At 44.8% G+C, this 106,596-nt stretch overlaps 1 protein-coding gene across 3 annotated transcripts; it reads left to right on the forward strand.

The window, feature by feature from the left end:
* The first annotated feature begins 330 nt into the window (after nucleotides 1–330).
* On the forward strand, nucleotides 331–86,714 carry Tdrd7 (tudor domain containing 7). 3 transcript variants are annotated; one of them, XM_051161583.1, is made up of 17 exons: nucleotides 331–479; nucleotides 36,295–36,507; nucleotides 38,423–38,564; nucleotides 39,363–39,543; nucleotides 42,295–42,368; nucleotides 44,458–44,675; nucleotides 54,564–55,147; nucleotides 57,515–57,701; nucleotides 61,126–61,237; nucleotides 63,057–63,259; nucleotides 67,210–67,344; nucleotides 68,879–68,965; nucleotides 71,146–71,280; nucleotides 73,582–73,692; nucleotides 75,316–75,818; nucleotides 79,488–79,648; nucleotides 86,230–86,714. In XM_051161583.1, the coding sequence occupies exons 1-17, from the start codon at nucleotides 396–398 to the stop codon at nucleotides 86,448–86,450; spliced, it is 3,351 nt and encodes a 1,116-aa protein (XP_051017540.1). In that variant the 5' UTR covers nucleotides 331–395; the 3' UTR covers nucleotides 86,451–86,714. The 3 variants fall into 3 exon arrangements, with proteins under 3 accessions (XP_051017540.1, XP_051017553.1, XP_051017546.1); XM_051161596.1 differs by lacking the exon at nucleotides 331–479 and adding an exon at nucleotides 3,496–3,581; XM_051161589.1 differs by lacking the exon at nucleotides 331–479 and adding an exon at nucleotides 11,456–11,597.
* Nucleotides 86,715–106,596: the final 19,882 nt, after the last annotated feature.

Below are 106,596 nucleotides of genomic sequence, written 5' to 3' on the forward strand. Positions count from 1 at the left end.
ATTCCTCCGGTCTGTTCTCCACCTCATCACCTAGGATATGCGGAGGTGTGGATAGGGACAGAGGGCCTGGTAGCTTCCCAGGAAGAAGCAGGAAGGACAGATGGAAGAATTTAGAAATCTAAAGAAAGAAACTGTGTGACTATGGAGTGACAGAGTCAAAGTCAAGGCTCTGAATGAACAACTGTCAGTCTTCATGAGCTCTGTGTGTCCCTTCACCAGAATCAACAGGTTGGAATCCTACCCCTCAGTGTGATGGTGTTAGGAGGTGGGGCCTTTGGGTGGGGCCTTTGTGGATGGGACCAGTGCCTTTATAAAGAGGTCACAGTGAGGTCTCTGCACACAGTGAGGTCTCCTCCTCATGTGAGGAGGACAGAGGAACCCCACCAGAGGATACAATGAGGAGCCAGCAGTCTGCAACCCAGAGGAGGGTCCTCAGCAGAATTGGACCAAGTTGGCACCCGGATCCTGGATCCAGAACGGTGAGAAATAAATTTCTGTTGTTTGTAAGCCATGTAGTCTCTGGTGCTTTGTTACAACAGCCCCAAATGACTGAGGTATCAGTCTGCAATCCGTACCCAGATGTTTTCTAATGTATAGGTGTATAGCTCTTTCATAGGTGTTTTGATAGTAGATAAAGGTTTGCTGTTTTTATGCTTTTAATGTATGGCCCTTTGTTTAGGGAGACTTTTGTTTCACTTATCAGGAGTACAGACAGGTGGCATTGCCACACAGAAAGTGTTGGACTTGAGCCCTTCGCTCACTCAGTCATTGCAAATATTTGATGTCATCTGATGTGTGCCAGGCGCTGGAGCATGCAGTCATCCTGATATCGGGCCCACCTCTAATACACAAAAGAATCTGTAAGGAGCAAGCCCTGAGATGTTTACAAGCCGGGTTAGAGTCCAAGTTCTGGAGCACGGGCTGTAGGAGGAAGAGTGCTCAAGTCAGCAAGAGTAACAGCCAGCTTCCTGCTCTGGCCCAAGCCCTGCCCCCACCCCAGATGTTAGCGTGGTATCAGAGCAAATTACAAAGCATCCCCGTTTTAAGGAAACTGCTGCGGGGATCAAAGGCTACAGCTTTAAATGAGTGAGGAAGTGAAGGGAAGATTGGGAGACAAAGTTTTGGGGCTAAAAGAGTTCCAGGGACTCCCTTGAAAGGAATGATTTCTTTAAATGCCGTCTTCAAGTGGTGTAAGCGCTAGGGTGGGTAAGGCATCTTGTAGTGTAGACTGTGAAGGAGACAAGTGTGTGCGTCCTGTGTCGATTGCTGAAAATAGGAACATCTTGTCCTCCATGTTTCTGGGTGGGGTTGGTTGTTCGGGGAACATTTCTGAATTATTTAAATCTATAGGGCTCAGGAAACAGTCCCCAACCTCCATTTTATGTTAAATATTTTAAAGTCTTCTCTCTTCATTTACTCCTGACATAAAATTCACAGCTCTCCCACCCCCATCCATCTAAGAATTCATCGTAAAATTATAGGAAAAGTAATTTGTGTTTATACAAACAGCTGGCAAGGCATTTACACTTTGGTTGGGATACTTCTCTAATAAGTAGACGAAACAACAAACATCTATGTACTGGTCCAGACTAACTGCCCAGTCACTATGACAACTAAAAATACCCTCCTGAGAGTCTACATGCCCTGGGGCAGGGGCTGCTCCCCTGGTGGATGGTGATTAATAGGAACTGACTTGAGGGCCAGCTCTTCTGCTACTTACTGGATTAGCTCTGTTGTGGAAAGGGATCCAAGCTGGAAGTGGAGCCAGAGGTCATTGGAATTCAGGTCACTGTAACCTTGGACTTTGACCTTGGATGTGTCTAACATGTCAAGGACTGGGTGACACATTTCCTGAATCCTAACTGCTCTTCCATTTCAGTCTGTGAGCCGGTGATGAGTGCCTCCCATGTTCCCAAGAAGTTTCTTTTCACTGCTTTCCCCCTTTCTTGCGCTCCCAGAAACTATTACAATGTAATTTGTTTGTTTGTTTTTCGATACAGGATTTCTCTGTGTAGCCTTGGCTGTCCTGGACTCATTTTGTAGTCCAGGCTAGACTCAAACTCGCAGTGATCTGCCTGCCTCTGCCTCCTGAGTGCGCCACCACGCCCGGCTACAATGTAATTTTTTTAAAAAGATGTTTATTCTTTTTTTTTTTTTTTTAAGATTTATTTATTTTATTATGTATACAGATCTCATTATAGATGGTTGTGAGTCAATATGTGGTTGCTGGGAATTGAACTCATGACCTTTGGAAGAGCAGTCAGTTCCCTTCACCTCTGAGCCATCTCTCCAGCCCTACAATGTAATTTTTGTATCAATAGTTTTATCCATTATTTCAGTTTGGTGACTGATTGCCTTGATTAAAGTATTAGTTACCACACCCTCATCTCATGCCCTGCCAAACAGATGGGCTTCCTGGCTACTTGATAGCACTTAGAATCTGTCATTGCAGGTCTTGCCTAAGCCTGAGCCGTATGAATGACCCACAGCTCACAAAGAATGCACTGAAGGTCTGTTAGACAGCACCAACTCTATTTGATACGATGTTAAAACAGTGGTTCTCAACCTGTGCATCTCGACCCCTTTGGGGGAGTCTAATGAGTCTTTCACAGAGGTCCAATATAAGGTATCCTGCATATCAAATATTTACATTATGATTCATAACAGTAGCAACATTACAGTTACAAAGTAGCAACAAATGTATTTTTATGAGCTGGGCATAGTGGTGCAGGCCTTTAATCCCAGCACTCAGAGAAGCAGAGGCAGGTGGATCTCTGTAAGTTCGAGGGCATCCTGGTCTACAAAGTGAGTCAAGGACAGCCAAGGCTACACAGAGAAACCCCTGTCTTGAGAAACCAAAAATAAATAAATAAATAAATAAATAAATAAATAAATAAAATATATACATAGTTGGGGTGACATCACCACACCATAAAGGGTTGCAGCATTAGTAAGGCTGAGAACCACTGTGTTAAAGCTTTCATTTTTCCCTCTTTCCCACTGCTGGTGGCTCTGTGCCCTCTGAAGCTTCCCTGATCACCCTCTGGGGGATTAGAGCCTTTCAGCTGACTCACCTTGGAGGCCTTTGTGGGAAGCTTAGCGGGTTTTGCTTGATCAGCAAGCCCTGAGCTCCACCAGTGCCAGGATTGCATCAGGGCTCTGGCAAGCCCTCCCTTGTGTTTTGTTTTTGCCCCCCTTCCCCTCCTTTTTTTCCTTACTCAGTTAAAGCAAACATAGTTGCCCAGAAATTTCTCTCCATTTGTTCATGGGTCAGTAGCTGAAGTGAGAGTGATGATGGCATTAATGGTTAATCAAAAATAGATCTATCCAGAGATTCCCTTTTGTTGTGGATCTAGATTCCCAGACCTCGTGGAAGGGGGAGAAGCTGCATTCCACCTGGATGCAGAAACAGCTCAGCTTGTGGCTGAGTGGCCGGCAGGAATGCCACTGAAGTCACTTGCAGCTGAGCGTCCCTTTACGCTGGAAACGAAATGCTTCGTCCTCAGCTGCTTTTCTGTGAGACCGCATCTGAGGAACAAAACACAATCTAGAAGCTCAATTAAGAGAACAGGTGTTTTGAGGTGAGGGCTGTGAAGGAGGTTGCCTGACAGGTACTGTGTGTGACACCTAATAATGTCACAGGCAAATCCCTGTGGTCCACTGATGGTATGAAAAGTGATGGAAATCAGAACAATGTAAAGAAGGAACATATATTAGGATAGAAGGTGAGATGGTGGCATGTGAGGTCTCTCCAAATGCTCCTTGAGTGGCTGTGGGGTCGAGGACGAAGAGTGTGTGGTTCTTGGATATACCATAGAGATCTGTCAGATGAGAAGGAAATAGCTATAGATATGTACTTGAAACAAGGTCCTTATTGGGCTTGATGAACTATTGTAGTGGGTGGGGCTAGAAGGCCCAAGAGCCCTAGAGCCTCTTGCCTTGGCTAGGTGTCCTGGTACCTCTCCTGTGGCTCTCTCCAAACAAGTAGGCCTCCCCATGAACAAAAATGCATGAGGAGCTTTTAGTGGAGGGATTCTTTTTGTTTATTTGTTTTTTATTTATCTTTATTTTATTTTAAGACAGAGCCTTTGTATGTAGCCCCGGCTGCCTTGGAACTCACTACATAAACTAAGCTGGTCTGTGAACTCACAGCGGCCCACCTGCCTCTGCCTCCTAAGCGCTGGCTTTAAAGGTGGGTGACACCACACCTACCTAGGTGGAGGTTTTATATCTCCTTTTCTTTTCTTTTTTTTTTTTTTTTATTAATTTATTCTTGTTACATCTCAATGTTTATCCCATCCCTTGTATCCTCCCATTCCTCCCCCCCCCCCCCATTTTCCCATTATTCCCCTCCCCTATGACTGTTCCTGAGGGGGATTACGTCCCCCTATATATTCTCATAGGGTATCAAGTCTCTTCTTGGCTACTTGCTGTCCTTCCTCTGAGTGCCACCAGGTCTCCCCCTCCAGGGGACATGGTCAAATGTGAGGCACCAGAGTATGTGAGAAAGTCGTATCACACTCTCCACTCAACTGTGGAGAATATTCTGACCATTGGCTAGATCTGGGAAGGGGTTTAAAGTTTACCTCCTGTATTGTCCTTGGCTGGTGCCTTAGTTTGAGCGGGACCCCTGGGCCCAAATCTGCCTATCATATTGTTCTACTTGTAGATTTCTAGGACCCTCTGGATCCTTTTATTTTGCTGTTCTCCCATGCGTCTCTCATTTAGAGTCCCAATAGGATGCCTTCCCCTCTGTCCCAGTTTCCTGGTAAGTGAAGGCTTTCGTGGGACATGCCCCTTGGGCTAGTATGCAGATATAAGTGAGTATATACCATTTGATTCTTTCTGCTTCTGGGTTAACTCACTCATTATGATCATTTCTAGCTCAATCCATTTATCCACAAATTTCGGGAATTCCTTGTTTTTAATAGCTGAGTAGTATTCCATAGTGTATATGTACCACAGTTTCTTTATCCACTCTTCTACTGAGGGACACTTAGGCTGTTTCCATGTTCTGGCTATTATGAATAAGGCTGCTATGAACATGGTTGAGCAAATTTTCTTGTTGTGTGCTGGAGCATCTTCTGGGTATATTCCAAGGAGTGGAATAGCTGGGTCTTGAGGAAGCCCTATTCCCATTTTTCTGAGATAGCACCAGATAGATTTCCAAAGTGGCTGTACTAGTTTGCATTTCCACCAGCAATGAAGAAGTGTTCCTCTCTCCCCACATCCTCGCCAGCATGTGGTGTCGCTTGAATTTTTGATCTTAGCCATTCTGATGGGTGTAAGATGGAATCTCAGAGTTGTTTTGATTTGCATTTCCCTGATGACTAAGGAGGTTGAGCATTTCTTTAAGTGTTTCTCAGCCATTTGATATTCCTCTGATGAGAATTCTCTGTTTAGTTCCAAGCCCCATTTCTCAATTGGGTTATTCGGTTTGGTGGTGTTTAATTTCTTGAGTTCTTTATATATTTTGGATATTAGACCTTTGTCAGATGTAGGGTTGGTGAAGATTTTTTCCCAGTCTGTAGGCTGTCGCTTTGTTCTCTTGACAGTGTCTCCTGCCTTACAGAAGCTTCTCAGCCTCATGAGGTCCCATTTATTAATGGTTGACATTAAGGCCTGGGCCGTTGGTGTTCTGTTCAGGAAGTTGTCTCCTGTGCCAATATGTTCCAGGCTCTTTCCCACTTTTTCTTCTAAGTGAGTTAGTGTCTCTGGTTTTATGTTGAGGTCTTTAATCCACTTGGATTTGAGTTTGTGCAAGGTGACAAATATGGGTCCAGTTTCATTTTTTTACACATAGACCTCCAGTTAGACCAGCACCATTTGTTGAAGATGCTATCCTTTTTCCATTGAATGGATTTGGCTTCTTTGTCAAAAATCAAGTGACCATATGTGTGTGGATTCATATCTGGGTCTTCGATTCGATTCCACTGATCAACCAGCCTGTTGCTGTGCCAGTACCATGCTGTTTTAAGTACTATTGCTTTATAGTACAGTTTGAGATCAGGTATGGAGATTCCTCCGGAGCATCTTTTATTGTACAAGATTGTTTTAGCTATTCTGGGTTTTTTGTTTTTCCATATGAAGTTCAGAATTGAACTTTCAATGTCTTTAAAAAATTGTGTAGTTATTTTGATAGGGATTGCATTGAATCTGTAGATTGCTTTTGGTAGGATGGCCATTTTTACTATGTTAATTCTCCCGATCCATGAGCAAGGAAGATCACGCCATCTTCTCAGGTCATCTTCAATCTCTTTCTTCAGAGTTTTGAAATTTTTTTCATACAAGTCCTTCACTTGCTTAGTTAGGGTAACTCCTAGATATTTTATATTGCTTGTGGCTAATGTGAAGGGTGTGGTTTTCCTAATTTCTTCCTCTGCAAGCTTGTCATTTGTGTATAGGAAGGCTACAGACTTTTTTGAGTTAATTTTGTATCCAGCCAATTTGCTGAAGGTGTTTATCAGCTTTAGGAGTTCTCTGGTGGAGTTTTGAGGGTCACTTATGTACACTATCATATCATCTGCAAAGAGGGATAATTTGACTTCCTCCTTTCCCATTTGGATCCCCTTGATCTCCTTTTGTTGTCTTATTGCTCTGGCTAGAACTTCGAGTACTATATTGAAGAGATATGGAGAGAGTGGGCAGCCTTGCCTTGTTCCCGATTTGAGAGGAATTTCCTTGAGTATCTCACCATTTACTTTGATTTTGGCTATTGGCTTGCTGTATATAGCCTTTATTATGTTGAGGAAAGTGCCTTGTATCCCCGATCTCTCTAAAACTTTAAACATGAATGGGTGTTGAATTTTATCAAATGCTTTCTCTGCATCCAAGGAGATAATCATGTGGTTTTTTATTTTCAGTTTGTTTATATGATGGATTACATTGATGGATTTCCGTATATTAAACCATCCCTGCATGCCTGGAATGAAGCCTACTTGGTCATGATGAATGATATCTTTGATGTGCTCCTGTATTCGTTTTGCAAGTATTTTATTTAGTATTTTTGCATCTATGTTCATAAGAGAAATTGGTCTGAAATTCTCTTTCTTTGTTGAGTCTTTGTGAGGTTTAGGTATCAATGAGACTATGGCCTCATAGAATGAATTTGGTAATTTTCCATCCATTTCTATCTTTTGGAGTAGCTTGAAGAGTATCGGTATTAGCTCGCCCTTAAAGGTCTGGTAGAATTCTGCACTGAAACCATCTGGCCCTGGGCTTTTTTTGGTTGGGAGACCATCGATGATTGCTTCTATTTCTGTCGGGGAAATGGGACTATTTAACTTGTTTATCTGTTCTTCACTCAACTTTGGCAAGTGAACTTGATCAAGAAAATCGTCCATTTCCCTTAGATTTTCAAATTTTGTGGCGTATATGCCTTCAAAGTAGGATCTTATGATTCTTTGAATTTCATCAGTGTCTGTTGTTATGTCTCCCTTTTCATTTCTGATTTTGTTCATTTCAATACTGTCTCTCTGCCTTTTAGTTAGTTTGGCTAATGGTCTGTCTATCTTGTTGATTTTCTCAAAGAACCAGCTTTTGGTTTTGTTGATTCTTTGGACTGTTTTCTTAGTTTCTAATTTGTTAATTTCAGCCCTGAGTTTGATAATTTCCAGGCGTCTACTCCTCTTGGGTGTTTCTGCTTCTTTTTTTTCTAGGGCTTCCAGTTGTGTTGTTAAGATGCTTATGTGCGATGTTTCCAATTTCTTTTTAAAGGCACTTAGTGCTATGAATTTTCCTCTTAGCACTGCTTTCAATGTATCCCACAAATTTGGGTATGTTGTTTCTTCATTTTCATTGAATTTCAGAAACTCCTTGATTTCTTTCTTTATTTCTTCCCTGACCCAGGTGTCATTTAGCAGAGAGTTGTTTAGTTTCCACAAACGTGTAGGCTTTTTGTTATTTCTGTTGTTGTTGAATTGCAGCCTAAGAGCATGGTGATCTGATAGGATACAAGGTATTATTTCAATCCTCTTGTATCTGTTGAGGCTTGCTTTGTGACCTACGATGTGATCAATTTTGGAGAAGGTTCCATGGGGTGCAGAGAAGAAGGTGTATTCTTTCTTGTTTGGGTGAAAGGTTCTATAGATATCTGTTAGATCCATTTGACCCACTCCTTTTCTTTTTTTTTCTTTTTTTTTTTTTTTAGCGCCAGTGGCAATGGGCTTATTTTCCTTCCCTACACGTAGGCCTTTCTTGGCACTTCCTTTCCATGATAAACTCAGTCTGGTGAAGTCTTTGAAAGCACAGGTGATCTCCCAGAAGGCTGCCCCCTGCAAAAGCCACTTGAGCAGGACACTGAAGACTTCTCTGCAACCTTGGAGATGAGAGATGTGTGTGTTCTTCTCCGGAGGAGCAGATCTGCCCATCTGCTCCCTGTTGTTGCTCGTGGTGGCCTAAGATGAGTTTGGCCTTTTCTAGCTATTTTGAAACTCTGCTCTTTGGCTCGAAGCTTCCCCCTTAGGTAAATGTTATGTGTGTTCACAGTGGGGCTTGACTCTGTAAAATCCTGTGTCTATGTGATGTTGCTTTCACATGTTCGGACTTACTGTTCCATTAAAGGGTAAGAACCCTGAGCCTAAAGAGTAGCCAATCTGAGCTGGACAAGGTAGCACATGCCTGTAATTCTAACACTTGGGAGTCCAAGGCAAGAAGGTGGAGAGTTCTAGGACAGCCTCAGCCACATAACAAGCTCTTGTCTCAAAAGACAAAACAAAAAACAGAAAATTAATTCTCCTGAATTTCCAGCTATAATAAAAGCAAACAAACAAACCAACAAAACAAGATCATACAACTTCCTTGCTAAAATTCAGCTTCTTGATAATCCTCATGATATATCTCAGTTAAATGTACGAAACAGAAACTTTGTTCAAGAACATATATAAAGGCCGGTGCGTACATGAAAAGATGCTCTATGTCATTAGTCATGGGGAAAGGCAAGCTAAAGTCTCAGTGCTATAGGCTTAGTGTTCTATCCATCAGTGTAATGCTCCAATTAAAAAGATCGATGATGCCAAATATTGACAATGAGTGGGACTCGCACTCTGCAGGGGGTGGAATGGCAGCATGGCGGATAAAATGGTAGTGCAAAATGATATGGCCACATAAGGTTGCACTTTGACATTTATATATAATAATATATTATATATGATTAAGTATACATATAAACATATTCATATATGTAAATATATAACTATGCATTTGTCCTACATCCTGACATTAATTCTACTCCCAGACATGTATGTGAGAAAAACATTTGACTACACAACAGTTATTTATAAATGTTATTTATAGAACAGTTCCAGGCTAAGAACAACAGAAATGTGACTAAGTAAACTAGCTGTGACAAATCTGTACAGTGACATGACACTCAGCCGTCAAAAGGCATCAACTACTGATAAGTACAACAGGAACGATTACACTACAAAGCATTACACTAAGTGACACAAAAAATTGCACATCATATGGTCCTATGCAGATGGTGCTCTAGAGAAAGCAAAACGGTGGTGACAAATCTCATCGGTGGCTGCCAGGAGTGGAGGGTAGAGGGAGGAACAAGGGATAGGTAGAAGCCACAGGGGAACTTCTGGGGATAAAACTAGTTGTGCATCTTGATTGTAATGGTGGCTACATAGTTGAATACATTTGTTAAAACTCCTCAAAATGCGTACTTGAAAATATTTGCTTGTGGCAAGTATTCATAGGGGAAACTGGTTGCTGAAAAGTAACTGCGGCACAGGGCTTTTCTTTGTACATAAGACACTGCAAACAGGGGCACCTTTACAACATGAAGGTTCTCAGACTTACGGTGCATGCGCATCATGTGATGATTTATTTTGTATATTGAACTCAGTAGTGCCTAACTTCCTGTCCCCATAGCTATCCTCTCAGGTTATAGATGCTGCTTTTATCCCCACCCTCATCTGAACGTGAAGCCAGGGCATGTCATGAATAGTTCAGAGTCCAAATAGAAGGCTGGTATATTCTAGGTCTGTTTGGAGTAGATCAGGGGACAGGGCAGGGAGAGAGACATCAGAAACAGACTTAAATAGAACAAAGGTGATGTGGAGAATTTGGTTTCAAAGAGAGATGCTTCGGTAGATTCAGGCAGGGACCAGATGTGAGATTATGAAAGAGAACAGTATTCAAAGAACACCCCTGGTCAAAGCCTTGGGACAGAACCTCCTGAGCTCAGGATATTCAGCTTTTAACCATCTCCTTCCAGTCTGTTCATCTCCTGCTACAGCTTTTCAAGGAATGGAAAGCTCCTTAAGCACAAGGCTTATAGGGTGTCAGAACACTTCTGCTGTTTGACAGCAGGTATTGAGTCCATAAGATAATTGTCCATTCACCCACTGAAGGATACGAATGCTACCTGTTTTTAGGTATTGCAAGCAAAGCTGATTTAAACATCTTTGTACAGGTCTGTGATGGATAAACCTTTCCCTTTCTCTTGAGTCAATACCTGGAAGTGGACTTGCCATTCACACAATGGAAACTTAGTGAGCAAAGGATATAAACTACTAGTATATACAGCAATACAGAAGAATATCAATAGAATTCTGCCGAGTGAAGAAAGCCAGACCCTCCCCCTTAAAGGCTTTGGAATAATTACATTCATATAAAACCCCAGAAAAAGCAAGCAGATCTATAGTAACGGTAAAAGACCAGTTATAGGGTTAAGGGATGGGACTTGAGGTAAACATCATAGAAAGAGAGAGCTTTTGAGGGTGTGGCTGTGCTTGCTCGTTATGTTAATTTCTATGGTTTCTCTGTTGCATACATAACAAACACATCAAACTGTACATTTGAACTGTGCAGCTTACAGTATGGCAGGTATACCTCAAACTGTAAAAAATGCTGGTTAAGGAAGCAGCAGGCTCTCATTAAAAGCATACAGAATGATATGAAGTGTTCATAGTGGGTTAAAGCAAACCAGGAGTTAAATGGAATTACCGTGAAGGGATTTAACACTTTTAGAAGGACTAACGAATATGACAAGTATTTATTTCATGCTAATTATATACTAATTGTATTCTAGGATCCCTGTCCTCAACCAGCTTTAGTTTTAGGGCAACGCTGCTCTACAGGTGCTAAGGGGTTGTGGCAAAGCAGAGAAGAGGGACAGAAAGAAGGCTGGAGTTCTAGTGTGGTCATCCTTCTGTAAAGAGTGACCGAGAAGACAGCTGAAGATAACTGTCTAGGAAAATGAAAATAAACTATTGGGATGTTGAAAAGAATGTGAACACTGTGGAAGGAGGGTGAAGCCCGCAGCCCGAGCTCCAAGCAGGCGTGCGCACGCGCAGAAACCGCTAGGCGGCGTCGGTTTCTTCTCTCACACGCGGACCCCGGAGTGGGCAGCCGCCGTGGCCGGAGCGCCTGCGCCTGCGCAGAGCTGAGCCGGTGACTGAGGGGCGGGGCGTGGTGCGACGGGGCGTGGCTTAGAGGGCGGGGCTTTAGGAGATTCCCAAGCCGCGGCTCCCGCCGTGCGGGGGAAACCGAAAGTGGGCGGCGGCCGCGTTGGGGGCCCTGGCGTAGGCGGCTGAGGGAGCCGGGCCCAAGGGCGCGGGCGTGGGCCTCGGGGCCCCCGGGACGAGGTGAGCTCAGGTCGGGGTGCGACAGGTGCGGGCGACGCGGGGCGGGCTGCGGGGCGGCAAGGCTCCGGTGGGACAGAGGCTAGGTGCGGAGCCTCAGGCCCCGGCCTGGTCCCCGCCGCGGCGGGGTTCCAGAGCGTCGTGCGTGACGCCCCGGGACGTGGGCCGGGCGTTCACCGGGGCAGCCGCGGTGCAGCGGGAGATGCAGCGGGGGGCGTGGGCGGCGCGCACATCTGAGCAGGAAGTGGCTCCCGGGCAGGAGCAACCGGCCGCGGCCGCCCGTGCGGGGCAGCGGTACCCGTGCTCTGCGCAGTTGTGCCATCCCGCGGGCCACACTGCGGCGGCCTCCGCCCTCGAGACCGGCCGGTGCAGGCCACGCACATCAGGCAGGACCTACACGTAGCCGTTCCTGTCAACCGTGAGCGCTGGGGAGGAAACAAGCATCCACGGAGAAGTTGTCTTGGAAGTTGGAGCTGACAGCTTTTCTGCTCCTACCCGCTTGAGGGGTACATTTCTATTACTATCCAGGGCCACCTTCCCAGTCATTTTGGGGAGCAGGAAAGGGAGATATAAAGACCCAGCCCCAAAGGATTCTGATACCACCAACACAAACGCTTTGCGTGTTGATACCCACCTCTGCTCTGCAGGTGAGCGTTTGCAGAGAACTGTTCTTGGTACTGGAACCGCTTTAGTGGCTGGAGTGAAATTTAGAACTAATCCCCCCGCCCCCACCTCTCTTCCCGGACCCCTGATGTGGCATTCTACAGTGCGGCCTTTGCAAATATGTATTGGAATCTGGGCTTCAAAGCTTAAATGTGAGGTCGGGAATCAATTGCACCCTTTCTCTCAGCCTTCTTTTTCATGTAGCAAATGGGAATAGTAAACTTATCCTTCGAAGTGTTTTCTAGGCAAGGTAAATCCTTTGGCTTATAATAATGACCATCCAAACTGGCTAACTTTTCCTTTCACCAAACTGCTCATATTTTACAGGTTGTGATTTCAAGGTTTTTGAGGATAGAGACACACAGATCTTATATATAGAAGAAACAGGCACATTGTATAGATGTTTATAGTTGCATCCACCTGACACAGTTGAGCTGCAGTTACATGCAACATACTGCGCTGGTTGTGGAGCCCACAGCTCCTCAGCCCCTCTCTTTCGCAGATTGCTTCTTTTCTAAGACCGTGAGGCAGCATGGGCAGTGCCCTCAGGTTTTAGCTCCGTGGATTGGAAGTGAAATGTAATCCCTGCTAATACCCCTTTTAAATGCGCCACATCAGCACAGCTGAATGCACTATTGTGTTTTGCCTCAAGAGTTTGAAAAGAACCTTTCTTTTAAAGTTCCTTTCTAATATAATTAGGGGTTTAGTAGAAATGTAAAGAAAATACACTTTATAGTTCAATTCCGAGTCCCTGTTTTGTGTTTGATGAAGTACAAATGGCAAGAACGGAGCTTTGATGTAGGAAAAAAAAAAGTCTAGATGTTTTCATGGATCAGGAGTTTCTTGTTGCTTGAAGTGCATTTGACTTTCATACTTATATAAATTGGATTTTTCTCCCTTTGTGACAAATTTGCTGCTGCTTCTCTTCTTCCCATCTCTGTGTTCCATTGTTTTTATAAGTCCCCCATAAGCCCAAAGTTGTCTTTTCAAACAAACAAAAAGTAGTTCATGTTGTCATTTTTAGTTGAAGTATGTGCCAGTCATAGCTTCTGCTCAACCAAGGTAACCCAGTGTGATTTCCAAGCAGACTTAAAATTTCAGCCTGTGCAGCTTTGTCATGAGCAAGCAAACCCATACTTTTCATCAGAACTTTGGATCCCAGTACCTCTTCAAAGGAATCAGAGGAAAGCAGAGACCAGAGAACCATGGTTCTTGTCCATAATCATATTTTTCCACAGGTAGAAAGAGACGGAAATCAATTGCTCAAAAAGACTTAGTGATTAGAACTAGGGTTGAAACCCAGATGGCTGATCAGATTACTTAGTCATCTCAGGGTTTTTCTCTAGTATGTAGATTCATAGAAACTCCTTACTAGGATATCTACATAGTGGCCGAAGTAAATAATTTGAAATAACAATAATAAAAATGAAAACTGCCTCCTAAAAACCTCTAAGGAAGATGACTACTCTTCCCTTTAAAAACCGGTGGTAGGAAGACTTAACTTAGGTTCAACAAGTAGACTGTAATTGGAAAGAAAATGCAGCCCCTTACCCTTTGCACACTGGGTGCGGTGGTGCATACCTATAATTGCAGCACTCTGGAGGCTGCTGGGAGGCTACATAGGGAGACTTCATCTTTAAAATTAAAGACAAAAGCAAAAGAACCACACACCTTGTAATATGCGAAATTGCTGGGTACGGATCTTAGATAAATCCCTCCCCTCTCTGAGGCTGTTTACTGCTTTGTAAGATGAAAGACTTGAGGTAGCCTAAACGATGTCTAAAATCTTTCAGCACATGTTCTAGGGCTTTTAGGTCCCTACTTGTTTAAAAAAAAAAAATCATGTCTTAAAGAGAGAGCAGCCTTCCTGAGGCTGGGACCCTTTAATACATTTCCTTGTGTTGTGGTGATTCCTGGCCTTAAAATGACTTTCATAACTGTAATTTTGCTACTCTCTGAATTGTAAATGGCTGGTGTGTAGGATATCTGATACATGTTACCTGTGGGGTCACAGTCCAGAGGTTGAGACCCACTGCTCTGGGGAGACGTACAGATGCTCCAACACTGAGCAAGTAGCTGAGGAGGTAAGAAAGTTCACCCTAATAATTCTTTGGGTTTATTTGGGAAATTAGAATTCATGACGGGAAAAATGTTGTGGGAAAGACAAGACAAATCATACAGTTAAAAATAGTTGAAAAAGAGAAACTTAACAGAAGTAAACCCACAGATAAGAGCCAGACTGTTGCCACTGTGGTCATTTGGTGGGCCCCGTAACCGTAGGATACCAGGGGCACACAGATGTCTGTGGTAGAAGCATCAGAAAACATCTGTTTCAAACAGCTGTGTGTGGTGGTGAACATCTGACTCCGGGCACTTGAAAGGCAAAGGCAGGAGGGTCTGACATTTGAGACCAGCCTGAATGTCATAGTGAGACCCAACCTCAAGCAAATAACGAAAACCGCCACAGATTTCTCAAAATAACACTTTCTTGAGTAATTTTCAGGTACAGTAAAGAAAAGAGACAGTTTTATACAAAATAGTTTTGAAATACAGTGAGGATTATTTTAAGCCATGTCAGTTGTCTACATTTATGTTTGGCACTGTAACTTGGTGTAGATCCCTTCCCTAGCATTCAGAAGGCCCTGGATTCTGTTTCCAGCACCACACCCACCCATACCCAGGAACAAACAATTTTAAAGCTGATTTCCTGTACCTCCTATGCAGCGTTAGTGCCCTGGGGCCTTTGCAGTGAGGTGTGTAGCAGCATTAGTGCCCTGGGGCCTTCGCAGTGAGGTGTGTAGCAGCATTAGTGCCCTGGGGCCTTCGCAGTGAGGTGGGTAACAAGAGGAAAGGGAAGGGATGGTGGAGTCTGAGGAGCAGTCTGTTCACTGCTCAGTTTTTACAACACATAACATTCTCTTGGATTCGGATGCGTCTCTGTCTGTCAGGTGCTGGTAGGTCCCCTTTTCCAGTTCTGAAGGGTTGTCACCAAGCTGCATCCAGATCGGTAGTGTTCTCGGAAAGAAAGGTCTAGATTGGAAGTCAGGAGACCAGAGCGTTTTGATTCTGGCCATGAAATAGATAAGAGTTAGAATACTTAACAGTGGACCTCTATTTCCTCAGTTTTCAAAGTTATATCTTTACATATTGATTTATTTTTATTTTATGTGTATGAGTGTTTGACTTGATTGTACATATGTGTGCCAGATCTGTGCCTGGTGACTGTGGAAGTCAAAAGATGGTTGGATCCCCCAAAGATTGTTGTTGTAGGCAGATGTGAATTGCCCTGTGGGTGCTCAGAACAGAACCCAGGTCTTCTGCAAGAGCAGGAAGTACTCTTAACCTCTGAGCCGTCTCTCAACCTCCATATTTCTCATGTGTGTAAATATGCAGTGTTCATTTGTATTTGTGCACAAGTGTGCACATGGGCGTGGAAGCCGGAGGTCAGTATTGGGTATCTTCCTCTCTCATTCTCTTATTTTTTGAGACAGTCTCTCACTGGACCTAGAGCATGCTGAGTTGGCTAGACTGACAGTTCTTTGAGCCCAGAGACCTTTGTGTCTCTACTCTCCTCCTTCATTGGGATTACAGAGACAAGCCGCTGCGTCCCGCTTTTTACATGTGCTGGACTCAAGTGCTCAGGCTTGTGCAGCAAGCTCTTTACCAGCTAAAACATCTCCCAAATGCCAGATTCATATTTAAGCTTAATAGTTTGAAGGAGATGGCATTAAGGTGCCTTTGTTGTGTGACAGAACTTTTACACACACATCTACTTACCCCAGTTAGGGAGGCCACAACAGGCCAAAGTCCACTTGGTAAATCAATGAGTTTTATTGGCTGTGGCGTTACTCAACAGGAGCATAAATTACTCAGACCCACCCCCAAATGAGTGATAGCTCACAATACCTGGAAACCTGGAACACACTATACAGCCTTCAGGCAGCTTACCAGGCTCAAAAATGTCCCTTCTAAGTGACTCAGTTGTTCTAAACCTCTTCCAGTCAGCTAGGCTTATCTGAGAGTCAACTTTTCAGCATTGTTTGTCTGAGAGGTACTCTTTGGCTTTTATTGTTTGCTCTAGCAAGGAGGGCCCTAGTGAATCTGGTCGGTTTCAGGGATTTCCTGAAGCTGTTTTGAGTTGTTTTTCTTCTTGCTTTAAGGCGCTTCCCTACAGGATAAGATGTTTTAGTCTTAGAGAAACTGTTAGCACAGCATCCCGCTTTCATTCCGTGCTGTTCTCAGGTCACCTTTCTGAGGCTGGATCCATGTCCTACACTGTCCTAAGACAGCCGAGTCTAGGGAAATTGCGTTTTGCTCCAAGACTATTTGTCAAAGCAGGTAGTGACCCTTCTACTTGTTAGGAGAGAAATCATGGCGATCCATAGCTTGCTCACCAAACTTGTCAGTTGATACATGCATTTGTGAGGCAAGTAAGTGAATCAAGACAGCTCCCAATATTTTGAATTAAAGCCAGAACTAGAAATTTCTCCAACTTGTTTTCTATTTTCTGCCAGTATATTTCTTCCTGGCAGTTAGACACACACACACACACACACACACACACACACACACACACACACACACGCACACACACACACACCATGGTTCTGTGAAAGTTTCTTGAATAGCTGCTGAATGCACATATTCAGCTGGTCATGCTTCTGTTCAGCATAAGTAAGGACAAGAAGAGAGAGAGAGAGAGGAAGTGAAATGAAATGTGGTTTGTCACAGTGTTTCTTCCTCATTGACAGGTCTTTGCCAGCTGGCTTTGTGACTAATAACTCCCCATACACTGGCTGGGCAGTCCTCAGGAGTGGACACCTCTGAGGACCTGTAGTCTGGAATGGAAGGCCCACTCCATTTCTCCCCGCCTAGCCTCACTCAGGTCGCCTGATCTTGTAGGATACTGAAAACTCACAAGGTCAAAGCCTTAAAGTTCACTTAAACTCAATGGAACTCAATTTTACCTTGGCATTTTTAGAGACAAAAGTAAGGGAAGAGCTTGACGCAGGGTACCTGAAACTTTGCCTTTGGACTCTCAGAAGTTGAAATTCCCATGATAAGCTTATTGTTGTGCTTGTAACAAATGATAACCAAGATTTAAAAAACAAATAAACAAAAAACCACTTTTAGAGGAAGGTATTCCTATGCACCTGAAGAGTATAATTGCCCTGTGTAAAAATTCTAAACAGACAAACAAAAATGTCATGATAATTAAAGATTTCATAAATTGTAGCATTCTAAAGCACTATATTCTGGAAAATACTATTTTGAACCATGCCTCTGTTTTTTGAACAATACCTTAAGCAATATAGCTAATGGAAATTGCATAAGATACTAGAAAAGTCGTTATGCATGAGAACAAGGTACACATTTGAGAAGCCTTTCTGCCTTCCCTGCCCAGAGTAGCAGGTATTTAACCATCTTTCAGGTTCTTCCCTTGCAGCCTCAGGCATTCAGAGGGCTGGTGTTCTATGCAACATTGTGTGCTTTAGGGAAAAAGCAGGGGGTGGTGGTGGTGGCGCGGTGACCTTAATTTACAAACTGCAGCCATCTGCAGAGGCATGGCTTCGCATTCTTCTCAAATATGAACTCCTTTTTGTAGCTTTAAAAAAAAACAAACAACAACTCTGTGTACGTATTGTGCTTCTGGTATTTGTTAGTTGATTAAATAGATAACTACCAAAAGCCTGGGAAGAGTGGCAGTTTGTATCGGTGAATCCCAGCGCTCTCTGCACTATTTGAAAACAGAAACATGTCTACGTTTGCAATGTTCAGGCGCTGAAGCAGCACCTGCTGCCCCTAGGATGTGTGGACGCCTGACAGCAATGCCGTGGCAGTGGCCTGACACTGACTGCTCACTGTGAACTCAGTGTGTAGTGCCCAGAAATAATGCAACGGATGCTTTTCGTCTGGTGGCAGGGTAGTTGTCTCCTCCAGCTTGTAAAAATCTGTGTAACTTGAGGACAGTTTTAATAACAAATTGGCTTCATGATTATTTATATAATAACTCACATATGCTGTGCTGTATTTTAGTAAAGAAGGAAGAAGGGTCTGGTTAGTTAGATGGAGATTTCTACTGAGTTCTACTAGAGCATCTGCAGGGAACAGGCACAGATCCTGCAGCGAAGGAGACAGCAACACCATGAATACTGTGTGATGCACACCAAGGTGACTGAGTGATGCGCACCAAGGTGACAGGAAGGCAGAGTAGTGGAATAGAGGTCACCATGTAGCTGGCACAGTGACTCTGACTTTGAGTAGAGTGGCGGCCAGGGAAGGCACTGCTGAGATATTTACCTGAAAAGAGCAGTAATGACAAGGAGTTGACAGGTGTGGGACCAGCAGGCACGAAGGTCCTGAGGTGGGGCTGTCTGAGCACAGTCCAAGAAAGGCAAGGCTCCTAAGATGAGTGCAGTCGACCAGGGGTGGGGGGGGGGAGTGGGGGGATGGAGGCCAGAGAGGTCGGGGTAGGCATGGATAGACTTTGGGTTTTCTGTCTTAAGAGTCGAAGGTTTTGAGCAGAAGAATGCCATGATGGGACTCAGCGTGCAGCGTCTGCTCTGTTTGGTGTGTGTGGTGTGAATAGACTCCAGAAGGCAAAATGGAAGCCAAGACCAAGCAAGAGGCAAAGACACTGCTAGTGTCAACTACGGTGGCCTCACGGAGGTGGTGCGGCTTGGTGGGTGTCAGCCATCCATTGTCATCCAGTAAAGGAAATGAACACTGCTGGTGGGCACCTTCTCAGGCCAGGCCTGGGAGAAGGAGCCTGTGCCAGGGAAAGCAGAGTGCTCTTTGCAGGCTGGCATTGAATTTGGACATATAAGCAAAAGCAGACCCAGAGACAGCTTTCTGCTGGCCCTGCTCCTCTCCACCAATTGAAGTCAGAATGTATTACTTATTTGTTAGCAGCTTTGCTGTGGAAGTAAATACTAAAATATGCATGCTTTATAATCTAATGTTAAAGCGAGAATCTCAGGAGTAGGTGTATGCGTAGTATGAAGCTTTGCAGAGCAGCTCAGAAAATTTCACTTAGCCTAAATAATTGCCAAGGAACAGTATTCAAACATGCAGGCAGACAGGGTGGGGAAGTGAAAACTCGTCCACACTGTTGTGCACTGTCATTGAAGCCTCATTGTGTCTAGATGAATGGTGCCTAAGTATTGTAGTTGAAGGGAGGGCAGTTAGGACAGTGACTGACACCTGCGTTTGCGCAGTTGATGGCCTAAGAGAAGGAAGCGCATTGAAAGGGGGTGGGATTTAGAGAAGGAAGCGCATTGAAAAGGGGGTGGGATTTAGAGAAGGAAGCGCATTGAAAAGGGGGTGGGATTTAGAGAAGGAAGCGCATTGAAAGGGGGTGGGACTTAGAGAAGGAAGCACATTGAAAGGGGGTGGGATTTAGAGAAGGAAGCGCATTGAAAGGGGGTGGGATTTAGAGAAGGAAGTGCATTGAAAGGGGGTGGGACTTAGAGAAGGAAGCGCATTGAAAAGGGGGTGGGATTTAGAGAAGGAAGCGCATTGAAAGGGGGTGGGGTTTAGAGAAGGAAGCCTTGGGCCCAGCTTCCAGTGAGTTAAGTCCTGAGTGGGGTGTGTGGCCTTCACACCTCCCTTGCCTTCCTAAAATAAAGGCCCTGCTTGGGAGACTGCTATTTGCCATTCTTTCAAAGCAGAAAAAACAAGGGAGAGAGCGATGACACCTTTCCTGGAGAAGGGTAGAAAACTCTCCTAGGGAGGAAGGAGAAGCAAGCTTGTGTGGGGCAGCCACAAAACTCATTTCAGATGAGCCTGCAGGATGAAGGAGCCTAGTCTTTCAAACTATCTTTGTATCTGTGTTAGTAAGTCTCTCTAGTAGTCATTGGAATAAACCTGTCAGAGGTTTGCCCTCGTACGTAAAGCTACTGCATACATGAATGTACAAATTCTATGCCCTATCTCTTGGGCAGTTCCTTGGGAGTGGGATTGTTGAGTTCTGTGGTAAGTGTATACTTCACTCCCAAGAAGTTGCTAAGGTGTTTTTGAAGAACTGTTTTGAACACCCACCAAAAATGCATGTAAGTCTGGTTACTCTGCATTAAAAAGTGTGTAGTGTATGTAGGTATGCTGGATCTGCACCTGTGTATGTGTGTGTTGGAGGCCTCTAGTGCTCTCCCCCTGCCCCCTCTTTTTATGAGACTGGGACTCATTGAATCTAGTGTTCTCCTTTTTGGCTCCACTGTCTCTTCGCTCCCGTGATGGTGTTACAAGTGCATGTTGTCTGCTCAGCTTTTCTTGTGAGTGCTAGGAATCCAAGTTCATGGCCTCATGTTTTTGCAGCAAGCACTTTACCCACCGTGACATCTCTTAAGCCCACCAAGTAATGTAGGGGTGGGGGTGGTATATACATGCGTGCAGGAGTCAGAGAGTAGCTTTCAGTGTGTTGGTACTCACCTTCCACTTTGAGACAAGGTTCCTGTTTTTTCCTGCTGGCCAGGGAGCTCCCAGGGATTCTCCTATCTTTTGTTGCCTGGTTCAGTGTAGGACTTCTAGCATTACAGACCTTTTGAAGGTTCTGTAGGTTCGAAGGAAGGTCTTCACATGGCAAATGTTTGGTTTTGGTTTTGGCTCTGTCTGCCATTTTGACTTCGTTACTGATTTTGCTGTGTCTGTGCTGGGAGGGTTTGTAGGAAGGAAAGGGAAAGGGGAAATAATGTAATTATATTATAATCTCAAAATTAAAAGGAACTATTTTTAAAAAGTTTTCTGACATGTGCATCTCTACTGAAGTATGCTTTTAGGTTCTTTGCATATTTCAATTAGATTCTTTAGTGAGTTTTGAATACACACACAAGATACAGGGTCTCTTTATGAAGCCCTAGATGTCCTTGAACTCACTCTGTAGATCAGGCTACTCCTGAACTCACAGAGATCCTCTTTCCTCTACCTCTTTAGTACTGAGATTAAAGGTATGGGCCACCACATTCAGCTGAGCACCACTGGCTCTTCACTGGCTGCATTAAGAAAATGTTTTCTTTTAGTCTGACACTTGTCTTCATTTTCTTAATGTCTTTTGGAAGATCAGAAACTTACATTTTTAAATAACATTCAATTTGTCAACCTATTCTGCAGTAAAAAATTAATAATCTCAGCATAACCTAAGGTCATAGAAATTTATTCTCTTTTTCTAAGTATTGTATAACTTTTTCACTTTGGAACTAGATAATCTATTTCAAGTTAGTTTTCTCATATGGTATGAGGTTCCTTTTTAAAATCTTTTTGTTTGTTTTTTGGTTTTTCAAGACAGGGTTTCTCTGTGTAGCCTTGGCTGTCCTGGACTCACTTTGTAGGACATGCTGGCCTCAAACTCAACAGAGATCTGCCTGTCTCTGCCTCCCGAGTGCTGGGAACCTGGCTGAGGTTCCTTTTTGTGTGTGAAAGGATGATAGGTTGTTGAGTTTTCTCCATTTCCCTAACGCTCTTGTTGGAAAATACTTGGCATGTATGGATTATGTGTTGTGGCTGTGAGAGTCTCAGGAGTGTTGGGGGACGGTGTAATGTATTTTGATGCTAATTACTGCTTGCTGTCTCTGTGACCCACCTTTTGATTAATAAAGAGCCATCCCACCTGGGCAGGGCAGAGGAGATAGAAGTGTGGCTAAGGTTGGGCGCAGGGGTGTGTGTGTGTTGGGGGTGGGATCCTGGGAAGAAGAAGAGAGAGACCTGAAGGGACAGAGGAGTAGAAGGCTGCCATGGGTTAGATGGAGGAGAAGCACATGGCCAGCATGGATGGAGAACATTAACAAATATTTGGGATTATGGATGGGAGGTAGCTTGATAGGAATTATTAAAAGCAAATGGCATAGGATTGGGGCAGGGATCCCATACCTGCCCCACTATGGAAAATGGTTTAGAGAATTGATACCTGCCCTGCCCCAGGTTAACTAAGGCTATTTTAAAATATAACAACTGTCAGTATCTTAATTGATTGCTAGCAGGGCCTACTAATAATATAGGTAATTTTAAAACAATAGAGGAGGCCACGTTGAGTAGAGGGAAGAACATAAGGAAGATGCAGGTGTGCATTTGCTGTGAGTTTTTTAGTCATACTTGTAAGACTCCCACCCCAGGAGCTGGCTTTTTTTCATGAACAAATGAGAAAATTACTATTTGGAGTTTTGCTCTTCTGTTTTCTAAGCCAGAAAAAGGGAAAGCCTGCTTATGTAGAACTCTGCTATCCAATGTGGGAGCCATTAGCCACATTCAAATCAAATATTTACTTCCTCAGTCATCCTAGTTACATTAAGCATTAATGCATTAGATGCATTAAGCCACATGTGGCTCCCATGTGGACAGCACAGACACTCAGTGGAGTGTGGTGTGACACTCCTATAATCTCAAATCTGAGGAGTCACAAATTCAAGGATATCATGGACTACATGGTGAGTACCAGGATAGCCTGGGCTACATGATGAAACCATACCTTAAAAAATTTTTTTAAGACAGGATTTCTCTGTATGGCTGTCCTGGACTCACTTTGTAGACCAGGCTAGCCTTGAACTCACAGAGATTCACCTGTCTCTGTCTCCCGAGTGCTAGCATTAAAGGTGTGTGCCTCATCTGGCTTAAAAAAAATTTTAAAGGTAGAGATGAGATATGATAGGTATTAATCTCTATTCAGAAATTTAGACCCAACAAGATAGGAAAGATGTTTACTTGAAGTTTGCCAAATACAAATGGCCAAATCACTATGAATTTAACATTTATATAATTCCTGATTATCTCGTGGTTCTTCCTGCTGTATGTATTTTATTTTACGCATGTGTAATAATGTAAATGTATGTTGGAAAAAAATAATAAAAATATTTTCAAAAAAAATTTTAAGTAAATCAAATATTTTTTATCACAGAAAGTTTTATTTGACAGCATAGATGAAAAAATTTAAATGGCCTCTGGTTTTCCACCTTCTTCCCGACTGACAGGATAAGCCACCTTTTTTATTTCTTGAGGGTTATTCTTCATTCTGTCTTTTTCTCTGAAAAACTGAAGCCAGATACAGTTATTAGTCTAAAGAAAATATGAGCTGTCCTGACAGATAATATCTTTAGCCAAAATCCCTACTAATTTCCTAGAGATCCAAATCCACCTTTCATTTTTTTCTCTTACTCAATTTGTCTGCTGCTCATTAATCCTTAAAAAGATAATAGCTTTGTTTTGAAACTGTAACTACAGGCTTCCCCATTCCCTTTCCTTCCTCCAGCCCTTCCATGTTCCTCTCTTGCGCTTTCTCAAGTACATGGCCTCTTTTTCTTTGTTATTAAATGCATAACACCCAGCCAGACATACACACTTATACAATACATATATTCCTAAATGTGTAAATTCAATCTGCTCAGTCTGTATAATGTTCTCATCTATATATATATGATTTCTGGGCTGACCACTTGGCACTGGATAATCAATTGGTGTGCTCTTTCCTAGGGGAAAGTCTTTCTCCCACTCTCAGCATTCCCCGGTTGCCTATAGTTCTTTGTCTAGGGTTGAGGCCTGGTGAAGTTAGTGTGTCTATTGTTGTCTTTGATGTTCAGGTCTTGTTTAAGCAACTATATTCATGAGACTTCATGGGTGTACCCTCTCTGATATTTCTAGGAGACACAATCCCAGCAAACTTCCTGTTCCTCTGGCTCTTAAAATGCTTCTGCCCCCTTTTCCTCAATGAACCCTGAGCCTTAGACGTAGTGAGATTTTGGAATTTTTATTTCTTTAAAAAACATAGAAATATTATAATAATGTGCTTTCCTTTTAATCCCAGGTGTAGGGATATGAGGCTGCTTCAGACTGTGCAGTATCTGACCATAATTTACCTCATGTTCTAGCAGAAGCATGGTTTTACTAGTTGCAGATAATTTCTGTGATTGTGTGACGTTTGGAATTCCAGGACCATTTCATAGGGTATATAAACACTGAAAGGCAGTGTTGGTTGTTGGTCACTCAGGGAGGTTGGTTGTGCTTTGTTAGTAGTTGTACACCAACAAGAAATAAAAGAAAGGAAATTAGATTCAGGGAATCTCCATCTTCCCCCCCAACTCCCGCTTCTATCCTTCTTTCTCTCCTATCTAGTGATAGAGGGTGAAACTGAGGGGATAAAGAGTGGGAAGAAGAACCCCCAAAGTAGTAAAGACCAGCCCCACTCAGATGCAGGGTTGTGCTGTAGATGTATCGTCAGAGACTGGCTACCACACAGCTGCTTGTTCTTTGCAGTTTGATCAGATGTGGGGTGCCGATTAGTTTTATGTCAAGTTTACAGAAGCTAAAGTCATCTGAGAGGAGGGAACCTCAATTAAGAAAATAATTCCATAAGATGGAACTGTAGGCAAGCCTATTGATGGGGTGCCCAGCCCATTTTGGGTGGTACCATTCTGAGCTGGTGGTCCTGGGTTCTATTAAGAAAGCAGGCTGAGCAAGCTATGATGAGCAAGCCAGTAAGAACATTCTTCCTTGGCCTCTGCAATTAGCTTCTGCCTCCAGGTTCTTTCCTACCTGAGTGCCTGACTTGTTCCAATGATGAACAGTGATGTAGAAGTGTAACCAAATAAATCCTTTCTTTCCCAAATTGCTTTTGGTTGTGGTATTTTATCACAACAGTAATAACTCTAACCAGGACATGTAATTTTCTGTAATGGTCTCTGTATGTTTCAGGAGATGTTTGCTTAATGAGAGGTGAGAACTACACTTACCTGTAGGTATAAGGACAAATAATTTATGAAGTTAGAGACGACAATGGTTTAGTAAAGTGGTGGTTGTAGGCTCTGCTCTAAGATCCATGACTTCATAGCCCAGGAGAGTTGACCAGGTTTCCAACACCAGGCATAACTTCCCTTTTGTTGAACTGGCCTCAGATTCAATTAGAGAGCTGTTGGTTACTGCCAAGGTATGCACGCCACTGTTGCATCCTTAGGAGTATCATGCCATGCTGGTTATTATGTGGTTCATAGGCATCATAGTGGGGTAGAACTGGTTGCTTCCCTCCCTTGGAAGCTCACATGGCATTCCATAAATGCTACTCACCAAGGAGCCTTTTGGGACAGGTTTAACTCAGGTCCCCTAGTCCCTGTGTCTGAAGTGTATATTCAGCATTGGGTCTTATCTTATCTGGTAGGCAATCAAGGGCAACAACATTAGCTTATAATGTTCTGTGAGTCTTTTGGACAGCTCTGACCAACAACTAAGAAGGGGGCTTCTGCCTGGTGCTGGATATTTTTGTTAGATAGTTTACCCCTTGGGAGACATTGTTAGTTTAGTTGGAAGTTTTTTCTTTAAACTATATATGTATACACAGGCTTATTTGTATTACAGGTATTTATATATAGATAGTTAGTCATATGATTCCTTATGACCTTTTCAGATATCCTTAATGTTAATTTTTACCATCCTTCTCCTTCTCTATGTATCATGTTCCTCTTTCTTAATAGAGCCCCCCATTTTTCCCATTTCCCCCTTCAAATCACTTGCATCCTGCTATTTTTATTACTCCTCTAATGACCTCCTCAAGCAATGGTCCCTCTTTACTTTTTTGGTTTCTGCAGTTACTACAGGATATGTACTCACATCTCATGATTTGGAGCTAGGAGCCTCAGATGAAAGAGAACATTCAGTGTTCATCTTTCTTGGTCCAGGTTGCCATGCTCAATAATATCTTTTCTAAATAATATCATTTACCTACAGATTTCGTGATGTTATTATTCTTTACAGCTGAATTGTATGCATCTTATGTGTATGATCCACATCTTCATCTGTTCATTGGTTGAAGGACATTTAGGTTGTTGGCATTTCCTAGCTATTGTGAATGAGATAGCTGTGAACATGGCTGAGCAAGTATCTGTGGAGCAGGACATCAAGTTCTCTGGGCATATCCCAGGAGCAGAATAGCTAGGTCATGGCAGATTTGTTTTTCAGCTCAGTTTTCCACACTGATTTCCAGAATGACTGGACTAGTTTGTAGCCCCATCAACAGTAAGAGAGAGGCTTCTCTTTACCCCATCTCTCTCCACCTGCTTTGTTAACCTTTGACATTCTGACAAGGTGAGATGAAATCTCAAAGCTGTTTTGATTTACATTCCTCATATTACTAGCAATAGTGGACATTTTTTGAGATAATTTTTAGCCATTTTTATTTCTTTTCTTGACAACTTTGTGTTTCAATCCCAAGCGTCCCTCCCTTAATAGGTTATGTATTAGACTCCTTTTTTTTTTTTTAAATCCTGGAATGACTCCTCTGTGAGATGTATAGCTGACGAAGATTCTCTCCACCCAACTGATTGTGTTTTTATGCAGAAGCGCTTTCAGTTTATGAAGTCACACCCATCAATTGTTGGCCCAATTCCTGGGCCAATGAGATCCTAGTAACAAAGTTCTTTCTTACACATATATCTTGTATGGGAATGCCTATGTTTTCTTGTAGTAGTTTCAGTATTTTAGGTTTTACATTTAGGTTTTTGATCCATTTGGAGTCTTTTTACAGGGTGATAGATATGGAGTGAATTCTTCTACATATAGACATCAGATTTTCCCAGCATCATCATTGAAAATGCTGTCTGTCTCCACTGTATTCGTTGGACATTTTTGTTGAATATATTAGATGGTGGTAGTTGTATGTGTTCTTGTTTGGGCTTTTAATTGTTACGCTGTTGGTGCCAGTCATGACACTTTAGAACATTCTATTGATTCTCATTTGGTCTGCAGGACACTGGACTGCAACTTATGTCTCACATTCATCCTATCCCTTTTTTCTACCTCCCTTTCCCCACTTCCCTCTTCTCCACTTTTTTTTTGAGACAGGGTTTCTCTGTGTAGCCTTGGCTGTCCTGGACTCATTTTGTAGACTAGGCTGACCTTGTCAACCTTCTGTAGTTTTTTCCTGTCTCCCCCCCCCCCTCTCCCTCTCCCTCTCCCTCTCCCTCTCTCTCCCTCTCTCCAAGAAAAAAATTTATCTTTTATTTGACATCTTTTATGTTGTGTCCTAACTGCCTTAAAGACTTTAAAGGAAACCTTGTTTTGTTTCATCTGATCACAGCCCCCTTCCTCCTTTCCTCCTGGTCCTACCCTCCCACCCTCTTCTCCCTTTCCCGCTTCCCCTCCTCCTCAGAAAAGGGTAGCCCCCCTCCAACCTGCACGACACGTCAAGTCTTACCAGGATTAAGTGCATCCTGTCTCACTAAGACCAGGCAAGGCAGCCCAGCTAGGGGAAAGTGATCCAAAAGCAGGCAACAGAGTCCATGTCAGAGATAGCCCTTACTCCAGCTTCTAGGGGACCCTCATGAAGATCAAGCTGCCTTTCAGCTTCTTATGTGTAGGGGGCCTAGGTCCAGTCTTTGGTTGGTGGTTCAGTCTCTGTGAGCCCCCATGGGCCTAGGGTAGTTGATTCTGTTGGTGTTCTTGTGTGGTTTTGTCTCCTCCGGGTCCCTCTATCCTTCCTCTAACTCTTCCACAAGATTCCCCAAGTTCCGCCTAATGTTTGGCCATGGGTCTCAGCATCTGTTTCGATCTGCTGCTGGATGGAGCCTCTCAGAGGGCAGTTATGTTAAGTTCCTGTCTGCAAGTAGAGTCTCTTTACTAGTGTCGGGTTGGCTCTCTCCCATGGAGTGAGTCTCAGGTTGGGCCAGGCATTGGCTGGCCATTCCCTCAATCTCTGCTCCATCTTTATCCCTGCACCCTGCACACAGGGTAAATTTTGGATCGAAGGTTTTGTGGATGGGTTGGTGTCCCTCTCCCTCCACTGAAAGTCCTGCCTGGCTATAGGAGGTGGCCACTTCAGTTTCCTTATCCTCCCCTGCTAGGAGTCTCAGCTAGAGTCACCTCCCTATCTTCCCAGGAGCCTACCCCATCACGGATCTCCAGCTTGTTCCAGAGATCCCCCCACATACATTGGTTTCCCTTCTCTCTCCCAGCTTTCTCACCTCCTACCTCTACTTTGCCTACACCTGATCCCCACCCTCCTACCCTTCCCCACCCCCTCTCCCATCACACACACCACCACCACCCACCCCACCCCCATGTGCACGCGCCTTTTCTGTTGTCTATTTTATTTCCTTTACTGAACGAGATTCAAGTACTACCCCCACCCCCACTCCCACCCATGCCAGGCCCCTCCTTGTTACTTAGCTTCTGTGGGTCTATGGATTGTAGAGATAGGCCTGTACTTATCTCTTACTTGACTACCTTCTACAGAAATTTATCTTTAACCTTGTGTTTTTTTTTTTTTTTCTATCTAAATGCTGAAGACCAGTGTCTTTTTTTTTTTTTTTTTCAAAACAGGGTTTCTCTGTGTAGCCTTGGCTGTCCTGGACTCGCTTTGTAGACCAGGCTGGCCTCGAACTCACAGCGATCTGCCTGCCTCTGCCTCCTGAGGGCTGGAATTAAAGGTGTGTGCCACCACGCCTCACTCCAGTGACTTTTTTACCGGCCAGGCCTCTAACCTGAGTTCTTAGTAAATATATCTATGTGGCTGGCCTATGGACATCCATCCTCTACTTGTCCAAAATGAACCCATCTATGTCAACCCTGCTTCCAACCTATAGCTCTGTGAGTGGTTACTACCCAATATCCTTTAGCCAGATACTTGGAGCCCTCATCACTGGTTGCTATATCCTGACTACTTTTTCAGCTTGTTTTTTATCCCTCATGCCCTATTTTCAGATTCTCCAAAATTGCCAAGCATTTTCACATCTTGAAAGTTCTTCCAACTTAACTTTTCTAAGGCTGAGTAGTGACCTTTCAAACATCGGAGCTGATCACTCTGTTTCCCTCATTTATGATCCCTTCAGTGATGCATTACTTTCAACAAATGCAGTCAATAGTGATTATCTCAAAGTCTGCCCCTTTCCCTTTCTCCTGTTTGGATTCTCCTCCAGTCCTGTCAGTCACATGCCTCCCTGAAGTTCTCAGACAACCCCCCCCACCCCCACCCGATGCCCTTCTTGCCCATCTCCATGCCTCTGCCTTTGCATTCTCCCTAGCCCACAGCCCAGTTTTCCTTATATTCTGGCCATCAGAATGCCACGTAGGCCTCCTCTTGTTTATCACTGACTCCTCCGCATTCCCATGGTGGTCCATATTTAAAGGCTGATGAGTCTTTTTTTTTTTTTTTTTTACATTTTTAATTAATTTATTCATATTACATCTAGATTGTTAGCCCTTCCCCTGTTTCCTCCCATTCTTCCCTCCCTCCCACTTCCCCCCTTCTCCCCTCCCCTATGTCTGTGATTGAGGGAGACCTCCTCCCCCTATATATGCTCTTAGAATATCGAGTCTCTTCTTGGTAACTTGCTATCCTTCCTCTGAGTGCCGCCAGGCCTCCCCATTCAGGGGACAGGGTCAGAAAAGGGGCACCAGAGTTCATGTGAGAGTCAGATCTCACTCTCCACTCAACGGTGGAGAATATCATGTTTGTCGGCTAGGTCTTGGTAGGGGTTCGAAGTTTAATGCCTATATTTTCCTTGGCTGGTGCCTTAGTTTGAGGAGGACCCCAGGACCCAGATCTGCCTGTCACAAAGTTCTTCTTGTAGGTTTCCAGGACCCTGTGGGTCCTACTATTTCCCCATTCTTCCATGCTACTCTCGCCTAAAGTCTCAATAGGATGTCCTCTCCTCTGACCCACTTTCTTGGTAAGTAAAATTTTTCATGGTACGTATCCCTTGGACTAGTGTTTTGATATAAGTGAGTATATACCGTTTGTCTCTTTTTGCTTCTGGGTGAACTCACTCATTATGAGAAATTTCTAGATCAATCCATTTGTCCACAAATTTTGGGAATTCATTGTTTTTAATAGCTGAGTAGTATTCCATAGTGTAAATGTACCACAGTTTCTTAGTCCATTCTTCTACTGAGGGACACTTAGGTTGTTTCCATGTTCTGGCTATTATGTATAAAGCAGCTATGAACATGGTTGAGCATATGTCCCTGTTGTGTGGTAGGGCATTTTCTGGGTATATTCCAAGGAGTGGGATAGCTGGGTCTTGAGGAAGCTCTATTCCCATTTTTCTGAGAAAGCGCCAGATAGCTTTCCAAAGTGGTTGTACTAGTTTGCACTCCCACCAGCAATGAAGGAGTGTTCTTCTCTCTCCACATCCTCGCCAACATGTGGTGTCATTTGAGTTTTTGATCTTAGCCATTCTGATGGGTGTAAGATGGAATCTCAGTGTCGTTTTGATTTGCATTTCTCTGATGACTAACGAGGGCGAGCATTTCTTTAAGTGTTTCTCGGCCATTTGATATTCCTCTGTTGAGAATTCTCCGTTAAGTTCCAAGCCCCATTTCGCAATTGGGTTGTTTGGTTTTGTGGTATTTAATTTCTTGAGTTCTTTATATATTTTGGATATTAAACCTTTGTCAGATGAAGGGTTGGTGAAGATCTTTTCCCAGTCTGTAGGCTGTCACTTTGTTCTACTGATAGTGTCTCCTGCCTTACAGAAGCTTCTCAGCCTCATGAGGTCCCATTTATTAATTGTTGACATTAAGGCCTGGGCTGTTGGTGTACTGTTCAGGAAGTTGTTTCCTGTGCCTATGTGTCCCAGGCTCTTCCCCACTTTTTCCTGTAACTGAATTAATGTCTCTGGTTTTAAGTTGAGGTCTTTAATCCACTTGGACTTGAGTTTTGTGCATGGTGACAAATAAGGGTCTCATAGCATTTTTCTACATGTAGACATCCAGTTAGACCAGCACCACTTGTTGAAGATGCTATCATTTTTCCATTGAGTAGATTTGGCTTCTTTGTCAAAAATCAAGTGAGCAAATGTGTGTGGATTCATCTCTGGGTCTTCAATTCCATTCCATTGATCCTCCAGCCTATTGCTTTGCCAGTACCATGCTGTTTTAATTACTGTTGCTCTGTAGTACAGCTTGAGATCAGGTATGGAGATTCCTCTGGAGGATCTTTTATTGTATAGGATTGTTTTTGCTATTCTGGGTTTTTTATTTCTCCATATGAATTTGAGAATTGATCTTTCAATATCTTCAAAATATTTTGTAGGTATTTTGATAGGAATTGCATTGAATCTGTAATTGCTTTTGGTAAGATGGCCATTTTTACTATGTTGATTCTCCTGATCCACGAACAAGGTAAATCCCTCCATCTTCTGATGTCATCTTCAATCTCTTTCTTCAGAGGTTAGAGTTACTCCTAGATATTTTATATTGTTTGTGGCTATTGTAAAGGGAGTAATTTTTCTAATTTCTTCCTCTGCCTGTTTGTCATTTGTATACAGGAAAGCTACTGACTTTTTTGAGTTTATTTTGTATCCTGCCAACTTGCTGAAGGTGTTTATCAGCTGTAGGAGTTCTCTGGTGGAATTTTGCGGGTCACTTATATACACTATCATATCATCTGCAAATAGGGATAATTTGACTTCTTCCTTTCCCATTTGGATCCCCTTGATCTCCTTTTGGTGCCTTATTGCTCTGGCTAGAACTTCAAGAACTATATTGAAGAGATATGGGGACAGAGTGCAGCCTTGTCTGGTTCCTGATTTTAGAGGGATTTCCTTGAGTATCTCTCCATTTAATTTAATGTTGGCTGTTGGTTTGCTGTATATAGCCTTTATTATGTTTAGATAAGTGCCTTGTATTCCCGATCTCTCCAGAACTTTAAACATAAATGGGTGTTGGATTTTGTCAAATGCTTTTTCTGCATCTAAAGAGATGATCATGTGGTTTTTCTCTTTCAGTTTGTTTATCTGATGGATTACATTACATTGATGGATTTCCATATGTTAAACTATCCCTGCATGCCTGGGATGAATCCTCCCTGGTCATGGTGAATGATGTCTTTGATATGTTGTATTCGCTTTGCGAGTATTTTGTTGAGTATTTTTGCATCAATGTTCATAAGAGAAATTGGTCTGAAATTCTCTTTTTTTGTTGGGTCTTTGTGAGGTTTAGGTATCAATGTGACTGTGGCCTCATAGAGGGAATTTGGTAATATTCCGTCCATTTCTATCTTTTGGAATAGCTTGAATAGTATCAGTATTAGCTCCTCTTTGAAGGACTGGTAGAATTCTGCGCTGAAACCATCTGGCCCTGGGCTTTTTTCGGTTGGGAGACTATCAATGGTTGCTTCTATTTCTATAGGCAAAATAAGGCTATTTAATTTGTTTATCTGGTCTTGGTTTAATTTTGGCAAATGGAATCAGTCGAGAAATTTGTCCATTTCCCTTAAATTTTCGAATTTTGTGGCATAAATGCCTTTAAAGTAGGTGCTTACAATTCTTTGTATTTCTTCGGTGTCTGTTGTTATGTCTCCCTTTTCATTTCTGATTTTGTTAATTTGGATAGTGTTTGTCTTTTAGTTAGATTGGCTAATGGTTTGTCTATCTTGTTAATTTTCTCAAAGAACCAGCTCTTGGTTTTGTTGATTCATTGGATTGTTCTCTTTGTTTCTAACTTATTGATTTCAGTCCTGAGTTTGATTATTTCTAGGCGTCTACTCCTCTTGGGTGTTTCTGCTTCTTTTTTTTCTAGAGCTTCCAGATGTGTTGTTAAGTTGTTTATGTGGGATGATTCCTTTTTCTTTTTAAAGGCATTTAGTGCTATGAATTTTCCTCTTAGCACTGCTTTCAATGTGTTTCACAAATTTGGGAATGTTGTTCCATCATTTTCGTTGAATTTCAGGAAGTCTTTTATTTCTTTCCTTATTTCTTCCATGACCCATGTGTCATTAAGTAGAAGGTTGTTTAGTTTCCACGTGTTAGTATGCTTTTTGTTATTTCTGTTGTTGTTGAAGTCCAGCCTTAGACCATGGTGATCTGATAAGATACAAGCTGTTATTTCAATCTTCTTGTATCTGTTGAGGTTTGCTTCGTGACCAACTATGCGATCAATTTTAGAGAACATTCCTTGGGGTGCTGAGAAAAAGGTATACTCCTTAGCGTTTGGGTGGAAAGTTCTGTAGATATCTGTTAGATCCATTTGATTCATGACATTGGTCAATGAAGTTATTTCCCAGCTTAGTTTTTGAATCAAAGACCTATCCTTGAGTGAAAGAGGGGTGTTGAAGTCTCCCACTATTAATGTGTGGTTATCGATGAGTGGGGCAAGCTTTGTTAATAACTCTTTTACAAATGTGGGAGCCCTTGTATTTGGAGCATAGATGTTCAAAATTGTGATGTCTTCTTGGTTGACTTTACCTTTGACAAGTACGAAGTGTCCATCCTCATCTCTTTTGATTAATTTTGGTTGAAAGTCTATTTTATTAGATATTAGAATGGCTATCCCAGCTTGTTTCTTGTGACCATTTGCTTGGAATATTTTTCCCCAACCTTTTACTCTGAGGCAATGTCTGTCCTTGTGGTTGAGGTGTGTTTCTTGAATGCAGAAGAATGTTGGGTCATGTTTATGCATCCACTCCGTTAGTCTGTGTCTTTTTATTGGCGAATTGAGACCATTGACGTTGAGAGATATTAATGACCAGTGATTGGTAAGTCCCTTCATTTTTGGTGTTTGTAACAGTCGAGATTTTGTGAGGTTGTGATTTTGCAATGGTATAGTTACCTATTTCCTATGTAGTTTTGGTTGTAGTTTGACCAGTTGGGGTGGAGTTTTCCTTCTAATAACTTCCGTAGAGCCAGATTTATGGCTATGTACTGTTTGAGTTTGTTTTTGTTATGAAATAACTTGTCTTCTCCATCAATGGTTATTGATAATTTTGCTGGATATAGTAGTCTTGCCTGGTATCTGTGTTCTCTTAGGGTTTGCAGAACCTCTGTCCAGGCCCTTTTGGCTTTCATGGTCTCTGCTGAGAAGTTAGGAGTAATTCTGATAGGTTTGCCTTCATATGTTACTCGGCCTTTTTCTCTTGCCGCTTTCAATATTTTTTCCTTGTTCTGTATATTTTGTGTTGTTATTATTATGTGGCGGGAAGATTTTCTTTTCAGGTCTATTCTATTTGGTGTTCTGTAGGCCTCTTGTATGCTCATATGCATCTCCTTCAAATTGGGGAAATTTTCTTCCATTATTCGATTAAAGATATGTTCTGGGCTGTGGAGTCGGCTACCTTCTCTTTCCTCTATCCCTATTATTCTCAAGTTTCGTCTTTTCATGTTGCCTTTTAATTGTTGAATGCTCTGTGTCAGGAACTTTTCAGATTTAGCATTTCCCTTGATGGTTGTTTCCAGTTCTGCGATTGTATCTTCAAGTCCCGATACAGATGCTTGCTTTCTTCTTTGATGCCTCTTGATCACGTTTTTCTTCTGTGTGTTCCTGCATCATAGCTTCCATTTTTATCTTCATGTCTTGGACTGTTTTAATGATTTCCATCATCTGGTTATTTATATTTTTCTGAAATTCTTCAAGTGCCTCTTTATATGTCTCTTTTAACTCTTCAGCCCTCTTGTTTGCCTCCTCCTGCATTTGTTTACAGATTTTATTTGTTTCTTCCATTGTCATCTTCTTTACTAAAGACTTGAGGTCATTTTCTTGCCTATCCATTGCTGTTAGATTCTCTAGGTTGTTTTCATTGAGAATGTTGGGATCTGGAGATGCCAAACTGTTTTGGTTTTTGTTAGTGTTCTTTCGCTGTCCTCTTGTCATTTTGATGGCTCTGATGTTGGAAGGTATTTTGTAGTGACCTTCGCTGGTTGAGAGTGGTTAATTGATGACTGATTATAGGTCAGGTGCTCTTGCCTGTGGGGATCAGGGAGTATTTCCGTGGAACAGGTAGGTGATCCGGTTTCACTCCTGGTGATTTTCTTCTGCACCGTTGGCTCCAGGCTGAGTCAGCCAGAGTAGATATCTGTTTGGACTTTACTGCTGTAATTCAGATCAGCAGTTTTGGGACCTAGAATAAGGTCCGCACACAAACGTTCTTGTTGTGTAAGTTGATCCCAGCTGCCTGTCCTTCCTGTGGCTTTGTAGTCAACACCCCAGGTAGTTCAGATCATCTGGGGGGTATAGCTGTCTTTTAGCTCTGTCTCTATACCCTGTAGCGGTGTCCAACCTCTCCCAGAACTATATGCCTGGAGGGACCAAGGTCGCTCTTGGTCAGCAATTAGACACTGCAAGCAAGACCCACGTTTCGTCTCCCGATAATGTGAGAGTACCTGCCTTGTTGGGGCCAGGAGCCCCAGATAGACTCTCTAGTTCCGGGAGTGTAGAGCCAGTGCCTTGCAGCTGGGAGGTTAGGGAGACTAGAGTTGCAGAGCTCTGGCGGTCGCCCGCGGAACCAGCTCTTCTGGCCGGGCTATGGCGTTCCACTATCACTCTAGGTCAGCAATTAGACACTGCAAAGACGACCCACCCATGTCTCGTCTCCCGATAATGTGCGAGTGTCTGCCTTGCTCAGGGCCAGGAGCCCGAGTTAAGCTCTCTCGTCCCGGGAGTGCAGGGCCAGTGCCTTGCGACTGGGTAAGAACAATAGGGTTGCAGAGCTCTGGCGTAAGCCCGCAGAACCAGGTCTTCCCGCAGGGCTATGTTGTTCAGCTATCGCTCTAGTCAAGACCCACGTCTCCTGATAGGTCTGTGGAAGCAGTCCAAACTGATTTCTCCCTGCCTCTGTTTGCAGGCTCAGTCCTCTGTGATTGGTGTTAGGTTGGGCCCCGGATGGTCAGCAAGCTGCAGTACCGCTTTAGTTGTCTCTGTTGGGTCCCACCACCTGTGTTTCCACTCCGCCTAGGCGGGTGACCTCCGCAGTTTGGGGTGGTGTGGAAGGAGGACCTAGGGCATATTCACCCTCTTTACTGAGACTCCTCTGGCTGGGGACTCTGGAGAATCCCCTCCCCAAACAGCGAGTCTGTGCTTTATATACAGGCTGCAGATTGCATGTGGATTCCGTTCCAGAGTTTGGGGAGTGTGTTTAGTACCTCTGGGATGTTGCTTGTCCCAGGGGGGTAGGTCCCCTGTTTGGTCTGTGGCCTTTGGGGCCCCACTCACCTACAGTTCTCAAAGTCCAGCAATCTGTTGCTCCACTTATGTCGCTGGTCGGCGCCATCTTGGATTCCTCACAAACACAGTTTTTAATGAAACAAGAATGGGTCCTGATGAGTCTTAATAGTAACCATTTCCTGTGTTCTTATAGGCAAAGATGCTGGAGGCTGACCTGGTTTCAAAGATGCTGAGGGCTGTCCTGCAGTCTCATAAGAATGGGATAGCATTACCCCGGCTCCAAGGAGAGTACCGATCTTTGACTGGAGACTGGATCCCCTTCAAGCAGCTGGGTTACCCTACTCTAGAAGCCTACCTGAGAAGCGTGCCAGCAGTTGTCAGGATAGAGGCTAGTCGATCTGGAGAGGTAAGATGGCATCTTGCCTGTCATAGTTCTTAACACTGAGCCAAAATCACCTGCCTGGTGCTTCTGAACCCACACCTGAGGAAGAAGCAAAGGCACTGAGTAGCTTAGATCTATGCTTATAGCGTACCTAATGTACAGCCCACATTTTCATGTCTTGTGTAATGTACTGCCTCAGAGTATTTTTGACATTTATCTAGAACCAGTGTCTAAACAGAGTAACTATGCTGGAGGCCTGAAACATCCATATATCTGCTCATCACAAACATGTACAACTGTGTGATTTTTTATTACACATTTATTTAGTGTGTGTGTGTGTGTGTGTGTGTGTGTGTGTGTGTGTGTGTGTGTGTGTACATACACTCATGGACACCATAGTGCACATGTGGAAGTAAGAAGGCAATTTGTAGAATTTTTCTCCTTCCACCCTGTGGGCCTGGGCTTGTCAGACGTGGCAGCAAGTGCCTATTGAGCCAGTCACTAGCCCTGTTCCAAGTGTTTTGCAAAGGTCATTGATGGCTTGATGTCTAGATTTAATAGAAAGTTTTAAATTCTAATGATTATTGACCACACTCATGCCAGTTCCTGCTCTCTGGACCTGGCTGGTTTCCTAGTTGATCATTCATGGCAGTAGTCTCTGTCAGAAGTGTGCTGTAGTTCCTTCCTTCACCAGTCAGCTCCTCCTTTATAGGAGTATGTTCATAATATCTTCCCACTTGAAACCCTCCAGCTTCTCTGGGGAGTCTCTCTCACTGGTACCTTCCCAGCTCAGTGTGATAGAGACAGACAGGACTAACTCATGCACACCCCAAACATCTCAGGGGTGTGGGTGCCCTTTCCCCTATTTGAATATAGGACAGTGTGGGACTTTTTTCACCATGCTTATTATGGTTTATTTTTTCTTTGTGTGGGAGGCAGGAGGGAGCATTGGTAAGAGAAGAAAGGGAAGCCAAGACCGAGAGAATGGTCAGAGGAGAAGCTCCTATGTAAGAATTTGTGTAAGGGGAAGACACATGTTAATTACAGTTGGTATCAGCAGTACAGCATGTGCTGGCATCCCACAGCCTTCTAGAGTTAGGCTTCAGATCCTGCTCCTTGCAGTACACATCACACAGTTCTCAACTTTCCTCTCTTTAAAGAGAAAGAGAGAAAGCTTCTGAGAGTGAGAGATTCACTTTTGCTTGTAATCATCAGTGCTTCATAAATGTGCTGAATGCTTGAAAGATCAAATGTTCAAATGAATGAATGAATGAATAGTGCTTCATACAGTTTTTAAAATATGTTTTACTTTTAACTCTTCTCCCCAATTTTGAGCATTTAAAAAATGTTTCCAGGTTTTGACTATTACAATCCCATGCTGAACATACTGAGACAAATAACATTTTTCTTTGTATTCCTAAGACTACAAGCGCTGGCCAAAAGAGTATGGATGTGATTTGGCTGTGGCCTAAAGCTGTATTGTCCTTGATTTCAACTTAGAGTTACGCATGCACAAACAAATGTAATTTTAGAAAATATCATACTTTGCTCTCAGAGAGATAGCCTCACTGTGAGCTGGAGCCTAGCTTTCCAAGCACTCGCTGCTTTTCCTTGTGTAAGTGAGAGAAAGAGGCACCTGTGTCTCTGAGTTGGAGTGTGCAGAGCATAGAATGCCTTTGGCTCATTTGCCTCTCCCTCCCACAATACCTACTTCATTGTAGACGCTTAATAAGTATCTGTTCAGAGAAAAGGTGAAAATCTCAAGTTGGAAAAAGTCAGAGTGCTAGGTCTTGAGTGGTTCCTTTTGTGTTAAATATAATTTTGTTCCTGAAAATTGGGAGAATTGTATACACCTTGCTTTGGGATATATAGACTCGCTGGACCTCAGCCTTTACAAACTGTCTCTGAGAATGTCTTGGCCTTACTCTACTGCTCACAGGTTGTCTGCTATGCTGTAGCCTGCACAGAAACTGCACGGATCGCTCAGCTTGTGGCTCGTCAGAGGACCTCTAAAAGGAAAACAGGGCGGCAAATTAATTGTCAGATGAGAGTGAAGAAAACCATACCCTTCTTTCTAGAAGGTAGGGCTTTCATATAAGAGTTTAAGTCTGCCTCTGAGTAGATTGTCAGAAGGCCTTAGAGAAATATTACCTATGTTCTTGATAAACTGTTCCTTGATGCCGTACCTATGTCTACATGTCAGGAGAAGGTTCCTGCACCTGGAATTTCTGTTGAATGGGGAAGTGATGATGAATGTGCCTTAAAAATCCAGTGGTCACACTGCAGAATAACACAGCAGGTGGTCACTGTGGGGATAGCTAAGTATTGTTTTGTCATCTTAGCTTGTTTGACAGGAATCCTCATCCAGAATGTTGGATGAGACAAGAACCCGTGATATGTCTTACTTAGCAGATGGTTTCTTTCAGTTTGGAGACATTTATTTTTAGAGAAGTTTGAGTCTCACAGCCTGACAGCTGTATTTCCTTAATGCATATCTCTAGGAGGTTATAGTAAATTCTAAAACCAAACTCTCAAGCAATGGTCCAACAGTGATATGAAATATTAGATGACTACATGGCAGAAGGAGCATTTTAGACCAGGCGGCCATCACTGTGAGTGAGAAGGGTGGGTGGCGGGAGGACAGTGGCTCCACACCGGCTGGTGGCTGCCTTGGGAAGCACTGTCTAAGGAGGCAGTCAAGACTCTTAGCCACAAAACACTCCCTAGTCTCGGCCCCTACCCACACCCTACTAGGGACCCTTCCTTGTGTTCTTCCAAATTGTTCAGAGAAGCGTGACCCTCAGAATTATCTGGAGCAGCATAATGAAACTACAGTCTGAGGAGGCTCACTGATGCTCATGTGTCTGCTTACTTTATAGGGAAACCAAAGGCAACCCTCAGACAACCAGGATTTGCCTCAGACTATTCCATCAGCAAGAAGCCTAATCCAGCACTGTTGAGAGACAAAGGAAGCACCCTGGGAATTAAGGTTGATGTGGACATGCCCCCTTACCCAGACATTCCAGTGCAGAGGCATGTGAGCATGTCTGCCAGCAACAGGTACCTGGGCTTTACCTGGCTTAAAGGAAAAGTGTGGAGAGCTGTGGTAACAAGTGCTAGAAGAGTGTGTTCATACGGTGAAGGACTTTTTTTATGTAACTTGCATTCACATGCATCATTATTAGTAAGTCCTCTTGCTACCCAGTGTATCCCTGAACATCCCCTGTCCTGTGTCCTCTGACTGTTGTCAACTCTCCTTGTCCACTTGGCTGTACACGCTCCAGTAAGTTGTTCTGAGATGATACTTTAGATAATTTTTACACAACATTGTAAGTTGTAGGTAAGTTGTAAATTTTAGGTAAAATCTCATCTAGATGTGTACTTTCCTTTGCTCCAGTATTTGCCACAGTTAGGCAGTAGCATTTAATGATGGTGCAGTGGCACCCGGCATGTTTGTACCATGGAACTGGACTCTAATAAGGCACTCCTAGCCTTAGCTTGTGTGTGGCCATGCACGAGCCAGCTACAGTAAGCTCATTAGTTTATGTTATGGGGATGATTCCTCACTTGTCCAGTGAACTCGTGTGAGTAGCTGATAGGGGGGGGGTTTCTGTTCCTAAATGTCAGGGTTTCATGAAGTCACCCAGAGATCATCAAACTCCAGTTCATGGGCTGTAATCCACAAGCCCACTGCCTGATTTTGTAAATACAGTTTTACAGGAGCATGGCCATATCCTGTTCCTGTATTTCCTGTGCCGTTTTGTACTGCAGTGGCAGAGTTGAATGGTGTGTGGCCTGAAGTTTGTCCTGTTGGCCTCCTGACAGGAAACATGCTGAGCCCTGACAGATGAGTCAGTTGAAAAGTTAAGCGTTTTTTAAAATTGTTGATATCATATTCCTTTAAATCACTTTCTACTTGGGCATAAACATCAATTTTTCCTCAGAAGCTTTCCCTCTAGATACTAGAATACTTAGGAAAAATTAATTTAAAAATACTTTGGCAGAAAGGTATGCTTTGGCACTTGTATGGATCAGTGCAGAGGTGTGGAGCTCCAGCAGTTGCATGTGCTAAAAGCCATTATTAAGGAACTGGCAGTTTGATTGCTTCTTTTAGAATTAAAACACTATTAGGAAATAGGCTTCATTTGTAACAGTTTAGTTTTTAAGTCTTCTGTGCTGCTCACAATTGTTATTGCTTCTGCTAATGAGAAAAAATGTAGTTACTGATTCCTTTGATCATGGTTCATTTAGCCGTATCCACTCTCTCCTGCTAGTACTAAACATTACTCAAGAACTGGGACACAGATGAGACACTAGTGAAGGAAAAACACGAGGGCATGGGGTGTGCGGGGCTGTGCGGTAGGTGTAGGTGTAGCGGGGCTGTGCGGTAGGTGTAGGCGTATATGCACACGAGGGCATGGGGTGTGCGGGGCTGTGCGGTAGGTGTAGGCGTATGTGCACACGGGGGCATGGAGTGTGCGGGGCTGTGCGGTAGGTGTAGGCGTATGTGCACACGGGGGCATGGAGTGTGCGGGGCTGTGCGGTAGGTGTAGGCGTATGTGCACACGAGGGCATGGGGTGTGCGGGGCTGTGCGGTAGGTGTAGGCGTATGTGCACACGGGGGCATGGAGTGTGCGGGGCTGTGCGGTAGGTGTAGGCGTATGTGCACACGAGGGCATGGGGTGTGCGGGGCTGTGCGGTAGGTGTAGGCGTATGTGCACACGGGGGCATGGAGTGTGCGGGGCTGTGCGGTAGGTGTAGGCGTATGTGCACACGAGGGCATGGGGTGTGCGGGGCTGTGCGGTAGGTGTAGGCGTATGTGCACACGAGGGCATGGGGTGTGCGGGGCTGTGCGGTAGGTGTAGGCGTATGTGCACACGAGGGCATGGGGTGTGCGGGGCTGTGCGGTAGGTGTAGGCGTATGTGCACACGGGGGCATGGAGTGTGCGGGGCTGTGCGGTAGGTGTAGGCGTATGTGCACACGGGGGCATGGAGTGTGCGGGGCTGTGCGGTAGGTGTAGGCGTATGTGCACACGGGGGCATGGGGTGTGCGGGGCTGTGCGGTAGGTGTAGGCGTATGTGCACACGAGGGCATGGGGTGTGCGGGGCTGTGCGGTAGGTGTAGGCGTATGTGCACACGGGGGCATGGGGTGTGCGGGGCTGTGCGGTAGGTGTAGGCGTATGTGCACACGAGGGCATGGGGTGTGCGGGGCTGTGCGGTAGGTGTAGGCGTATGTGCACACATGTGGGTGGGCGGGTGAGTGGGTGTGGCTTGTTCATACTCATATTTGGAAACATCTTCCTGTGGGAGTCCAACAGTTGATAGTAAATTATTCTGGAAAGGATATGAGATAAGCAGGTGCCTGTGTGTCTTCCCCCACCCCATGTAGTTATCTGAGCAGCCTTTCTGTCTAGAGGGTAAACTTCCTGTTTCTAAGATCTGTACTCTTGCCCTCAGTACACCTGTTTCACATGTTGTGACTGTGGCACAGCCCAGTCTGTAGTGCTGCTAATCTTTCATATGGGGGTTATGTTCTAAAATATTCTTTATTTCAAGTCCTTATTCTCCATTTATTTACTTATCTCTTTAAAGATGATTAGTTGAAATTCTTCTAGGTTCTGAAAGAGATTTTGAAAGACCTACTTTAAATTTAGCTTTTAACATACTTTCCTCTGAGTAAATATGAAATATAGTACTAGATTTGTTTTTATATTTTGGAATACTTTCATAAGTTATTTCGCTGGTCAGTGCCATGGGAACTTTAAATGAAAAGTAGCATGCTTAAAACTTGCTGTTCTTTCACACCTTAGGTTTAATCCAAAGTCATCCCTACCAGCACCTTTCCAGACACACATCTCAAGGACCTGCGCTAAGGAAGCAAATGGTATGTTTTCCAGATGTGTCATGAGTTGTGGGCCCCAAGAGAGATTTTTAATGGTGGCTTTTGACATATGCTTTCACCTTCTCCTGTAGGAAACTTACCTCCCTCCATTTCTAACTTTAAACTCACGGACTGAAGTGATCTCTAGAGAAAATAATGCTTGTCGGTATGATTTGAGGCCCTCATCACACCAAACCCACTCTGCTCCATGTTCATGTGTCCCCTTGGTTACCTGTTTTCCTCACCCTCTCTTTAATAAGAGGGTAAACTCTCAAGACTCAGCACTCAGAGTGCTTTAAAGAAACTACCTGCTCTATTTCAAGGTCATAAATGTGGGGCTTAAACTCAGAAGAGAGACTTAGATGCTCTAATAGAAAAAGCTGGCACTATCAACTGTGAGGGGTGGGTCCTAGAGAAATGGCTTAGAAGTTAAGAGTACTGGCTGCTCTTCCAGAGGACTGGCTTTGATTCCCAGCACCAGCGTGGCTCCAGTCCCAGAGTTTCTGACACCCTCTTTTGACTTCTGCAGACACAGCACACATGTGGTAGTGCACAGACATACATGCAGTCAAAGCAGCCACACACATTTTTTAAAGAGATTAAAGTTATTTTTAAACTATTAGGTGATAGCTAAGTATGAATAATTATTGGTTATAAAATCAAAAGGGTCATTAAGAAAACAATAGGATATTAAAGTCAGGGAAGCTGGTGGTTAGACATGCATCACTTGTGGACTTGTCTTGTGCAAGCAGTGTGTGAATCCACTGAGTACTCTGACCGAGGGCAGCTTTACAGAGTGCTGGCCATGTGCTCAATGAAGTGAATGGACAGGATTTGCTGCTTGCTGTATGCCTCTTACTGAGCACAAATTCCTTTTCCACAGGAGTGCTCTTCCAGTATTGCTTATGAAAATGAATAGTATGATTTTTGTATATAAGAATTATTTTTACACATGATTTTTCTAAATCATGACTACTCAGTAAAGTTGTATTCCCCTTTAGGAGTCTAAAATGGAAAGTTATTTCTTCAAGAGGAACTGTATATGGGTATTCTGGACCTTCTGTTCTCTGAGCCAGTTTAAGGGTGGCAGAGACACATGAGAAAAGAAAAGTCATCTCTAAGGATCCTCAAGGAAGACTCCCTTTGGTACCTGGCATCTTTAGAGACCAGTATCCCCAGACTAGGCTAAATATATCTATTAGTTAGTAAAAAAAAAAAAAAAAAAATGACTGTACTTAGCAGAAAAGGTATCCAATTAAATTGTAAATACAATTTTCACATAGGTGTTAGATTTTTAATACTTAGATATATTTCCTGGTAGAATCCTATATAGACTTGACATTATTTCTATAGTTAAAACACCAGAATAGTCACAGAAACACTCAGGTGTCTCTTGCATAGTATGTAAACTCAGGCACTCTGAGCTTTAGATAAAAAATAAATGAGAGTAAAAGAAGCTAGCTAAATTTTATGGAAGATAAATGTTGGGACAGTAAAAGCCAGTCCAGTCAATGTCAGTGATGTCTGGGTTCCAGGCCTGTTGTTGATGTCCACAACCCAGCTGGGATCATCTTTATAGATTATGGGCTCCTGTGAATTGTTAAATTGTTTTTCTTAGTAAAAGAGAAAATTCACCATAGTTAGAAAACCTGGACACCTTTTCGTGTTTTATAAAGCGTTCTTCATTCTCCCTACTAAGGCGTTGTTTTTGGGCCTCGTGGATTTTATAGCTTTGAGTTGAGCATTGCACGTACATTTATATTCTCTAAAATGTTGCCTCCCTGAGTTGCAGTTAGAAAACCATTAGTTAGATAATAAAACATTGTTCTTTACCCAGCGGGATTGCCCTAATGTTCAAAGTAAACTATAAAGGTTCCTTGCAAAATTAAGGGGTAAGTTCCCTTGTTGGAGGTGTGTTGGCTTTGCTGATAAAATACAGGGATACTAGGTGAGGTGGTCCTCAGTGCTGCTCAGCTCAACCCACAATCTTCTAAAATCCATGGCCCCGCAGCCCACAGCATAGCAACGTCAGAGACACAAATGCTAGGTGATGGGAATAATCTATTAATTCTATCATTTTTTTAATTTAAAGATAATTTAAATCAGACTGTTGAGAAACCAAATGTCACGCCTCCTGCCTCTTACACTAATAAGATGGATGAGGTTCAGAACCGCATAAAGGAAATATTAGACAAGCATAACAATGGCATTTGGATATCTAAGCTTCCACATTTTTACAAAGAGTTTTATAAAGAAGACCTTAACCAAGGAGTTTTACAGCAGTGTGAACACTGGCCTCACATTTGCACGGTACGTGTTTCCTTCTTCTTCCCTTCTTACGCCCCCTCCTTGCCCAGCTTGCAGGTCCCGACTCACTAGTCACGGGAGCAGCGTGCCTCACGTGTTATTGCACTAATCTTTCTTTAAGTTTAACACACGGGCTTTTTACTCCTACAAGAAAGATGTCAAGGTTGGAAGTGCTGTTCCTCTTTCGTCTGAGTTTTTGAGATGCGTTTAGCAGTTGCTAATATGTGCTGCATACAACTTTGTTGTTGAGCTCCTGCCAATAAACATTGACTGCTCTGCCATTTTAGTACTGGCAGGGTACTGTACTGGTAATAATTGGGATTTGGATTAGTCTTAATTTGTACATGCTTATTCTTGAACATTTTTCAACACTTTTCATCTGGAACAAAATTATGTTATCTGTACTAACTGCTTTTACGTAGAACTTTATTTGTTTTAGAACTGATACTGTATTCATATTTGAGACCCATACAGGTTATCCTCGTGGAAGACGCTTTAGATCGAAAGTTCTTTGTAGCCACCCCAGCTCAGAGTTAGTGATTATAATAAGATGGTAGAGCAGAACAATCTGTGACACCCGAGAGCTTTCTACATCTTTCTTTCTTTCTTTCTTTCTTTCTTTTCTTTTCTTTTCTTTTTTTTTTTTTTTTTTTTTTGTATAGACCAGACTGGCCTTGGTCTCACAGAGTCTCCCTGAGTGCTGGGACTACAGGCATGCACCACCACACCGGGCTTAGATATTTCTTACATATGAATATAGAATCTCTATTCAAAATGCAGCTGTTCTAAATGATAGCATTAATGCCTGGTTGGTGCTTCTGTGTTTGTAAATCAATTTCTTAAAATGTGTGTATTTCGAAAGAGTGAAGCATACATTTTGGCTCCCACACCTATTGGGCAAAAGGACAGGTTGTCTGATCTTCTAAGCACCCTGCCCAAGAAAAGCATGTGTCTTTGTCACTACTTTTTCCATAGGCTGTTGTTCTCTCCGAGTCTCATGTCCAAACCCAGGCAGAAGCCGTCTCTCCTCACATCTGTCCTGCTTGCTCTCTCTTCTGCTCACATCGCACAGCTCATGTTGATCAGTGCCCTGAGTGCTGAAAGCACAGGGATCACATCTGGTGAGGTAAATCGTTAGGGGAAAGTGGTTAGGGCAGTTTGACAAATGTTAGAGTACTCCATGTGATGAGGGAAGCAAGAAATGTCAAGCTCTAGACACTGATCTGTTTCCTTCTAAGTGTAGGAGTAACAAGTGTTCTGCAAGGTGATGCCTGTGGTGTAGACAATGCACAACCTGGGCTTAAGATGGCTGTTTGCCTTCATGTGGAGAAGATTGCCGCCCTGCATACAGTATGTTGGTATTAATGTCTCCTCAGCCACCTTAGTCCTTAGGGAGCTTGTTAGTAGTTTGTTGGCCTGAGTTTCAGCCCATCTTAGATGCAGACAGTCCCTTGATTTTTAAAAATCCATTGGCAATCACAAACTTTATAGTAAAAAATTAATGGCTATAGATCTTTTTATGCTCAAAATACAAAGATAACTTGCTGCTGTGTTTGGATAAGGAATTTTTTAGAGCATAAGCTTAAAGAATAAACAATGTATTGCCTTTTTTGTTGCTTTATTCTTCATGATAATTACTAGCATTTGTGTTTCTCAGTTTATTACTTTTGGAGAAATTTCATCTTTGCTGCCCTGCATGTCCCAGAGTACTTGCTGGCAAGAGTGTCTACCTGCTTATGTTAGAATATTACATAAAATGCATGGTCTCCTCTTAAACTCTAGGTACTGAAGCAACTGACGTTTTTGTTACCTTTTCAGCATATGGATTCATCTGCACCTCATGACTGTTTCATGCAGAGTCAGGGGTGTTGAGCATGAAGCAGAGCTATATAATTCATTTGTTACTAGTATCTCTGTTGGCTTTGAATAGGACCGTCTAGTCAGAGTAAACAGAGTAGACAGCCAGTACAAGGTGCTACTGGAAGGCAGTGTGCCTAGGATCCCACAAACTGCAGGTTCGTGGATTTAGGGAAATGGATAGGGCGGAGAAGCTCGTTATAACTGTAGAGAGTCCCTGCTGTGGCCTGAGAGAAGGGCAGTAACATCTCCTGGCTGCTATACAAAGGATGCCCTCTTTAACTGTTAGATTTGATTGGCAGTTATAAAACAATAGTGTGTGCCAGCCATTGTCCCAGGCGCTAAGGATAAAACAGAAAACAAGACAGACATGGTCTTTGCCCTTATGGGACTGTCCAGTAAGGAGAATCCTCATTTGAATAAATAATGCTAGGCCTACAATTGCTTTGATGGCCATCCCGGTAGGGAATAAACAGTACTCCACTTGGGATAGTAAGTGAAGAAAAGTTACTCAGAGGAGGTGGCTGTTACGTGAGAACCTAAGAGAGTGATGTAGAGCAAAAGAGTAGCTCGTGCCAGCCAGAGACCAGAAAATATTGTGTTTTCAGGAAATTTAAGAAAAGAATGACTCAAAAGGAAGCTGAAGAATAGAGCAGAAACCAGCTAGCTTCATAAAGGGTCATCATTAGGTAAAAATGGTGTGTCCCTGCTCTGAGGTCACCAATATCCTGGCCTCTTGACTGACTTGCAGATCTTGCAGCAAGGACTGTTGAATAGTGGATTGGATTGAAGCCTGCTCTGAGACCTGGGTGGAGAGATCAGCCTCTTTATCCCTGTTAGCCAGCATGTCTGTCTCCAGGGTCCTGCCGAAAGAAGTATGGAGACCCAAGAGGCTAGGCTTTTGAGTCAGTCCAGATGTACTCAGCTGAGAAGAGTTTCCACCCACAGCCACAAGACCTGCTGGAAGACAGCTGTGGAACCACCAGGAAGTATTCCATGTTTGTGGCCTTAGGTATAAAAGGTGATATGTTGTGAATGGCAACATAACATTACCGATGACATGTAAGATGTCATGAGTAGGTTGAAATACCTGATGACACTGTTATTAATAGCTTCTGCAAAGATGATTTGCTGTTACATGTGTTTCTGTTTGGTATCACTTTGTAACCCATAGAAATCACTGAGTTTTAAGCTAGTTAGCATGCAGTACCCCAGATGTGGAAGCATTCCTACAATCTGCATAATAGCAGTAGAGCCTGTCTGAAAAAGCAGGGGTAACAGCCGTTCCCTCACTTACTGTGGTACGGTGTGTGCTCTCGTGTATGCAGGAAGCTGTGTTAATTATTGAATTAATTGCTGGAGATAATAAAGTGCCGTTCTGCCCATGCAAAATGGGTTGCCTTTAAAAAAAAAAAAAGCCTGTTCATAAACAAATATGGACCCCTTCCTGGGAAGCAGAACGTGGGCAGCATGAATACCATCACTACCCAACCCTCACAGTACCAGACATACCCCAAATATATCACCAGCAAAAGTAGTGGTGAAAGGAAAATGGGGGGCTTGGCAGTATCTTCCAATATTTCAAAGATGGACTCTGGTTTCTGGTTTTTCATCACCAAGAGGAAATCCTGGTGAGCACACTGGTACAACTTCTCATTCTCAGCAGACGGTTAAATAGATGAGAGATGCATTGGCACATGGCAGTGTCATCAGAGAAGTTGAGAGACGATGTGGTATCTGTGCATGAGCTACCCACAGGCCTACAGGATGCAGAATAGGGTTAGCACAGTTGAGTTCGAATATGATTTAAAGCCTCAACACAAAACTACTAGTCCATGGAAACAGCCCACATGGATGTTTGGGAAAGTCTATCAATTTGATTGGATACTACATTCTTACAGAATCTTAGAGAAAATTCTAACTCCATAGAGACAGTCACCTTAACTCTGATGCCTCTGCTGTACCTTTAAGGGCATTGTTTCTTAGCTGTATAACTTCCAGCCTACATACCATCCTCTTAAAGCCCTAATCTGCTCTAGTCCTATATATGTCATAGGGTTATTGTGAGAATTAAATGAGATAAAATACATAAAGCAGCTGTTAGCAAAGCATCAGAAACTGCAGCCCAGCCTTACAGCAGACAGAGCCACTGGTAAAGCAGGACTGCTCAGCGAGTCCTACAGAGGAAGTTACTTCAGCTAAAGCAGGAGATGCTTTTAATTGAAGAAGGCTCCAGATGAAGAGGCAGGGACCGCAACGCTAATGTGAGCATAGGTGCTACCTTGGTAAGGTTTTCTCTCCTTTCCTCACCCCTGCCATGGGTAATAAGAGCAAGGGGAAAGCTTAGTGTAGAGGGTGAGCCCTAGCTCCCAGCCAGAAGCATACCAGGAAGTTCTATAGATGTATCTGTGAGACTCTATTATCTTCCAAATATGTGAGCAAGTGGCTTGAGTTTGGGCCAAGATATGAAGTTTATCTTTGTTGGAATGGTGCCTGTGAGTGTCTAGAGATAGCATCAATGAGAAGCATTCAGGTTGACAAGCAGATGAGAGTGTTGGCAGTGAAGGAGGCCAACTAAAGCCGCCTTCAAGGCTATGGAGAAAGAGTCTCTGGATTGATGACTTGTGAATGGGCAAATGTTACAGCAACAGAGAACTTCTTCTTTCACCTTTAATTCCTGTGGGATGTGTCACAAGCCATAGAACCCACTGGAAAGTACAGCTCTATTCAGCATCTTGGCTATGACCATTATTGTGGGTGCTGCAGCAAAGATATGTGAGGTAGACAGTATGGGGTTGCACTGTGCTGCTCTAGCTGGTCTGTCTTCCCTTGAACACAGTACATCCCCTCCCCAGCATCACATGCTTCAGATTGTACCAATCAGTCTGTCTTTGTGGTGTCTCAGTGATGCCCCTTGCCCTTTCCTTGTCTCTCTCAGCTCTGACTTCCAGTCAGTCTCACCTTTAGCACAGAGAGGCTGTCTATTAAGGAATCAGCTAACCAGTCTTCGTGTGATCTGAGCATAGGGTTCAGGCTTGTGAACAGTGATGGAAATTGTAATTATTGAGGAAAACGTACCTGGAGGTCTTTCCTCACTACTTAGGTCAGAATTTAAAATTTTTAAATTTGTTTCTTTTTGTTAGTGTTGATTCATTTTGGGCCCATAACCATTGCTAAATGTTTAGAGGGCTAGAACATAGCTCTATAGGAAAATAAAGGCATTTATTATACCATTTTGAGTTTCAGTTGAATGATAGCCATGTAAACTAAAATTGGAACATTCTTTAAAGCTTCAACATAAAACCACTACTCCATGGAAACAGAGCTGTGCTCATATAGAGAGTTTGAGAAGTCTCAATTTAATTGGTTGTTACTAGATTCTTCTAGAACACTAAAGAAAATTCTTAATTCCATAGGAACAGTAAGCTTAACCTCAGAGGCCTCTGCTGTGCTCTTGGCAGGTGAACTTTCAGAGACTTAAGTTCACAGGTAAAACTAGAGCAGAAGAAGATCTCTCCTGGCTAAGGAGAAAACAGTCAAAGTGCAAAGGATAAACCCTCACCTGTATCAACACAGAACTGTCCAAAGAAGTTGCTGTTTTCTTTGGACCTTTACTCACCATATCTGATGTGTCTCCTGGAATCGTCAGGAACCTGTTGAGGTTTGATATTCCAAATGAGGCAGAAATCAAGCTGAAAAGAATGAACTTGTGAGCATAGCAAACTTAAGGCATATTTGACATGGAATCTTCTGGTGGTCACCACAGATGGTAGCTCGTCCCCGTGGTGTAGTGTTAATGTCTTCTTACATCACTGGTTTCTTCTGTAGGGAGGTGGACGGTGCCTCTTACGTGGAAGTGCCGGTCATGACAGTTCCCATCACTAGACTGATGATTTGAAAGGTGGATTTCCAGAGTCAAAGCTACAAAACAAAAAGATGACAAAAGCATGCTTAGGATGCTGAGTCTTTGCCTACAGTGTGTGTAGGTGGGAACGGTGATGTTTCTGATCCATTCTCAGTTATGTACCTGAATCATGTGGGCTAGAGGAACTAGAAGTTATAAAAGTCTTCTCCCGGGAGATCTGTCTGAAGTGGCTTCCTGGATGCAGGAAATGATAAGAGCCACGCTTTTGTGTTGGGACTGAGGCAAGAGCCAATGTGTAAATCTTAAGCCCCGGGCCATAGGCTCAGAAGAGAGCAGACATCACACACCCAGTATAAGCACAGTTCCTTAGCTTTGGGGAGACTTGGAGGGTAGCAGAAGAGAACCTGGTCTCCTTTGTAAGCTTATTGCCAGAGAACTGGGCATGCTATGCTTTGTGGGAGACAGCAGTCACAGGAGAGTTTTGGGAAAAGTGAGTTTCTATCTGTAGGAAATTGAAAAACAAATGAGCTAAAAATTATATTTGTTTTAATTTTTTAATTTTAAAAAATGTCTTCAATGTATATTCTTCTTTGAACTAAGAAACCTTTAAGCCAGCAGTCCTCAACCTATAGGTCTTGACCCCTTTGGGAGTCAAAAAACCCTTTTACAGGACCATTGGAAAACATAGATATTTACATTACAGTTCATAACAGCAAAATTACAGCTATAAAGTAGCAATAAAAATAATTTTATGGTTGGGAGTCATCACAACATAAGGAACTGTATTAAAAGGTCGCAGCATTAGGAAGGTTGAGAACCTCTGTCTTAAGCCATTCTCCTAAGGTTGGTTAATGAAATATTTGGTCCACACATGTTATGAAAGAATAAATTTGCCTAAAATGTTGAATGCTGTCTGAAAAGTGCAGCTAGGCCAGGGTCTGTTCCTGAAGTTAGGTGAGTGTTGAATCTTAGTTAGCAGGCTGGACTGTTGAAGAGATGAATTCAGGTGTTCAACCTCTCTTATGAAATAAGCAGTCTACAGCAATAGCCCTGAACACACTTGAAATAAATAAGCAGCCACTACAGTTTCACTTGAGCTTACAGGTCAGAGAAGCCATGGAGACAGGTGTAACTACTGTAGACAAAAGCATAGAGCTGCGAAGGGAAGCATCTTCTGGTTCAGGTCATTACCCATCTCTTGCCTGGACTCTGGGTAAAGTCTTGCTGTTTACTTTATAGGCAAAGTTTGGCCTAGATGCTGCAGCCGGACTTGTAAACATTCTATTTCTGGATGGCCTTTAAGGTTATTCTGGAATTAGCTGGATATAGAAGTGCACGCCTACAATCTCAGCACTTGAGAAGGAAAGCTAGGATCATGAGTCCAAGGTCATCATGAGGCCCTGTCTGAAAAGCACAGATTGTTCTTGAATAAAGACTAGAAGAAGTAGGATTGTCCTTTTGCTTTAAGCCAAGTTGTCTGTAACTTCTGTCAGAAACAGTGCTTCCTACCTGGGAGAGCTCAACAGCACTGGCTGTGTGCCAAGGCGGTGGCAGAACTTTGCTAGAGTTAATGTGGTTCATTGATTCTTATCGCATCTTACCCATAAGAGGGAATGGAGGCTTGACACTGGGTGGGTGGGGTCAAATAAACATTTAAGTACCTATATTTTTCTGGTAACTTGTTTGGAAAGGAAAGTATCATAAAGCTTAAAAAAAATGTGTCCTCTTAGGGGCTAAATGAGGACACATGCAGTTGTGGACTGAGGCTTGTGTCCTGTTCTCTACTGAACTAGCCTCCACCATGCACTGGAGGGAAGGGCTTGAGAAAGGTTAGGAGGTGAAGGTTGAAGAGAGTTTAAAGGAAGACCTTGAATATGGAAGACTGCCGTGTCTCAATGTAAAATTAAACCAACTGAAATCATATACATGAAAGCCACTCTGCATTTTTTCTTCTTTTTCCTTTTTTCTGGGAAGTATATTTTCCAACCCATCTTTAAATGCCCAGCATAAATTCTGAGACCTTACCTAGTCACTTAGTGTTAAAATGCTTGTTGTAATTTATTCCCCAGCACTAGACAAAAAAATTAAAAACTTAAAAATTTAGATTTAAGAAGTTGTATGCCATGGAGAGAAAGACTACTCCAAATATTTAAGTCATTGCAACTTAGCAGCAGGGCCGTAAAATGTAACAGGCTCCTAACTGCACAAGAAATGCCTTCAGGTGGTACACATGCAGGTCAGTACTTCCTGGTGGTCAGGAAGTGCCTTCAGCTGGTACACATGCAATATACCACTTCCTGGTTGTCAGGAAGTGCCTTCAGCTGGTACACATGCAGTATACCACTTCTTGGTGATTTCAGATCTGAGATGTTTCTTGAGTCCTTGAAACTTGACACATTACCCAAAAGATAAAGAAGAAAACTAAGGCTTTATATTTAGATCAGTGTCTCCTACTTTCTATGTATCATGAAGAATATATAACCAGACTAAAGAGATTCTTGGGATTTTTTGCTTGTTTTGTTTCTGAGACAAGATCTCCGGTAGCCCACGCTGTCCTTATAGTCTTATGTAGCTGAAGATAACTTTGAACTCTTCGTCTTACAGCCTCCACTTCCAAAATGCTGAGTTTAGAAATGTATGCTGCAATGCTCAGCTTCAAGTGGCATCTTTAAGCCATATTAACTGTGTCTTGATTTATTAAAGGTCTTCTCTGTCAGAACCTTTGTACTTAAGCACCTGTGGTGTCTTCCTAAACGTTGTTGAAAAATGAGGTAAATGAAATAGCGCTCTTTATTGGTAAGCTGGCCTGTCAGGAAAAATGTCTTCTTGTGCCTGCCATGGCGATTCATGCCTGTAGTCTCAGCTCTTAAGAGATGGAGGATCAGAGGGTCTGGCATGCGTGGTGGCACACACCTCTAATCCCAGCAGTAGGGAGGCAGAAGCAGGAGGATTGCTGTGGGTTTGAGGCCAGTCTGGTCTACATAGTTCCAGGACAGCTGGAATGAGGGGATGGGGGATGAGGAATTTAAAACCAGTTGTGCTATATAATGGGCTGCAGGCAATCCTGCCTAAAAGCAAAACGCAAGAAGCAAACAACAGCAAAGCAGGAAGCAATCTGTTGTCTTGGATGGGTTTCCTGTATATTTAGCACCTTAGTAGATTCTCCTGAGGATTTAATTGTAATGAGGAATAGCCAAATGGGACTAATAAAAAGGGATCATTCCAGAAGGCAGTGAATCTTAACTCAGGCCAAATAGTGACTGTCTAGGCTTTGGAAGCTCAGAATGTTGCAGAGGTGCATGCCTGTCCCCTGTCAGGACAGTGGCCTGTCATGACTTTGCCATTACAGTGCAAAGCAGCCTTGGAATATGTGATCCAGAGAGGCCTCATGCACACTGAGGCCCACATGATGCTCACATGTGAAATGACTCTTTTGATTTGCCAGCCATTGAAAGTATGAAAGTTAGTCTTAGCTCATGAGTCAGAAGCTGCATTGGGCAGGAGGCTGGTAGTTGCCAACCCCTGGTCTGTCAGAAAAGGCTGAGAATTGGAGGACAGCAGTGTCATCAGTGTCTCAGGGTAGTCCTCAGGCATGTAAAGTCAGAGACCGGACACCATCTGATGGTGGGTATTTTCCCCACTAGCTCATTAGGAGGCGATGCTTTTGGTTACCTGTGTGCTGTGGAGCTTGCTCCCGCTACCTTAAGCTGTGGGCATCATTTCTAAAGACTCCCTTCTGAGTGTCTCAGGATGCTGTAGGAAGGAAGGAGGCACTCCTACTGTGCTTATATATTCCTAGTGTTCGTCCCAGGGGCAAATTCCTGACATACCTTCATCTCACCTTGGCTCCAGTGTATTTTGTCAGCTTTACTCTGCATTTAGCAGGGAAACCTTGACAGGGCAGATGCCTCACAGTTCCCTGGGGCACTTTGAGTCTTAACTGTCTTCTGAGTAAAATGAATGCCTTTTCTTTCCCCATTGTCTCTGAACCATGGCTCATGTCGTTTGTCAGATGACACATCTTTAGAGTTAAGAAGAACAGCATGTTTACTTTTTTGTATCATGAAATTGAAAATGATATTTCTCTTAAATATAACATATATTACTGTGTTTTCAGGTTTCTCTTAGCCACTGAAATATCTGTCATTTGCTCTCTTTAAAAATTTCAGGTGGAAAAACCTTGTGGTAGTGGTCAAGACTTACTTCTTTATCCTGCCAAGAGAGAGCAGCCCTTGAGAAGTAAGCAGGACCCTGAGAAGGTGCTCCCGTCTCCACCACCTGCTCCCAAGCAGGAAGTGCCATCAAAAGGGAACCCAACAGTGATGCCGGATGTCAAGGAGAAAGTGGCTGAGCTGCTGGTGAAATACTCAAGTGGCCTTTGGGCAAGTGCACTCCCCAAAGCATTTGAGGACACGTACAAAGTCAAGTTCCCTGAGGATGCCTTAAAAAACCTTGCCTCACTCTCTGATGTGTGCACCATAAACTACATTTCCGGAAATACCCAGAAGGCAATTCTCTATGCGAAACTCCCATTGCCCACTGACAAGATCTTAAAGGATGAAGGGCAGGCACAAGGAGATTTTGACATTAAGTCAATGATTGAGCAAGAGTATTTGCAGATAGAAAAAAACATGGCCGAAAGCACTGATGACTTTGTGGAGGACATAACTGTGCCACCTTTGGTGATTCCTACTGAGGCCTCCCCGTCTGTGTTGGTGGTTGAGCTGAGCAACACAAATGACGTAGTTATCAGGCAAGTCGGCATTTCTAGTTGTTAAGATGCTGGTGCGGTGCTGTCACTTGGCCATTCTGTGCATGGATGCTGTTGAGTGAAGGAAGAATACCGTCCTTAGGAGCCTTAGCAGTCACAGTGAAGTGCAGAATGCCCACAGTGTTCTTAGGAGAAAAGGTGGCTAATAGTTTTAAACTGGAATGATAATATGAGCCTTAAAAAAATTATGTCATAAGCATCATGGCAACTATATCAAAAACATTACAGTTCTATCCAACCTATAAACAGCAAGCTTCCTTCAGGCCAGGTAATGCCATCAAATCTAGGACTGTGCAGCCATCCTGAGAAGTCAGGGTAACTAACTGATTAGTCAGGGTAACACCTCAGATTAGCTGGTGGACCTAGAGGTACCCTACTGACTTGAGCCTTTAGATGCCATTGTGTGGGACGAGTAGCTCTCACCTAACTGGCTAGTGATAGCTAGAACCGAAAATGTCAGCCTATCTCTGAATACTTGTCTTAGACTTTGAGGAAATATAGAAAGACTGCAATTTGCTGCTTCCTGCGGTGGGAACCTGTATCACTGAAGCACCAGATGACCTGTCCTGTGTAGAGCTGGGGCTGGGGGGAGAACACTGAGGCAAAAAGAATCCAGGCCTCTTCACCCCAAATGGCCCTGTGGTTTGGGCTGCCCAGGATCCATAGCTGAGCTAGAAAAGCTCAGAGAATGACCAAATCAGAGTCCTTCCAGAAGGAAGAACTTGACAGTAGTAGAGCTTCGGTGCTGGCACTGGCAGAGGCTGAAGGGGCAGTGACGCCTGGCTAGTCTCCTCGCTCTGCCACCAAGAAGCGTCTTTAGAAGGGCCATGACTTACATGGGGTTTTAAATGCAGGTGAAGTGTTGTGCGGTGGCATATGGAGATTGGTCTGTACAAACTCTCTGCCCCTTGCTCAGGTAATGTGCAGACAAATGTATGAACCCATACTTGCTGCTACCCACTCACCCAGCTGTAGCCATCCCTGTTCTCACTTGTTCTCTACTGGCTGCTGAAGAGAGCACAGGCACCTGTAGCTTTTGGGTGCTTCTCTCCACCTCTCTCTCTGCCAGGGCTTTATATTGGGCAGACTCCATCACCACCTCAGTTCAAGCCTCCAAGTCCTGGGCTTCCCGAGAGACTGGAGCCCAGTGGAGGTCTAATTCCAGCCTTTGCTGAACACTTGCAGCACTCAGGAAATGTAAATGATGGAGCTTGACTTTCAGGGATGGAGACACAGCTTAAAATAGCCAGTTTCCAAAGAGGTATTCTTTGCATTTTGTGTAAACCTTCTTTCCAGCTTTCCCCTCTTCTCTCTAGTAACAGGTAGGTTGGCTGGGCTATCTTCTGCCTGCTGATAATTACCAAGATTATGTGGAGCGGTTTCTTAGAGTTTCCTCAAATCACCTGAGGCCTTGGGTAAAAACTGGAGCAATACAAGAAGCAGGGCCCTTCTGCCTCCCTCACCTCCTTGGCAGGTGATTTGGGGGCTCTTCCAGCTGAAGGCTTCATCATATAGCTGAAATGGTCTCGTTTTATGAGCCAGACTTGGTTTTCCAGATATAACATCCTGGATTGATGCCTTTAAGGAAGGCAAGAAGACAGCCTACTCATGGCAGAAAAGAAATGTGTTTTGAAAACTCACTGATCAAAGGACTGCACATCAGCAGTAGACATGTTTAGAAAAGACTAGGGTATGCTTGAGAATAATTCTTCTCAGGACATAACTTAGAGACACTCAGCCAGAACATGTCACCTCCAGAGTATTAGCGCAACATTTTGTTGTAATTTGCTCAAATTTGTTACATAAGTTTTGGGACTTTTCATTGCTGTGTCTCTCTGCCTTGCAGGGCTGGAGATGGAGCCCGGGGCCTCGCACAAGTTAGAAAACTGTTCTGCTGCATGCATCCCAGTTCCAGGACTCACTTTGTTCATGGTAGTTGTCCCTGCTTTTCAAAGCTTAAGGATTCTGAGATGCAGCCAGGGTAAAAACATCTGCCAGGTTCCATGCAGATCTCAGCAACTTCATTCAAACTCTGAGGGCCTCATCTGGTCTCCTGTACCTTTTCTTCCATCCCTGGGGTCTCTTGCAGCCTGTGCCTACCTGAGACCCCCAGTGCCTACTTTGCACCCTGATGTTCTCAGGGCTGTCAAACTTTGCCATATTGGGCAGAGATCTCCATAGTCCTGTCTTCCTGTGCTGAGCATAATGTTCCCTGAACACAGTTCTTCCTCCTGTTGGGGTTTAGCGGCTGTGAGGCTGGAAGCAACGATGGCTACAGGGGAAACAGGAGTACCAGTGGCACCCTGGGGTTCACTTACCCTGAGCTGTCCATTCATCTCATTAATCCAGGTATGTAGGCAAGGACTACTCAGCTGCTCAGGAGCTGATGGAAGATGAGATGAAGGAATATTACAGTAAGAACCCCAAAGTCGCACCAATCCAGGCTGTGCACGTTGGGCAGCTGCTGGCAGTCAACGCAGAGGAAGATGCCTGGTTACGCGCACAGATCATCTCCACGGATGAGAACAAGATAAAGGCAAGCTCAGTTTTGTCTAGCGTGAGGTAGATACAGTGCCAGTTTTCACATGTGACTGTTGCTTCTTGTTCTTTCAAATCTGTTGTTTGCAACAGAAATTCCAAAGTGGTGCCGTGAAAGACTACCCCTGTCAGCTTTTTTTTCTTTTAAGATTTATTTATTATGTATATAGTATTCGGCCTGCATGCCAGAAGAGGGCACCATATCTCATTATATTTGATTGTGAGCCACCATGTAGTTGCTGAGAATTGAACTCAGGACCTTTGGAAGAGCAGCCAGTGCTCTTAACCTCTGAGCCACCTCTCAAGCTTCCCCTGTCAGCTTTTAAGTCAGTGGTAGTCGTGATATCTCAGTTTCCTAGAGTCACAGAGCTAATATGAGAGGGGCAGGACTCCAGTCTTATCAGAAGAGGGTTTCCCCTCTCCCAGCACTGAGCAGCTCTGTAAGCAGCTTCAAGCAGGCTTTCCCTGCGGGAACAGCCTCAGCAGAGAGCTGCCAGTCTTCCTTAGTGTCAGTCTGAGCTGGGCTTACCCTCAGTTGTCTTGGGTCCTGGTCCTGCCCCATCAGCAGGCTCCAGTACTTCTGGCTACATCCCATCCTGGTCATCAGCCTCTGCCTCTTTGCTTTATACCCTCCATGAGGAGCCCCACAGGCCCAGTTTCCTTGAGAGCTGTGCCCTTTCAGCCTTAAAGCTCCAGGAATCAGAGATGCTGAGCCATCATGGACTATTGGCTTGGTGGCTGTTGATGTCACTTCTTCCTTTCTTGATGGAAACAAGCATCCTGTGAGTGACAGCCTTGTGTCTTGTGTCTTCCAGGCAAAGGAGCTGCTGTTTTTATTTTTATTTTGCATAGAGAATGTGAAGCAAAGGGGTAGAGGCCAATGACCAGGATGGGATGTGGCCAGAAGTTCTGGAGCCTGCAGATGCAGCAGGACCCAAGAGGACTAAAGGTGTCCCTGGGAGCAGCCCAGCTTAGGTTAAGACACTGAGAGGAAGACTGGCAGCTCTTGCTGAGGCTGCTTCCTCAGGGAAAGTCTGCTTGAAGCTGCTCAAGTCCCTTTCTTGCTCTCCTGTGATATCCCCTGGCAGCTAGGAGGAGTATACAGGCACTCAGGTGACACTGAGAGACTTGTGGCCACTTGATGGTGCCAGAGAGCCAGAAATACAAGTGCTGGGTGCCTGCCTGCTGGTGGCTATCCCAACCCAAAATGTTTGTTCTGCTCTCCTAGAGCAAAGAACACAGTGAGGTGAGTGAGTCATACAAGCCCATCCAGAGACAAGTGCTCTGTGAATTGGGGTTGCCATCTAAACATAGGTCACCAGCTGGGCCTGGCGGTGCAGGTGTATAATGTAGCTACTCCGGAGGCAAAGCAGGAGGAGCACAATTTCAAGGCCAGGCTGGAAAATGACTTTGTAAGAATCTGACTCAGGATGTAGCTCGCCAGTAAAGATCTGGTCTAGAGCATACATTAGGTCTCAAGGTCAATCTCTAGTTCCACAGAACAAACAGAAATTTACAACCACTGCCGCCACCACCACTACCACCTCAGCAAAAATAGAGTGTAGTGATCAAACCAGTAAAGAAGCCAGCTGCAAGCGTAAGCCTGTGAAGACTTTGGAGTGGTCTTACCGTAGCCAGTTGCTGGGCTAACAGTATGGCCTGACTTTCTCTGGAGTCTGGATCTCATACACTGCATCCCATTATCAGAGTGTATTCTATGGGTCCAGGAAGAGCAAATCCAAGCTCCAGTTGTAAATTGCTGTTAATGAGATTGAAAGCTGCCTGAGTCTTGAGGCCTGTGAAAGGGGAAGAAATTAAGTGTGGGAAAGGTAGACTCATAGACTGAAATGGCCAACAGCTGACCCTTTGGATTCTTTGGACCCTTTGGACCCCAGGCAGCAGAGAGTCAGTATTGTTTGCTAAGAGGGAGTCCATTACAGCGTCCAGGCACAATCACCACGTGGTCAGGGGCCCTTCTTCCTCAGACTCTGCTAGGGAGGAGTTTATCTTCATTTCCTGCTGGCACTTGTGCCTTGTTTTTTTCCTAAAACTTGTAGCAGGAAGGACAGGTGATACAGCCTCTGTTGACTGGTGTTTTCTAGCCACCTTTCTGCCTGCCTTTTGTTGTTTGCGTTGTGTTTTCAGTAACTATCATGTGCTTTCATTAAGGATGGATAGTGGGTTTTCAACAGTCTCAGATTCTTAGTCTAAACATATGATAATAAAACTTAATGTTTCCAGTTACTAAGAAAAAAGCTTTTGTAGCTTGGGAGGCAGAGGCAGGCAGATCTCTCTAGCCTACGTAATAAGCAGGCAGGGCAGGGCTATAGAGTGAGACCGTGTCTTAAAAATAAAGAGGTGGGGAGACGTGCTCTTCAGGGTTTTTCAGCAGAATTCTGTGTGGGCTGCAAGAGTCATCTCTGCACTAACGATGTGTATCCAGGCCTCGTTTCTGTAGCTGTAAAAAAATACTCTGAAAAAGAGGCAACTCAGGAGAAAAGGCTTATTCAGGCTGCAGTTCTTCTCTGCAGGAGAGTTAAGGCAGGGCCTTTCAGCAGTCCTATCTGCATCAAGAGCAGAGAGAATGCGTTCATACATACTTGGTGCTCAGGTAGCTTCCTCTTCTTTCATATAGTTCAGGGCCCAAAGCTGCTGCCCACTTTGGACCAAATCTTTCTGTATCAATTGAAGCAATTAAGATAGTCCTCCCCAGACATTGTACAGGGAGTAGCATCCACCCTGATCTTGACTCACTGAGTCAATTCCCAGATGGTTCCGGTATGTCCAGGTGGCAGACTGTCTCAGTGAGAAAAGCTATACAATCCAGCTCTGCTCAGAGCTGGAGCCTCTGCTCAGCTGGATGTAGATGTAATCTAGCTTTGTGAACAAGAAGAAAAAAACTGGATTTCCCCTTTTTTAAAAAGTAGAATTCTGTGGTGTCCAGTCTGATGTCATTGTTGGCCCCAATAGAAGCATCTCAGCCCCTATTATCACATTGGCCAAGACCAGGCTGTCTCTAGTGCTGCTTTGGGATTCTGGGATCTGGACAGTGTCATAGGAATGATGGCCTCTCTGGAAACAGCTGCTGACCCTCAGAACAGGGAGAATGTGTAGTAGGAAGGACAGGTGACACAGCATTGGATGAAGATGGGGAGAGACCAGGCACCAGCATCGGTGGCCTTGGCAAGGCCTCAGAATCTGCTTTGCCTTGGTCTTATTCTTCCTGTTGACTAAGGAGTGAGGTAGCAGAGAGGGACCTGGAACATGGGACCCTGAGACCCAGCTTGTTGTCATCCTCTGGGGTCCATCAGATGGCATCTGATTATGGAATAAAGTGAATCCAGTTAAATGAATTAAAGTTTAAAAATAAGGATAAAGCCCTGAGTGTAGAAATGGTTGATTGACTTTGCTTTACCTCTTAGGTGTGCTATGTTGACTATGGCTTTTGTGAAAATGTTGAGAAGAGTAAAGCATACAGACTGAACCCACGGTTCTGCTCTCTGTCCTTCCAAGCTACAAAGTGCAAGCTAGCAGGTAAGGTGAATTTTTTAGAAAACTGTGCTTTTCAGCTGTTCAACTCGGAAATGCTCTTGCTGTCTCAAATGTTACAATCTCCTCCCTTCTGCCCTTCTAGTTTTCCTTCCTTCCTTCCTTTCTTTCTGTACGGTCTTACTATGTAGCCTAGACTGGCCTTGACTTTAAACTCTTCCCAGTTCACCTCCTCAGTGCTGGCATTGTAGGTGTGGGCTGCCACACCCAGCTTATAGTGTGTTTTTCTTGAAAGGTTCAGTAAATGAATTTACATGTAAAGTGTTCTGTATAAGATGTAGTAATGTTAAAAATGTGACAATGTTTCTTTCGAGACAGGGTTTCTCTGTGTAGCCTTGGCTGTCCTGGACTCACTTTGTAGACCAGGCTGGCCTCAAACTCATAGCGATCTGCCTGCCTCTGCCTCCCAAGTGCTGGGATTAAAGGCGTGTACCACCACTGCCCCAAATGACAAGGTTTCTATGGTTTGTTTTATATGTATATATTTATTATATAGAATGTAGCTCATCATATTTTATTATAAAAGCATCACCTAGTCATTTGAAAGGGTTTATGTTTTGTCTTAGTAAAAGCCCATATGACCCTATATCATGGGACTCACTCAGTCTTAGACCTGTCGCTTCGAGTATTAGCACCGCCAACCTTTCCTATGGAGGTGGATTGTGGAGATGCACACTGCTAGCAAACCGTTGTGTACCCAAATGAGTTGTGGTGGTTTGTGCTGCTTCTTGCACCTTTCCTCTTTACAGAAGCATAAGAATATGCGTGTGTGGATGACAGTAGGGAAAGTTATGGAAGGCACAGTGAGAGTAACGAAACTAGGCTTGTATGCTCCATGGTACAAGTGCCCATAGAGGCTACAGGCATCAGAGACTCACAGGTAGTTGTGAGCCTCCCAACATGGATGCTGGGAACTTAACTCAGGTCCCCGGGAAGGGTGGGGAGCACTGTTAACCACTGAGCAACTGCTCCAGCCCTGAGATGACAGTTCTTACATGAAAATGAGCCCTCTACAAAGATGACCCTTAAGCTGAGTATGGCAACTCATACCTGATGTCAGCGTTTCATAGTCTAAGACCACAAATTGCAGGCAAGCCTGGGCTACACAGTTCCAAGCCAGTGTGGACTTAAAAAGTGAGACCCTTTCTCAAAACAATAAAGGTGGGGGGTGTGTAAGGATGAGTCCTTATGTCTCTGAAGGGCCTAACTCTGAGATAAGCACAGGGTGCCCTTAAGAGCCCATCAAAAATTCTGTAGCTGGTTTTGAAAGAAATGTATCACAAATACAGGGCAAGAGTCTGGATGCTGAAGTAAAAGTGTGAGAAGAGTCGAGAACGGCAGAGCAGGAGGAGGCTGCCCTGTAGCTCAAGTTCAGAGAGAACAGCGCGCGACCCTGAAGCCACTACAGGAGTGGTGTTCTCAGTTAGTTTACATTGAGTTCCAGTGTCAAAGAACTTGAGGAGTGACTAGTTACAGTGCACCTGACACCTGTGGTGGCTGAAACATCTGTTTCCTTTGATGAATCAGTGGTTCTGTGGTGTCCTCTCCTTATGTTGAGAGTGCCTGCTCTAATGTATCTCTTATAGCTTTGGTTGGGAGCCTAGCCTTTAATGGCTGAGCCATCTCTCCAGCACTTTAATGTGTCTCTTGAAGAGGTGGTCACATTGTACCTTTTATCTATAACTGTGTAAAGAAGATTTTGAAATGAAACTTCCACTAAAAGCGTTGTGATTCTGAGGTCATTTTAATGAGTGGTCAAAATAGACAATGGCGTTATTCATCCATGCTGCTTCTGTGACTCCAGGGTTGGAGATTCTGAATGATGACCCTGACCTCGTGAAGGTGGTGGAATCATTAACGTGTGGGAAGATCTTTGCTGTGGAGATACTGGACACGTCAGATACCCCCCTGGTGGTCCTGTATGACACCTCAGGCGAAGACGACGTCAATATCAATGCCGCCTGCCTAAAGGCCATACGTGACAAATCTCTAGAAGTTCATCTCCAGGTGCCACTATGGTCGATGTTCAGGCTGAGGGTGTTGGGACATGGGGTGGGGAAGGACACGGCTATGTAAACACTATGGCCATCAGTGTCTATCCAGGGAGGCAAGAAGGAAATGTGGTTCAACACAACTCACGAGCTGATGTTGGTTCAAACCTCAAAATTTTGATACTGGGTAAATTATTTTAGGCATATTTAAGCGTAGCACAAAATGGAAAATTTTTCCTGGTGATAATTAACTCAATCTTGTGTGCACAATTAAGCTTAAGACGTGGTTACATTGACACTCTTATATATAAAGCATAAGTGACATCTTCCATAAAGATAGGTTCTATAGATGAACTGTGGAAACAGGCTCAAAGTAAAATGCTCCTGATAAGGGTCTGGGGGAAGAGAGCCCTATAGATTGAGATAAACAGGCTCAAGATAAAGGTCTAGGGGAGTCAGCGTGGCCTGGTCATACAGATAGCGCAGACGTCACCAGGCTATTAACTACCAACTCTTTCATCCTTCTGAGAAAAAAACAGGTTATACATCCCTCCCTTTGAAGAGACAACCCTGTGTACTTAAAGCTCCTGGTTTGGCCAGTGCTTGTTCATGAGCACAAGGCCTATGTGCCTCCTACAAAAGTAAAACGGGGTGAGGACATGGCTCAGCAGGTAAAGTGCTTACCATACAAGCCGGGGGACCTGAGTTCTATCCTAGCACCCACATATTACAGAACAAAGCAAAAAACCAAAACAAAACTCTCTCAGTGGCATGCATGTAGAAGCTGAGCTCTGAGGGAACAAAGGCAAGGTGATGCCTAGGACGCAGTGGACAAGTTGTCTGGGCAAGTCAGTGTGTTCCATTCAGCAAGAGCCCTTGTCTTAAAAGATAAGATGGAAAATGGTTGAGAAAAATACCTGGCATTAATCTCTGGTCTCCACATGAATACATACATGTAGGCACAAGCGCACATATGTGTACCCACATACACTTTTTTAAAAAAGGAAGAAAAGTGAGTGAGGGGAGATGAGAAGAAAATAATACAAAAGAAAGTTACAGATTTTAGGCAAATAAATGACAACACCTTATTGGAGAACAAGGAGGGACTCAGGGGAAACTGCATCATTGTGCTATAGGAGAGTAAGGAGAGCGACTAAGTGGGAAATGACAAGCTAGTCCAGTAATGATTTCTCAGGGATTACATTTATTTATTTTCCAGTTTCTGCAGTGAAAATTTTATGTGAAATTTTTATTTAAAGGCTAAAAACCATGGAAAATTCTGTTCATGAAAATATTTATTAGCCTAAACATTCTTTTTAATCTTTAGGACATAAGTGCTCCAAAGGAGCAAACTAATGAATTAAATGATAGAATATTCAACCTAAAGAACAGGGCGGATGGGCTTACCATCTTAAAGACCTGATAAAATCATTTCAGGAAAGAGGCTTTTACCAAATAGAACTATGATTTTTAAAAAATATATTATGATTTGGCCCCCCAAGTGGGTAAGACTAGAATCTTTATGTTGATTATAGTTTTTGAAGAGCATTAAAATTCATATAGTGCCTCTCCCACCCTTCAGCACCTGCAACAGACAGGATTGCTGGCCCCATAGTAAAGAGCAGTTGAGCTGGTCCTGCCCTTTACCAATTGCAGCACTCAGGAGAGCAAGCCCTGCACCTCACCTGGGCAACACAGTAGAGATGGCATTGGTGGCTGGGGCACATGAGAGTTGGTCTGGCCATTCCTCTTCCATGAGGTGGTGTGGGCATAGGGGTAATGTCCTCCCCATCCCTTACTCTGTGCCACCTGTAGTAGTCAGGAGAGCTGGCCCCAAGGTCATGAGAGCAGGAAAGCTTTCCCTGCTCCTCATCAGTGGCAGCACTGGGGGCAGAGAACCCTGCACCTCACATGGGCAACACAACAGAGCCATGGATGAGCCAGCACCCCTCCTCAGGGTATGAGAATGGAGAGCTGGCCCAACCCCTCAGCAGCTGCGGCACTCAGGGGAGTGAGTCCAAACCTTGATTGGGCAGCACAGTAGAGCTGGCTCTGGGAGTGTGTGAGCTGGCTCCGAGGGTATGAGAGCAGGAGAGCTGACCCTACTCCCTGTTGGCTACAGCATTGGGTCAGCTAGCTGGGGCAGTGCTGGAAAACTTGCCCTGCTGGTGAGGGTTCAGGAGAGCTGGTGGGCTGACCAACTCAGCTACCACCCAGGCCTAGATCTAGAACTTGGAGTTGGCCCATCCCAAAATCCACTTCATTGTGAACTGCTGAAGCATATAAAAGGGCCAGTCCTGCAGATCCCAAAGCTGCAGGATCTCCCTGGCACAGGCCAACAACAGGATGACCTAGAGGAGTTTCAGTGAGGAGCCAGTATGCAGAGGCCAGAGACCTCAAACCAGACCTATGACTCACTACAATGAACATTTGCAAAAGTATGGCCAAAAGGGCACACTTGGGACACACTGTGACACACTACATCTTCCAAGATGTGATATTTTCTATGCTGTTTGTTTGGTTGGTTTTTTGTTTGTTTGTTTTCTTTTGGGGGAGAGAATGCAAGGGCAGAGGACAGATAGGCAGGGATGGGGAGATGAGTGGGACTGGGATGCATGATGTGAAACTCACAAAGAACCAATAAAAAGTTTTTAAAAAATTATCACTACTACCACCACCGCAGCCGCCGCCACCACCACCACCACCACCGGTCATACCAGACTTATGTCATGCCAGACGGGCATAAAGCTCTTCCAGTGATTAGATCCTTTCTGAAGTGTTAGCCCAAAGCTAAGTACTTTGCAGTTTTATATCCTGCTACTTCACTGTAGGATTCTTCTGGTAGAATTAATAGGAGCACTAATGTATACTATAATACAATCTGCTAATGAAGATACTTTGAATTAAAAAATTCATGTAGCACATTGTGCAGACTAGTTTTATGTCAGTTTGGCACAAGCTAGAGCCATTGGGAAGAGGGAACCTCAGCTGAGAAAATAGTCCCATAACATTAGTCTTTAGGGTATTTTCTTGCTTGACATTGTGACAGGGCCCAGCTCACTGTGGGTGGCACTGCCCCTGGGCAAGTGTTCCTGGGGTGTATAATAAAGCAAGCTGAGCCAGTCAGAGAGAGCAAGGCTGTAAGCAGTGCTCCTTTATGGCTTCCGCTTCTGCTCCTGCTCTTGGTTCCTTCCCTGACTTCTCACAGTGATGGACAGTAACCTTGCAAGGTGAGACCAACATTGTCCTCCCCAGTTGCTTTGTTCGTAGTGTTTTATCACACCAATAGAAACCTAGCAGAACAAGCAGGATGATGATAGAGTGGATTTTTTTAGATTAAGCAAACAACAAAAAACTCTTAAATTAATGTTGTAAAAGTTTGATTTTAGAATACTTATTCTTGGAGAGAAAATAAACCAAAGTTAAGAACACATTCAGCCTTCCAGATGACAGACTACATAGGAAATGTCTCTTCTGTGCCTGACACAAATGACACTGGTATCATTTAAGTTGCAAATTTCCTTCTACCAAGATGTCCTTCTACTTAGAGAATTTTGAAATGTTACATTGGTTCATTTTCTTGTTACTGTGACGAATTCCTGACAGAAGCTACTGAAGGGAAAAAGGGTTATAGGTTCATGCTCGGAGGGGATGTAGCCCACCATGGCAGGGAAGATGTTCTGTACTAGGAAGCAGGCAGAAATGAGGGCCTATTGGAGCTCAGCTCACTCAGGACTCCAGCCATGGGGTGATGTCATCCACACTGAGGTTAGGTATTCATTGTTAAGCCTTTCTAGAAACATCCACATATGTACATGCAGAGGTACTTGATTCCCAGAGTTGTCAAGTTGACAGTGAATGTTAACCCTCGCAAATGTGTAAGTGTGATGGGCTGTTCATGTAACTGCTGAGAGAGGTAAGAAGAAGCCATTGTCTTAGGCTCCGTGTACTCTTTGCTTGTTGCAGGTGGATGCCATGTACACCAATGTCAAAGTGACTAACATTTGCTCTGATGGAACACTCTACTGCCAGGTGCCGTGCAAGGGTCTGAATAAACTCAATGACCTTTTGCATAAGACAGAGGACTACTTCCACTGCAAGGTACACTGCAGCACCGTCTCTTAGATCAGCTCCAGACTGCACCAAGGAGCTCAGGATGTCTTAGGGTGGATAATTGCTTAATAGTTAGAGATTGGTTTTTCAAAATGATGGGTAGAAACCCAGATTTCAGAGCTTTGAGGAAAAACTCCCACTTCTGCCTTATAAAATGAAGATGCAGCAATTTTTCTAATTAAATATCACAAAGATAGTCTCGGTACTGCCTAGAGCAGCGCTGAGCATGTAGGAAGTGTTCAGCCCTGGAGTAGTTGGTTACTTATGGCGGGCACCTGATGTACCCTAAGCACATGTCCACGGGAGCCAGCCTGTCAGGCATCACCCTCTCGTGCACTTCTGAGGAGAGGCAGCTCATAACTGTGCCTCCACGGCTCAGCTGTGAGCTCTTCCCTCCTGCTTTCCTTCCTTCCATCTTTCTCTTCATCATGAATCAGACATACAGAGATTTTAAGTCACTAATATTACTTCTTTACCTCTGGTGTGACATAATTATAACTCAGAGTATGCTATGGTTTCCAGGTAACCAAATTCCTGCTGCTTCTCACCCTGGAAGGGAACCTCTCCCTTCCCTTTTACCCACAAAGGACAGGTAGCACCTCAAGTCACTCTGTGCAGCTTTATAATATTTTGGTTGTTGGCTACCCCCCCCCTGCCTTAGAATAGAGACAATTGCCTTGTTAACTTTCTACATTCCTTAGTTTCATATATACTCTAAAATATGTATGTAATCACTGTAACTTTTATTCATATTGTCTAGAGTGGAGACCTCAAGTATATAAATGTATAGCTTAATCCTTTTTGTTTTGTGTGTGTGTTATGTATGTATGCACATGGTGTTAGTTTGGCTTGCTAGGTGAGTTTGGGTAAATAGGAGACCCCCAGGAGGCTAACTTGATGAGGATTCACTTGCTTAATAACTTAACAGCATTTCCTAGTGCTGTGCCACCCCAGGAGAGTCCTTGTCCATAGAGACGATCAGGTCACCAGGACAGCAAACCCTGGGCAGGCCCTCAGTGCGGGCTGGGGCAAAGAAGAACCCTGCCATTTGCTAGCATCTAACTGTTACTTATGTCTATGTTGATGGCATTTCTTAGTTTGGAATTAAAAAGAAATGAAACAGTAAAGTGAAAGTAAGTGTTAAAGGGTACAGAGAAGTACCCTTCATGGGTGACCCAGCCTCGTGCCTTCATCCATCTGATCTCTGGTCTGGTCAGATCCAGCATCCCTTTCCCTGTGGAACTGGTAGAGCCAGAGCCCACAGAAGCCACTGCTAACATTGTGGGCATTTTACCAGTGTCAGCCTGTGCGTCATAAGTGTGCCCGCTGAGTGAATGAGTACACTGGTTCTAGTGAGCACGGCAGCAGAAGCACTGTGGTAAGTGTGTCTGCTGCAGCTGTTCCTGGGGAGGAAGGGAAGGCTGGCTAGGTGTGGGTAAGAAGTCCACGCATCCATGCTGTCACAGTGTTGTGGCCATGTTTGCTGTGGGTAAAAGCTGTTTCTTGCCTTTCTGTTTTATAGCACATGACCTCTGAGTACTTCATCTCATTACCCTTCTGTGGGAAGATCTGCCTCTTCCATTGCAAAGGAAAATGGTTACGAGTAGAGGTAAAAATCAGCCCCTTGACTTGTAAAGATTATTGCTAAGTATTTTATATATACAAACAGATTTTCTCAAAACTGCAATAAGCATGATTGGACTCAACACTGGCTTCTGACAGACAAGATGCCATGTGGTTTGAGCTCCCATTCTTATCCTCCTGCCTCTGCTCTTAAGGAAATCAACAGCTAGATTTCTTCATGTTTTTAGTATGTTTTTGACTGTATACATAGTTTTGCTATGCATTATTATAGTAGAGTATATATGTATGTGTGTATATATATATTAGAACTAGAGAATTAAAGACAAATATGATTTTAGAATAGGTAATAGTTAAAAAACAGGACTAGGGAGATGGCTCAGTCAGTAAAGTGCTTGCTGCACAAGCGTGAGGACCTGGACCTGAGTCCCCGTCATCCACAGAGAGCCAGGCGTAGCCCCCGATGCTGTGGTCCCAGCCCTAGGGAGGCAGGGGAACTCCAGACAGCCCTGCTGAGTTGAGTTTGAATTAGTGAGTTGTGAGTTCATTGAAAGAGCCTGTCTTTTAAAAAACGAAGTGGGGGAAAAATGAGGTAGAGAGTGAAGAATGTTCCCATTGACCTCTGGCCTCTGTGCATAAAGCTTCATTTGCTAGGTGAGTCTAGGTAAACAGGAGACCCCCATGGAGACTAACTTGGTGAGGGTTCATTTGTCCTAGTAACCCAGGATCTGAAGAGTACTCTACAGTCAAATGTTGAAAGGCAGAGAATATGTGTTTGTGTGCTCTATGTACACACACACACATGCATGATGAAATGAAAAGCACCTTTACCTTTTATGTAAGTAGGTGCAAGTGCACTTGTCTTCTGAAGCATGCCTTTCACACACTGTGGGACTCAGCCCTGTTGCTTTCGTGGTCTGTGCTCACTGCTGTGTAACAGTCCAGCACGCACTCTTCTAGTGAGTGCCATAGGCTTGTGCTGCCCTGTGACCCTTCCTGTGTGTAGTACCCCTAAGGACCACAAGGAAACCAACCCAGAAGATAAGAACCATCATGGTATTGCTTTCTAAAACACTTCAACAAACAACTACACTTACTTTTAGTAAGACTTGGCCATCCCTAGCCAAATAAAAGCAGCAGGTCTGGAGTGCTCGCTGAGACTGTGCTCAGAGCGCCACATGCTCAGCATGGTGTTATTGAGCTCTTAAAGCTCTGTTGACTAGTTGGTAATATTTAACTGTACAGATCTGCTTTTAACTTAGGTCATAACTCAAGACTCTCCAAAATGTTACAAAAATAATGTAAAGAGGCCCGCTTTCCCTCTTGACATTTGTGTAACCAGCCTAATTACAAAACCAGGTAATCAATATTAGTACAAGTAACTAATTGCAGGATTTTCTGTCATTTCTCAGATTGCCCCCCACCGTGTCTTTTTCTGTCCTGGGATCCAGTCTGAATGCCCCATTGGGTACACCTGTCCTGGCTTCTCTAAATCCTCCAAAATGCTGCTATTTGGCCTTTTATGACTCAAAAGAGTAGTGGCATTTTAAAATTCTCCCTCAATTTGAGTGTCTTGTATTTAAATTTCTGTTATGTATTTTGGATAAAAGTGTTTCTTAGTGCATTACAAATACTTAGAATAAATATATGGTATTATTTTATTGCTATTTTTAAGTATGTGTTTGCTCTTGACAGTTATACAAGAATTGCTGCGTCTGAGTAGTTTTCCCATTGCTGAACATTCATTTGGACTTTATTTTATCTCTCTGACTTTTTGAGCTTCAGATTTTTTCACTTGGCAGAAATGATAAAAATGACTGTTTTGTTGTAAAATATGTTATACTTTCAAAACATTTCCCTCTATAAGTAAAATTTCATCTTAAATTATTGATGTTCTTTATTTTCTTATTAGGATATAAGAATTTTCCTTCACATGTAACTATTTTAAGAATAGATTGTTTAATTAGCAGTGTTTCAAGAATTAGAGAAACAATAGACCCTGCTGTCCTTACAGGGTTTGCTCTCACTGTTGAGTGACCTAGAAGAAGGGATCCATCTTACAGTCCAAGAGTAGTTGATAAAAACATTTAACAGAAGAAACTGGTAGTTTGGGTGTGTTCCTGAACCTCCAGCCTGTGTGGGATGTGACGGTAGCAGTGTGTCTGTCTTCCCACTGACACTAAGTTAGCAGTGCTCATCTCATTACAGATCACGAATGTTCACAGCAGCCGGGCGCTCGACGTTCAGTTCCTAGACTCTGGCAATTCGACATCTGTGAAAGTGTCAGAGCTCAGAGAAATCCCACCTCGGTTTCTGCAGGAAATGCTCGCCATACCCCCTCAGGTATGACCCGCCTAGGCCCGGAGGTCTGCAGAAGAGCTTCCTGCTGGTCCTGGCCAGGAGCAGCTTGTGTAAGAAGACTGGAGGGTGTCCAAGTGTGGCTGTTTACTGGTTCTCAGAAGTGAATTTGGCTGACTTACACATGAAGTCCAGTCACATTTACAGAAAGCTGTTTAGTAAACACTTGTTTTCAGGTACAGGGAGTCATTAGCCTGTTACCCAAGTAGAGGTTCCATTGTAATAATCACAGTACTGACAGTACCTAGCCAGGTCCCACACGCTTCCAGGATGTTTTATGTATGTATTTATGTGCTGGGCTTGTGGCTCACTTGATTCACCATTCTTTTGGACATGTGTTTATATGTACTGATTTTCCTGCAAGACTCTCTCCCATATAAGAAATGGGAGTGATAACATTACCCATAGCCTGTCCTCAGATGACAGTTGGGAGCCACTGTAAACCTGTTGGAGTTCTTAAGAAGTACTTACTGCCTTGAAAGGAAATAGAGGATTTTTTTTACAGGAATATATATATTATTAAATGTTTATATATAAGTATTTGATTAATATAAATGACATATTATTTGTTATGATCTATTAAATAGCCATGGTGGCTATTAAAAGCATGGTGGCATGCTTCTGTAATCCCAGCACTAGGCAAAAGGATCATGGTCCTCCTTGGCTAGAGTTTAAGATTAGCTTGGATTCCATGAGAGCTGGTCTCAGAAAACAACAAACAAGGGATTACACAATGCCTTTTGACTTTTTCCTAGAAGACACCTCTCACCATCAAGACTAGCAAATAAAGCATGGTTTTCTATGACTAGCGTGACTTTTTAGTGTTTCTCTCAAGTCACCATTGCTTTTTCTGACAGGGACAATTACAGAGAAGAATTTAGCTCTTGTGCAAGCTTGTTTTCATAACATCTTTCACCATGTTGATATGCAGCCATAACCCTGGAAGTCCATAGCCCTTTAAGTGCTGCAGTTCTGTGACACAGCTCTGGCCTCCATGTCTCCTCATGGCCATGTCCACCTACGGCCTGTAACATATCGACAAGGTTCCCTGGCTGGAGAGAAGGGCGTTCAGGCCTGCTACTGCCTCTCTGAAAGTCACATAATAGTTCCTTCTTTACCCTGCAGTATTGTGTGTAACAGACACTACACACTTCTTTTTCTGTTGATTGTAGCGAGATTCCTTATGTGGCAATGTGATGACTACTATTTGCAGGTCCCTTAAAGACCAGCTTTTAGTTAACATCCCCAAGAGGTCTGAGTCACAGGAGCAAACGTGTAAAGGTTCTGTTTCAGCTCTTGATTTTAAGATATTTTAAACATGTGAGTAGATTGCCAAGATTTAAAAAAATAGTATTTTTCTCTCACAAAAGTGCTTATTTCTAGCATTTCTTTTAATCATTTCGTAAATCTGATGACACTTAAGTGTTCTCATTTGGTGGCAGAGCTGCTGAGCAGTCTGGCCTTTCCTGCCAGCAGAGCCTGTACTTACCTGTGTGCCAGCCTATCAGACTGCCTGCCCGTCTGCCCTGCAGAGAGCTGTCTCCACTCTGCATGGCCTGGTCATCACCTACAGCTTTTCCAAGAGGAGAGAGGCTCAGAGCCTAGGGGAACAGTGGGCGTGACTGACGGGCACTTAGAGAGCACAGAAGGAATCTAGGAAGGATGTGGGGCAGATTTCATGCCCACTGTAAGATTTCCTCCCCCAGTTCAAGACTCAGCGTGTGGCCAAAGTCATTCTCTTTCCTGTGGCACTCTGCAGCAGCTCCTGAGAAAAAGAGCACTGAGGGCAGGGGTGTGGGCTGGGGTGGGGATGGGGGGTGAGGCATTGGGTACCTGTGGATTTAAGGGCTTTCATCTTCTCTAGTTCTCATCACTGCCTCCCTCAGGAGGTGAGCACACGTGCTCAGCACCCTTGGCTTTCTCAGGAGATACTGAATGAAATAGATAAGCTTCCTTCAAGACTTGCAGCAGAGCCAGGTTGTTCCAGATGCCCCATCTGTTGAGCTCTGTGACCTGCCACAGGCTGCTCTTGAGCTGTTTCACCATCTATAAAATGGTGCACAGCATATGTTGGACCAGAAGGATTGGGGGGGGCAGTGACACAACTATCTGGGCCCTGGGAAGATTTTTCTTAAAAGTAGTAACATAATTGGACAATATATAGCAGGCATTCAGACCAGGGGCTATTGCTGCTGTTCTCTGCCACAGCACCTGGCCTTGCGGTCACAGATGTTACACCTATTTTAAGACAGTGTGTTGTGTGTGTGTATGTTTTTTTTTTTCTAGGCTATAAAGTGCTGTTTGGCTGATCTTCCACAGTCCATTGGCATGTGGACACCAGATGCTGTTCTTTGGTTAAGAGATTCTGTTTTGAATTGCTCGGACTGTAGCATTAAGGTTAGTTGTCTTACTAGTACTGGGATGTCTGGAAAGAGCTGCAGCTCAGGCTTTGCATGGATGGATTTTACCTCACTGTCGTAAATGGACCCATTTTTACTTCCAAGAGATGAGTTATACATATAACTATAAGATATTTCATGACATTCCGTCTCCTGTATTACTTATAGTCCCCATTTTCCCTGTTATTAATAAAGTAGCACAGATACTTAGTTCTTTTCTACAGTTTTGCTAAGCAATGAATTAAATTGACTCCAATATTGTGATCATATCTCTGGATAAATATTTTAAGACAATACATTTTTTCCTAGAGTGTATTATAAATAAGCCACCCACTGCTAACCCTGGTGTTTGCCCATTTTTCTTGAAGCTTCTTAGCTTGTTGCTTGCATTTCTAGGGTAAAGAACATTAGAACCCCTTTTTAGCTCTTAAACCCCTGTAGGCAGTGTTATTGTATTTAAACATGGGGCTGAAATCCCTTGAGCAGTGTCTTCTCAGCAATCTAAGTCATTTGCCCTAATCCTGCCTCTCCTGTCACTGTGTGCCTGTGGAGCCTAGCCGGGTGCTCTGCTGCTCAGGCTGCTGCTGTGCACTATCGTGACCGTGTGTGCTCCACACTCCTGCATTTACTTGTCTGATTATGCCTTGTTCTATGGTCTTCACCTATCACATGGTAGTATGCGTAGTTTTCTTACCTACACCTAAAGCCAAAGTGTTGGGTAATAATAAAAATACTATTTGTTTTTCCTTTTGAGATAGTGCCTTGCCTTGTAGCCCTGGCTGGCCTAGATCTTACAGTAATCTTCCTGTCTTTGGCTCTGAGGTGCTACTATTAGAGGCCCATTTCATCACTCTTGGCTTTTAAAAGTATTCTTTAGTGGTTGATTTTAATGGTACTCTGTATCATAAATGTCAAAATGAATTATAGTCCATATTTCAGTAGCTATCAAAGGAAGGATTTAAATGACGCACCTCACTGAGGGAGCATAGTTTGTAAGTTAAATTGTCCCTGACTTCCATTTTGTGTCCTCTCTGATGGATGTTAGATAGGTGCAGCCTGCAATGTCTCCCTTTTGTTCTTCTTAAGACAAACTGGAGGAGCTGATGAGAATAAGTTGCCCAGTCAGTCCTTCAGGCATGCGTCAGTGCAGTCACCACGACCCAGTACTGCATGGCATTCCCATTTGGACAGGGAAGTCAGACGCTCCCATTGGGTGGCGTTGTCATTTTCTTCTCCCTTTTGGACCTTTTGTCATCATCCTGGTTGTTCAATTGCTGAGAGTGGGTGGCAACTGCATGGAAGCTTGAATATTTGCTCTGCTCTGGATTTTGGGGAATCATAAAAGATTTAACCATGCTACATTGTAGTACTTCTTGCCCTCAGTGCCAGCAGCCACACATTATTGGATCTTTTTTCAATTTTTATTTTCTTATGATTTTCTGCTGATTGATAGATGTTTTGGCACAGTGCCTGTTAGGCTGTGACAGATAATTCATCTTGCCATAAATAATATTTTTGCAATACTCTGCTTTGATATTTAAGATCAATATCATAAATTCTGCTTCTCAGAATTTAGTGTCAATATGGATTTTTCTATATTGCTTTCTTGAATTTTTCAAAGGTTACAAAAGTGGATGAAGCCAATGGAGTTGCATACGTGTACTTATTTACTCCTAAGAACTTCCCGGATCCTCATCGCAGCATTAACAGGCAGATCACAAACGCAGATCTGTGGAAGCATCAGAAGGATGTGTTTCTGAGTGCCGTGTCCAGTGCGGTCAGCTCACCTAGCAGTGGGAATGGCAGCACACTGGCTCCAGGCAGCCCTGGAGAGGGCCTCAGAAAGAGCCACTCAGAGGTCATCAGAAAGTCCGTGCTGGACCACACCACTTCTTTTACCTTGGAGGAGCTGCCCCCTCCAGTCCACTTGTCCAAGTCAGGGGAGCACATGGATGTGTATGTGCCTGTAGCCTGTCACCCAGGCCATTTTGTCGTCCAGCCTTGGCAGGAGATCCATAAGCTGGAGGTGCTGATGGAGGAGATGATCCTGTACTACAGCGTGTCTGAGGAGCGCCGCATAGCACTGCAGAAAGGCCAAGTGTACGCTGCCAAGGTGCAGAACAGGTAGGTCCTGGGTTGGGCCCTGTTCCTGTGAGAGTGCAGGGGTCGTGAACCAAGTGTACACTGCCAAGGTGCAAGTAGGTCTTCGGCCGAGCCTTGTTCTAAGAGAGTGCAGCGGTCATGACGGCTCTGAGTCCAGTGAGACTTAGCCTGAACAAAGGAGAGTTTTGAGTGAAAAAGATTTGATAAATTGTGCAGATTTTGTGATGTTTAAAGTAATAATGTAAAAATCTACTAACCATTTTTCTTTTAAAGGTTAGTTTTATACATTAAATGAAGATTTAAGTGTTTCCCCTATTTTCCTATTAGAAAAAAAATGCTTTTATTCAGAAAATAATTCATGCTTTTATTTAATGACATTTTTAAATTAAATGTTTATTGTGGAAAACTTACAGAAAAAAAAAAAACATAAGAGACTAAAACCAGCTTCTCTCACATAGCTGTGCCAAGTGGCCCCTGTGTTCTTTCCAGTTGTGTCTGTGTATTTGTATCATTGATATGCTGCTATAAAGTTATACTTGCTTTTCAAAACTCTAATGGTCTGTGCTAAAAATTCCTCAGAAACAGCTATGGCTGAGTGATTATCTGTCTTGTGGGGAAAGCATAATTAGCATTCTCTTTAGTTAGATAGGTACCCCCAGATCCTTGAGTGTTATAAATAGTTATAGCCATTATTACAAATAGTAAGCCATTGCTTGCACCTCTGGTTATTCAACAAGAATCTTTGGAAAGAACTTATTATTTGAAAGATGCACAGATTCCCAGCGTCCGCTGTCAGTTGCTTCCTGGCAAGTATAGTGCCTTTTTAGGGAGTGACATGCATTTTGTTTCACTGCACCTGCTGTGGTCCTGTTTGGATCTGCACCTCCTTACCCCCCAAACTACCAGGATGTGCTGGGTCTGCCCCCCACCCCATGGAGCACAAGCTCCCCACTCCTCACTCATGCTATGGGGTCTTAGGAAAAGAGGAGCCATCTTAGGGAAGATAAGCTTCTTAATGATGAACACAAGAATTTGTATTCTCTCTCTCTCTTTCTCCCCCTCTCTCTCCCTCCTTCCCTCCTTCCCTCCCTCACCCCCTTCTCCCCCCCCCCCCGATAGATGCAGTTTAAAAGGTCAAACTACTAAATTTTTTTTACACAAAACACATCTTTCTTTCTAAGATAGTCAACATAGGCATATAAAAATGTCATTTTTATGGGAGGAAAAAACAGTTTTTAAGTCTAAAATGTGAAAAATAATAGTTCTCATTTTAAAAACATGAGCCTGTGTCATAAGCTTTTCATATTGTAAAAGTCATTTTTATTGTGTTTTGTTATTTACAACTCTTAAGCATAAGTGGATTTGATTCAATTTGTAATAAATCTGCCCTAAAAAGAAATTTTTACAGGGTAATTTAGTTATGGTGCTGACTGTTTTTGGAGGGCAGATGAGTGATGGTTGGTGTTGGGAAGGCCTACCCGAAGGAGTTGCCCCTCCCCCAGCCTGCAGTGTGCCTGTTGGAGCAGCTCTGCCCCAGGACTTGTGGGCTTTAACCAGCCAACTGTTCATGGATAATAGATATTTTATAGATAAGAATATATTAATGTTTTTTTAAGGTCCAGGAGTTAAGCAGTGTGAAGTGTTTAAAGCTCTGTCTTACTTAAGACTTATACCTGCTGAGCTTTATTCCTAGCTATGGAAAGCTAATACATAGGAATTTGACACATTTATAAATTGTCATGGTCTCCAAATCTCTTAATGCAAAGCACCTGGAAACCCGTTAGAAGCCCAATTCTCCTTTTGCACCCAGCCCCTGAGTGGAAGCCTCGGGGAAAGGCCCAGCGCCTGTGGTTTTTCACACTCTAGGTCATGTTTGTTCTGGGATTGATGACTAGTCCAGTGTGAGCCTCTGTGTGAGCACCTGGTTTCAGAAGTTGAGGTCAGCATAGGTACACCGCTTTCTGTGGTGGTGTTCTTACTGCTCCGTACTCAATGGACTGGAAACAGGCCACCATCACTTGTCCCCTGTAGCTTAAAGGTGATGCTGTGAGTAGAAGCCAGATGTATGTATTATACCCCTTTTTGTCTCTCACACCAATTGAGCAGTCTTCAGCCTGGCATTTCTACCTAGGACAAGTCCTTCCAGTCTGCTCTGGAAGTTTAGGCAGTTTAGCTTCAGATAGAGGTTGGCACTTGCCAAATGCCTGTTGTAATGCCAAGTATCGAGCAAGACACTTTTAACCAAAAAGTAAAATGTTATACCTGAGATAACCAAGGCTCAGTGCAGAGTGACCCTGGAGGACTGCGGCTGGGCGATCCCTGTTCAGGTGTACTTGCCTCCAAACCCAGGCATTTGTTAGGACTCTTCTGTGTCCCAGTTGTCTGTGAGATGTGCGTTCTTGTTTACTGTCTGCCCCAATGTTTCTGTATTCCCTTAGATGCCCTCAGTCACAAACATGTAGGCTACTAGCTGTGTTTTACCCTGGAACTGCTGCAGGAATTCTGTCTGATAAACTTGTTGCAGAAAATGCTTGGTCCTGCCACTAGAGAGCCAGTCCAACAGTCTAAGACTTGTATAGGTGCTTGCTTTGAGTTCTAATGAACTACCCTCTTCTATGGCCGAGACCATAGGACTTTAAACGGGTCCTTTATAGGTTAACCTTGAAGTCTGTTTTGTTTTTATTACTTTCACAATGCTGGCATAGACCCAAGGGAGAAAAACATACCCATGTGAATTTCAGGTGCTTTGAGCCAAACTAGAGTGCCTCCCCATGCCTTTCTACTCTCTTTGGGTTACTTATTTTAGGGACAGGCTGGATTTTGTGGGATTGTTTGGTTTTTAACACTCGTCACATGGAATAATTCAAATCACCAATGTTTTGCTTTCATTAAAAAATTTAAATGTTTAAAAATTTAAGTATGCATGGTTTACCTACGTGTATGTCTGTCCCCTGGAGCTGGAGTTACAGAAGACAGGTATGAGCTGCCATTTAGGTGCTGGGACTTGAACCTGGGTCCTCTGGGAGAGCCCCTGGTACACTTAACCTCGGAGCCATCTCCCTAGCACCATTTTTTGTCCATTTTAAACAGAAAACAGGGATTTGTTGAGAAGAAGAAAGAACTGAGAGTGGGAGGGCCTCCAAGGGAGGAATACCCTAAAAATATTATTTGTTCAAAACTTCTGATCTCTCCCCAAGCTGCCAGTGAGTCCTCTGTGCCTACATCAGTCCTTACTCGAGTCTCACTGAGCATTTGCTCTTTAAGCCATCACGTCTTCTCAGCTTTACCCTGTCCTTATCTCATCAACACGCTGCCTTCCACTCATTCTGTCTGCATCTCTCTTTCCATCTTGCAGACATGGACCATGTACCAAACGTGGTCACCTTGTGTCTCCCAGGTGAGGGATCCCCTACCTTGTCCTGACAACCCCGTGGCTTCTGTCTCAGCTAAACAGGGTTGGTAGGGCAAGAGCCACTGCCTTCACTAGTCCCATGAGGCTGTAGAACTCCAGCATGAGCAGACCGTATCAGAGGAGCCAGTGGCTGGGCAGGCAGTGCTAACCTTGAGGAAAGCAGCCACAGTTGCTTCCAAACTTCCGTGACTTTTTGCGTGTATCATATAATGCTCACTTCCCTTTGGAATGGGTGTTGACTTTGGTTGTTTTGTCTTTTTAACCCATTGTGCTTCTAGGTGGTACAGGGTGCTTTTAAAAGGAATCCTAACCAACGGGCTGGTGTCTGTGTACGAGCTGGACTATGGCAAGCATGAGCTAGTCAACATAAGGAAAGTGCAGCCCCTAGTGGATGTGTTCCGAAAGCTGCCCTTCCAGGCCGTCACTGCTCAACTTGCAGGTAATTGCTGCAGTGGGGCTCTGCTGCAGTGGGGCTTAAACTTTCCTGTGTTCTATATTCTTAGCAAGTGCAGGATCACTATTAGCCTGCTTCCTGTTGTTTCAGCTTAATGCTAACAGCACACTGTCCATGATGATCATGTTAAAGATCACTCTGTTCTCCGGTCTGCTTTCTGACTCTGGCTGCATGTCCAATTCATTTCTAAAGCTGCAACCTGGGATAGAAACAATGTTGTATCTTGGGTTTTTTGTTTGTTTTTTGTTTTTGTTTTTGTTTTTGTTTTTTACTTAATATGCATTAGTATTTTCCCTGCATGTACGTATGTATGTGTGAGGTTGTCATAACCTCGAGTTACAGACACTTGTGAGCTGCCATATGTGGGTGCTGGGAATTGAACCCAGTTCCTCTGGAAGAACAGTCAGTGCTCTTAACCGCTGAGCCATCTCTCCAGCCCTGTATCTTGGTTCTTTTTCCATTTAGTTTCCTAGTTTTGGGCCTATAATGCCTTAAATTGGCTAGTTGTCATCTTTTCCCCCAGACCTGTAGATTGAACGAAGCATCTCATTTGTATAAATGCTAAGCACAGGTTTATAACTGTACCTCTTGCTTCTGCTAATTATTTTTGATGGGTGTAAAGTATCCTATTCACTCAGTATTTCCCTGTTGTTGAACAGTAATAAAAACAAGCAAAAGCAACGGAAACTTTGAACTAAATAACCAACAAGCAGAAAATTAATTATTTTTAATTCCAAAGTTATTTACTACATAAATAATACATGTACACAGTAGAACATTACACGATCTCAAAACTTAAGGGCAAGTGAGTTTCCCGTTTGCATCACAACACAGCTTACAAATGCATCACTTCACCGTGTATTGACATTTGACGTGCTTGTTTAGTAGCTCCACCACGACACTGCTTTGTAGTGTCACTGATAAGGTCTTCTTTTGCTCTTTTGAGAGGCAGTTCAGCTGTGGCTCCCTAAGTGGCTGCTGGGTCCCCTCAGTTGGGGCAAAGGGCTTGGAAGCCAACAGGACACCTGTGCTTCCCTGGACTCTGTGCCCTGCCACGCTTAGGATATACGGCCTTGCAGCCACCCTGTGCCACTTGACCCCTGGGCTGTTGCCTGAGGCCTTGTGTACACCAAACAGCATGGAGCAGTCAGAGAAAGTGGTGCAGACAAGGGCATGTGGGAACTCCTTGCTGCTTTCCCAGCCTCTAGTGGGAGGTGGGCAGTATCTCATTTTGAAATACTTGCCATTCTTTCTGTGCCTTTCTGCTGGGATTCAAAGCAGCTTCCTGTGATAGTTGAATATAAAACAAAAACAATGCTTTGTATGTGGCATGGTCACTAGTTAGTCTGGGATTTTAGGCAGTTTCTTCAGATTTAATGTTTACTTTTTCTTCATTTCCACTTTGAATGTCCAACTTTAGCTAATAGCACATTTCTTCAAATATGGTATCTCATTGTCAAGAGGGTTCTCTGAGGGACAAGTGCCTGTTGTCACTGCTGTCTGGCAGGGCCTTCAGCAGCTCCACCCCCACCACTAGAGCTCTCATGGTCTAACCCATGGCGCTGTAAATCTCTCCTTAAGCACTGCTCTTGCCACGTAGTGCACTTTTTGATGTGCTGTGTTTTCATTTTCATGTAGCTCAAAATATTTTGAGATCCCTTTAGGGTTTTCTTCTTGGCCTGTCTGTTAGTTAGGATTGCGTTATTCCTTCTTGATGTTGTGGGATTTTCCTGCTAACTTTCTGTTAATCTCCAGTGTAATGCCGTCCTGGTTTGAGCAGACACTGGGATTTCTATTGCTTTGAATTTGCTCAGGTGTGTTTTATGTCCCAGAATATGATTCCATGAAAGCTTGAGAAGTATAACTTGTTGTTACTGGATGAAGTGGCCTGTAGATGGCACATTCGGTGTGTCCTGCTGAACCTATACCCCAACCCCGTGCAGGGGCGCGTCGGGGGTATAGTGTATGCGTGTGTGGTGTACATGGTGGGGAGGGAAGTGTGTGGTCAGTATGTGCATGTGGGGGGAGGGTGTCCATAAATGTAGTGGGGGGAGGGTGTCCATATATGTAGTGGGGGGGTACATGGGTGGGGTGTGTGTGTGTGTGTGTGTGTGTGTGTGTGTGTGTGTGTGTGTGTGTTGTGTGCACAGGTAGAGTGGATGCTGGTGCCTATACCTGTTCCTGCTTGTGTGGAGAACAGAGGCAAGGTCAGGTATCCTCCTGTTTTTCTCTGGACTTGGTATCTGGAGTCAAGGTCTTTTCACTGATGTGAAGCTCACTGACTGTCTAGTGAGCCTAGACTGATGCTCCTGGTTCTGCCTCCTAGCACTGGAATCGCCATGCGTCGTCATGCCACTTGTTTTTCACTAGTGCTGGGGATTGAACTCAAATCCTTGTACCTACATAGGTGGCACTTTGCCCACCGAGCCACCTCCCCAGCCCAGGTTGTCTGTTCCTGACAGGGATTGTTAAATCTTGGCAGCAATGGTGGATTCATCTGTTTGTTCCTGTAGCTCTAGCCAGTTAGTGCCTGGAGTGTCTCAGTAGTGTGATGGGCGTTTCCACATTAAGGATCATTGATTCCTCTTGAAAAAGGAGCTTTTGCTGTTGCATCATGCTTCCCTGTGTCTGGTAACTCTGACGAAGCACTGAAGCCTGCTCTTCCTCAGTTAATGTCCCTGCATGATTATCGTCATCATGCCCTAACTTTTCCCACCCCAGAATCTGCTTTATGTGTGTCTTTCAAGTAAGTTTCTGTTAGAAGCTTATAACTGGGTCTTGCTTTTTTATCCACTCTGATAATCAGTCTTCTAATTCATGTGTTTAGACCAATGATGTTTAAAGTGATTATTAAAGGGCTGGAGGGTAATTTAGTTGGTAAAATGTATGCTGTGCCAGTACAAGTTTGATCTCCAAAACCCATGTTAAAAATACAAACACACCTCTGGGCACGGTGGCATCAGGCTCATAACCCCACACTAAGGCAGAGACAGGCAGGTCCTGAGGTTTCCTGGCCATTTAGCTCAGCATACTCAACAAATTTCCAGCCAGTGAGAAACCTTATCTTAAAAAACAAGAGCCAGATGGCTCCTGAAGAGCAGTAGCCAACATGTATCCTCTGACCTCCACACGCAGATACCCGTAACATACAGTGCCATTGTCAATATAGCTAGATAAACAGCCACCACAGTTAGTAGCTTTCTGTTTGTCCTCCTTGTTCATCATTCCTATTTTTGTCATCCACACTCTTCTGTCTGTCTGTGTGTTTTGAGACAAGGTCTCCTATAACCCATGCTGTCCTTCAAAGTCAGTGCGGTAGCCCAGGCTCCTTGAACTCCTGATATTTCTGTTTTTAAATCCCCAGTGCTGGGATTGCAAGTATATACCACCATGCCTCGCTGATTTCTGTGTTTTAGTTAAGCATTTTAGAGAAGTCCATGTTCTTGCCTTAGCATACAGATCATATTTCCTTTATGTAAAGCATTTGCCATGCAAGCCTGAGCACCAGAGTTTCAGTTCCTAGAACTCACATAAAAGCCAGCTAGGCTTGATGGTCCACCTGTGGTCCCAGCCCTTAGGAAACAGAGACAGGGAATTCCTGGGTAGCTAGACTACTCAGATTGGTGAACTTTAGCTTCAGTGAGAGACCCTGCCTCAGTAAATAAGATGGGGAACAAAAGAGGAAGACTGCTTATGTCAACTTTGGGCCTCTACATGCATGTTTGTACACCTGTACACACCTGTACCTCCACATGTGCAAACATGCATGTACATGGAAAGGGGAGGGGGACTCTGTTAGTGGTTACCCTAGGGCTTGCCATATATATTTACAGCTAATTCAAGTGTGTGTGTGTGTGTGTGTGTGTGTGTGTTGAGAAAAGGATATCATTTGTAGCCCAGGTGTGTGTGTGTGTGTGTGTGTGTGTGTGTGTGTTGAGAAAAGGATATCATTTGTAACCCAGGCTACCCCTTGAACTCACTGTATAGCTGAGGATAACCTTGAACTCCTTTGATCCTCTTGCCTCCTTCTCCCAAGAGTTAGGATTACAGGTATATGCCACATGCCAGCTTCAAGTGCGTGCATGCGTGTGCACGTACAGATACACATACATGTGTGTGGATTGTATCTGTTGACCAGAGGACAACGTCAGATGTCTTCCTCAATCACTGTCCAACTTATTACTTTAAGATGAGCTCTCGGTGAACCTGAACTCAGTGATTCTGCTAGGCTGGCTAGTAGGAATCCGTCACCTGTCTGTCCCTCTGCAGTGCGGGAGTTCTACGGGCACACTACCACACATGGCTTTCACTTGAGTGCTGGGAGTGCAAACACCAGCTCTTGTGCATGTATGGCAGGTTCTTTACCAACTGAACCACCTCCCCAGCCTTGAAGGCTAATTTTAAGTAATGTTAATTTCTCCCTCACAGTTAGTGCCAATACCTTATAAGCTTTATAAAGCAATCCTACAGCAAAATGTTACTTCCCCTTACAGAATAGTTTGATGCATCTAGCGTGGTGGTGCACGCCTGCAGGGGCAGGTGGATCTCTGTAAGTTCAAGGCCAGCCTGGTCTACGAAGCTAGTCCAGGACAGCCAAGACTGTCTCCAAAAACAAACAAAACCTTTGAATTCACTGTTATTTACCACTAGATCAATTACAAATAAAAAGAGTATCAAGACACATGCCTGTTAAGTCCCGGACTAGGATGGCTGAGGCAGAAGCATTGTGAGTCTGAAGCCAACTTGGGCTACATAGTGAGACATAGTGAAGTCTCAAAAACAAGCAAATGAATGTAACTTTACCCCCATCAATTCACTCTCTGATGCTTTTTCTTTCTTTACTTAGACGCAAGCTTCTCTTTTTCCCTCTGAAGGTTCTTCCTCACTCCTTCCAAGGCAGTAGGCTTACTGACAGCAGACTCCACCAGTGTTTTGTTTTTCTAAGAGTCTGTTTCTCCTGCTCTTGTACTTGTCTTTTCTTCCCTCCCTCTATGCCCCACCTCTCTGGATCATGTGTGCCTTGGCCAGCTCCTGGTTCCCACTACACGTTCCTTGACAGCTGCTCTGTTCTGGGTCCTTCCAGCCTTCTCTTTGCTTCAGTTTTAGAAGCTTCTGTTGCCACATTCTGAGACCAGAGACTCTTTCCTTGGCCCTGTCTAGCTCGCCAATGAACATAGCAATGACGTCTTTTCTCTTGGTATTTCTGTTCTTCCCAGCATTTTTTCTTTTTTTTAAATTTTATTTCTGTACATATACATTTATATTATTACACATATATACAATAGATGACCTATGGCAAGAAGAACCATGACACAATCAGGAATTATATAAATGTTACATTCTTAGTCCCAGCATTTTTTTTCTTCCTTCTTTTCTTAAAAATTTGCAAATTTCTGTTTAAGTCATGCATTCCCCTTTTTGTGCCGAGGATAGACTATGTACCCCACACATGCACAGTGCCCCCTCATCCCTCTGTTCTTACATGTAGCCTGTCTCCTCCACTGAAGTGTGTTCAGTTGTCACTCATACTTATTTTGAATTCCTGGTCTGGCTACTCCAGCATTCCTGCCATATTTGACTGATTGTGATGGTGGTTCAGGTGTGGGCTTGGCCTTCAGTATCACTTGTTTTGGTCAAGGTGAACATGGCACACTGAGTAAAAGGCATTTCTCAACAAACCCTCAGTGTGCTGTGGAGGTTTTGGGACTGAGGGGAGCTATAGTCCATAACCAGGACCACCATGAGTCTCGGGACAGCCTGTAGCCCTGGACTGTGAGCTTCACTGTTCAGGAGTCCCTCTTCGGGAAGCAGAATGGTTATAGACAAGAGGGAGCCTATATATAAGACCTGAGCATCCCTGGATCCATGGGCTCAGTCGAAACATTGTGTCTTTTCTGTGACTTTCTTTGTTGTTGTAAAAAATGACATTGTAGGGCTGGAGAGATGGCTTGGAGGTTAAGAGCACTATCTGCTCTTCCAAAGGTCCTGAGTTCAATTCCCAGAAACCATGTGGTGGCTCTTAGCCATCTATAATGAGATCTGATGCCCTCTTCTGGTATGTAGGTGTACATGCAGATTGTGTGTGTGTGTGTGTGTGTGTGTGTGTGTGTGTCTGTGTCTGTGTGTGTGTAAAATAAATAATTTTTAAAAATGACACTGTTGTCATACAGCCAGTCTTTTCTGTCAATTAACCTTCAATACATGGTGGTGGGGAAGCCTCTACGAAAAAATGTCATTAGTATTAGTCCTGATGTTTTTCCCTCTGGCTTTCTCAATTTTAATAATTTATAATTTAGGTGTAGGAAATGGGAGTAGTCATCACAATCTCTCTTTGTAAACAGCAAGGAAACTTGTGTCTGCAGGTAAAGGCTTACAGAAGTGACTCCATTTCAGGATAGAAAAGCTGTAAGATGGGGAATGTTGAACAGCTGTTTTCTGGCATAGGCAGTCTAACCTGGAATACTTAGAAAGTACTTAGTAACTGACTAAATGGTTCTCCCTCCCAATGGCTCAAAGAAAGGCACGTGTGGCCACTCATGCCCCCTCACTCCCTGTCTTTCTCCTAGGAGTGAAGTGCAGCCAGTGGTCGGAGGAGGCTTCGATGGTGTTTCGAAATCACGTGGAGAAGAAACCCCTGGTGGCATTGGTACAGACAGTTATTGAACACACTAACCCTTGGGACCGGAAAGTAGTGGTCTATCTAGTGGACACATCGCTGCCAGACACTGACACCTGGATCCATGACTTTATGTCGCAGTATCTGGTGGAGCTGTCAAAAGCTAACTAGTCACTGCTTGAGACCTTGACAGCTAATGCAGATTGTTTCTCTAAGCAATAATACACAGTGTGTAGTAGGCTCTTAAAACATCTTACCTTTACTACATGGCTCTGACTGTTGTGGAGGATTGAAAAGAATATGCTTTGTTTGATGAAAGATATTTAACAAGTTTTGTTTAACACGGTTAACTTTTCAAAGAAAATTGCACTTGAATTATTAATATAATTAGAATAAAATGTTTAGCAGTGTGAAACCTCATGTCTTATCTTGCTTTCTATTGCTGTGATGAACACCATGACAAAAAAGCAACTTAAGGAGGAGGGGTTTATTTGGCTCACAGTTACAGTCCACCATCGGGAGAAGCCACACAGGAGCTCACATGGGAACCTGGGGGCAGGAGCTGACGCAGAGGCTCTGGGTGGACACTGCTTACTGGGCGCTCTCTATGCTGTGTCCATGGTCTGCTTTCTTATAGCACCCAGGACCACAGATGCAGTGAAAGCAGGAGCCAAGCACAACACTGTGCTCCTTGCCCTAAGTCTTAAAAAACAAATAAGCAAAAAGCAACATGGAAGTCAGAGGAAACCTCTGGGAGTTGGTTCTTGATCTTCTCTTCATATTCAGGAATTGAACTCAAGTCATCAGTTTGGCAAAAAGTGCCTTTATCTGATGAGCCATCTTGCCAGCCCTCCCACCAAATCTTGTGTGGCTTCTCATTGGCTAGAGTCCAGACCCAAGACCCAGGCTTTCCACAGTCTCCCTGGCCCAGCCCCACAGCCTACACCTGTGTCCATCCACTCAGACCTTCATCTGGAGCCTGGAACCCACTTACCTCCATCCAAGACTACCAACATTTCAAACAAGAACCCTCCCCGCTAAACCATACTTGTGCCATTTTCTCAGCCTGTGAATCCTTCTGTCCCTACCAGTTTTTCTTGTCCGTGCCCTTCCTGACCTACCTGGATGACCATGAAACCTTCCCTGGTGCCTCTTCTGCTCCACTGTGCCTTGTTCTTGGTTTTTGTTTGTTGTTTTTGTCTCAAAAAAGAAAAAAAATCTAGCTATGTAGTCCGGGCTAGCTTCAAACTTGAGAGCCTCCTGCTTCCAAGGTTCTGGGATTATACCAGGCCTAGCTCTCCAGTGTGGTTTGAGCATGCCTCTCCTGATGCCCTAGTCTCACTGTGCCATAAGAGTACACAGCTAGCTAGTTATCTGTCCCAGACATCTCACGTAGGACAGATCCTAGCATCTCCTTTCACGTAACTGCTTCTCATGAACAGATAAGCCTTGAATTGTTATACTGTCTGATAACATGCAAACAGTCCCCACACCCGCCTTTGCTGATTGCTGGCTAACCTTGTGAGGTCACTGCATTATGGAATCAGAAGAGGATGCACCATTTTAGCTTTTGTAACTGTTGCACGATTACTTCCCGTGTCGTCCCCACAGACTGACATTGTGGACAGGTCGGCATGTGCATGCTGCATTCCTGGTGGACAGGTAGATGGGCAAATGGATGTTTTTGTAAGCTTTAGCTATAGTTTGGATGAGGCAGAGAAGCCCTAGGCTAAGGGCAAAGCACTGGAGTAAACACACTGAAGACATCTTGAAGTTCTCAGAACAGTACAAAACCCAGGTGGTGGTGGCACATGCCTTTAACAGAGGTGGGCGGATCTCTGAGTTCAAGGCCAGCCTGGTCTACAGTGTGAGTTCCAGAGCTACACAGAGAAACCATATCTAGAAAAAAAAAAGAGTGCTTGTTGCATATGAATATTAGAATAGACAGCATAGATACGGCAGGCATGGGAGCAAGCCAAGTCAGGCCTAAGGATGGTGCGCCTTACCCAGTCTGAGTAGAAGATGAGAGTCTGGAAAAGCATACTGCATTGGAGCTACTAGACTGCTGGGAAGGTGCTCATAGGCTATTGGAAAACTGAAGTGAGTGGGCTTCAGGGGAGAAAACCAGGCTGGAGCCAAACTTTCTTAAAAATCACTTGGTTTTATTTAAGAAAATCTAGGGAAAACAATAATAGAAAAGGAAAAGACCAGGTTTTAATCATAAACGTGTAAAAAAAAATTCTAGTTTAAAAAATGTATTTAAAATTAACAAAAATTGTTTATTATGAAGTAAAAATTCTTCTGAAATAGCAAGATTAAAAAATAATTACCAGTTATTAAAGTAATTGTGATGAAGTAAGAGTGCTTTCTAGAACATAAATGTTCCTTTTTGGTTGGTTGGTTGGTGGTGGTTTTTTCCTTTTCTTTTCTTTTCTTTTTTCTTTTCTTTTTTTTTTTTTTTTTTTTTTTTTTTTTTTTTTTTTTTTTTTTGGTATGTTTTTTGTTTGTTTTGGTTTTTTGGAGACAGAGTTTCTCTGTGTAGCCCTGACTGTCCTGGACCCACTTTGTAGACCAGGCTGGCTTCAAACTCACAGAGATCCACCTGCCTCTGCCTCCTGAGTGCTGGATTACAGGCAAACGCCACCATGCCCAGCTAGAACATAAATGTTTAAGTGAAATAAGGCAGTGTTAGTTTTTATAGTGATCTTTTTCTGACAACAGAAAGGGCAACACAAATCCTTGAATTGTACGAAACCAAAGGAAGACTTTTCTATTTCATTGACTTAAGAAACATTTCCATTCTTAAAGCAGTTATGTTTGTTGACGTAAGGATAAAATTAATGCGATGTGTGGTAGCTTCACACACAGGTGAATCTGGCCCTTGCTCTGTTTTGAAGTCCAAAGTCAGTTCCAGGTGGCCTAGAGACCTGAGTGTGAGAGGCTAGGTAGGAGAGTGATACACAGAGCTGGCAGAGCACCTGGGAGCCGCACCTGGGAGGACAGCTGTTCTTAAAAGACTGGAAGTGGAGGAATGCACACTGTTGTATATTACATGTGTGGTATATGACATGTAACCATACAGTGTTGATGTATTGAATATATTCAGTAAAAAAAAAGGGGGGGGCAAGAAACGTGAACAAACATTTCACAAAAAAGATCCAGCTGACCAATAAACGAAAAGGTCAGCAAATGTGGACGCCAGGCAGTGCAAATCAGAACCGCAATGGATGCCGTTACTCTTTACCAGGTTGACTACAATGTAGCAATTCTTGTGGATGGGAACCGCTTGCAAGTAGCATTGAGGCCACTGTTCATCTGTCCTAGAGCTGAGCTTGGGCACTCTGACCTGCTGCACTTCCTGCAGCCGGGTGTGCACCTGTGCGGGACACTGAGAAAGAACGTTCTCAGCCACACTACAATATCCCAAATTCCCACTAATAGCAGACTTTTCAAATAGGATGTATTCATATGGCACTACCATATTATGTTCTCATGGTAAATTTACCCAGTATGAAGCCCATAAATTGAATAGTGAGAAAGCATGGTGCGTGAGCAATAGACATGACAGTAAGGGCATGACTCCTGGAAGGGTGCATCCATAAAGCAGGCCGGGTGACTCGGAGGGGGCAGCCTGGTGGCTGTCATGCACAGGTGTTCTTACTGTAAAAATCCAGGAAGCTACGCACTAAGGTGTGCCCTGGAAGCGTTTACAACAGCAACAAAAATGCTTAAAAGTAAGTCATTGGAAATGTTAAGAGCCCATGCCATTTATCCCTTGAAACGAGAATTCTCAGTAGAGCAAGGGCTTTATAATACAGAAATACACTGGGAAATTACTTTCGGTACTTTCCAGCGTTTCTCCTTAGGCAGCTACAGGAGAATTAGGGTTCTCCTCACCAAAACATCGGGATAATCCAACTGAGACGTTTCCCTGGGTCTGTTTGGATTCTTTGGCATGAGCCATTTGTTTATTGAAACACTTAGGGCTTCGGTTTGGGTTTAAGTGGTTTGTTCTGGAGAACACATTAGCCTTTTAAGAAAGCAGAACTTTTGTTCCGGTTATTTTAAGTGGTAATTTCGTATGCTCAGCACTCTGTGGAGAGAAGGCGTTCGATTTTGCGCTGGAATTGCGAGTCCACAGATGATGGTTATTAAGACCTGGGCGCATGCCAGTTCTGGCGGGCCTGCTTGAGAGAAGGGGCAGGTTACCTCTCCAAAGGAAGCAAGGTGTAGCTGGGCTGACTTTACTGGAACATTCTAGACCCCGTGAGAATAAAGATCTGTCCATCTTTGTCCAGATACCCCCAACGTAGTTTAAAATCTTCCCGAACGGCGCGTTCACCTGGCTCCGGGCTCAGGGTGGCCAGGCGCGTGGCCCGCGATTCTCCCAGCCAGTATCTTTCCCCCGCCAGGGACCGCACAGCACCCAGGCGCCCTTGATGGAGCGGGAGGGCGGGGAGGGCCCCGGGGTGGGGCGGGGCGCGGTGACAGCAGAGCAGGGCCCGCCCCCAGCTCCCACCCGCGGCCGCCAGGGAACTCACCCAGCCCCGCGTTTCGCTCGCTGCCACCGTCCGTGCTCGCGCCGCCCCACATCCCGGTAAGACCCCCTGCCAGCCAGCCCTAGGTCCCTCACGGCCTCGCCGGGCTCCCTGCCGCCGCGCTGGGGCGCAGCCATATCTGGGCAAAATATTCAGCTGTCGCCGCCGAGAAGGGACTGAGCATGGTTCCCTCTATAAATAGCCGCCGCCTCGGGTGTCCTTCGGGGCTAGGGGGCCCGGGGATCCAGTCCCCCAGACTGGAGATCAGGTCGCTGGAGCTCGCGTCCTCGCAGCCTGACGCGCGCGGTTCTAGTCCGGGCGCCCTGGGGCTCTAGACCTAGTCGCCTAGGGACCTTGGGAACCGCCCGGGGTTCCCTCCCGCGGGCATCATCACAGTGCGAAGCTGGGGTGCGAGCCCGCCCGGGAATCTGGGGAGGAAGAGGGTCCTTTGCTCACTCTGGGGACGGTGTGTCAGGATCATACCGATCTGGCCCGTGCAAGGGGAAAAGTTTCCCAAACTGCTGGAGCTAGCGAGGTTTAAAGCACCAGCAAGTAGCACTTGGGTTGCGCAGCCAGGTGGGAAAGGAAAGAGCCTGGAGGCAGGAGGCCACTGGTTGTCGCCAACTAGACGGTGGCCCAGGCAGTCCTTTCTTCTCTGGACCTCAGTTTCCCATTGTAGGGTCCTTCGAGGGGTTGCAGTCCCCCCATCCCCCCACCCCCACCCCCAGGCCAAGAGAGCAGCCAGGCATGTTCTGTCTGAACTGCCCACACCTGTTCTCCAGTTTCGGGTTAAGGATGCTGGGGACACAGCTGCAGAAGTCAGAGACTTTGGTGCCTCTCAGAACTGAGGGTCCTGGCCTAGGACCCACTAGGGCCCTCGGAATAGCCTGGGAAGTATGCCTGGGCTGCTTTAGGACATCTCTAGACTGGGTAGCTAGCAGCACCTTGGCAAAACAAGTGACCAACTGAACTGGGCAGGCGTTGGGGGGAAGTGAGTTCCCTGACTGTATGGCACCTTATGCACAAAGCCCCACTCTCTCCTTAGCTACCCTCTCAGCTGGTGCTCACCTTTCCCAGTGAGACTCCTGAAGACCACCTGGCCCCCTAGGACCCAGACCGTAAACCCACATTCTGGGTTCTTTCTTAATGGGGCCACCCATACAGCTGACCTTCCTCAGTAGGTCCCATTGTTGCCCATGAAGGACCTCAGAGCCCCTTGCTCAAGGTCATGCCTGCCCCAACGCAGTCCGCCTGTGTCTCCTGTCTCTTACTGGCCCTCCTTCGCTGGCAGGTCTGGGGACTCTTGGAGCCCTTCTTTTTGTGGTCTGGGACTTTCCCAGGCCGGAGCAACAGTGTGAAGATTCTATAATAGATCCTGCATTCCTCCGTTTTCTCTAAAGCTAGCTCCGTGTTTCACAGATAAAGGATTAAAGGGGCAAGTGAGCCAAACAGGAAGGTTCCCACCGGCTTCTGACAACAAACGGGCAGAGTGAAGACAAGTCTCCTGTCACTCTGGCGTCTTATCTCTAATGAGCTAAGCTCAGAGTCCACTGTTTAGACAGCCATTGGCCCTTGGGTGCCTCGCATCCTAAGTGGGAAGCTAGAGCCCCTTAAAATAGCCCCAGCCCTACCTTATCAGAGCCTTGCACCTTTCCCCTCTTCTCTGGGCGGGACTCTTTGCTACAATTTAACTGCACAAAATGGACTAGGTGGTGTCCACCCTAACTAATAAAGGAATGGCCAGAGATCAGGCCCCTGGCTCCAGCCTCAGCTCTGTGACCCACCCTGTACGGCCTTGAGAAATGACCTTAGTGGACAAGATGGTCTTTAGTGGAGCTGGAGTGCAGAGGGCTGGAGGATTTCCAGGAAGCCCTCTAACATGAGAAAAAGAAAGGGCAGGGAGGAGATGGGGCACCCATCCAGTGCTGAGGTGTGTGGGGAGGGGCCTTTCCAAGAGTCAAGTGGAGAGGTGGCCACCGACAGTTACTGTACAGGGGATAGAGTAAAGTTGAGAAGTGGGAGAAGCCGTCAGACTTGGCGACTTGGTTGCAGCAAGGCAGAGCGTTCAAAAATTGGACTTGCTGGAAACCCATTTTGTCTCTGTACAACAGGGGCTAACAAGAGTTAAGTAGCCACCTCTTCCAGGTTGTGGTAGGGACTGATGACCTACCAATGTGAGCTTAGTTAGAACCTGCCTGGGACCTTGTGAGGGTGTGATTAGGGAGACAGGGGTGGGAGGTGGGGGTGGGAGCTTAAGTAGAGACAGCTCCCAGCTCCCAACTCTATGTCTCTTTGTCTGTCTATCTGTCTGTCTGTCTCTCTCTCTGTCTCTCTCTCTCTGTCTCTCTGTCTCTGTCTCTCTTGTCTATCTCAAAGCTAAGATGAGAAAAGAGAGGGGATAGAAGGTGGAAGGAACCCAGGCAGAAGGGAGGCCTGTGTCTATGAGATGGCAAATATGACAAGAGGTAGAGGTAAATCCAGGAGCGGCCACCGTGTGTAAAAGAATCTGAAGGGTGTACCCATAGCAGGTCCTTCCTTAAGGACATGCCACATGTCACCAGCTCTGCATGTGGGTTTCAACCCTCAGGGCCTTTGCTGAGAAAAAAAGAAAGAAAGAAAGAAAGAAAGAAAGAAAGAAAGAAAGAAAGAAAGAAAAGAAAATGGGTGAAAGGAAACAGGCCCTGGTCTGGGCCCCTGTGTCCCCTGGCTGACTTCAGAATCTGTAAAGGGTGGTGGCAGTGAGCCCTGAGGGGTGAACTGACCCTGCTCTGGGGCCCCATGACTTTGGCTTGCTAATTTCTGAGATGATGTCATCTATCGATGACTTCTGCTGAGCCTAGTCATATGGCCTCTTCCGGACAGTGTTTTGATTTTTTTTTTTTTTTTAACTAATGGACCAGCCCAGGCCGCCAACATTTCTAGAGGCCAGTTCACTTACTTTCCCCTAAGGCCAGAACACCAGCTAGATCAATTATTTGGCTGCAGGGAATCACTATTAGTTTAAAGTGGGGGGGGGGGGGCTGCTTGGGATTAACGGAAGTTCAGTCACACAGCGCTGGGGCCATCGCTCTCTCTGTTCCTTTTGTAATTGGGGCCATCACTCTCTCTGTTCCTTTTGTAACACCCTCTGGTTTATTATGGTGACAACAGACTCTCAGTTGCTCTCAATAATGAAAGAATGAACTCATTGGAATCAACCTAGAACGTGGTCTGGAGTCTCCTGGGCTGAGGTGCTAGGTCCTTGTCTGATACAAAAAAACAAACAAACTCAAGCATTTTGCTGTGCCCTTGTGTCATTTCATGGAGCTAAGCTTTGGGATCAGCTCAACATCACAGTGCCTGAGGGAGGTGGAAGGGAGGGGAAGAGACAGGCTCCACCCCAGGCCTCTGTCTTTTTTATACTCCCAGGCTCCTTAGCCCCAGCCGCCTTCTACTCTGGGGTATTAGAGTAGTGGAGCAAGGCTGTTCCTAGAGACACCTGTAGTAGATGGTGGCAGTGACCTTTGGACATTTCCTCTCATGCCCAGACGAGCCACAGGAAGCAGAGGCACCTCTTGCCTCACTCTGCCTTCTTCCTGGACTCTTCCGCCTGGCTGAATTGCCTCTGACATATCTTATAGCCACAATAAAGCGATGCTGACTGACGGACATCCTACCCATACCCACACACGCACTTTCTCCCTCGGCTGACTTTAAGACTACAGATGAGTGCTTTTGCACCCTGGCTCAAAGTCAAGGGCCCTTTCCGGTCAGCACACTGCTCACAAGTCTGGTATCGATGAGCTTTTGGTCTGTGTAGGAGTGGGAACCTGAGACAGTTGTGGTGCTGAAACATCAGACACCCAGGGGTATGCAGATTGAAAAGTGAGTGGGGAAGAGATGAAGACAGACTTCCCCCGTGCACACTCAGGCAGATTACAGAACTCTGGATAGCAGTGCTGTGTACGTTTGTGCCTGGGCTTTGTGCATCAAGTTCTGCTTGTTTGCTTAAAAGTGTCAGATGGCTCAAGATAAAACTAGATGGACAAGGAAACTAATAAAGACAGACATTGTTGAAGACAGCCGAGACCCAGAAAATTACGATTATGATACTCTTTGAGAGTCTGGTTAATGCTCTGGACCCTTGCTGTAGAGTGTGTTTATCCATATGGCAGTTCACATAGCATTTCGGACAGTGCAGAGACCCTTGAGGCCCATTCAGATGCGCGAATGCTTCTGCACAGGAGAGCGTGCCGTGCGAGGGGTCTGGTTGGAGATGGCAACCATTTCTTGACACTCAGCTCAGCTCTGGGTCAGTTCAGGCAGCTGAGGAGGTGAGGGCAGCCTTCTCCCATGTGAGGCAAGGAAGGGCACAGGTCTCTCTAGAGATTAAAAAGCTTCATGAGCTCTGGTTCTCAGCATGTTGCCATGACAACATACCACACATGAGCAGCAGCTTAAGAAGCTTAGCACAGTGGCTAAGAACTTGGACTCTGGGACCAACTCCTTGACTTCATATCTCAAGTCTTAACAGTTGTAGACTATGTAATCCCAGGTAACTTTTACCCCCTCCGTGTCTTGGTTTCCTCATCTATAAAGTGAGTTGTTGTCGGGACTGAGTCAGTTATATGTAGCAGGGTGATGGCAATGCACACCTTTAATCCCAGCACTCAGGAGGCAGAGGCAGGAGAATCTCTATGTTTGAGGCCAGCCTGCTTTACAGAGTTCCAGGACAGCCAGAGATACACAGAGAGACACTCTCTTGAAGGAAAAAAAAAAAATAAAAAAAACAACAAAGAAATCCATTATATATACAGTGCTAAAGATAGCACCTGGGTCATGGTCCGGGCTAGGTAACTATGAGCTCTCATGCTATAGGAAGGCTAGGGGGAGGGGCAGGGATGGTAAGCACCACCTGACTGCTCGCTGGATCTGAGACCTGCCTCTATGACCTTGCTTAGCACACTGGCCTAGTATGCCTACCCTAGCTGTGCCCAGAATGGCACCTTACTTGGAAACAGGGTCTTTGGAGATGCCATTAGTTAAGGTGAGGTCCTACCAGATAGAGTGATCCTCTGGCCAGTGGCTGGTATCCTTACAAGGAGCCAGGTGGCAAGGTGACTGGAAACTAGGAGACCAGGGATTGCCCACAGTCACCAGAAGTAAATGGAAAGGTGGGGACAACTGCACCCTGCCCACCCCCAGATTCTCCCAGAAGGAGCCAACCTCACTGATGCCTTGATTTAGGGCATCTGCCCTTCTGAACTGGGACAGAATCGGTCCTTTGTGGTGGCAGCCCTTACAAGCTGATGTAGTTAGGTTACTTCACTTCATCTGTAAAATGGGACTGATAAAAGCTCCTTCCTCGGCATTAGCAAGACTGTGGGAAATGAGCCACATAGGAAGCGTGGTGTACCGGTGCTTCTGTGCACTGAGTACGGAATAAAATTGCCAGGCAACGTGTCGCTGGTGGAGTGCTTGCCTGGCATTCTCTGGGCCCCAGGCTTCATCCTCAACCTCAAAAAGACGAAAGAAAGAAAAACAGTCTGTCCCTGGCACGGGCCTTTTATCTCAGCTACGTGAGAAGCTGAGGCTGGAGAGTGACAGGTTCAAAGGCTGCAGTGTGAGTTCAGAGCCCTGTCTCAAAATAAAGCCAGAAGTGACTGGGAAGATGCTTGGCAGATGAGTGCCTGCTGCTCTTTCAAGGTACCCAAGTTTGGTTCCTAACACAGGCATTGGGTGGTTCACAAGCACTGTAACTCCAGCCCCAGGGGATCCCTGGCATCTGTGGGAACCGGCATGTACGTGCACACACATGTACACATGCACACATCATCATCCTTTCTGTGAGAAGCTACCATTTGAGGCAATAACAGCCTCAGTGATATGTCACCAGGTTTCTATTGTGTTTCAATACAATTTATTTACCCAGAGTCCTGCTCGTGAGCTCTCATGGGGTTTGCAGTATCGGGGCCGAGATAGATTACAAGACAGGCTATACACAGATCTTTGTAAAATTGTACGAGTCAGTGCCTAGAAATGGAAGCGCTGTCAAAGGGTGTGTGCGCTTTGTCAGCGGGGCTTACCTGGCTTTGGAAGAGGCCTCACAGTCTCCCCTATCTTGTGAGGGTGCCTCTCATTAGGGTGTACACATGGGTGGCTCTCCAGGTGAGCACTAATCACCGTGGGATTTCGCCACATACACGGATGTTGATGAACCATCTATTTCTTTTTATGTGAATTCCCTATTCCTTTCCTAGTACCATGTTTTTTGTTGTGTGTGTGTGTTTTTGTTGTTGTTGTTTTGTTTTTTGGGATTTTTTTTTTTTTTTTTTTTTGCTTGTTGCTGTAAGAACTCTTTGTTAGGCAAGTTAGCCTTTTGTTTAAGGAGCAGTAGATAATATTCCTCTCGATTTGCCTCTTGTCATTGTTTGTGATAATTTTCATATTTTCAAAAATATAGCCGGGCGTGGTGGCACACACCTGTAAACCCAGCACTTAGGAGGCAGAGGCAGGGAGATATTTGTGAGTTCAAGGCCAGCCTGGTCTACAAATCAAGTCCAGGACAGCCAGGACTACAAGAGAAACAAACAAACAAAAATATATAAAATGTGCTTCCTAAAGGTCTACTTTCTGTGAATACCCACCTCGAGGCCAGGCAGGGACAAGTAGTCCCCAGGGAGTGTCTCCTCCAGTTCATTTTCATCCCTCTGTGATTCAGAGCCATCAAATTCAACAGGCGCACCTCACACAGGCCCTCATGTAGCCCAGGCCAGCCCTGAGTTTGGTGTATCTGAGGGTGACTCACACAGGCCCTCACGTAGCCCAGGCTGGCCCTGAGTTTGCTCTGTATCTGAGGGTGACTTACACAGGCCCTCACGTAGCCCAGGCTGGCCCTGAGTTTGCTCTGTATCTGAGGATGACTGGGAACTTCTGATCATTCTGCCTCCAGTTCTGAGTGCTGGGATTACAGGCGTGAGTGTGACAGTGTGACACACACTGCTCCGTGTTCGTGAGGTGCTGGGGATAAAACCAAGGCTTTGTCTATGCTGGGCAAGTGACCAGCTGAGTCACACTCCAGCTAGCCTGCCTGCAGCATTCTCTTTCTGTATTCTCTCTCTCTCTCTCTCTCTCTCTCTCTCTCTCTCTCTCTCTCTCTCTCTCTGTCCCTCCCTCTCTCCCTCTCTCCCTCTCTCCTTTCCTCTCTCTGCAGCACTTAAAAAGTACGAGGTCCAAAGCTTGAGACTTGCCTTTGTGTGGACAGCGCCATAAACTTGTGCAGTTATTTTCACAAACTCTGCCAGCCTCTCCTGTTATGTTATAAGATTTGGCTTCCAGAACCTTCCTGAACAGGTGCATAGAGCCTGGCAAAAGCCATGGTGGTCAGAACTAGGGAAGTTGTAGAAAGACAAGGAGGGAAACAGTCCGAGGCTGCTTGAGCGAGCTAATGAGTTTACTCGTGTGGACTCTGACACTGCGATGTTCCTGAGAGATGTAAAGTGAGATTGTGTGTGTGTGTACACCTTTCTCTGTGTGTGTGTACCTCTGTGTGTGTGTACCTCTGTGTGTGTATAGCTGTGTGTGTATTACCTCTCCTGTATGTGTGTGATCTCTCATCCATCTCTCTCTCTGTGTGTGTGTGTGTGTGTGTGTGTGTGTGTGCATGTGTAGATGTGTGTGTATTACCTCCCATGTATGTGTGTGTGTCTGTGCAGACACACATGTGCGTATTTCTTATTTAAACCACCCAGTATGGCTGTGTGAACCTTTGAAGCTCAGCGTGCTCTGGGTTGGGATTCACAGCAGCTGCAGAAAGTGACAGGCAAACCCTGTATTTACTGTCCCTGCTTTTTTAGAAGGTGCTTTCCCACATGACTAACAGAAGGAGCTCAGCGCGAGAAAAGAAAAGCACCCAAGCCAGCAGACAAGACTCTAATGATAGCTGAGCCTCCTCCTCCTCCAGCCATTGCTGCAAGCACATCTTTCATAACAGAACCAGACTCCAAAGGGCCTTCAGCTCTATCAGCTCCACACAGCACCAGGAACAGAGATGTCACCCCCTCTAGAAGGCCTCTTCTAGAGCTGTCACCTCGGCTCGCATACATACCTGCAGTAACCTAACCGTGAGGTGCTCCTAACCTCAGGATTAGCCCATGACTTCTTAGGCATCGTATAGTGTTGAGGTGGTCCTTGTGTTGGTTGGAGATGCATACCTTGGTGGCCTCTCTTCACCAGTCAGCACTCTACAGTGCCTGAGGTGTGGCATCTGAGACTGTCCTGTGACCTTCCTCATCCTGGTCCATTGGCTGTTCTACACATGCTCACCTTCTCTGGACTCAGTACCACATGAAAGAAGACTTAGTTCAGAGGGAGGCCATCCACATAGCCATTGGGCTTTTAAATAAATATTTATCTTATTGTTCACATGTGCATGTGCGTGCGTATGTGCATGCGTGCATGCGTGTTTGTATGTGTGTGTGTGTGTGTGTGTGTGTGTGTGTGTGTGTGTGTGTGTGAGATTGTGCATGCAGCACATGTGTATGGCCATCCAAGGAGGCCAGAAAGGGGAATGGATCCCCTGGATTTGGAGTTACAGATCATGAGCCATCCTAACGTGGGTGCTGGGATCCAAACTCAAGTCTCCTGGGATCACAGCAAGCCCTCTTCGCCGCTGAGCCATCTCTGCGGCCCCACAATGAGCTTTTGAAATTCACTCAGCATCATCAAGCACCAGGGAAATGCACGGTGAGGTGCTTCTGCCATCTACTGAGTGGCCGGACTAATAAGCACCGACAGTAACAAGTGTTGGCAAGGATCTGGAACAAAGTGAAGGCACATGCGTTGCTGGTGGGAATGAAGAAATATATAATCACTTCAGAAAACAGCGGTTACAGGTTGGCAGCAACTGTTGAAACTCAGTGTACATCCACCCCATACCCAGTCAGCCAAAAAGTAAGTAGTTCTTTCTCCCAGAAGCCATGGCACTATTTATAATTCTCACGTAATAGAAACAACTTACGTCTCCTTGACAAGTAAATCACTCTGTTGCGGTGTGTTTTGCATAGTAGAATACCACACAACACCGAAGAGAACAAACTGTTGCTTCAGGCAGCAGCGCTGATGAGCTCATCGGTGGGATGAAAGAAACCAGTTCTGGGACTGAGGAGATGGCTCAGTTGATAAAGTGCTTGCGTTGCAAGCGTGCGGACTGAGTTGGATCGCCTGAACCCAAGCGTGTTGGTGCCTCCCTGTAATCTCAGAGCTAGGAGGCTGAGGCAGCCAGCCCAGTTTCACAAGTTCCAGGTCTCAAAAACCAGTGAACAATGCCTGAGGAACGATAGACTTGCAGTTGTACTCTGGCCCCTACACATGTGCACCATACGTACCTGCATACACATGAACATGTGCGCCTTTGCGCGCGCGCGCACACACACACACACACACACAAAAGAAACCAAACCCAAGAGCCTTTCTGCTACATGTTTCAATGTTTATGGCATTCAAAATGCAGTCATAGCTAGTTTGGAGTTTTGAAGGTCAGAAGATTGCTGTATCTTAGGGAAACTAAAGAGGGTCTCAGAATAAACCTTCAGGGGGAGGGGCAAGCTGGGTATTTACATAGTTGTATATATTTGGGGAAATTCAGTGAATTCTACACTTAAGACTTGTGTAACCTGTGCCTTGTTGAGAAGGGAGGAAAATCATCTTCCTACTGACATAATGGTGGCTGAGCATTCTTCTCCATCCCAAGGCTGAGATGTCACCACCCTTGTTTGGGCCACTACCCTTTTATTAACATGACTCTCAGCCTTCACCCTGGTTTGGAGTTCCGCATCCCACACTGCTGACTCCTGTTGGGTGCGTTGTCACTGGGAGGGTCCCCCATACTCCTCACAGTTGCTCAACTGTCACTACCCAGGACTGGCAGAGTTGGCTGTTGGGCCTCTCAGGAGGTGGAGGAAGGAGAATGAAACAGCCACCTGAGCTGTGACATCCTGATCTAATGGCCCCATGAAGGAACACAGTACATGCCATGTTCTCACTTTCAACAGGACCTGCGGTCTTGGGTGCTGGGTGCTGCATACTTAAGGCTGCCAGCTAGCCAGGGCAGGGCAGGGCAGGGCTAGGCTAGTTCTTTATTCTCTTCTCTAAGGAATGGTCTGAGCTCAGGCCTCATCTGTTAAGGTCTGATGGCTTACCTCATCTCTCCCGAGATGGGTGGACCAAGAACTGTAATGTGTGATCTCACTCCAGGGACCTCCGTGTGAGTCTCCGTTTTAGTTCTTAATCTCTACCGCAAAGTCCCAGAGTGTCCTGCATGTAATAAGTGAGCTGTCACTGCTCACACTGGGATCCAGAGGAACACACTACACACCTGCAACTCACGCTGGGACCTGTAACCAGGCCCCTGACTCCTGGTCCAGTGCCCCTTCTGCTACAGCACAATGGCCCCAATAGACCAGACAGGTTGCAAAGAGTTAGCAGTCACCAGGGAGGAAAATGAACATTATCTCAAGTGGGGAAGGGCAAGCTGGCCCTGGGGCCTCCAGGGTATGTAGCCTGGAAAAGGGAATGAGGGTGAGGGTGGGGGTGGGAGTCTGTATCCTTGCTGGTGCACAGAACCTTGTTCTGTAAAGACCTTGTATTTGGTCAAATGCTCTACAGTCACCATCCAGAGATTTTTTTTTTTTTCAGGACAATGTCTCTCTGTGTAGCCCTGGCTGTCCTGGACTCACTTTGTAGACCAGGCTAGCCTCGAACTCACAGAGATCTGCCTGTCTCTTCCTCCCAAGTGCTAGGATTATAGGCATGTGCCTCTGCACCCAGCCCATCCAGAGATTTTTAATCCTTTCATCATTGAACATGTGTGTGTGTCCATCCATGCACATGTGTGCATGTGCATATGAAGGCCAAAAGTAAACTGTAGCTGTTGTTCCCCAGGGGCCTTCCACCTTGATTTTGAGACAGGATCTCTCACTGGAACGTGGGGATTTGCTTATTATGATAGGCTGGCTGTCAGGTCAACAGTCCCAGCGATCCACCTGTCTTCGTGTCCCCCAGCCTAGGACTGCCAGTGACACTACCATACCTGGCTTTTTATATAAATGTTAGGCATCAAACTCAAGTCCACATGCTTGCATGACAGGTGCTTTATTGCAGGGGGTGACTCTCTCGCCCGCTGAAAAAAAATTTTTTTTCATATTCAGTCGGAACCTTAGTTCACATAGACCGTCCTTCTTCCTCTCTGCTTCCCGGGTGGGATTCTTGGAATCCAACTGCCCTGTGCCTGCATTGCATCCCCAGGCCCTCTCATGCATGCCCAGATACCAACCACCTGGACCCTCTGCTCACCCATTCCAGTGCATTCAGCTGGGAATGTTGAAGGGGAAAAAAAAATGACCTCACCGCCGTTAGCCCAGCCAAGTAGTAAAATACCCACAAGGCATGGCATGGAAAGCTGTCGGTCAGGACAGTAGGAACCCAGATGAGGGTATAGGGTGGAATTATGTGTTGGAGCGGTCAAAGGGATTGCCTTCCTACCCTATGCCACCAGAACAGTGTGTTCATCCTATGTGTGAAAGGAGAGGGGACTGAGAGGCCAGTAGCTTTCTCACACATTACACAGAGAAACCATGATGGATCAAGAGAGAAAAAGGAAAGACATCAGTACCTTTAATTGTACTTTTTAACTTTTTTCCTTACCTTTTAAAAAAGGACTGGTTTTATGTTTAATTCTCTCTTCCTCCCCTGACCCCGTGTGTGTGTGTGTGTGTGTGTGTGTGTGTTTGTGTGTGTGTGCGCGCGCGCGCGCGCTTGTGCATCTGTTTGTGTGTATGTATGTGTGTCTGTCTGTCTGTGTGTGTCTCTGTGTCTGCGTCTGTTTGGCTGTGTGCACCCAGTGGAGGTACTTGGAACAGACCTCAGGTCCTATGCAAGAGCAGCATGTGGCCTTAACTGCTGAGCCATCTCTCTAGCCCTCTTTCCTGCCTTCCAAAGCTCCTGTGGTTTTATCTCACAAGGAACCCATTAAATTCCGTAGGTGGTTGTCTTTGCTGTGAAGAGACGCCATGACCACGGCAACTTTTTATAAAAGAAAGCATTTACTTGGGTGCTTGCTTACAGGTTCAGAGGGTCACTCCGTTATCACCATGCTAGGAGAGCACGATGGCAAGTGTGGCACTGAGAGCCGTGAAACCGCAAGGCACACCTCCAGGGACACCAACAAGGCCACACCTCCTAGTCCTTGTATTCCTTTCCCACAGCCCTGCTCCCTAGTGACTAAGCATTCAAATATATGACCCGTCACAACTCTTAGGATTAGTTATTTGTCTCATTGCAGTGACAAGAGACCAGACAAAAAGCAACTTGAAGGAAGGAAGGAAGCAAGCAAGCAAGCAAGCAAGCAAGGGCTGTTGTAGGCTTAAGGTTTTCAGGTGGGGCGCCATGGCAGCAGGAGCAGGAGACAGATGGCACATTGTGTCACAGTCAAGAGGAGATAAATACTTCTCCTTCTTATGCAGTCCAGGATGCTCTTCCAGCCTCTATGAGTCCAGTCTAGTCAGTCCCTTACAGACACACGCAGAGCTTTCTCTAGGTGACAGTCCTGCCTAGGAGCCTCCTGCAGCATGGCAGGTAGAACCTGACCACCTTGGCTGAGGGTGTGTGTGGTGCTTCTGGGAAATGTGGGAAGGCTAGGAACCTGAACCTTGCTTACTGGGAGGACTTCCCCCACTTCCTATGTCCTCCCCAGGTCACAAGGGACAATACTCCCAGGGACAGGAAACTCATGCCTAAAAGTGGTTGTTTCTCAGGTGCCCCCAGAGACCTCTGTACAGTGGAGAAGTGACTGTTGTCACAATCCTCCTCTCATTTCATGACCTTGAACTCACTCCTAAACGTGAGAAAGTTCCACTCCCACAATTGTCCATCACTGAGTACTGGCAGACTGTCTTCCCTAGCAGGCTGCTGACCTGAGGTGGGACTCACTTGTGCACTGTGCTTCCGGGGGAGGGGCTGTATCCCTCCCTCACAAACCTACCTGCAGCTGCTCTGATCTGCCTCTGAGCCAGGCTGGGACTGAGCACGGAGATGAGAGAGATGAGATGCCTCTGCTCTCTTCTCTGGCCCTGCCTGAGATGCAGTGTCTTCCAGGAGTTATGGGGGACCATTAATTACATAACCACCCTCCCCAGGTTAGGGGGGCAGGGGGCATCAAAGGCCCTGGAGCATCCTTAGAGAATTGCGTGTTGTGCGCTGAGCACTTCCTTAGACCTTGAGGGTGTGGGTGGGAAGGGACATTCCAGGCTGCAGAAAAGAGAGCTGACCTAGGGCTGAAATTTCAGGAGTAAGGAGGTCAGTTCAGCTAGAAGAGGAAGTCTTGACACAGGATTAGGAGTTGGGAAGGTGCCTGGGACACTATGTCTTGACAACATCAGCTCCTAGATGTGATTTTGCTTTGTCTTCAATGGGGAGCTCCTTAGGGATAATTGCAGGCCCACAGGCAGCAGGAAAATGGTTTTTGTAGGTGTTTGGATGTGGCCTGAGGAAAGAGAAGCTGAGGCAGCGGGGTGGGCCAAGCTGTTGGGATAACACAGATATCAAAGGGTAAAGGCCCTGAGAAGAGAAAGGAGGACAGATAAATGAATGGTTGAAGAAACAGGATTCCAGTCACACAGAGACAATAGTGTCCAGTTCCACCCATGTGAGCTACAAAGTGCAGCCAAACTCACAGGCCAGGCAGGGCCACTGAGAATAGTCACAAACCGACAGGAGCATGGCAGAGGGAAGAGAGGGCTAGTGTTATATTGCCAAGTTTCGGCTGAGACCAATGACAGAAGGTGGATGGTGGTGATGGCTACATGAGAGTTACCGAATTGTCCTGGATGCCACAGAACTGGACACTTCAAATGGTGATGGGCTGGGATGTGGCTCATTGCAGGGAGGGTGTACCTAGCATTCATGGAGCCCTAGGTTCCATTGTCCAAAAACTGCACGTCATGTGATATGTGTTTTCCACAGCGTGAAAAGAAAAATATAACAATAGAAAGAGAAAGACTGGGCTGGAGAGATGGCTCAGAGGTTAAGAGCACTGACTTGTGGAGGTCCTGAGTTCAGTTCCCAGGAACCACATGGTGGCTCACGACCATCTATAATGTGATATGATGCCCTCTTCTGGCCTGTGGTGTACATGCAGGTAGAGCACTGTATACATAATAATAAATAAATAAATCTTAAAGAAAGGAAAGAGAAAGAAAGAGAGAAAGAAAGAGAGAAAGACTGTTAAGCATTGGGGTTGATAGAGCTGGAGTAGCAGGAAGCTCTGGCTGGGCTGGCCCCAGGTACTTGGCCCCTGGAGGCTGACAGCCACCACAGAAGCTCCCACCCCTCTGCCATGTCTTCTTTCTCCTCGTCTATCATATGCCATGTCATAGGCCATTGACCACTCAGTCTTCAAGTCTGGGCACTCAGTTGGCAGATGATATAAACATCACTGCTTCAGGTTCTACTGAAGAAGGGCTCTGGGGCTGCACAAGGACACTGCAGATGCTTTCATGTCTTTGAAGCTAGACGGGGGAGGGAGGGAGAGAGGGGGGGAGACAGAGAGAGAGAGAGAGAGAGAGAGAGAGAGAGAGAGAGAACAGACAGACAGACAGACACGTAGACACGTGATTTTGTTCATGAAGGACCATGGCATTGAATCCTACATCTGATGTGTCCCCCAAAAGAGAGGCTGGCATGTCAAAGATCAAGAGCAGATGGCATTTCGCTTTATCTTCAAGACTCCCTGCCTCAGCCCTTCTAGAACTTGGGAAGATGCTGCCATAAGTCAGTGCCACCTAGTGCCTCTTTCCTAAGTGTCTCTACATAGACACTGGAGGATCCCTTGCCCCAGAGTGGCCAGCCCCTCCATCGTGATGGGCAGACAAGCATTCGTGTCCCTGGAGCCACACTGCCTGAAGCTCTCAGGTTCTGCAGCTTTCCTGATGGGTAGGTAGCCTTAGCTTTGACCTGATAATTTTATTTTACTGGGCAACCTGCGGAATTGCATTTCCTGCCACAGCTTGCAAATTCGATGGTTTCATGTTTAGCAGCTGCTCAAGTTTTAATGCTATAGAGAACCAAGGTGGCTAGCTAGATCTGTAATCTACACACCAGATTGTAAAGGCTTGAGCATGTGAGGGCGGTTTCAAGTTTCCTCAGCCTCCTGTCTTCTTCTTCATTCCCACACTTAAAGCAGGACCCAATTTATAAGGCAGGTAAAATAGCAGAGCTGTTCTGCTTCAGGGGGGACCATGTCAGAAGCTAGGGCTGGGGCAGAATCACACCCTGCCCATCCCCCAAGCGCGGACTCCAGAATTCCAGTCCTCTCACCCGGGGCCAGACTTTCCGTATAAAGATACATACACAGCGGCTCTAGGGAGACAGGGCACTTGCTGGAGTTTTCAGGGATGCCCAGGCTTAGCTGTGAGGACACAGACTGATAAACACAGGTCTCCTGTGGTGGAGGGTGGGTGGGAGGTGGGGGAGGGGCTGGTAGAAAAGAATTGTGGAGTCCAGCAGCAGCAGCAGCAGCAGCCGCCCTTCATTGTAGTGCCTGGCTCTGTGTGAGCGACTACACCCTTATCTGCCTGACAATACTCATCCTACGGGGTGAGTCCTGGCATTCTGACCATATTATACTGACTATACACACAGTCCAGTGAGTCTCAGCTTTGTATTTGATCTTTCATTTCAGGGAGTTCTTCAATAACCCCAAGCAAACACATCAAGCCGGGGCAGCATGAGCCCTCTTTCAGCCT

Source organism: Acomys russatus, chromosome 2, assembly GCF_903995435.1.
Source record: "Acomys russatus chromosome 2, mAcoRus1.1, whole genome shotgun sequence".
NCBI lineage: Eukaryota > Metazoa > Chordata > Mammalia > Rodentia > Muridae > Acomys > Acomys russatus.

Excerpts from the sequence above, each read along its gene's own strand:
- Tdrd7 (XM_051161583.1), top strand. The coding sequence starts at position 396 with ATGAGGAGCCAGCAGTCTGCAACCCAGAGGAGGGTCCTCAGCAGAATT. Across the intron at positions 57,702-61,125 it reads CGGATGAGAACAAGATAAAG|GTGTGCTATGTTGACTATGG; the intron begins GCAAGCTCAGTT and ends TTTACCTCTTAG. Across the intron at positions 75,819-79,487 it reads GCTGCCAAGGTGCAGAACAG|GTGGTACAGGGTGCTTTTAA; the intron begins GTAGGTCCTGGG and ends TTGTGCTTCTAG.